Source organism: Thamnophis elegans, chromosome 8 (assembly GCF_009769535.1).
Source record: "Thamnophis elegans isolate rThaEle1 chromosome 8, rThaEle1.pri, whole genome shotgun sequence".
Classification (NCBI taxonomy): domain Eukaryota; kingdom Metazoa; phylum Chordata; class Lepidosauria; order Squamata; family Colubridae; genus Thamnophis; species Thamnophis elegans.
Window position 1 is genome coordinate 28,380,798 of NC_045548.1, and position 115,619 is coordinate 28,496,416.

A 115,619-nucleotide genomic window follows, 5' to 3' on the forward strand; every position below is an offset into this window, starting at 1 on the left:
GTGATTGATCAGTCAGTTTGGAAATGACTTTGGGGGTGGGGTGGTCCTCTCTCAGATTTTTTTTCCCCCGGGGGACTCTTGTGTACACAGGAGTGGTTGGGAGCTCATCGCTACAAATAAGCTACTCGCCGTCCTTTGTTTTTAACTCTTTGTTTATACCTTTTACCCAGGACTGCTGCCAAGTATTTCTTGACAGCCATTTGTTTTCGATAGCGGCTGTAACTGTCTGTGAATATGCCATCCGAGTGCCTTTTGGAAAGGGGTTCTGAGTCGTCCTCCAGGCTACTGGCCCCACTGCAAGGCAAAGAAAGAAAAGCAATTCATGGTTGGTGCAACATTGGGATCAACAGACAGCACCAGTAGAAGCAGAAGTGAAATCTCTAGGGAGGGCAAGGAAGAAGAAGAAAAATGTACAGAATAGAATATCTGACAGTTACTGACAGTCAATGAAACTGGCAGTGACTAAGATCCCAATAGCTATGTTCTGGAGAGGCATTTTTCAACCTGTATGGATTCCTTAAGCAGTTTCTTTAACTCTTGTTTCTTTTATTAACAAGATTCTTTTAACTTTTGGTATGCCTGCTTACTTTGCATTTTAGGTTGCAATGCGAATGAGAGTCAGCACTTCCTCTCTTTTCTTCTATGCAAATTTCCAAATCTCCTACCAGAAGGTTTGCCTGTCTTGATCGCTCCCATTCCCTTTTTTTTAAAAAAAATTCTTTTTAATAACTTAAGAATCCCCCCACCCAATCATTTGTCTTCACTCAAAGAATTTGGGCTGGGTGGGAATTGGAGTGTTATTTTTCTTTTTCTTTATGTGGCTGGTTGGTGAACAGCTAAAGCAACACGTAGTAGACTATGGGATAGAAGCAAAGGGAATCAGTGGTAGGCTCTTTCTTGAGGAGGAGACAAAGGATTTCTCTAAACATGCAGCGGAAGTTGAAAACTGATCACAATGCAAGCAGACAGTCGGGAGACCAGCTCATCAAGTTCTGCATTATTCATGAAAAAATTGTGTAATTCATTCCCCTCTTCATTAAAATGTTGCCTTCTGCTGATAGGTACAGTGACACATATGAGCATGCTGGGCTCATATTGGCCTGGTAGATTTGATTTCAGGCCACTAAGATTGCGAGGTTCTATTCCAAGTCCTTCTCTTGCCCTATTCATTTAATTTTCACGCCACAAAATTCTTGATTCTATACCTGGATCAATGGAAATGTGATCTTTTTTCCCTTTGAGACATAGACCTTTGGCATTGATTCATCACAGAGCAGGTTGGGGCAGCAGGCGCAGTATCCATAAAGGACTGAAGTGTACAGTAACTGAGGCTGTTTTTTGTCAGCTGAGATTTTCATGCGTCAGTCTGGTGGGGTGATGCCAATGGTATCATATTAAACAGCATTTATGAATAATCGTGGCACAATTCAAGTTGCAAATCAGAGAACTTAGTCTAACTGATTTTAATGACCCCTCTAGAATACACAAACAATAGATTGCACACTAAGGATATTCAGATTGGTATCCCAAGGGTAACAATAAAAGGTTATGGCATCTGTGGGGAGGGGGGTTTAAATATTGTTCTGAATTTTGCACCAAGACTTGTAGAGGAGAAAAAGAGCAAGGAGGAAGCAATATTATACGAAGGACCTGACTTTTGCATCCAAATCAATACTCCTGTCAAATTTGTCCAGAAAGAAATTCCACTGAGACCAAATGGGGGAAATTAATTTCCATAAAAATACATTTTGGATTACAAGCCTACAACCCAAGTCGTACATTGCACAATAACATCCAGGATGAACCTAGCTATTGGACCACAGGCCAACTAGGAGGCTAGCAACTGAAATCAAAAATCCATTTGTATGAATGAAGAAATGTGTGTAGTGCATATATTAAGTACTCTGATGCAAAAGGCATTTTTCATTTCTTCCGTTGAAGACATGGGACTGCAAGAGATTCAAGCACGTGCCCAGTGTTGGAATGAAATGGAAAGAAAGTCCATTTTGCTTAAAGCACACATCCTTAGGAGGAAGAGAGAGGGAGAGATACACCATTGAGCATCTAATAATAGGTTAATGGTGTTTGATACATTTAGCAACCCTGAGGGTGGGACAGTCATTAAGCCTTGTTTCTTTAAAAGCTGATCGTTTTGCCCTCTTAACACAAGCACAAAAAAACAAGAATCTGCAGACAAGAGGTAACATCTTACCCCACCCGCTTGGCCATCAGAGAATGCAGATACTTCCTTGCAGACAACTGGTTCAGCACTTTCCTGTACGCTTTGTTAAGTAGCTCATCTGCACGCCTAAAAGGGAGAAGTGGAAAGAGCGCCGATTAATAAGCAACAAGAGGTGCTGATTACCCAATTCCCATAGACACCATGGACATCCTCTCCCCCTCCCCTCCCTCCACAAGCCGATAAGCCACCGAAGAACAGGGAAGATTCCTGGGAGGGCGCCGGCATCAATCTGGCCCCTACTTCTCCTTGGTATTCCCCAGCGAGACGGGGCCGCGCCTATCTTGGCAGCGGCGTCTGACTGCCAAGACCAGCTGTCTGTTTGTCTGTCTGTCTGTCTGTGTCTCTCTCTCCCTCCCCCCACCCCACCCTCTCTCTCTTTCCGGTCGAAGTAAGCTGATGGCTGCCCACTCCCGATTCTCGCTTTTCCAGCGTGGAGGAGAAGCGGTAAGTCTGATTTCGTCTGCCTTGCTGTATTGGCCACCCCTTCCTTCCCATGCTTGTTCGCCCGGGCTGCCTCTAGCCCAGAGGGACGCCAGTTGATTCTGCTCGCTCTCTCTGTCTCTGTCTCTGTCTCTGTCTCTCGCTGTCTCTCTCTCCCACCCCCGCCTTCAAGACAAAGCTGGGAAGCGCAAGGGAAATCCGCCCGCCACACCCACCGATGTGGGCTGAGACGTGAGTGCCCCCATCAGCCCTGGACGACCGCTCCCCGGGCGCATCATTCAAATTCTCATATAAATGCAAATACGAAATCACCTTTTGTCCGGCGGGTAATACAAAGTGTACATGTCGTCCAGCATGGAGGAAGGGTCGGCTATACTGAGGGGTTCGCTGTCAAAGGCATAGTCCGAAAGAGTGTTGCCCTCTTCGTCGTACATTTCATCTTCCAGCCTACTGAAGGAGAACAGACGCACAAGCGCCGCCTTAATGTGGGGGTTGGGGAGAGATGCAGCGGAGGGGCAATTTGGGAAGGGGACGGATAAGAGTCGGTAAGCAGACGAGTGGGCCCACCCGCCACCTCTGACTGGTTAAAGGGGGTGGGTATACCCGGGAAAGAGAGAAGAGCCCCGCCATCCCAGTTAAAGCCCCGCTGTTCATCCCGACAACCTCCAAAGGAGAGCAACGACAGTTTCTTGTACAACCTGGGAATTTGGAACCGGTTGCCCAGCTAACTTGGGAAGAAGGGCCGGGACAGAAAGATAAAAACTCAGTCTAAACCCTTGAGCAAGCGCCTTCCCCTAGCCTAGCGCCTTGCGTCGCCCTTCTCTTTTCAGTCCGTCAAAAAAAAACCTTCTGCAAAGGGACAAAGGCGGATCTGAGAGACTTTGGGGGTAGGGATTGGGGTTTTCCTCAAGTCTAAAGACTCTCAGTTCCTCCCTACCCAAGTACCAACTGCTTTCATTTAACCTGCGGGTGTATTTCTTAGTCCTCCCCCCCTCCCCCCAGGACAATGGAAACCCAAAAAGGAAGAAATGGGGCCTCGGGCACCAACCCTGGAACTGGAAGGGCAACGGAGACAGGGGGCTCTATCGGGTTGGCTTGGAACACTCAAGCTTGCCACGGAACAAAGAAATGCAGACAGCGTGGCTACTCCTGGCGGACTTGCACTTTCTGGGGTTGTTCCCTTTCGCCCACCAACCTCCCGAGGCAACGAAACTCTTTCGGGCGCCTCTGTCCATTTGTGGGCGATGCGGAGTTGACAGACGCAGGATCCCAACACTGAAATCATTGCCTGGGGGACGCTACCTGAGTGAGTCCATTACACACACACACACAGGATCCTTTCCTTCCTCCTCACTTCGCCTCCTTGCAGCCTTCATTTCTTCCCCGTACACACACACACACACACACACACACACACACACACACACACACACACACACACACAGAGCACGCCTCCTGTTCCCCCCGCCGTTTCCCAGCTTTTAGGTCATTGTGCATCTCCGCCAGTTATTTTCGTCGGCGGAGCTCTGGCTGGAGCGATCAATAATAGATGCCCCTCAAGTGTTTCGCGGCTGGTAATTCGGGCGTTTTGGAAGGCTGCAGGCGTCCTCTGAACCGAGAAGGGAAGGAATGTCACTCTCCCGTTTCAGGGCCGCTGCTTTCCAACGCCCACCCTCACCCACTCCATCCCATACAGGTGGGATTCGGGCAGAGGGAAAAGGACAAGCGAGGATAACCGTCCCGAAAACCGGGTGGGTGTGGACAAAGCTGGTTCGTTTCAGGACAATCTCGGCGTCTGCGCATCAGCGCATTTTGCCCTGTTTGGCCGCTTTTTCTGCTATTGCCAAGAGTGCGCCGCAGTCCCCCCTTTCCCGTGGGAGGGAAAGCCTGTTTTTGTCCCCAGGATTGGTGGAGGGGGAAAAAAACCCAACTTCCCACCCTCCCTTCTCTCTCCGCGCAGAGGCGCCTCCCAATTCGTCTGGACTAGAATCCAGCAATGCCTTGAACTTCCTAAAGCTTCCCTAAAGGACTTCGCATTTCTCAGTGCGGGGAGGAAGTCGGGTGTGAGCCTGTTTCTTCTCCAGAAGCAACGCTTAGAACGGCTTTCCTCAACAAAAGATGATTTCCTCAAGTAGCTTTGGGAGATTTTCCGAAATGTTCCAACTAGGTCCGCATTCTGCTCCTTGCGGAGCCTTAATTTAATTCATTTGGGCATTTAGTTGATAATAATCTAGACTGAATAAGGAGGCTTTATTCAGCCAAATAGCGGATTTATTTTTATTTTGTGCAAGAAATCTGTATAAATCTTATCAGCTCTCCTCTGGTCTCTGCTTTATTTTTTTCCGTCACATACTCTACCTTGGTTCTCTCCTCTCCCTGGAAATTACCATTTTTTTATATATATTAAGAAGTGCAAGGGGGAATACTACAACAGTCATCCTTAATTGACCTCCACTGTGGATTGTGAAATAAATCTTATGGCACATGACATTAACTAGATTCCACACTAAATCCTTCTTTGCATCTTTGGGACCTGTCTGGCAAACCAGCCAGAGTTTGAAATTAATAGTATTAAATCTTCAAAGTAATATGGTTTTTCTTATTCAATAGACAGTTGTAAATTTATTTTAAAGAACTGGTTGGTTTGGAATTTATTGCTAAACAAATACATTTAAATTTTGGGCAGAAATTGTGGGAAGAAAGTGACTTCAATGAGGTAGTTAAACACACATCCTAGAAGATATTATTACAGAAGAATCATGTCCTTCTAATGCATATTGGTGTAAACCTTATGGGGTTTTTTCCTAGCCATTCCAGAAACAAATTACATGAAAAAATAAATAAACGATTGAATGTGTGGGAGCAAGGAGGAGTCTAACAGTCTTCCTACATTTCCTTACAATGGCAGGAAATGAGGTAAGAAACCAACTGAACTGAACTGAAAATCATTGGGGATCAGACAACTCCATTGTGAGAACCTGTGTTAGCCAATCGTTCAAATCTTACAAGAAAGTCAGCAGACAAAAATCATTAGCCAACCAATGCTGACGTTTGAAAAAGATTTGGCCCTATGCCAAGTACTGCTTGACTTCAGTCTGGACTGCACTTCAATTAATTTAAATTTCAGAGAATTAAAAACTGCTACAAAATTAAGAAACCAATGAATCTATCTCAGCTTCTGCGGTTTGATTACTAGTTATAGAAATGTTTTGTCACTGCTTTCTTCCAAGGCAGGTTTCCAGTTTCCCATGCTAACCTACATCCCTGGGGATGACTGTGATCAATCCTCTTTCAAATTATCCAATTTACAGGCATCTACTGAAACAAGCATTGAGCACTGAGCATTGGTCAGGTTAAATCAGATGATTTGGCAATTCTCTGAAAATTATCATGTACAAAAGGAATCATTTCCTTGTGTATTAGATATGATTTCAAACCTTAATTCATACTACCAGCCATGTAATAGGCGCAGTGTTTTAACTACCTTCATCTAGTAACTTCTAGATAATAGGCTATGGGCAACCAAATTCCAGATCAGAAATAAATAGAATTCTAGTGTATAATAATAATATCCTTAAATCTACATAGATATTTACATAGTTTCACTATAAGGCTGCTAGGTAACACACTGATCTAAGAGTAATATTTATTAAATGTTTTAGGCTAACTTTTGGAAAATTATGTACATACCCATATTTAGAAATAAATTCCATTGGTATAACTGGCACTTACTTCTGAGTAAGCATGGCCATCATTAACGCCTAAAGTTAATAAGAATTTCTACATTGTTTTCTTCATGTTGGAGATAAGCTCAAAGATAGTAGATAACACTTACAAAGCGATTTATCCATTGTGATCCTACACATACACCTCTAGAGTATTATTCTGGGATTATTTAGGAGACTAACCTGAAAAGGGGAAGCCACTGACTTTGCGTTCCAGTCAGGATTCCCAAGAGACTGTGATGGAAAAGCCTAGTCCGAAGGAACTCCTCCCACCTACCCCCTTCCCCAAATCAAAATTATTGCTCTGGAGGAAGACCAGAGGAAGAATTAATCTTGCCAATTTGAGGCTAGATGTAAGAGATGGGAGCTTCCACTGAGCAATTAATTAAGCAAAACGCACGCGCACACACATACATGCATATGCACTCAAGCACGCACGCGCGTTTTCTTCTTCCCTCTCTCACACACGCATATGTACACACCCCAGTCAAAATACTGTAACCTCGCACGTTTTCCTGGCCGTTTCGTTCCCCCGCGCTCCTAAAGAATCGCGGCCTCTCTTGAATCTAAGAGTTCCAGTGGACTTCTACCCCAGGCAGGACATACAAGTGAAAGAAACAGGCGAGGGCCCCCTCTGCGATCTCAATTCTTCCAGCCTATCTTGGCAGAAGTTGCCCTCCCCCTTTGCCAGATGTGGCGAAGTCGCCTTGGACAAGGGACTAAGGCTTCGCGAGCCTTAACCTGGACAGCTCCGAGCGAGACGGCCGAATGGCAAAGGAGCAGACGAGCCAGGAGCGCCGGGCGGCGACGGCAGCCAAGGCTGGACTGGCTAGGGGGCGGGGAAGGCAGAATAGGGCACTTACCTCAGCGCGGGGTACTGAAGTCCAGCAGCAGCAGCGGCAGCAGCAGGTGAGCAGTAGACGCTGCAGTGCATAATCAGCCCATAAAGCAGCAGGGCGAGAAACGCTTTGCTGCACATCGCCACTCTGGGAGGGAGGGAGGGAAGAAGGAAGGAAGGAAGGAAGGAAGGAAGGAAGGAAGGAAGGAAGGAAGGAAAGAAAGAAAGAAAGAAAGAAAGAAAAAGAAAGAAAGAAAGAAAGAAAGAAAGAAAGAAAGAAAAAAAGAAAGAAAGAAAGAAAGAAAAAAGAAAGAGAACGACGGTCACTGTTGGGTTCTTCTGGGGGCCCTGGTCCCCGCTAAGAAAGAGGCTCTATAAGCTTGCCCCATCAAGCGCAGAGACAGCTGCCTTTGGGATTGCGCCTTTCCCCTCCCCCTTTCCCTCCTCCATTCCTTCCCCTCCCTCCCTGGTTTACGAGTCATTCATCCCGCTTAGCTGTCCCCAACCTGGCGCCCTCCACAGCTGTTGCACTACAACTCCCTTTACTCTTCGGCTGGCAGGATGCGAAAATCGTCGCCCAGCTCACCTGATCTAGTGTAACTTACCATTCAACTCGAGAGAGTGAGGAGCGAGACTGAGTCTGGATTCCCAGAGACTTCCTTCCAAGTTTCGGCGGCTACAGTTAATCCTCTTGAAGCATCGCTGCCTCTCTCTACTTCTCTGCCTTCCGTCCTCTGATGGGCAAAAGAGAAACCGCAGAAAGGGAGGGGGCGTGTGGGATAAGACAGCAGAGCGACTGGTTGTCTGCCTAACTTAAGGGGGGGGGTGGAAATCCGCTCAAATTACAAAAAGGAAAAAAAAAGTTTGCAGAAAGTAGAGCCTGCCAGGGAGTGTAGAGACACCGAGAGCAAGGGAAATAGAAGAAGAGCGGGCTCTTTAGGTGGGAACAGCTCCAGCCGATCAGAGCAGCAGCAGGTGAGAGCTAGCTGTGTTCTTCCGAGGTTTCAGACTTTCTATCTTCACCGAGCTGCTTCTGACGTCCGTTGGTATTTTCACCGCTCTTCTCTTCTGTGTCTTCCAAGTTGAGGAGCCGCTGACATCCACTCGCCTTCTCAGCTATCAGATCTTTTGCACACTTGGCTTTCTGATCAACAGCTCTCGGTTGCACACAGGAACCCCCCCCCTCTCTCTTTCTCTCTCTCTCTCTCTCTCTTGTTGTCTTGCCGAGTGTCTAGCTTATTTTCCTTCGCTGTTGATGTGGCATTCGGATTTTTATTTGCCGATGACTTTTCATTTTTGTTGTTGCAGTCACGTAATAATCGGTATCAGAAAAGACGTCACCACTCCAATTCCTCAAGGGACATAACGACTCTATGTCCAAGATGATGCGAACAGGAGTCATAAGCTTCTCATAAGCACTTGCTTTAAGTTGCACTTCCTCCCTCCCCCTCCCCGCGACCCCTTCCGTAGCCTTTTCAAACTAAAGTTTCAGTGAAATGCCTTTCTCAAATTTCACTTTTCTTCTCAAATTTCATTACATTGAATTATATATTTATTTATTAAATTTATTTTAGACTGTTTTTACTGCCTGTAAGCTGCCTAGAGTAGCTGAGAGCGAGAGGGTGGCCATATAAATTTTCTTAGTAAAATAAATAAATTTAAAGAAACTCTCTTGCTCCCAAACCTCTTATTGAAAGCAGGATGGGTGGTGAGGATCGAATTTAATGGAAATTAATTTCAAATAAAATTCAAATAAATCATATCTTCCCAACTAAGTGACTTTTTTTTCTTCTTTTTAAACTGAAAACCTGCCACAAATCCTAATAGTGTTCTTGACTATAAAATCAAAACATCTTGGAAACCGTTTGCTGGTTCAGTTAAATACTGTAAAGAGGATTATTGCTCTTGTTCTTACTATAATCAGTATTATTAGTTTGCAGGAAACTGTTTGAATCTGTAGATTCTTAGGATATTTCTAATTAGGAATGGCAATGGACAGTTTCTAGCCAGAGGGTGAATTTATTAATAGCTAGGTAGGAGAACAATTTCTTTCCTGGTGGAACTGTCCAAGCACAGTGGTGCTGAACTGGCTTTAGCAAACAAACAAGTACCTCGGGCAAAGAATGCCTTACCGAGCTCCAATATTGGCAGGCAAAGCAATGTTAGAAATTTATCATCTGTAAATTCTATAAGCCTAGTCCGTCTTATTGAAATTATATTTATTTCAAATTCTTCAAAGTGATTTGAAAAAAAAGATTTTAAAAAAATATATTCCACGTGGCACTCCAGATTCAAAATAGGTTTTATCCTTTTAGATTGGAGGAAAATTGCACCAGATTTTATGCTTTTAAAAAGACTCCTTTGTAACACATAATGCAATATTTTTAACAAGCAATTATTTCTATGATTGAAATAATAATGTTAAAAATAGGGAAATATGAACAAGAAAAAAATTATTAGAATATATGAATGCTAGTTATAAACGTCTATCCTGTTGTCTATACAAAAGCAATTTTGCAGTTTGAATACTTTTCAAATCAGCACACAGATTTTTCTTAAATGGTCAAATCCAGGAAAATTCTTCAGGAAAGCCTTCAAGACTTCATGATCTATTGCTTGGTGACCATCCCTTGACACCAACTATGAGCAAACATCCTTTTAAATCTAATTTTCAAATAATTTTCTATTGTTCATTTGCTTTCCTTTCAAAAGTATAGATTTATTTTAAATTTTAGGAATGTGAGAAAAGGATGTTTGATCATTTTAAGGTGATGAAAACCAAGAATGAAATTAGCCACCAGGCTTTTCCTTTCTGATTCAATTATTTGGTAATTGAACAAGGGAGAAAGAAGGGCCTCTTGGAACTTAAAACACAATTTTCTGTTTTCCAGTAGTGAAAGAAATATACCGGTAACTATAATAATACTTGTAAAATAATAATAGTAATAACAACAGAGTTCAACCAAACAATCCTCTAATTGGTGTTTAAAATTTTTGTGTTTCAAAAGATTATAAACTTTTTTTCTTAAGGGTGTATTGAGAGGTTTATGCAAATCTGAAGTTTTTTCTCATAAGAATCAGTGAAATTCTTGTGCCATTGCCCTAGCTTTCTTTTCTAAGATTTGTATAGATTTTCAGGATCATGAAATCCTTCATGGAATATTTCACTACCAAATAAAGCTCTTGTAAGCTGCCTCTGCCACCTTGTGGGTAATTTAAAATCTGCATGGTTGAATACTGCTTCAAAATCTGCTATCTCCACCACCAACAACGTGTTGAAGATGCTTAAGTCCATGTCAGTACTGTTCATGCTTTCTTATCACTATTGTTCACAATTAATAATTTCATCACTCCTGTACTACTCTTGTACTAGATATCTGGAATAAAACTGTGGAATAAAACAGAAGTTCAAAAATCAAATACAGAGGGTTTTTTTTCTGAGATTGCTCAGAAACCTTCCTGTTTGGGTAAATATTTGGACTATACAATTATTGTGTTGATCATAAGTATATTCATCTATATTGTTTTTGTTTTTATGATTGCCTATCAAATTTTCACTGCATATAGGTTTTTGTCACTTTCAACCTGAAAAGTTGATTTTCTGGAGTCTATGTCTTATTATTTTTTGTTAATCTGAGAATGATTTATAAAAAGTAAAAATATCTAATAAAATTAAAAACATAAAATATTCACAAATATTTATTATAAAAAGCAAAACATAAAATCAAGATCAGTCTCTTACATAAAACAATATAATAAAAAATAACAATGATGAAAAAAGATAGTCCTAAATGTGCTAATTTATGAGCAGGTCTTACCAAATGCAGTAGGAGTCCCTATTCAGCAAACAGGCATAAAACTATAGATATTCAAGTTATTTTTAAACAAGCTTTGTTCAATATGCACAGAAAAGGATTTTAAATTTGGAAGAAAAAAGTCAAAGCAGAATAAAGATTACTCTTTAGAAGGCACAAATTTATATTTCATTAGGAAGACATAATCAGATACACATAATTATTCATAATCATATGTTTAATTAGGCACACATGTGGTGTCATTAGACATTCAGGATTGTTTAGAAATTCGAATGACGATGCAGTTTGAAATCACAGTGAAAATTGTCTTCCATTTCTTTCTGATTATAAACTGTCAATTGAAGCAATATCTCTTCAGTGTTTCATTTTACTTTGTTTCGTCTACTTTGTTTCATTTTTGTACAGGCCTTTTAGAAAACTGAAAACAAAAAGGGATTTTTGGGGCAAACATAAAGAACGAAGTAGAACCTTTTGTGATATTTGTACTGCAGTATTCGTATAGGGAAAGAAGTAGTAAACCTGGCCCCTCAAACAGAGTTCATGAGCTTCCCTTTAATAAGACAAATCATGAAATGAAATGTGACATGTTAAAAGACACAGAAAAGCAATGCAGAATCATCTAGATCACTGGTGTCAAACTTGCCACATCACATTGCCGTCACATGATGTATTGCAATGCTTTTCCCTTCGTGGAGCTGGGATGGGTGTGGCCTGCGCATGACACATCCAGTCTGTGAGCCACCAGTTTGACACCCCTGATCTAGATGTATCTCAGTATCTGTCTCTGTTTCTCTCTTTCATACACACACATATACACACAAGCATACAGACACACAAAGTCTCATAGTGCTTTCATATCTTTTTCCTTAATCCCCTATCAAAACATTTTCTTTTATCTCAGTCTGTTCATTAATTCACCAGTCTCTTTTCCCAAGAAATCCTGCTACAAGCCAACTATTAAAAGTACATGTGGTCTGCATTACTGCTATAAGAAAAAAAATGTTTTTGTTTGTTTAATATAAACCAATTTTCAGAATAAATGGTGGAGCTCTGTTGCACTAACTCTTGGTTCATATGTAGCGGTCCCCTATATTTTCCTGTAGGCATTAACCTGATCTCTTGACTGAAGGTGGAATAAACAGCAGAAATGAAAGCTTGAATATTAAAAAATAATAATTCCCAAATGGAGATATAAATATCATTATTATTATTATTATTCTCCCACCATTTCTTAGAGTAAAGGAAGTTGTGGTCAGGGAATTCTCAATATAGCCAAATGTTTGCTGGGTTGCAAAGTCTTCACTTTGCTAGATAATCCATGTGAATTGGTTTTTCCACAGGATTGCTATAAAAATGCCTCAGCCGTGCAACCTTTTTTCTTTCAAAATAGATTAGAAGTCAGAGTATCATCTGAACCATCATCATGACATATTAAGTTTGGAATACCAACATTTATTTATCTTTCCTATCCTTTAGAGCAGTGGTCTCCAACCTTGGGAACTTTAAGACCTGTGGACTTCAACTCCCAGAGTTCCTCAGCCAGCTTTGCTGGCTGAGGAACTCTGGGAGTTGAAGTCCACATGTCTTAAAGTTCCCAAGGTTGGAGACCACTGCTTTAGAGGACTGAATGAAATTATGAAGTACTCAAGAACCTCCTAGAAATTGCTTTTCATTCCAGTAAATCAGACTATCAATACCCATGCTCTACTTCAGCCTAAATGTATCACAATACTACTTCAGTTTTGATTATTGTTCTGAACTTTTGAGGCCAAATTGTTTTTCCTCCTGTCTTAGTATCCCTTTATGATCCCAGCTTAGCTGTAAAACAAAAAGATACCAGTTTTCCTATTGTTCTGCCAAGTTCAACCGTCTCATACCTTTTTTATTTGCTTCCACATTAAAGCATCTCATTGGATCCAAATTTTGGTTCTCTATATTAAAGGATTGATCCCATTAAATCCCTACTTCATTTTTTGGGGGTATCTTGAAAGTAGCAGAATTCTATATTTGCCTTGCTTTTGAATGCAGCAATAATAGTAAAACCAAGAATTTAGAAAGTTTTGAAACATAATCTTTAAGAAAGTGCAATCACTTTCATCAGCAACTTAATTTGTCTCCAGTTATTTGAAATATGATTCTTTACAATGATAGAGATCTCTGTTTAGTCCTGTCATTATTGCTTCAAGTACTTATGTACAGAACCCTTTTTATATATACTATCTATTGAATGTTCATGAGCAATGATAGTCTATAAGTAGTTAAGGCTTTTACTTTTTATAAATCATAATGAACATTTAGTGTTTATTTTTATATTTTAATTTAATGTTTTCATTTAACTATGTGTGACCAAAATAGAACTGGTAATTGTGAATTTACAGTAAAATGTTCATTAAAATATTTGTTCAAAACCTTTTCCTTGTTTTTAAATATCAAGATTCTATGTATCATGATGCCAGCAATGATAGCACTGCCAGGAACTGAACCACTGAGCATTGGATTTATAATTAATTATTTTTATGTAATTGTGAGGTTTCTGATGCACTTCCTTGAAACATACTCTTATTTTTAAAGCCTAACAATGGGTTGATGAGCACTTAGTCAGAAAAACAAATGGCCCAAATTTTAATAATTAATCAAAAGGCCATTTCATCTCGTCAGAGAATCTATTTGAAAAAATTATATCCCTGAGAGTATTTTTGCTCCAAAATGCATTATGTATGTGAGCAGAATAGCCACTTCCTCTGTGGTATCGCTTAAGAAAATACTGAAGGGAAAATAGATCTTTGTTTTAAAATATGAATAGTTTGCAACTTTAGTTTTTTTTAAGGTGGGATTAATAAAAGCCTTGGCTTTTTCTAGGAGTTAGACCCTTCCTAACAGTTCAGATTTACTGTACATATCAGTCCAAGGTTCATGACCATAATAGCTGTTGTAATTGATTGTAGAATCAAATTCCCTCTAGATTTTAATATAACTTTGAACAGATATGCTCTGAAGTCGCCCTGAGTCTCTTTTGAGAATGGGCGGCATACAAAATTTAATAAATAAATAAGTGCTTCATATTAGAAGATATTTTGTCTTAGAGGCAAGGAGTGGATGTGGCTTAAAACCTACTCATAAAGAGGCAATCTTAGCCACCAAAAAGCAGTTATTGTCACTAGGTTATAACAATAATTTTGGATACCAGAGAGAGAGAGAAATCTTTATAAACAAAACAAAACAAGACATTTCATTATACATTAAAAGCTATTAATATATGTTTGTATCTCAGTGCAATGATCTAAAAATATTAATACCACATTACTAATTCACAGAGGACAAACAAATGAAGATGATTTTTAATATGTCTTCGACCATATTTTCTTTTTCTTGTGGCTATCATTCAACAATGCCTGTCATTCCATTCAGTGGTAAACCAATACAGCCGCAAATGAGCAGATGTTAAGACACGATAACAGCATTGTCCAATAGGACAATACAATATACTGATATTTTAACATATTGCACAATATGTAATCATAAATAATTTAAAAACCTGTTTAATTTTCTAGAATTTTGTGCTATAAAAATGTGTTGTTGAAGAACTGTCCGGTTCAACGCACACATCTTCTTCAGGATGAATAGGGTAGGTTTAGAGTTTGTACAGAAACACAAATTTACCTAAATCATAAATATTGTTCTAAATTCATTATATTTATTATTCAAAACTCAAGAAAGCTCTATGGCTGTTGACAAGAAAATCATTATCTTTGTAATTGTTTTGTGAAAACCACTAAAAGGATCATTTCATACCACAATGTATTTTGAAGTCAGCTTGTCATCAAAAAGAAAGATCTTTGACAGGAAATGTTTTCAAAAGATTCAGACTTTCAAAGTCTGGGGAAACCATTTCCTTGAGTTTATATTTCATTCTCTAGGCATTATTTCCATTAATTGTGTGAGAAAATCACAGTAATCATAATTCCTTATAATCATAATATAGAAGCATATATAGATAATATAGAATATAGAATAATATAGAAGCATTTTTCAGAAAATAAGCACATTATATTTTCAAAAGTTAGAAACAGCCTTTAATATTTTATACAAAACAGTGTTGTATCTTCTAACAACATGGAACCCATTTTCATTATGGAAAGTGGAGATATGCTATATTAAAGAAAAGATGCAGTGAATTAAGACATATTAATGCAAGGCTGTCAAACTCGCGGCCCATGGGCCAGATGTGTCACACACGGCTATGCCCACGCCTACTTTAGCGAAAGGGGGGGAAGTTCCGATACGTCATGTGACACCGCTGTGATGACACAAAGTTTAGAAGTTTAGAAGACACAAGTTTGACACCCTACATTAATGTAAATATATAAACTCCTGCAGGCAAGATATACAATCTAAATGTTAACAAAACATAATTGCTATGTTCACTTAAAAAATCGATTCATATTATGACTTAATATGATGGCTTGGTTCCCACAACATGGTTTGGATTTGCATACCAAAAGAAACTTAACTTCAAGCCCATTTTAACTTTGTTAACAGGCTGTGAAATTCAGAGTTTAAGTGTGATCCTATATGGATCAAGTGGACTACTATATATTATCTCTAACTTGCATGCATGATATTTCCATATGGTTCTCTCTTTATTTTTTACATTTACACTTTTTTTTAATTACAAACATTTTCTCAAGAATACTGGATGCTAGATTCTTAAACTTCAACTGCATGTGTCTCTCTCAACTTCCTATTTACATCTGCCTAAGTAGAATTTTAGGGATGCAGTGGCTCAGTGGCTAAGATGCTCAATCAGAAAGGTTGGCAATTTGGTGGTTCAAATACCTAGTGCCATGTAACAGAGTGAGCTCCCATTACTTGTCCCAGCTTCTGTCAACCTAGCAGTTCGAAAGCCCGTAAAAATGCAAGTAGAAAAATAGGAACCACTTTGGTGGGAAGGTAACAGCGTTCCATGTCCCTTCGGCATTTAGTCATGCCAGCCACATGACCATGGAGATGTCTTCGGTCAGCGCTGGCTCTTCAGCTTTGAAACGTAGATGCACACCACTCTCTAGAGTTGGGAACGACTAGCACATATGTGTGAGGGGAACCTTTACCTTTTAAGTAGAATTTGGTAAAATTTAAGACTTTGAAATCTTACATTTTTTGTCCCTCCTAGAATAGCTTATACATTCAGTAATTGTAAAAATATTAACCTTTTCTAAGCTCTTTGGATGGAAAAGTTATTTGTTTCAATAACACAATATAACTACCTAATTGAAAAATAATGGAATATTTTTCTTCACTCAGGCAGAGAGAGCTTCTGGAATAAATTAGTTTTGTTTCCAAAGCCTGAAATTGCTATTCACTAAGCAATGGCTCTTCCTACTCACTCCTTTGCCCCATACTATTACCCTCCCCACTCCCCGCGCCACCTTTTCTTAGCTACAAAGACCAGGAAAGTAATTTGTGGCCTTTTACATCTTTAATGCAGGACAGTGCTTAGTCATTTCAGAAGAAGACAGATGAGTTCAGGGAGGGTCAGTACCTTAGGGGCAAATTGTTAATTAGGAATCCACACAGCTGAATTCAGGATGAGCATTCTGGCAAAGACCATGATGAATGGAGGAAAATAGCAGGAAGAATCCTAACTTTGCAAACCTGATTTTGCCTGGCCAAAAAGCATTGGCATTGGGTAGTGTAGTAAACATAGAGGCATGCATAAGTGCACCAGCGTGCCTAACATCCCTGCCCTAATGTCCCCATTTATTTGTATTTATTTGTGTTCTTATTCATGTTTATTCTTATTCCTGTTATCTTGTACATGAGTGACAAACTAACTAAATAAACTAACTAACTAACTAACTAAATTCATTCTTCATTTAAGATAAAGCCTCAATTTAAGATATACAATTCCTTATTACTTGATACATTGGCTTAGCCTTTTCTCTTTTTTTAACATTTTCCCAACATCTACACTGAAGGGTAGATCCATTTAAGTTTAAACTAATGATGGAATGGTGTAAAGGATCTCTTTTGAGTGAGATGAACCTAACTTCTGTACTTAGTACATTTTTTTTTAAGCCTCAAAATAAACTTGATGACTTAAAGATTATGATATTCTTCACATGAAAGGGATGTGCAGAAATATAGAGTGTGACCCAATTGCAGAATAATCTGATCAGTCCTTTCCTTGTAATATGCTGAAATGAAAGAGAGTTAAAATTATTCAAAGGTGGGTGGGGGTTGGAAGAGTTCAGATTTTATTAAAAAGTGTCTGACAAGACAGAATGATAATTTCCCCCACTCTGCCAAAACATTTCAGTCTTATCTAGTATTGTCTCTTAATGCAATATACCTTAAATCAGTCTTTCAAGAATCTGACCCTTGAATCAAAAAACATTTCTCAAGCCAAGCTAGCATTTTAAAATATTTATGTTGTAGTTCAGTTCCATTTTAGAAGTCATTTCTTTTTCTGAATCTATCCTCTGTGTTACCCAAATAATGCCTGATTATTAAAATATGGGTTTATTTGGATGATCATTTATGCAATTTTCTTCCTCTAAGATGCAAGAATGATTAAATGTGATGATTCTTTAAAAACACATTAGAATAATATTCTATTGCCCAAAACATTTAAACAGGGAAGATATGAACTAGCAATAGTGGGGTTATATTTTTATTTCATAATTTTTATTTGCTTTTAACATTCAAAATGTGAATAAAATGTTCATATTCTTTGCTTAAAAATATGATAGATGATTATTATAGATTTTATTAGAAAGGATCCAATTCCAAGAAAATTTCATTTGTAGTTTGTAGTTTGTAGTTTTATTGACATTTATAGGCCGCCCTTTTCCCTGAGGGGACTCAGGGCGGCTTACAATCAATGGGAAGGGAGTGTAAGACAAAACACAAGAAAGAAAAAAAATGTGAATTAAAAAAAAATAAACCGATAAAACACAACATTCATTCAGCATTCAGGTGGGGCGAGGTTCGGATCTTATCCCCAGGCCTGACGGGATAGCCAGATCTTGAGGGCTGTGCGGAAGGTCTGGACGGTGGTGAGGGTACGAATCTCCATGGGGAGATCATTCCAAAGCGTCGGAGCTGCAACTGAGAAGGCTCTCCTCCGCGTAGTCGCCAGTCGGCACTGACTGGCGGATGGAATTCGGAGGAGGCCTACTCTATGCGATCTGATGGGACGGAGGGAGGCAATTGGCAGAAGGCGGTCTCTCAGATAGTCAGATCCACTACCATGGAGGGCTTTGTGAATGGTAAGTAGCACCTTGAAGCGCACCCGGAGATCAACAGGTAGCCAGCGCAGCTCACGGAGGATCGGTGTTATGTGGGCGAACCGTGGTGCGCCCACGATCACTCGCGCGGCCGCATTCTGGACTAGCTGAAGTCGCCGGATGCTCTTCAAGGGCAGCCCCATGTAGAGCACATTGCAGTATTCCAGCCTAGAGATCACAAGGGCTCGAGTGACTGTTGTGAGGGCCTCCCAATTCAGGTAGGGCCGCAACTGGCGCACCAGGCGAACCTGGGCAAATGCCCCCCTGGTCACAGCTGACAAATGGTGGTCAAAAGTCAGCTGTGGGTCCAGGAGGACTCCCAAGTTGCGGACCCTGTCTGAGGGGTATAAATTTTGACCCCCCAGCCTGAGTGATGGAATATTGGCCAAATTGTTGGGAGGGAAGCACAACAGCCACTCGGTCTTGTCCGGGTTGAGTACCAGTTTGTTAGCTCTCATCCAGTCCTTAACGGCCTCAAGACCCCGGTTCATCACGTCCACCGCTTCATTGAGTTGGCATGGGGCGGACAGATACAACTGTGTATCATCCGCATATTGATGGTATTTTATCCCGTGCCTCCGAATGATCTCACCCAGCGGTTTCATGTATATGTTGAATAGTAGGGGGGATAAGACCGAACCCTGCGGCACCCCATAAGTTAGGGGCCTCGGGGACGATCTCTGCCCCCCCACCAACACCGACTGCGACCTGTCCGAGAGGTAGGAGGAGAACCACTGCAAGACAGTGCCTCCCACTCCCACCTCCCGCAGTCGTCGCAGAAGGATACCATGGTCGATGGTATCGAAAGCCGCTGAGAGGTCGAGGAGAACTAGGATGGACGCATGGCCTCCATCTCTGGCTCTCCAGAGATCATCGGTCAATGCGACCAAAGCGGTTTCTGTGCTGTAACCGGGCCTGAAGCCGGACTGGAAGGGGTCAAGATAGCTAGCTTCCTCCAAGGTACGCTGAAGCTGGAAGGCCACCACCTTCTCAACAACCTTCCCAACAAAGGGAAGGTTGGAGACTGGACAATAGTTATTAAGAACGGCTGGATCCAAGGATGGTTTCTTCAGGAGGGGTCTCACCACCGCCGTTTTAAGTGCGGCGGGGAAGTGCCCCTCCCGAAGGGAGGCGGTAACAACCGCCTGGATCCAGCCTCGTGTCACCTCACTGCTGTTGGCAACCAGCCAGGAGGGACACGGGTCCAGTATACAGGTGGAGGCGCTCACAGCTCGCATAGCCTTGTCCACATCCCCGGAGGCAACATCCTGAAACTCAACCCAGAGATGGTCTGCCAAGTTATTCCCCTGTGTCTCGGCTGGATCTGCGGGGGTGGAGTCCAAGTCCGACCGAAACCGAGCAACTTTGTCCGCCAAGAACTGGACATAATCCTCAGCCTTACCCTGTAAGGGGTCCCCTGCCTCCCTCCTATTTAGGAGGGAGCGGGTTATCCTAAACAGGGCGGCTGGGCGGGACTCAGCGGACGCAACCAAGGTGGCAATGTGTGTTCTTTTAGTTGTCCTTAGTGCCCGGATGTATTCTTTGGTGCATGCTGTCAAAAGTGCTCGGTTCGATTCGGACCTATCGGACCTCCACACGTGCTCTAGGCGTCTCCTCCGGCGCTTCATCTCCCGGAGCTCCTCGGTGAACCAAGGAGGCCTCTGGGATCCGCCGACCCGGAGGGGCCGTAGTGGCGCAATCCGGTCAAGAGACTCCGATGCTGCCGAGTGCCAGGCAGCAACAAGAGTCTCCGCCGAACTGTGGGCGAGAGTATCAGGAATATCCCCAAGCTCCGTCTGGAACCTTAGAGGGTCCATAAGTCGCCTGGGGCGGAACCACCTGGTCGGTTCCTCCTCCCTACGGTGGGGGTTTGGCCTCCGGAAGTCTAGCCTCAGTAGGTAGTGGTCTGACCACGACAGGGGTATGATCTCATTACCCCTCAGACCAAGATCACAAATCCACTGCTCCGAGAGGAATACGAGGTCGAGTGTGTGACCCGCTGAGTGGGTTGGGCCTCGAATTACCTGGGTCAAGCCCATGGCTGTCATGGAGGCCATGAACTCCTGCGCTCCATCAGAGTGTTCACCGAGCGAAGGCAAATTGAAGTCCCCCACAACCATAAGCCTAGGGAACTCAATTGCTAGCTCGGCTACCGACTCGAGGAGCGAGGGGAGGGCTGCTGCAACGCAGTTGGGAGGCAGGTACGTTAGCAGCAGACATTTACATGTAGAATGGTAAATGTTGGCCATAAACTATCAATGTCATTGGATACTTTTCTCAGAATTGTACAGAATAGTACAGTAATTGAAATATAGAATATGTTAAAAACAACAAAAAATAAATATGATATGATAACCTTCCATGGACTAGATCTGAGATGTAGAACAAGATGCTGTTGAAGTCTAACATGGCCAGTGACCAGAGTGTGATTTTAAAAATCAGGATGGAGGCCATGATGGTGAAATGAAGCTTTGCTAATTTTTAATGTGCAATTGAAGCTCTGCTTTAAAAAAAATCTTTGATTGCCTATCTTGACCTTTCTCACCATACTCTGCAGATACCCTTGCTATACTAGGATTTAGACTTCAGCAGCATTTAAGCCAATCTCTATCCTGAAATAAATGCATGGTATAATCCTATACTGACAAATATCTATGCTTCTAGCAAAGGAAGACATAATCACTAGATCAGTGAAAAATGTTCCCATACATATTCATGATAAAGGCTTAAAATGGTACTTTTTAATGAAGTTTTTGTAATTGCTTTTAAAAGTTGAATTGATTTGGTATGACATTAATTATATGAAACTTAAGAAACAGAAGAAAATTGCATTTATCAGGGGAAAGTAATTATCAGTAAAATATTATGCATTTGTTGTTATTTAACTTAAAATCATTGCTTTTCACAAAGAAAAAATATTTCTTCTTATAAAAGAGATAAATGAATGTTTTTATTTTTAATAAAAACATTGCATGTTTTGTATTGTATTGTATTGTCCCATTTCAGACATGGACAAAAGATACTACCATACAGGGACGTGCAGTCACTAGAGGCAAGGGAGGCGGGGCCTCACCAGTCTCCTCAGAGAAAGGAAAGGATTTTAAATAATTTTCTTCAAATAATTAAAGCCAGGGTAGTTGCTATCAGATTTCAAGTCACAGTGGCTTGGTGTCTGCTCTCAGTATTAACTAGGAGGAGGCCAGAGAACTAGGGGCCTCTTTTGCATAAGGAATTTTTCACCTTTTAAGAGTTAAGCAAGGATTAACAAGCAAAGAATTCCTTATGCAAATGAGGCACGTATTCTCTCGCCTCCTGTAGAGGGCATTTTTAGACGCTTTTTAGAGTTCTCTGGGAGCAACTAGCTCAGTCTGACAGAGCTCTGGCTTTTCAAGAGGAGAGGGCAGGGCAGGGCAGGGAGAAGCAGAGTTGAAATAGTCTCTGAAACAGCTGGAAAAGGTCCGTGTGGGGAGGGGGGAAGAATTCAAAAAGTTTTATCAGAAGGCAGCAGGGGAAGGGGGGGTATGGCAGAGGAGCTGCTTTCAAGCCTTTGGAAAATATATCCAATCCAACTTCTGTGTTTGTGTTTGAGAGTGAGTGAATGAGAGAGGGATCGAAGTTCTCTGTGTGCGTGTGTCTGTTTGAGAGAGGGGGGAGGGAGGGAGGGAGAGAGGGAGGAAGGAGGGGGAGGGAGAAGAAAAAGAATGGGAAAACTTATTTTGCAAGGGGGGGAAATGCTGTCGCTTTAAATCGGAACTGATCATGCCTGGCTGTGGAATTCTGGGAGTTGAAGTCCACAAGTCTAAAAAGTGCCTCACCAGGGCTAAAGCTGACCGCACGTCACTGCCACCATAAGAAGCATAACAGGATAACCGAGTTGGAAGAGACCTTGGAAGTGGTCATAAAAATAATTAATATTCTAAATAAGATTAGAAAAATAAAGTATTGATTACAAATCTGCCTCATTCCCTTCACAATAGTTAACTATCAAGGTTCCAATACAACATATACACAAGAATAATACTGTAGTTTATTTCAACACACCACACTGATTTTTATTCACCAACAATTCATCTATCAGATCAAACGGATAAAAATAAAATGAAAAGCACACATACCCATAAAAATCCAGTAACCCTAAAGTTCTATAGGACCCTATTTTATACTAAAAGGATGTGCTACAAATAAAACCATAGAAATGGAAGGAGCCATGACCATCATATCTGCTAATGTGAAAACATCATATAACACACAATGATCCAGAACCAGAATGGATACACTTATTTGCCAAACACCTTATTTCTTCCTCTTCTTGTTTTTCAAGTTGAATCCATATTTTCTGTAGGCATTGATTTCTGTTAGAGAAATGTTGCCATCCTCAGCAATTTCTTCCCACTGTCTAATCAAAAACCATTTTTTTTATTTAAATGCATTTCTACCATTCTAGGATCACCATTACACCTCTATCCAAATATGTTGTTTGTTCTTTGTTGGTATTAATTACCTGTGTGTAAAAAAAGCCAGAAAGTAGCGACACCTATATAAAAACTTGTATGAAGTGCTGCACAGAAATAGTATACGCATAACCACTCTAATTGTCATTTAGCAAAGACATGAAGAAGTCCCCTTTTTGCACTGGCACTTATTTTGAGAATGACATTCTCTCCTTTCTGTTTAAGAAATGTCAAAACAAATGGAAATATAAATAAAATGTTAATGTTATGTATACTTTCCAAACCTGTTCTATTCATCAAGGGAAGGCCTGCTGAAAATTCCTTCTCCTCATGGGGTTCACAGGATGGGTGACTGCAATGGTGGGTGTCCTCTAGTGGTGGGATTTGAAAGATTTTACTACCGGTTCTGTGGGTGTGGCTTGGTGGGCGTGGCTTGGTGGGTGTGGCAGAAGTGGGATACTGTAAAATCTCCATTCCCTCCCCACTCCAGGGGAAGGTTACTGCAAAATCCCCATTTCTTCCCGATCAGCTGGGACTCGGGAGGCAGAGAATATATGGGGGCAGGGGCAGTCAGTGATATTTACCGGTTCTCCGAACTACTCAAACTTTCTGCTACCGGTTATCCAGAAGTGATCAGAACCTGCTGAATACCATCTCTGGTGTCCTCTGAAATAATTCCCATGCTATGGCACATTCTCCCCAGCTGAACTTATAAACATAACTTGCCAATGAGTAAAAGTTAATTAACGTTAACTTAACTTTGTTTCTACTGTGAACAAGTGTGTGGGATTTTATTCTTGCTTTTCTTTATAGATACCCTTAGGATTTCATTACTATTATCATTATTATGATCTTGTTATTGTAGCTGTTTCATTTATGTTATATGTTAGCCTGAGTCTTTTGGGATTGTAGCAGGAAATATATACAATAATAAAATTAAAAAAATATTAAGTTAAATGTTGGCTTTCAATAACTGTCCTAATATTTGCTACTGTAATGGACAACCTATGGTCTTAAATTGTTTAATGTGTAATCCAATTATTAAATGTTTGTTAATATTATATCCCTTCATACACATGTATGGGCTCTTTCTGACAGATTAAAATAACTTCCTTTCTATCAAAAAATACATTCTGTTGCTAAACTTTTCTGATTTAAAGATGACACTGAAAAATAGAAACGGGGCCATTTACTTTGTTTTCTGAATACCAATACTTTATTTTTAAACAATTTAAGATATTTTTTTTTAGAAAAATAGCTTTAAAACTGATTTGTAGGAGAAGCTATTAATCCAGCACAATTTATTTCCTCCAGCTACCCATGCAAATTATATTCCTCTCCCTGCAGGTAATACCACATCTAGGTAGGAAATAATAGATATTCTATGATAAGATTTTGGTATCAGATGTGATATTAAATTTCTGAAAAAAGCAATTGAATTGCGAAGGTCAAACTTCTTGAACCCTACTTGATCTTACTAGATATTCATCCCTCAGCAGACTTTTCAAGGTGAGATGCCAATAATCTCAGAATATGCATGATATAATATTGCTGCCTTTCTGTAGAATGGAAGATCTGACATTTTTCCTTTGTTATATTTATAGGCAAGCTGTACTGATTGTAAAACTAGTGAAATACTTCTGGAGTTGCATTAAAGCAGGAAGACTGAATATGTAGCTTTTGCCAACTAGAGATAATATGACTTATTCTGTCTCATGGCAATTTCCATATCCATTTCAAAAACATTCAGTAGAGACTAGGATATTTATTTGGGTAAATTTAAAATAAAGATGAAAGTTATAATTGAGACTAAATAATACACAGAATAAGCCAACAAAGAGTTGGATCCAGGATAAATTATACATACATTTAAATTTAATTTAATTTAATTAATGAGATTTAAAATCTTCCTAACAAGCATTCAAATTATATTAGCAATTTAATTTGATTAAGAAGAGATCTAGACTAAGCCTAGGCATAATTTATAAATATTGACATAAAGTTGATACCATTATCCAGCTTCAAAACTAATATAATTAAATATTTGCTGGAGAACTGAGGTGGTTATTGTGTAGACTACTCATTACATTTCTCCCAATATTGTTTTATCATATGTGCTACAGATCATCTACAAAGATAAATGCTCGAACATTACTTGCTTTGGATATTCTCTGTTTTCTAGATGAAAAGGGCCAGTTAGATATATACTTAATTCTCAAAATCATGTTGTTAGCAGTGATAGCTGCATTTGAAAGAATTTCCTATTGAGTTATATTAAATTATCGATCTCATCTGCCTGGAATCCACACTGTGTATCGGACATTAATACAATTAGGATAGGGCTAAGGTGACCAGATTTTCAGATTGGTAAAGAGGGACACTTTTGACCGGGAGGGGTGGGGGGGTTGATTAAAAAATTTATAAGGAGCAACAAAAATTTTCATACAACGCAAAAATAGTATTGTAATATTTTTTTTAATTTCAACATAACTACAGTTTACAAATATAAATTGTAACTGTTGCCAAACATCAAAATTTTGATCGCATGACCATGAGGATGCTGCAATGCTCGCTAAGTGTGAAAATGGTCGTTAAGTGTGAAAAATGGTAATCAGTCACTTTTTTCAATGCCATTGTAACTTTGGTCACTAAGCCCATTATACCACCTTTCTAGCCACAATTCTTAAGTGAATAACTGCAGCTGATAAGTTAGTAGCATAAGTGAATCTGGTTTCCCCATTTGACTTTGTCAAAAGGTGACCCCAGGACACTGAAGCCATCATAAATACGAATCTGTTGCCAAACATCAAAATTTTGATCGCGTGACCATGAGGATGCTGCAATGGTCGCTAAGTGTGAAAATGGTCATCAGTCACTTTTTTCAATGCCATTGTAACTTTGGTCACTATATCACCTTTCTTGCCACAGTTCTTAAGTGAATAACTGCACCTGGTATTTTGTATTTTGGATAGAATCTTTTTGTAAATATAAGACAATTTAAAAAAAGAATCCACACAGAATAAATTGAAATAAAACATTTCAAAGTATTGTGCATAGAATTCATTTTGGATAGAATCTTTTTTTAAATAGTCTAAGACAATTTAAAAAAGAAATCCACACAGAATAAAAATATTTTTAAAAATCCTATGCACAATAAATAAAATATTATTTTAAAATACATTTAAAAACCCAGTTCACTTACCAGCAGGCACAAGTGAGCATTCCAAGTCAATCCAGAATGATGTAGATGTTAATACAAAGAACTGAGCAACTTATAATGGTGAAATTAGTCAGGGAAATATTTTTCAAAGAAACTTTGCCACCATTTTGGAGCAGTCCTCCAACCTCTGTGCCCCTCCCCTCCAGAAAATCCAGGAAGTAACAGTCGCTTCCCTCTCTAGCCAAGTGTTTCCTGCAGCTCTATGGTACTTGGTCATTTTTTCTTATAAAAGTGAGTAAAAGGGGCGCGGGGGGTCCATTTTGTTGCTTTAACGTTTTAATATCTTCAATGAAAGTAATGAGACGGAGAGAGGGATTAGACAGGGTGTCTTTTGTCTTGCCCTGGTTAGGATTTCCTAAGCAAATCCACTGGGCTTTCAACATGAAGCCAGAAAATCGGGACTTTTTAAAAACGCAGCAGGAAACGGGACAAATTGTTATAAAGCGTGACTATCCTGCTGAAATCAGGACGTCTGGTCACCTTAGGTAGGGCGGTATACAAGCTAAATAAATTCAATAAATTCAATTCAATACAATTGAGCGAGTCCAGAGGTATTTCACGAGACGAGTACTCCACTCCTCTGCTCACAATACAATACTTTATACCACCAGGCTGCCCTGCGCCAACAGCTTATCAAGTTTGGCATCAACCTTAGGCCTCAAGGCAAAAAGCACCCTGCGGGCCTTCAGCCGGACGGGGGCAACCTGGGGGTCTAAGTTGAGGGAAATAGGGGTCCCCTTATACCATTGAGGGAAATAGGAGTCCCCTTATACCACCAGCTCGCCATTAAAGACATCGGCATAGTCCTGTAGGACAGCCGTGATGTCAGGGGGCGTTTCCACCACAGAATGCACCCCAGAAAGGGATAAGCCAAGGGGGGGTGAACCAATCAAGGCCCAAGAGAGCCGGTAGGGGTTTCTGCACTACCAGGACCTGCAGGAAGCAACATTTTCCCCCGTACTGAACCCGCACCCCATAGCAGCCCAGGGTAGGAATATTAGTCCCCTGGTAGTCCCTGAGCAAAGTGTCTGCAGGAGACAGCTGCGACTTGGGGACTCGAGGGCACAGGCGGGAGAAAGTGGCCCAGGATAGGAGAGACCAGGAGGAGCCCGAGTCCACTTCCATGAGGCAGGGAGACCCCTCAATGGAGATGGTCCAGGCCTTCCGCACAGCCCTCAAGAACTGGCTAGCCCGTCAGGCCTGGGGACAAGGATAGTTGCCCCTCCCGAATGATGAATGTATGTTGCTTATTACTTTTATTATATGTGTCTATGTCACTGTTTGTACTTCCCCTCCCTGATTTTATGTGAGCCGCCCTGAGTCCCCTCAGGGAAAAGGGCGGCCTACAAATGTTAATAAACAAACAAACAAACAAACAAATGGTGATGGTGATTTTCTGTGTACCAGCCGAGGCTTGGCTGACCGACACTGCAGGGGTGGCAGGGACATCTTCCTCCAGGGCATAGCAATCAGCTTGGCGGGCTTGCTGGCGTTGGGGCTGTTGGTTTCTAGGCAGCGCAGGAGGACCATAGACAAGGAGAGTTGGGTCGGCTTGAGCTGGAGGTGGCAGGGTGGCCCGGCAGACCTGGGCCAGGTGGCCCTTCTTGCCGCAGCGGCGGCACATGGAAGCCTTGAAGGGGCAGGACACCCGGGTGTGATTGCCTTTGCAGCTGAGGCAGGTGGCGGCTGCCGCAGCAATGCAGCCTTGAGGAGGCTGAGGACGCCGAGGAGTGGCCCTCAGGCAATCGACCTGGTCTTCATAGAGCGGGTCAGGTAAGGGAACAAGTTTGTCAATGAGGCAAGTGGAGTGTGGGGAAGGTGGCGGAGGCAGTGGGGTTGGTTCAGGCGGAGCAGTCACGGGAGGCAGGTAGCAGGCCATTTCCATCATTGACAGCTCCGTGAGCTCCGCAGCCCGCACCTCTTCGACGGCTATAGTCAGCGTGATATCAGTCTTTGCAAGGAGACGCCGCCTGAGGTAGATGTCCTTCAGCCCGCAGACGAACTGCTCAGCCAGATTGTCCTCCAGGTCGGGGAAGTCGCACTGGATAGTGGCGACCCGTAGCGCCTGGAGGAACTGGTTGACCGAGTCAGCCGCCTTTTGGACACACCGGCGGAAAGCGTACCGGCACGTAATTTTAGAAGGCGTTGGGGCGTAGTGAGCCTTTAGCCCCGCCATGAGTTCGTCCCAGCTCAAATCGTATACAGGCCGCGGGGCCGCGAAGGAGCGAGCCGTCCCAAATATCTCGGGGCCACAGGCAGTCAGGAAGAACCCGCACTTCCTAGCCTGTGAATACCCCTGCCGGTTATTGGCAATTAGAAAACATTTGAACCGCTCCAGGAATGCGGCCCAAGATTCGCCGGCCATCCCGAAGGGAGTGAACGCGGGCATTCCAGCCATGGCGAGATGCCGCTGAGGTGTAGCAAGGCGCAACAAAGATTTCCCAGCAATGCGGGGCGCCTAATACTTGTTTGCTTGCCCTGTAGGTTGAGCTCAGAGCCCGAGATCCCACCAGCTCGTCGCCAGTGTTAAGTTCCCTAGAAGAACCAGGCAGGAGGCATCTGAGGTAATTAACTCAACCAACTTTTATTCACAGGCTTTGCAAAACAAGAACAGTAGACCGGCACCCCCTCCCTGTCTGACAGCTATTTATACGGAGCTGTCAGACAGGGAAACCAATAGCCGCGCGTATGACAGCCCGGCAACTGCAGGTTGCGCCTGATTGGCTCCGGCGCACCTGGCTGTTGCCAATCTGTCATTCGTAAGTCCGAGGACTTAACAAATTTGTCCTCCAAAGCTGTCATCTCTATTACCAGTACTCTGGAATACACTATCCCATCCACATTGCCAGATTTTGAGACCATTTCCTCCAAGATTGAGTACAGATACTTTTCAACTTATAATCATTCATGTAGTGACCATTTAAAGTTACAATAGCACTGAAAAGTGACCTATGACCATTTCCCCACACTTACAACTTGCAGCAGCATCCCCATTGTCATGTGATCAAAATTTGGATGCTTGCAACTGGCAAGTATTTATGGAAATTGCGGTCTCCTGGGGTCTCCTTTGGTAACCTTCTGATAAAGTAAAGTCAGCAGGGAAGCTGGATTCATTTAGTGACCATGTTACTAATTTATCAACTGATTCACAACAACTGTGGCAAGAAAAATCATAAAATGAAGCAAAATGCAAGTAACAACTATCTTGTTTGCCAACAAAAATCTTAGTCTCGATTGTGGTCATAAGGCAAGGATGACCTGTACTACCTGTATTCAGAAATTGTAATTATCCCAAAGAAGTAAATCAAACTATACCCCTTATGGACTCTTTGCATAAAAAAGAAAACAATGAACTTGTAATTTATAAGTTTTAATCACCAGACAAGGGAGAGATTATAGAAAAGAAGATGCCATGCAGTTTTCTTCCCAACAATAAGGAAGATGTCTGCCATTGTGTTTTTCCACAATCTCTTTTTAACTTCCAAGCCTGAACTCAATTGTTTCTTGTTGGTCTCTCATCCAAACAGAAACAAAGACCTATCCTGCCTAGTTTTCTGAGCATAATCAAGGCCAGCTAGGTGTTGCTATGGAGATATAAATAGATTAACTGTGTTTCAATTGATTTACATTAAATTCAACTTCAATGTCATTTTTGTCTTGATCATATCTATTTTATTGCCTTGGAACTACCCACTTTTTGAGTTGGGGACCCTGGTACAATAGTAAAAAACCCTCATTGGTGCACTACAGCTGTAAAATGTAATGTGAAAAATTATCATGATACATCTGGACCATTTTAAATATGGAACTAGCTTTTAGAACATGATAAAATAATCCAAGGTTACCACTCACAGCTGATCCATGCTGTGATCATTATTATTTTTATTTGTCATCCTGGTGACCTACAGATAGGAGGTTTTTTATTTGTAATATTTTCACTTGTCACAATAACAGAGTGCTATTATTCCCCTCTTGAACAGAATGCTAAATACCTGCATTTCTCTATAATAAAAGGAGAAGCTCTACTAAACAGCTGCATTCAGATGCCTTTACTATTGATTAGGCATGAGATATTGCTTTAGTGTCATGGTGCACATTTCTGCGGCAATAATTAAAGTCAAACAACAGGATCAAACAGCTATGTCTTTAATGAAACAACCTGCTTCGTTTTATCAGCATCTCATTTATTTCGAGCCTGTGGGAACAACATCCAGATATAAAAGGTAATAAATGCCTAAGAAATGTTTTCCATTTGCATCAATGATTCGTAAATAACTATAGCTGAAGACCAGAAAGTTTGAAATGATCATTATGACCACAAGATGGCATCTGGAAACTAAGCTACAGGCTCAGAAAGTACTTTTAAAGAAGCCTTTTAAATGAGGCTGTGTGTTTTTGCCTGAGTCACAATAACCTAAGAATATCTAAGTTCTGGTAGAATTTCATTTCTTTGGACTGATTATTATTATATCTACTTAAATACCTCATATATTGCTCCAGAGAAGAATTAATGAAAAGCATTATCATCCATATCAGACAGATGGTGTTAAGCAACTCCCCCCCCCTCACCATCCACTTTTACTGGGGATGCTCAGGAGATCTATATATTAACCAGAGGGGTGTTGCACATTCTTCTGATATAAAGGAATTAACTGTTAAAGTGGGATAAAAGTCAGTAATGAGGGGTCCTTGATGCTCTCTAAGCTTGCTTGTTTTCTTGCAGAGAAAATATTTCTTGCATTACCCTTAAGTATGTAACATCATCAGTGCTAGCTGATCATTAGCACATCACTAGCATTGATGATGCCAAGGGTAATGAAACATCTGAAAGAAAACAAGCAAGCTCAGAGAGCAGCAAAGACCCTTCATTTGAACCCTGGACTATAAATATTCTTCTTTAAAAGTCAGGAAGCTAGAGGAAGAGAGACTATAGTTAGTTTAGATGCCTCATTAGCAGGGGTAAAATCTACTTACCTTTGCTACAGGTTTGCAAATGTGAGCTCGCATCAGCCACTTCCGCACATACACAGAGCATCAAAAATGGACGTGATAATGTACGGGCAGATGGGCGGAGCCTGCTACCAAGAGCGCCTGTAAAGGTAAGTAGAACGGGGATGGGGGGGGGAAATCCGCTGTGCAACTTGATTTAGATTAGCTAGAAAGCAGGAAATCCTGCTTTGTGTGCCACAGCTGATTGTCAGAAATACCAGTTTGCCCAAAACAGTAGCATTTTTTAACTACCAGTTTAGGCGAACCAGTAGCTTTTTATACTCCCAGTTTGGGCAAACCGGTCCTAACAAGTAGCATTTCACCTCTCCTCATTAGCAATGGTCTTCTGCTTTCTCTGGATTCACTACTAACAAAAAGGGTTTGTCCCTACATCATTGCCCCACTTCTAGCTGTGATACTGCAATAAAGCAGTAGAATATTTTAGAAGTCATGATACTGGAGAGCTCTGGAAATTACTCACTGCCATAATTAGCCCACATACTTTTCTGTGAATCATAGGTAGAAATATTCCTCCTCAACAGTTATGAAAGAACAATTCCCATCATCCCTCTGAATGTGGGGTGATGAGAGCTTCAGTTCAGCAATAACAGGAAGCTTTCGTGTTCACCAATCCTATTTTCAGCAGGCACCAGATTGTCAAACAACAGTTTGTGATATACACACCCTCCCAAGTTTTGCCAAAGGGCATTTTGGTGGGGAGGGGTGGGATGTCAAAACATACAAGCTGGTAGGCATCATGTTGCAATTGCCATCTTGCAGATTTTCACTCACACACATACAGTGGATACTTCTAGTCTTACCATTTCTCTGAGAAGCTATGATGTTAAATGTATATGTTTTTCTTTCTTTTAACAGCTGGGGGTCTCATTTTCTGATAGTAGTTCTCCCCAGGCCTGAACATAGGCCTGAATAATCATTTAAAAATCACCTGTACTTCACATTGCTAAAACAAAAAAGGAACAGAATTGTTTGCTGTTTAATGTGTATATAGGTGCACTAATTTGATTTTTCTCTCTCTTCCTCTATGGATTCCCATTTGTAATTGCTATTTTTAAATGCACCCATATCCACACACAAATACACCCATACCTACACACAAGAGCATCTACATCTGCAGATAGTTCCTTTATTGGTAAATTGGTCTTTGAGTGAACCATCTGTATTCTTTTGTCAAGAAATTGAACAAAGTGTATAATTCTGTCAACAATTTGTAATATTCTTCTTTTTTTAAAGGCAAAACTATCAGTACATTGTTTGTCTATGTTTTAATAGAGGGATCTGTTTTTTCTATGTTCAGTTGCCTGCCTGGCCTTCCTGTGATAAAATAAAAAAGGAGAAGCCTAGAATTTTAGTCCCTGACAATTTCCAGTTAAACCTGATAAAGACCTTGTTTGAAACTCTGTGAAGGCATAACCTCTGCAATACTAAAGTAGAGCAACTAGTGGTCTGATTTAGGATACATTCCCAATATGGCTGAAATCGATTTCTGAAACTGCCTAATGATATGACATCCCATTGCTGATGAAAAAGTATTATAAGGAAGGAAAAGAAACATGAAATAGCATTATAGGCTTGGAAGGTGGCTTTATGAAGAATGGTTACAAAGGATGGTGAGTTGGGGGAATGTAGACTTCTTTTCTGGTGGTAAATCAGCACCCTTGTTGAGTGACAAAGGGCCATTTCCCAAGCTTCAATCATAGCAATGAAAAGGACATACATTCAATTTCACAGGTACTACAATTGTTGGCAGAGCAAGTACAAAAATAGCCAGCGAAATAATTGAAGGCTGGAAAGTGGGCTTCCTGTCAGTCAACAGGAGTGATTATTTACTACTAGTTCAGTGGTGGAATTCAATTTTTTTTACTACCAGTTCAGTGGGCATGGCATGGCTTGATGGGCATGGTATGGCTTGGTGGGCATGGCAGGGAAAGGATACTGTAAAATCTCTATTCCCTCCCCACTCAAGGGAAAGGTTACTGCAAAATCCCAATTTTCTCCCGATCAGCTGGGACTCGGGAGGCAGAGAATAGATTTGGGCGGGGCCAGTCAGAGGTAGTATTTACCAGTTCTCCGAACTACTCAAAATTTCCACTGCCGGTTCCCCAGAACTGGTCAGAACTTGCTGAATACCACCTCTGCATTAGTTTATCAGGTATTTAGGAGCCAGAGGATTAGCAACAGAAGGAAACAACAGCCAACAACTTAATAACCATCTATCAGCACCCCAATCAACAATTAAAAAGCCATACACATCCAGGCACCACACATAAGTACGACACATAAGCACACATTCTGGTGAATGAGAAGTTCCTGAAGATGGGCTCCAGCAGAAGTCAGAAAGCTGAAAAAAACTACATCTCTGATTCTGATGACCGACCCAGACTGGATTCTGCAGCAGTAAATTTAATTGCAGAAATCATAGGACTTTTCCAGACTCAGACTTTCAAGCAATAGTCTAGTAAACATTTGATAATAAAATAAAATCATCCTTGCCAAAGGGAAATGATAAGACTACCAAAGTCTCATCATTTATCTTTGGAAAAGATGGTTTTATTTTATTATCAAATGTTTACTAGAAAAATGCATGAGATAATTGTCATCTGGACTGTCATTGCCTTCCAGACAATGTATGATTCATGTTATGTTTTAGCTTTTGTAAAAGATACTTATTCTTTCCCTAGTGCTAATGCATCAGGTTTAATGATAGATGCAAAGAACTGACAAATGAGAACCATGTACTAAATGGTGGGGGGGGTTGTATATCATAACAAATGTCGATCTGAAAGGTTGGCAGTTCAAATCCCTAGCACTACGTAATGGAGTGAGCTCCCATTACTTGTCCCAACTTCTGCCAATCTAGCAGTTCGAAGGCATGTAAAAATGCAAGTAGAAAAATAGGAACCACCTTTGGTGGGAAGGTAACAGCATTCTGTGCACCTTCTGTATTTAGTCATGCCGGCCACTTGACTACGGAGATGTCTTTGGACAGCACTGGCTCTTTGGCTTTGAAATGGAGATAAGCATCACCTCCTAGATTTGGAGAAGACTAGCACATATGTGCGAGGGGAACCTTTACCTTTACTTTTTTTAACAAATATGAATGCCTAGTGTATTCAAGCATCGTAGTTTATGATTGTTTTACATTAGTGGATGTGAAACATACATGTCAAACACCTGTACACTTGCCAGTAGAAAAATAGGAACTACCAGCAGTCCCTGCTGTTCAATTCATCTTTAAAGTAGTGCCTGACTTACAATAAGTGGTTTAATAACCATTCAAACTTACCATGTCCTCATAACTTCCTTGTTTGCTTAACAGCCTATAACAGTGTTGGCAAACCCTTTTGGCACTGAGTGTCAAAACGGGAGTGTCGGAAACCAAAAGAGCAGCTGCCCAGTGTGTACGTGCGGGAGCAAGAGCTGATAGTCAGCAAGTTCTGACCAGTTCTGGAGAACTGGTAGCAGAAATTTTGAGTAGTTCGGAGAACCAGTAAATATCACTTCTGACTGGCCCCTTCCCCATTTATTCTCTGCCTCCTGAGTCCCAGCTGATTGGGAGGCAATGGGGATTTTGCAGTATCCTTCCCCTGGAGTGTGGTGGGAATGGAGATTTTACAATATCCTTCCTCTACCATGTCCACAAAGCCATGCCCACAGAACCGGTAGTAAAATTTTGAATCCCACCATTGGCGGGAGTGCCGCAAACTGGAAGAGCAGTTCTGAGCTTCCAGTTTCTGGCATGTGTAAAAAAAGAAAGAAAGAAAACTGAGGGGCAAAAGTAACATGGAAAGGGAGATTCTTATTGCGTAGCTGACTGTCCAATGAAGGAGGTCATTGTGCATGTGGGAAGTCAGTAGGATCTCTTTACCATTCTCATGCTTGCACCTTTTTGCTGGCCATAGTAACTTCCTATCAGTTCATCAAGATAGATCAGAGTAGAATATCAAGGTTATGAGTGCTAATACTAAGAAGGGAAGGGAAGAGAAGAGAAGATTCTTTATTGAGCAAGTGTGATTGGACACACAAGGAATTTGTCCCCAATATATGAGCTCACAGGGTACATATAAACAACAAAGTGATAAGTCACTTCATTTTCATGAGAACTAGGATTGGGTCAAGTCTGAAATGCTTTCTCAAATTACACTTCTATCCCCGAATGTTTCATTTATCTGACTGTTGTATTGGATATGGCTATTCCTCCTAGTTATTATCCTCTGTCCCTTAACATCATCTGCTAAAGACAGCAGAAGTATATGAGGGAGACCATGCTTACCAGGCAATCTAGTGACCTTACTGCTGCTACATTCACTTCTTGGTTTTGATGAGGAACTTCTATTTGGGCCCAGACCTAGTCATGTTTTTCTCCTCCTTTTTAATCATGCAACCGACATGACAAAGACACTTTCTCTCCTGCCTTCATTAGGATTCAGACCCATTCTTTCTGCCTGTTCAAATTTCAATCTTTCTGGCCACCCCATGAATTTTAATCCCCTCTCTCATTTGCTTGTGATCATTCATAGAGTTGTGCTCCAAAGATAGAGGATCCTGCATTATAGCTCACAATTTTTTTCGTTTGATCCATAAATTAATGAGTATCAATCAGAGATGGGTTTCTTCTTGTTTGCCCTGGATCAGGCAAACCGGTAGTGGCAATGGCAGGAGGCTCTGCCCACCCACCTGGATGTTTCTGCATATGCGCAGAAGCATTGCACACACGCATGAGCAACCAGTAGCAAAATAAATTGAAACCCACCACTGGTATCAGCTCTGAGGCTGTAAACAAATAGCAGGGAATAGAGGGTTTTTTTTTCAAAAACAGAGTGGATTTCAGCTAACATAACAATAATAAGTCAAAGAAGTACAGTGACCCACATTTATCATGCAAATATATTCCATGCCATCTGTGAATAATTGTATAGGGGATTCAGTTTGCATGATCTCCTCTTCATTTTGATAATTTCACAGCCTGCTGGGTCGTAAATAGACCAGTTGTAAATCAGGAAATTCTGTTGGTTATACTTTTTCATAATGTCATAAATCAGATTTTTTTTATTTCTTCTAGAGTGGTGTTTCTTAAATTCGGCAACTTAAAGAAATGTGGACTTCAGTTCCCAGGGTTCCTATGCTAATATAATGAACTTTATATATCTTAAAAGTTGCTAAATTTGATAGATGCTATAGACCCCTGATGGTGAACCTATGGCATGCGTGTCACAGGTGGCACACGTAGCCATTTGCCAGGGCACACAGGCTTGCCCTGTCAGCTGGCCACCATGCATGTGCGTGCTGGCCAACTGACTTCAGCCTTCTTTTGAAGCCATTTTTCACCCTCCAGAGGCCCTATGGGCAAAACGGAAGTTCAGGAACAGACTTCCAGTTTGCTTGTAGGGCCGATTTTAGACCTCCAGAGTGTTCAGGAGCCCTCAGGAGGCTTCCTGAAGGCCCAGGAGGACTAAAATCGGCGCTATGAGCAAACTGGAAGTCTGTTCCCGAGCTTCTGGCTTGCCCATAGGCTGGTTTTTCGCACTCCGGAGGGGGGGGTGGCGGGAAGGGTGTTTTTGCCCTCCCCAGGCTCATATAAAGCCTCTGGAGCCTGGGGAGGGCGAAAAAAGCACACCAAAAATGGGGGGAGCACTGGTTGTGCATGCATGCACACTTTGGTCATGCACAAAGCATTATGGGTGTGGCATGCCCGTGCACGACCCCCGCTACGGTCCCCTTGCTTTTGGCACACAAGCAGGTTCGCCATCACTGCTGTAGACAGAAAACTGAAAGGGAGCTTGTTCTAAGGAAGAGGATATTCCCAACAGAAACCTGATTTCTTCTGTCTCTGTACCTGGTTCATGAAATGTTTATTTTTTAAAAAAAACAATTTTTATTTGTCTTTGAACAAGGGCAAACAAACATAAAAATTAAAATTAAAAAACCATATTCCATTACAAATTGTACAAAGTGTGTCAGTTGGTTACAGTATTTCCACGCATCTCTTCCATAGTCACCACCTGCTTTTCATATCAAATTGCATATTGTAAATCCACCTATATTCATGTACATCACAATTATTATATCTCAACGTTAATTTGACTATAATTGTTTTTACATCCTTTTATATATAATATTCAAAATCTAGAATAGGATTATATAATAACATTCCATTAAATCATCCTAAAATCATCCAATCACAATACATCTTTATAACATATTCTAAAGCTTTTAAGCCTCGTCTCATAATCTCCATATGTTGTTCATATAAAATTTCATATTATCAAACTGATATATCTATATGTATTGTTATCATTATTAATCATTATTTACCTATAGCTATTGTCGCTTCATTTTATACATACTACTAGTAAACTAAATTTAGCTTAAATTTTTATTATACATTTTCATTGCATCAACCTGTATCTTTCCTGTAACAGTACGGTCTTATATCTCTTGCCTTTTATAGCATTAATGTTCTAGTTACTTTCTTAATAAATCTTGTATAAACTTCTCTTGGCAACATGTTATTCCTTTCGTATCTCATAAAAGCTTGAAACCCAACATCTGTTCTTTCCATCAGCTTATCTTTGGTTATTGTTAGTGCTTCTGTCAGGATTTCTGTCCTTATCTCCATCAATTTTTCTCTCTTTTCTTCTTCTGTGCTTTGAAGTCTGGGGTAGAGTTCCAATCCATCTATATCCCCATTCCATATTCCACTCTTGCCATTACCAACCACAGTCACTTTGTTGTCAGTATCCACAGTTTGCTTATCTCTTTGCTCATTTTTTTCTTCCATCTTTTGAATTCTGTCCTCCACTTTCTTCATTTGGTAAACATCCTCTGTTTCTCCATCATATTTTTTTGTTTTGTATTCCATATTCTCCAATCTCTTTTCAATTATCTCTGTCACAACTAATAGATTTTGAATTTCATAATCATTTGCAATGTTACAGTTTCTTTTTCCTGCTGAGCCATTCTTTCAATTTTGCAGACACTGCCACTATAGGGTTCAAGGCTATTTTAATAAACTTCAAACAGGTTATTATCTTTCAGGTCAAAATATTGTCTTCCCTCTGCAGTCTTTCCAACCATTGCAGGGAGTCTTATGATCCATACCCAAATATATCCTTTTGACACAGCGCACCTTTAGAGCTGCTTACATAAAACACCATAAAACTGATATGCTATACCAATGTTCTACACTTGGGTAAAAGTTTCACAGGAAATGAACTAAGTATTAGTTTCTAAACAAATAAAACACCTTGTGAATAACCCACAATAAATTATATTATTATTATATACTTTATTCATTAAACAAGAAACTCAGTCAATTGAATATTCAAAAATGAACATTCAAAAATTAGCACCAGTCAATGGATGAATACCATTGACTGGTGCTAATGGTTGCTGCCAGCATCCTAGGTATCAACTAAGTACCTTCTTAAGATATATGATGCTCTGAGTAGCGCAGTTTTTTACAGTTCTGCTGGTGTTATTGCAGGAAGCTACAATTACTTGATGTGTTTTATAAAATTGTTGGACATGGTACCAAGTGCCCGATGACAATGTGTATCACTGTTGTTTGGTTGTTGTTGTTGTTGTTGTTGTTGTTGTTGTTGTTGTATTGGCAGTTTTGTATAAAAGCAGATTGTTCTTTCATGAAAAATGGAACAGGCAGAAAAAGATTGTGAGGCCCAGCCCTTTAGCTCCTGCTCGTGTCCATGAATATGCCTCTGTGTGGCAAATCACTGAACTACAGAGGGAAGCTTTCCTCCCGAATCCTCTAGAACACGGGTGAGGAACTATGACTCTGTTATTACTTGTGGACTTCAATTCCCAGAATTCAGGAATTCCCAGATGGCTTGGGAATTCTGGGAGTTGAAATCCACAAGTTATAAATGGGCCATATTCCCCCACTCTGCTCTAGAACATAATCATTAAATATTATGGGGTATCTAATACTACATTATATCACAGGGTACATGCTGTTCCTTCTTTTACTCTGACCATCATTAGGTAATCAGATTAAGATATTATTGCTTACAGCTCCTAAGAAACTGTGATGTTTACTAGCAAGAGAAAAGCACTCAAGACCAAACATATTTACTTTTAATTAATTTATTATCATTTTATATTGAATTAAAAATGCACAGTATTTAATTTTGGCCATATCTACTTTTTTGGAAATGCACTACTCAGCAGACCACCTAGATCAGTGATGGCGAACCTATGACACTCGTGTCAGTGCTGACACGCGTAGCCATTTGGGGTGACACGCACAGGATTTCATGCGATTCATCCTCGGCTCCTGCACGGCCGCCGAGGATGAAAGAATCTGTGCTGGAGGAACAGGGGGGGCGGGACGTGTGATCTCCCCGCCCACACTCACTTACTGTATCACCGCCGCCCCTTTCTGAGCGCAGGGGCTGCTGGTAAGGCGTGCGTGCCGTGCGCACACATGTCATCAGCGCGACGAGGGAGGACCCGCAGGAGAGGAGCGCGGGAACAGTGCGCGCCTCTCTCCAATCAGGCCGGCACAGAGAGTCTACTCCTGGGACTGTTGGTTACGACCGCACCACACTTATCTCAGTTCACGGCAGGGCTGTGGAGTCTGCTGCTTCCAGCTCCATGTCCTCATCAACATGCCGCTCCGGCCCGCCCCCGCTATGAATATTCATATTCTTCGCCCTCGCGTCACTAGGAATATTCATAGCAGGGGCGGGCTGGAGCAGCATGTTGATGAGGACGTGGAGCTGGAAGCAGCCGACTCCACAGCCCTGGTTCACGGCACTCCAAACAAGTTCAATAATATCAAGGGCAACATACGAAATCGACTGATGAACAAAGAAGTTACTAAGCAGGTATGTTAAATAATTTGTTTTTGGTTTATTAAATACAATTATATATTGCAATTATACATTTTTGTAGTTTAAACTATAAATTGCGCAAAATTATGTTTTTGTCAAAGTGACACATAACGCGAGTTATGCTCGATTTTTTGCCGATTTTTGACACACCACGCCAAAAAGGTTGCCTATCACTGACCCAGATAGTAAATCAGCCCTTAGTGCAGTGGTGGGATTCAGCCAGTTCGCACCACTTCGGGAGACTGGTTGTTAACTTTCTGAGCAGTTTGGTGAACTGATTGTTGGAAGAAATCATTAAGGCAGAGAACTGGTTGTTAAATTATTTGAATCCCACCCCTGCCTTAGTGTCTCAAAGTTGCATACACTTTACAAACAGTGTTGGCAGTTCACTGCATCATGCCCAGGGTATGGGCTTCTTGTTTCATCCCAAAGGTTACTTATTACTGCAAATATAAAATATTGCTTCCTACAGGAATAGGTGATAGGCAGCCGTTTTGCGACCCTGGAAGCCCACTCTGACTATTATTGTTGAAAGTTAATATGCAGTTTACCCCCTCCCAGTTTTACTGTAAGCCCTGATATGGGCTTAACCTAATTTTGAAAGCAAAGCGTTCTGCTCCCCAATTCTGCTCCCCACCCCAAAAGAGGAAAACAAGATGCCAACCGATGCTTATGTTTATGGCATTGCCCCAACACTGTCATCCTTGGTCCATGGAATCATGTTAAGTATTACTTGCAGCCATCAAAATTCTGTCCATCCCTGCCCTTGAAGTTTTAAGATATAAAAGCGGGGAGAGGAAGTTAAGATCAAAGTATGTATACCACTTTTATTTGACTCTTGACAAATGTGAAACAAATGTTAAGCCACTTGTTTCTTCTTAGCTTAATGGCCATCTGGCAGGCTAAGGACCTCTACTTGTCTTCTGACCATATGTTGTCTGGCTTTTATGCTTCATGAAACTAATTTAGGTTTGTTGTTTTTTTTAATTGAGAGAAAAAAATACTTTCTATTTTAGGATAATTTTATTTTTCCTTTTAATTTTTTTTCTAACTCCACTAAATCTACAATTTTTATAAATGCATTTTAATATTGCAATTTTAAGCCAAAAGAGATGTGTACAAAGATCAGATTCCTCTGTGAATGAATTTAATTTCCATTTACATTCAGCAGGTGGTGCTATGGCATTGCTGGTTTAAATGCCCTCTGCTTTTTTCAGTGAGATTATAAAATATTACATTATCTGCTCTGGATCTTTATAAAAATCTGTTGAAAAAATAGCAAATTTGTATTTTTATCATTTGTGAAAATGTGCTTCTCCTTTCTTTACATAATGTTCTAACCACAGATGAATTAGTTCCTGTGATCTATGCAATTCTCAGAGATTGCAGGAAAAGGCCCTGTTGTATTGTAACCAAATAAACCACAATTAACTGCTCATAAATCATGACTTAAAATCAAAATGTTGCCATTACAAATATTTCTGAATATAATGTATTTTTGTTTACTGTACTCTGCAAAACCAGCAAGAGTGTTTTTGACAGTTTATAAATATTTGATGGTAATATATTTTTTCCATTTAAATAACAAGTTTTATATATCTTGTTAAAACCATAAAATAAAAAATTAATCTGACAGATAGATTGGTACAGTGTAATCCCAGTGACAAGACCTGAAAGATTTATTAGCAGAATTATCTTCTTTTCTAACAGTTGGGCATTCTAGTTTGTTTTGCCTAAAATAATGATCAGAGCTTTAGGATAATTCCTGATCAGGCTTTTTTTTAACATAATTATTGTACTTTATACACACAATTATGAAGTGAGCAGATATAAACCTCTTCCCAGGGTGTTTTCCTACCTACACATATCAAGAAGACATTTTGACCAATTTTAGATTGTGGACAGAATACCAGATATTATTAAAAACACTGGAATTTGTTGCATGGAAATAGCATTTGTAATTTTCTTTAAATCATTTTAGGGATGCAACAGAGGTGGGTTTCTGTCAGTTTGGCCCAGAACTGTTAGTGGTGGTGGTGGAAAGCTCCGCCCATCTGCCCAAAAGCTTCTGCGCATGCGTAGAAGTGTCATGCTCATGAGAAAACTGGTAGTAAAAAAAATGGAAACCCTCCACTGGAATACAGGGCTTCAAGATAGCTGAATCAGTTGTTATGTATATGTGAAATGAACAAATATCAATTTTCTAAGCTGAATACAGGTTGGACAGTAGTTTGCTATAATGCAGAGCTGACTTTTTGTGTTCTGCTTCACATTTATAAATACAATAACCAACAGAGAAGTGGGGAACTTGGATTATATTATATGGATTATTTACTTTCTGCCAGTGATGTACGTTGAGGTTTATGGCTAGTGAGGCAAGTGGGCAAAAGACACCCTATGTCAGACACAGCGGCAGGGCTTTTGCCTCTAGCGCTGGGGTGGCAGGGTGGCTTGCCGCCCCAGGGATAGAGGCAAAAGCCGCCCTGCCGCTGTGTCCGACATAGAGGCATCCAGCCTCTATGGTGGACACAGCGCTGTGGTGTCCAAAAGCCCTTCCGCTATGTCCAAAATCCCTGCTGCTATGTCCAAAAGCCCTGCTGCTATGTCCAACATAAAAAAAGTGACAGCCCGCGTGCCAGCAGAGGTGGGTAAAACACACACACACACACACACAAATTACAATAATACAATTACTTAGAAATTACATTAATTTTGAATTCCTCTCCCTCCCTCCGACCCACATACCCTTTTCAACTGTTTCACAGAGGATTTGAACTCTGCTCTTGTCCGCCATAATGAAAATGTAAAAATGTAAAAGGAAAAAGGCAAGAGCTGCTGAGGTCAGGCTGGGTTAGCTGCTGCCAGATTCCTCAATGGATGACTCTGCTTAACTGTTTAAAAAAACCTCTAAAAAAACATCCTCTACAGGAGGAGGCAAGAGAACCAAGTGCCTCATCTACATAAGGAATTTTTCAGCTTTTAACCCTTACTTAACTCTGCTCAAGTGATCATAAAGATAGACTAAATGAGGCACGTGGTTCTCCCACTTCCTCATGTAGAGGGCGCTTTTTAGAGGCTTTTTTAAACAGTTAAGCACTAAGCAGAGTCATCCACTGTGACTCTGGCAGCAACTACCTCAGCCTTTTTCCTTTTACATTTTTTTTTCATGATGACAGTGGTGAGGCCCTGCCTCCCCTGACTGCACATTACTGCTTTCTGCAAATACTCAATAATGCAACTCCATGCGCCTTCATTCATTAAGCTTTTTCAAAGAAGGCTTTATGGAAACCTAGCGTTCCACAAAAAATTGAATGGGTTCTGCAAGACAGATGAAAAATTACACCTGCGTGAGATAAAGAGGAAAAAACATCACTGCAGGTGACTAAAAAGGAGGGAAACACCCCAAGCATATTCTGGAAAATGTGGCATTAGGTTTTGCTAAAAAAACAAAATTACTTAGGTAGGATGAACATGTTGCCTGCTATTTTGATTATGAGAATTATGAAAATTTAGTGGAAAACAGAAAAAATAAACTCGCAAAATAAAGTTTATTAATAAAAGATACTGTAGCACAAGGTTGAACTGGAGACTGGTGCTGTCTGAGATACCTAGTGAATGTCGGCAGGAAGTGAAATGTCTGCAGGAAAACAATTAAGCTTTTTTTATTGCTGTGTTTGTTTTGATACAGCTATTCCTGAGAGAATGCAACTTTAATGGCAATTTAGGATTGAATGGATGAAAATGTGGACAAAGAGCTAGAACAAATATAATGACAGCAGCATAATGTTCCTTCAAAATGAAAAGGTGAAGGTAACCATTTATCAAATAAAATCACCAAAAGTTGAAAATAGAAATTGTATGTATTTGTAGAAAAAGCCCATAAGGTATCAAACCCTATTTTCTTGCTGGAATAAAATTAATAAATATCAGACATTGAACTAAAAGCTTCTCAGGAAGGAAGAATAATGTGGTATGTTTCTTAAGAATCCTAAAAAACCAGTTATTCTCAGTAAAGCTATTTATGAAAGTCTTAATGAAAAGCTCAGGTCTCGTTATTTGTTGTAGTAACTGGACTCCATACAGTGACAGATGGTCACAAGAGAAACCTATAAAAGCTTGCTTTGGCTTCTAATGAAGCTGTATAGTAGCTGATTATTAGAATGTGTAAAACAATATCAAAAAGAATCCAAAACATCTACCCAGTTTTATTAATCCTGCAATCCACCATTTCAGATTACAGACACATATTTGCATCTAAAAATAGTGAATTAATATTTACATCATGTAACTGATATCACCTACAGTATTTCCTACTTCCAAATTAGAATGTTTAGACCAGAGTTTATTACAATTTACACACATTAATTCTATCTCGCTCTGACTCTAATGAGAGGGTATTTCTTTCCTTTCTGTTTCTTTGTATTGTTTCCTTCTCCATCATTTAACCCAACCAGTTACACCATCTAAATTCAGTATGCTCAAGGAACAAATATGAAAACAGCTATGGCACATGAAATCACTTTGCCTTGCTATGTACATAGCATCTCCATAAATCAATTACTAGGATATGAAACCTACCATATTTGTAGATAAATGTGTGCCATTAAGTATTGCAAGTGTTTTTCTTAAAAAGGCATTATACTGGAATCTGATCGTACTTTGCACTAATACAGAAACTTCTGTTAAGCATGTTTTGCTCATTATTTTCTTTCTTCTTCTGGTAGACCAAACAATGACTTCATCCAAGTTCAAAGGATATCATTAGAAAAAGAGGCTTTTCTGCTATCCTGTTTGCTCCCCATGCATTTAGTCTTTATATACAGAGGACCCGGATTAGAATAATAAAAAACTAACTACAAAGAAAGCTCTCTGCACCCTAATCTCTTTGACAAGCTAGACTTTTCCTTAGCTGTCTTTGTCTAACCAGAAGCAGGTTAGAACCAAGAATCTATCCATGTGGAAGAGAGTGCAGTGCAAGGTATAATCTGGAATTAACCCTTAATTAAGAATACTACAATAAACAATGTACGGAAAGAATGTAAAGCACAACTCTTGGATTTTTTTCCGGCCCTTAGTAATAACTCTGATCTGGGTCACATAACTAGGAAGGAATGTGAGAGGTCTTAGAATGGAGGAATTAGCAGCATTTATAGCTGCTGTTCAATTCCTTCTCCTATGTGGATGCACTGCTAGTAGAATGTATCAACATTTTCAACTTTCAATTTCCAAACATTAGGGGTGCTCAAAAATTGTGACATGTCTTGGGGATTGAAAGTTATTTTTGTTACTTTGATATAATTTAGATCTGCTTGGTAAGTAACTAGATAAATATCATAACTTTTTAACGTATTGTTTGTTTCACTGGGCAAAATTTTGTGGAACATTTTTTTTCCACAGCTCTAAGAACAATCCAGACTATTTTCAAACTCAATCTTCGTTGGTTAGATTCTCCCTCAGTGCCACCTGAATTTTATTCAGTTTTCAGATAGCTATATTAGTGATGATGGAGATAGGGATACAAAGGTATAGTTTGTACCCTTAGAGATAGGCTACCAACAGTCTTGATTTCCTTTAAATATTTTTCCAGCATTCACTAGGTTTGAAAGAATAAAGTAAAAGAACAGACTATTTCAGAGATTTTTGGGGGGAAGGGAGGAGAGTCTAATTAAACCCCTTGAAATTAAAAAAAGCCCTCTAGTTTAGCTGAAACACTGCAATTCTGAATTCAGAACTATTTAATTTAGATAAATTATAATTGGATATGGTGATATTTTATTGTAAGCTGCAGAGTCATTTCAAAGCAAAATGGGCAGCAAATAAACTTAATAAATAAAACAAATTCTTCTAAAACTGCAAGATCTAGATGATATACATGGTAGTGGTAGCAGTAACATCAAGTTATGGTGGAGAAATTAATGTTAGGACAGTGAAATCCAAACCTATAAGAAAACACAGTGCAAATTTGTAACAAACCATAGAGATAGTACAGCAGTCGCAATAGAAACAAGAGATTGCCTGAATATTTTTGCAGAATATGCTATTGAGGTATGCCTTTTAGCTTATTGGTTCCCAAAGTTGGCTGTTGATCTAAAAGCAGCATGTATCACAAGTTACTCTGCTTTGAATAGAAAATTCAAATCCTGAATATTTTGAGGATATGGAAAACCTGGAAAAGCCCGGATTGCCTCAATAGTTGCATTCTTACTCAATGAGGACTAAACATCCATGAACACTGCTCTTGTTCTCATTCTCTCATTAGGTACACCACAACATTCCTCTTTTGATGTGAATTTAGCCAAGCAATAATCAACTGGATCTGTGAACAATCCCATCAAATTAATGAAGGATCAAAAGGCAAACACCCTAATTTTATGGTGCCTTTCTTGACATTAATTTTAAAACACAGATTTTCATACATGAATTTGTTTCTTCCAAGAATGAGGTTAAGGCCAAAAATAAAGACTCCATGTTTACAACTGGTACAGAAATATAGATTTTAACATTTAAAAAGTATCTTCTTTTACCCTCATATTTTATGTATCATTTTTTTCATTACATTCTTTTTATTATTGCATATTTTGGATAAATAAAAAGGTTAGGAAAAGCCCTGTGTTTTCAAATACACACTTTTTTGTATACTATACAAATGTTTTTTTGGAACTTTTTAACATACTGTATTTTTCGGACTAAAAGATGCTCTGAGACACATTAGTTTTAGAGGAGGAAAACAAGAAAAAAAATCTGCTCTGCCTTCCAGCATCCATCCAGTATTCATCTGTCTAGTGTCCTTGCAGCAAACAGAAAACAACCTGGTCTGCTTTAGCAGGTTATTGTAGCTCCAGCACATAGCTTGTCAGGGCTCTGCTCCATTGCGCCCACCACCTGTCAACTGAGCTGAGCTGCTGCTGCTGGCAAGGAACACTGGAGCCTTCACTGCCAAGCAGCTGGTTGGCAATTGGATTTGCCTCCCAGAATACCACTGATTAGCTGTTCTAGATCGCCGCAGTCCATTCGCCATAGCACATTTGCCGCAGCCCATTTGCTGCTGCCATGGCCATTCATTGTGGCCCATTGGCTGTCAATCACCATGATCTATGGTGAAAGGGTCACGGTGAATGGGCCACAGCAGCAGCGATTGGAGGTGATAGGTGGTGACAATCCCTGCGCATAGAACAGCTGATCAGCATTGTATCATGCCCCTTCCCCCCAGCCGCAATATTCATTCTTTAAGACACACAGATATTTCCAACCATCACTCATCTTATAGTCTGAAAAATATGGTATATGCTTGAAGCACAGCATTCATATCCATGCTTATATTAGCAAAGATTACTACTCTGAATTTGGATTAAAAAATAATTTAACACTACATTATAGGGTAAGGGATTCCATTAGGAAAATGAATTCAGTCCTTCAAATGACTAAGTTTTCTTAACAACTCTAATGACAACATTTAGCTTAACATATTTAGCAGAAATTATTTTAAATGCCTCATATGCTCACTTTTTTAAAAAAAGAAGTAATAGGGAATCAAATCTATCCCAAGAGACAAATGGATTTCTCAAACCTCCATGACCCAAATAACCTCATGAGGAGCATTTCAGCTTGCTTCCATTTTTTTCTTTAATTTAATAATTGTTCACATAGTAAAAATTTTAAGCTTAGCAATAACATAAAATGTATTTATCTCAATATAATTATTTTTTTCATAAATTTACATTCAACATTATTTTTAAGTCAAAAATAGAAAAGCTCTACTATTTTTAGCACATTTGACTATAAATGACTGAAATGTGTGAAGAAGTGCAATTTCAAATATTTCATTTCTATTATTTAAATTGTTTGGAAACAAATGTATTCCAGATGGATAATATATACAATACAATACAATTCCTAACAGAACTGCAAGACAATCATATTATTGCCCATGAAAGACAAGAAACAACCTAAACAAAGGAATAGTTATTTAAAGTAACCATAAGCAACAGTCTTGTGCCAACAAACGGAGACGGGAAATCAAGAGATAAAGATTAGCAAACAGCAATACATTTGCTTTATATAATGTAATCCGGCTTATTGCTGTAACTATTTATGAAACAAATGTGAAAGACAAAGGTACAGAATTAATAACCAAGGGTGCAAAAATGATTTTCAATCATGTATATATTATGGTTAAAAATAGTTTGTGTGTGTTTTTTTAAATTTAAAAACACCACCTTAGAAGAGCACACATAAACTTTATTTACTTAAGGAGCAAATAGTCTGAAACAGATGCTGCCAGGGATTAAAGAAAGCATGTTAATTCTTTTTTTCCCCTGTCAAGTTACAGAAGAATTGTTATGAAATACATTAGACATAACTGTGATGTTAACTTTCATTTCAAATAATAACAAAGGAGTTCCAAAGAATAATCTGCAAAGTCACATCTGGAATAAGTCCAGTTAAAATCAACAAGACATAAATAAGCATATATGATGCCACAAAACTGAAATAGTACTGACACAATGTGTGCTGCTGTCATGTCACAGCATCACAGGTTCTTTTTTTTTCCTGTACCCAATTGGATTGACCCAGACTGAAGAGAGACACAAAAGCACTTGACCCAGACAGATTGTTTTCCATATGTGTGTCTGTCTGTCCTATATAAGGATTGAGGAGATATTTTATTGTTTAAAAAAACAGAATGAATATGGAATTGAAGTTCATGCATCTTAAAAGTTGCTGAGGTTGAGAAATACTTCTCTATTACTTTATTTTTCTTCTGTTGGATCATGTTTAATTTTCAGCTTTTGTTAATCTTTGTACACCATCTAGGTAATTTCTACGCAATGGGTTAGTATTTACCTAAAGTAAATGCCATATAAATGAAATGAAAAGAATCAATATTAATAGCTATTATGGCTTTTCATAAATAGATAATAAAATCATATCTTAACTCTATTCCTTAATCTCAGAAGAATAAATTTCTTTCCAGTTTTGTATAATTATTCTCTTTGCTGTGACCCAGATTCAATAGAGCCAAAGCTCTTTTCATGACACATCAAATTTCATGTTTGAAGAAAGTAGTTCAAATACCCGGCATCTTGAATTGGATCCAGAAACAAACTGGTAACCAATACAGTTTACACAACAGAGGTGTAATATATGCACTACCACAAATGTATCTGCTCTCATAAATTTTTTGAAGCAACTGAAGTTTCTGAATACCATTCAAGGGAAGCTTCATATTGAGTACATTGCCAATAGTCCTATTGGGAAGTGGCCAGTGCATGAGTGATCAAGAGTAGGGCCTCTTGATCCAGGAACAGGTGTAAATGGCACACAATATGAAGTTATGCAAAGGTCTTCCTAGCCATAATTGCCACCTGCTCCTCAAGCAGGAATTGTGACTCCATGACAACCTGCAGATTGTGCCAAGGACCTGTTTGGGCAGTGTAACCCCAGTATCTCAAAACCCAAAGCTGTGCAATCTTGCCAGGGTTCAGTTGAAGCCTATTGTTCTCCATCCAGACCTTTCCAGCCCCCAATATTGGGATAGGATGTACACTGCATTGGTTAATTAACCAGGGATACTGGTGATACACACACTGATCATATCTCAAACCATGGTGACAGATAAGGTAATCCAGCAGTTTATGTAGCTGGTGAATTGGAGAGGATACAGGTGTGACCCCTGCAGCACCTCACACAGCAGAGAGTAAATGGAAAGATCTATCCTCCCCAACCACAACTAAAATTGACCCCATAGAAAATAGATGAACCAGCCCAACGTAGTGCCACCCACTCCCAATCATTTGTCAGTCCATAAGGATACCATGGTTGCTGGTATTGAAACCCACTGAGAAATCAAGGAAAACAAGGATGGATGCAGAACTATCCATCCTGTCATTCAAGAAATCATACAAAAGCAAAATCAATGCCATTTCTGTTCCATAACCAGATCTGAAATCTGAAAAGGATCCAGATAATTCATTTCATTCAGGATCCTCTGAAGCTGTCATATTGTGAGCCGAGGTGGCGTAGTGGTTAGAGTGCAGCACTGCAGGCTACTTCAGCTGACTGCAGTTCTGCAGTTCGGCTGTTCAAATCTCACCGGCTCAAGGTTGACTCAGCCTTCCATCCTTCCGAGGTGGGTAAAATGAGGACCCGGATTGTTGGGGGCAATATGCTGACTCTGTAAACTGCTTAGAGAGGGCTGAAAGCCCTATGAAGTGGTATATAAGTCTAACTGCTATTGCTATTTCCAGTTATCTTCCTCCATTTTGTTTGGCAAAAGCTGAACAAATTATTCTGCACATCCCTGCAAAAGGTTTTGAAGGCCTCATTACCCAAGAGAGCTTGTATCACCTGAAACAGGGCTATTGTAATTGTAATCTTTAACAACATTTCTATTTTGAAAAGTAATTAGTGTGACTCCTAGGGCACACAAGGGCAGCAATAACTGCACCTAAATATTGAGGAATGTTTTTGAAGGTCCTTAGAAATCTCCTTTATTTGAGCCATTACACACTTCGACATATATGTGATGTGAAAATCAGACTTCGATAGAATACTGTTCTTCAAATAAAGCAGGACTTTTCATACTACATTTGATTATCATTGCATTGATTGAAGTACCTGACGCTAATTTTCCCTTCAAATGAAACTGATAATCCTGGAGGTTTGCATACCCTTGTCCCAACTATGTAGCTTTGATTCATTTTCGTCAATGAATAAATGAGCAAGTAAGCAATAACACTTAGCATTATATACCATTTCATAGCGCCTTGCAACACTCTCTAAGTGGTTTATCAGAGTCAGCTTATTGCCCCCAACAATCTGGGTCCTAATTTTACCAACCTCAGAAGGATGGAAAGCTGAGTCAACCTTGAACTGGTGAGAATCAAACTGCTGGCAGTGGGCAGAGTTAGCCTGCAATACTACATTCTAACCACTGCACCACCAGGCACCAACATTATCTTTAGATTGTCCAAAATGAGACCTACAGAAGGTGATACGGGATGGAGAGGACAGTTTGAAAGCCAGTGGGGATCCTGAGGGTTGGGAAGCAAAGTATGGAGTGCTTAATGAAGTGGCCCTAGATTAGGTCTCCCAGTGCCTTCCCCACCCAAAGCACCCTGTGTTCCGCTTAACAACAACACCAGGGAGAACAAGGATGGGATTGATGGGCATCTTGCTTAATGAGAGTTATGACTTCCAACCACAAGGGGCAGGTTCCATTCTGACCAAACTGGGGACTGCCTGTATCTAGTTTTAGGACTTGTATGGAGAACAGAAAACATTTTAGGTCATATTAATGCAGAAGTACTGAATTTGTAAAAAGACAGCACGTTGATCACATAATCATAGCCACAAAATATGTCATTTAAAATCCACACACAAACTCCTCTAGCACCCTTGAATATCAGTCCTTTTCAAAACTACCGGTAGTATAATTATATTGACCTATAACAGATTTTAAGTCTGTAGAAAATGTTAGGTTCCTCCCATACTACTGTACTAGGTGCTTACACTACCAGCCAACATAAAGTAAAGGTAAAGGTTCCCCTCGCACATAGGTGGTAGTCGTTCCCGACTTTAGGGGGCGGTGCTCATCTCCATTACAAAGCCGAAGAGCCAGTGCTGTCCATGGTCATGTGGCCGGCATGACTAAATACCGAAGGAGCACGGAACCCTGTTACCTTCCCACCAAAGATGGTCCCTATTTTTCAACTTGCATTTTTACATACTTTCGAACTGCTAGGTTGGCAGAAGCTGGGAAAAGTAACTCATCCATTACGCGGCGCTAGGCTAGGGAATTGAACCACGGAACTGATCTTTCTGATCGACAAGCTCAATGTCTTAGCCACTGAGCCACCGTGTCCCTTAGACCAGTGGTCCCCAACCTTTTTATCGCCGCGGACCAGTCAGCCTTTGATAATTTTACCGTGGCCCGCTGAGCGCGCGCAGGGGTGGGGGGGCGTTGTTCGCGACGACACATTGATTGTTTATATATCAGATTGTTTTGATTAAACAACTTTTATTTTATTGTATTTAAACATGCCTTACAAAATAAAATACAATTACATAAATATAAAGTGCTTTAATATGCCACCCCCACCCGGACAGACTTATGTTCCTCAAAGACCATCCTGAACCCTCAACCCGGACCAACCTTTCTGCCCGCCCTCCCCCTCCCCACCACATTCGGCGGGCAAAGAACAGAGCGCGCGCGCGCGCGAATGCCATGGAGAGAGAGAATATATATATATATATATATATATATATATATATATATATATATATATATATATATATATATATATAACTGTTTGGGAGTAAAAGCGGGGAGGCGCACCCGGCCAGGGGGGGGAGAGGAGGAGGAAGGAGGGTGGGAAGGAAGCTGGCAAGCGAAGAACAGAAAGTAATTAGCAAGGATTAAAACGACCTGCAGGAAAAAGGAGAGGGGAAAAAAAAAAACCCAGATCTGATGGCTAGTGCAGCCTCCACCGGAGGGGCTGCAGAAACACACACCGCCAGTCCTGTCCTTCCTTTCCAACCAGTCTCTCTCCGCGCGTGCATACACACACACACCACACAAACACACACCCGCCGGCAGATATGCACGCACACACACTTTTTTTTTTTTGCAATTGGCAGAACTACGGTTTTCTTTCTTTAAAAAAAAATAATTAAATGGAGGTGGGGGGTGTGTGGAGAGAAAGGGAGAGAAGCGGACACATAAAACCGAGCCGCACTCGCGAACCACAGCATGCATCTGGGTGACAAAATTGCAGGGAGAAAGCAGGAAAAGCCGAGGAGAGAGCAAAAAAAGAAAAGAGCCAGACCAAGCGCGGCAGGGCGGGAAGGAAGGCGATGATGATTGGGGGAGGTTTGAAAAAGCAGATCCAAGCGCAAAAGTTACTGAGTCATTTCAGCGGCGGCCGGAACAGTTTTCTTGACTCCCTCCCTCTCTCCCCCTCTCTCTCCTCTCTCACTCTCTCTTTCCCTGGCGATGGATCGGTGCGGGAGGGGGGGAGAGAGAAGGGAGGAGACGGCGAGGGAGGGAGGGAGAGAGAGCCAAGGGTGAGACCAAAGGTGGGGGGAGAGAAATGCATTTAAGAGGAGCGGATTTAAAAGAGCGATCATGGCCCCCGGCCGCTGCGCGGCCCGGTGCCAGGTACTCCACGGCCCGGCACCGGTCCGCGGACCGGGGGTTGGGGACCACTGCCTTAGACCAACCAACATGCTACCGTATTATTACAAAAGAATAGTGTGTTGATTGGTAGTGTAAAGACCTACTAGTACGGGAGGAGCCTTGACTTCTTGTGGTGGAAAAAGTATATCGTAATTGGAAAACTATTGTGCTGTCATAACATTCTTCAAATGAAGAATAAATGCACAACGCTTACAGCATTGTCTAGAAATGCCTGTAATTACACCACATTAAGACACTGTTTGCAGTCTAATGTTGCTTATATGTTTGTAGCTGATATTGTTTCAAGCAAAATAGTTTTTGATTATTTGAAAGGAATAGTAGAAAAACATTCTTCAGGATCATTATTGGGAAGTCTCAGCTTGTAAATGATTATTCAATCATTAAGCAAGATAATTCTGGTACTTTATAAGCTGCATCTGTCAGAAAGGCAGGATGGGGGTTATTTTATTAAATAGATCATTTAAATCAGAGGTGACCACTAAATTCATAATTTTAGATCCTGAGCGCCACTAATATGAATTTTTAAAAAGATAAATGGTGCAATATAAAAAATGCAAATAATTTTTCTGTGGACCACCAAAATTTTCTCGCAGATCACCAGTGGTCCAGTTGCTGACCCCTGATTTAAACTGCTTGAATCCATTCTATTTTACAGACTAACTTTAAACGAAAGCAAGTTGCACTGGAAGGAACTGTTCAACGAACTTCGAGAGGGTTGTCGAACCAGATGGAAGAAGCAAGGTTTATTTTCTCAGCAGTCTCTAGCCCTCACCCTCGCTCAGTGGAAATATGGATTTACAGCACCGCATAAGGTGAAGCTGCTCGTGGGGATTAACGCGGGCAGCATTTTGCACATGTTGAAAAAGTTTAATGCTGCTGCTATTGGGAACGAAACTTGTCCTAGAAACTTTGCGGTTTCAGAATCGCCTGCTACCTTCCCACTCTCCTTTTCAAGAAATACCCACTTCCCTTCTCAACGTTGCAGGTCCTGACCTCCAACCAACCACCCCCGGCAGCGGGAGGTCAGGGCTTCCGGTTCCCAGAGGAAGGGGGCGCTGTTGGAAGTGAAGCTACGAAAGTAGAAGCTGCCTCCGCCGCGTCGGGAGAGCCGGAGTTGCTTCTCAGCAACAGCTGCCGCCGCCTCCACCCCCTCCTCTCTCTCTCCCTTTTCCCTAGCCGGGTCTCCGGCGGCCGCCATGTTAGGTCGGGATGATGAACTGGGGCTGCCTTGAAGGGGACCCGACGCCTCGCCGCCCGCCTCCTGGTGCGCGTGTGGAAAGGCGAGCATCCCGGCTCCTCCCTCTCCTCTCGGCCTGGGCTTGCGATACGGCCTCTGGAGGCGACGGTAGGGCTCGCCGTTTCCCTGGGAGTCCCTGGCCGGAGGCTATGGGGCGCTTGTGGCAGGGCTGAGCACGTCGGACTGTAGCTGAGTCCGAGGAGTAGCAGAGACGCGAGTCCCCCCCTCCACACAGCGAGATTCGCCGCCGGACCAACTCCGCTTGTTCTGAAGCGGAAGCGAGAGCGCCCTCTCCCCTGCGAGGGGGAGGCTCGGCGGTTTCTCCCGGAGTGACCCACGGACAGCAGGTGAGGAGACTTTCCAGCGCTTCCTCCTCCTCCCCGAGCCTTTCCCTCTCCGCTCTTGTTGCGCGGCGGCGCCGGCGCCTAGGGAGCTCTAGGCCCCGCACGATCCTGCCCGTGGGGGAAGCTGCTCGGTCCGCTTCGTAGCAGCCTCGCGCCTGCAAGTAGTAGCTTTGGGAGACCTGCGCGGGACGAGGAGGGTCTCCCTTCTCCCCCCCAAAAAAAGTTTTTACTGGAAGTTTTCCCCTCCTCTCTACTTGGCAGGGTTTTTCCACGAGCGATTGCGAGTGCAGCCCTCGCGCGGCGTGGAAAGCCTTCAAAGGCTTCCTTTCGGCATTTCGTCCTTTAAAAAAAAGCCCTGGGATTCTCTTTCTTCTCCCATTTCCCTTCCGGTGGCCCGTTTGTTTTCTCCTTGCTTTGCTTGTTCCTGCGAGTCTGAGGCCAGCGGGAAGGGGGGGGTGAGAGGGGGGGAATCGTTGTGACCGACTTTCCCGACAAGTTGTTGCACTCGGATTTGTTTGGTTTTTCTTTTTTCAATCCCTTTTGTTTTCGTTGGAAAGGCGGAGGAGGAAATAGGATACGGGGAGGTTCGAATCGTTCGTTGCTCTCCCTTCGTTGTCACTTTTCCTGCTAAGTGGTCGACTAGATAAGTTCGTGCCCCGTGATTGTACGTAGATCGTCTCAAGTGTGTCTTTTGTTGCTAAGATTACAAAGGTCGTTTCTCATGGCTTGGGCGTAAATCGTTTTAAGCAGAGCAGGGCTGCAACAAAAGTAGCAAAAAGTAGCGTTGTAATCGAGAATAACTGAGCATTGATTTTTTTAACTTCGGTCCCAATGTAGATGTAGCTTATTTGCCAACCAATTAAGTGAGAAACTTGAGCCAGGTTTTAAGACTCATTAAATTTTAATATGAGATTTATAAAAAAAAAACTTGGACTTCAAGTCCTTGCCTTTTTTCTTCTGTTGTGGTAAATGGTTTATATTGTACAATAATACAAGGAAAATAGACAATTAGGGAAATACTGTACTTTAGATTGGAAAGACAATGTACAATACAACATATACAGGATTTGCATTGATTTCTGTTAAATTTCTTTGTGTCACCTTCTGACACATTTTGATCAATTTCTCCTAATTACTATCAAAACACTTTGACAAACTTTATATTTTATTTTTAAAAAAGAAGTAAACATTTGTCTACCTAGGAAAGTGAATGTGCATCCCATTCCATATCCTATGTATATTTGGATTTTAAATTATGGGATTTGGCTTTAGCCTCATAGTTAATATATGTATTGGGAATTCATGTACATTTTGTAAGAGACTCCCATTGCATATCTTAAAAGGGAGAACTTAAATTATTTGTGTGCACTACTTCAAGTTGTATTAAATAAGGCATACTATCTAATAAAATATTACAAATTAAATTATTAGTCAAAGTAACTTACAATGAATTAAGTCAAAACAATTTAACATATTACACTTTGTAAAGCAGTAGAGAAAATGTTTCATTAATGTGATATAGACAAGACCTAAAATAAATTCAAGGAGAGGTTCTTTGGGCTTAATAAAATCATCAGTACTTTAGAAGCTCAAATTTGTTTAAAACAGTGTTGTGATACCTTATTAGTGTACACAATTTGCACAAAGTCTAGACCCTAGAGATGTTTCTACTTGGTGTAGGCAATACTGAGGTAGAGGGTCCTTTTCTCTGACTTGATATAAGGGAATTTCAAGTTAATCCAATTTAAACATTGTAAAGATTTGTTAAAAATATGTCTTTTAGTCCAACAATTAATATACTATTCTGAAAAATCACTATTCAGTATGCATTTATATGTGACTTAAGGGCTTCTAAGGAGAAAAAAGCCTAATCTACTGTCCAAATGTAACACAGGAACCTTTTTAAAATAAGTATTTATGGAAAAAGCTAGAATTGTTTACAAATGCTATAAGTCATGTAATTTATATAAATAATTTCACAATTAAAACTTTCTAATCAACTGTGAAGTTGGGCGTGGTATTTTAAACTAATTAACCACTATATACTTATACTTCTGATTATAATCTTGTGAGGTGAAATATCTAATGTCAAAACTGATTTGGACAGTATGAATTATTTAGAATTTCAGCCTGTTAAAGAACAAACAAATCTTACACCTGGATTGCTACCAATGATAGCAGCTAACAAGCAAAGTTTTCACCTTTAGCTTGTTTTGTGTTAAGGTCTGAATCAGACCTTCTGATTTTCCTTGCAAATCAGAATCATAAGTCAAGAATATGATTGTTTGTTTTTGCTAAACCAGAATATAACTCACTGCATTATCCAATCCAGACCAGTTCTGTTGTATAAATAAAGCATAGGTGAAAGAGAATGTACAAAGTATGTATTAAGCCTCTTTGCATGATGTCTGGAGAACATGATCTAAAGAAGGCAGGAGGAATTTAACTTCAAACCGGTTCTGTTTGGAGCCACATTGAATTCAATTAGGGTTCATTGTTTGGGATGCTAACTACTTTTCAAGTTCATGTGACCTGCTTACTTCCGGTGTGTGCCATGTGAACAAGGCCAGTGTTTTCCCAGTTGTTATAACAATTACAATTTTATATCACTATTTTGATAAAAGAACATTGTAAGAACAATGAATTTTAAGTATTCATTTCTTCTATAAATTCCAAACTTTTAGACATCTTGGAAAGTTTTCATTGTTTCTTATATTCTATAATGACATAACACTTTAAAAAAGTATCTCATTTAAAAGCAAAGCAGAAGAAACAAGCAGTATTTTTGAAGTTTGGTAAGCATCCTAGGCTGAGTTATTGCTTAAGAATCACTGACACAGCAGAGGAATTTTGATACTATTATAGATTGGGGAATCTATACTGGCTAAGTGCATGCATTTGAAAGCATTTCCATTTATTTTAATGCAACATCTAATAAACTCACCAACATAAAAATATTAAACCTCAGATTTTGTGTATTTATGCCTTTCATGTGTGCCTTTTTTAACCATTTCTTTATTTTGTTTTAATGTATGGAGTCTTTTGTTTAATCTGAAAAATATTTTGAGTTGACTAAAGTGCTTCAACCTTGCTGCATATTTCTGGCAATATGTTGTCTTGGAAACACACCTCCTACCTACTCTCATTTTATCTGAGAATTTACATGATTTGATACTTGCATTGATAATTCTAGGTATGCAATGACAAATATGATCTGTTATGTTCCAAACCAGCAACATTTAGTTAGCTATATTTGAATAATCTACATTTGAATAATCTATTCTCACCTGTAATTCATTCTCCATACCATATTTGCCTTGGAAAATTATATTTCCCTTTTTCCTTTGGACATTCCTATAGATTCTGAGATAGGACTGCCACAATTTCTCCTACAGGTGAATCCATAATCAGAAATAGGAATCCTAGAAATATGCCTAATTTCTCAGCATCTTGATGGTATCAGTAGCCTGTCAGTCAGGTTATTTTTCAGCTTCTGGTCTTAGGGCCATGGCATATTATGAAGTCCTTGAATCACAGCATATTCTTTTCCTGGCCTTTCTCATCTTGCACATATGCATGCACACACATCACACCCTCTTTCCCTAGCCTCCCTGAGCTCACACACATTGCAGCATTCCCAGAAATCAGGCACCAAGTCTCCCAGGGCCTCCCCCATTACCCACAGCACACCTGTGCTTCTTACCTGGGACTCTCCACTTAAGAACCCATGTGTCTGGAGTTAGAGTGGCAACCAGGATTGCAGTTAATAAGTGATGATGTGATGTGATATCACACTTTACAACCACATCACATAGTAATGGAAATTCCAGTTCCAATTGTGCTAATAAACCAAGAATTACCTGTTACCTTGATAAATGAAATTTCTGAAGATAGAACCGTTTCACCTGAATTAAAAATACATATTGATCACTCTCTCTCTCCATTTAGCAGGTCAAAGCAACAGGCTTATAAACCTACCGTATATACTCGAGTATAGGCCGACCCGAATATAAGCCGAGGCACCTAATTTTACCACAAAAAACTGGAAAAGTTATTGACTCGAGTATAAGCCTAGGGTGGGAAATGCAGCAGCTACCGGTAAATTTCAAAAATAAAAATAGATACCAATAATGTTTTTGAATATTTATTTCAAAGAAAAACAGTAAACTAGCGGTGTATTCAATGAAATACTTCACTCACCTCATGATGCTGATGTCCCGCTGTGATGATGATGTCCCGTGCAGCCGCGGGAGCGATGTCCCGCCTCCTATGACACACGGCACAGTGATTCCTATCATTGGATCACTGTACCAGAGGAGGTGGGACATCGCTATGTGGCTGCTTGCCATAACAAGGAGGAGGTGGGACATCGTTGCAGAGCGGCAGGAGGGGGAGGAAGGGGAATCGTAAGACAGCCCTGCATTACATTAGAACGTGAGGAGGGGGGATGGTGCGGTGCGCGCTGCGCGGCAAACTGACACAGAGGGAGGGGAAACTCACAGGGGCGCCGGGCCATTCACAAGTGTCACCCAGCGGCATGGCCCCGCCCCTTTTTCTCCTCCATTTCGGGCAAATTTTTCACTGACTCGAGTATAAGCCGAGGCGGCTTTTTTCAGCCCAAAAAGTGGGCTGAAAAACTAGGCTTATACTCGAGTATATACAGTAATAAATAATCCAATGTGTCAGTCATATGGCCAATCATAGCCAACATGATTAAGTTTTAAAAGGAAAGTATGGCATAAAGTCAAAGGCAGTATTTATAATAGATGTCCCAAAGGTACTTTTTCAAAAGGCAACTGGACTTTGTTTTTCCTTGAAGATGTTTCGCTTTTCATCCAGGAAGTTTCTTCAGTTGTGACTCAGAACTTCCTGGATGAAAAACAAAATGTCTTCAGGAAAAATAAAGTCCAGTTGCCTTTTGAAAAAGCACCTTTGGGACAACCATGACCTGGATGAGTGAGAATCTTCATAGACAGTTATACAGAGCTGTGGCAACAGTACCAACCCTCTTAAATCATAGTATGGCATGTTAATGCACCCATGCCAGTTAAACATAGATGAAATCCATTGAGTGTAGTGGTGGGAAAGCATAGTATGCTCTATTCTATATCATTTCATGGCATGTAATAAAATCACCAAAGTGGGGGGGGGGGAGGAATTTTTGCATAGATAGATTTAAATCCTCTTATGCCACTTCATTGTACAACTTCTCTTATTTGTCATTTTACCTACATACTGTAAACAGATAGGCTCCATCAGGAGCCAGGTTGAAGAGAATAGAAACCTTTTGCAAACCAGGAACTCAGCAACTAGAAGAAACAATAAAGAAATAATGACTGCCCTTGCACTGTAACGCCTATTAACTCATTATACAAGTTTAGTGATCATGAAAGAAGTCCCAATTCATTTTTGCATACCTGGGGAAAGAGCAATTATGACAGAATCAAAAGAGAGGAAGTTGGCAAAAGTCAAGCCTGTAGTATGAAGAAACTCCTATATATTGACCCAAGTCACTGAGTTTTTACTATCTTTCTAGTCATCACTGAAAAACTTCACAATTTAATATCAGGACTCTTATTATACCTGTTAATTAAGATGCCCTGTCCTATGCTACAGAAGAGGACTTTAATGCAGAAAAATCTTGTGCCAATTAGAGAGGTGAATCAATCACAGGGATTCTCTGAAGACGTGAAGTTCCAGTCAATCAATCAGATGTTTATGGGCTAACCAGTTTCCAGTAAAATGTAATGCAATTTAACCAGTGATTACGAATTCAGAGTCCTGATAACAGAAGAGTTCATCAGAGTTATATTTAAGCATCTAACCTGAATAGATTTTACTAAACGTTATTAGAGATAGAAAATAAAAGCAGTATGTTCTTTGCCTGTACATGACTGACAGGAACGAGCAAATGAGCTATGGTGCTCCATAGTTTGATGCTCCTATGCCATCACTTATTACAATTAACTCTCATAGAAAAGTCTCCTTGGAGGAACAGTTAAAAATGCTCTGGTTATTACTGCTGGTCATACAATGGACTTTGTAATTTACATGAAAAAAAATGATTTGAGGAAGGTTTTGTTATTTGCATTTTTTAAAAATATAAATAGTTACATATGGTACTTAAATATTGTATGTGAACTAGAGAGCAAAATGTTTATTTCTAAGACAGGATTAAGAGTGGTTTTGCTTTGGTGCTCTTTTATACCTTACCCCTTATGCAGTGATTGCCTCTTTCCCTCCAAAAAGTTGAAGTTTTTGTGTGTATACATAGTGCAATATTCTCATATTGTGCCAATGCAAGAGAGATTAGATAATAAGTTTTCAATCAACTCAATCAAGACGGATGGACTAAGTTTCTTGGCATTTTCCTTTATTTTTCTGTTCCACATAAACCTCATAATTACATTGTCAAGCAGCTATTTCATCTGGTCATTTCATCTTCAGATCAGGAAGGTGTCACAAATTTCAATCTCTAGATAGAAACATTTAAAATGCCAATCTCTTTTAAAGATTTTGCCAATGTAGGATCCTGAATGGATGAGTCTTCTAGGTACAACATGCCCTCTCATTTGGGTCAATTTGTTGAGTGAATGTTTCAGAAATTATAAACAGGACATTATTCTGGATCAGGAATAGGATGTACATTCATTAGCTCCTGCTGAACAGAGATGATCCATCATGCCCTCATTACAGTTTCTAAATGTTTGCCAAATATTTCTGTGAACAACTCCAGTGTATTTGCACCACATGATCCACATTTCATATAAATTAATAGCAACTTAGTCTTTCTTGAGCTGTTTATTGGCACTACATATTCTAGAATATTTGTAATATCTCCCAATTTATTAGGAGGACTGGATGTCAATAATCTCAATTAACTCTAAACTAGCTAATGTTTTTGTATAGAACTTAAATGGGGTTTTATAATGTGGTAGTCATGTTAGCTATAGCAAAAATAAAGAAAGAAAATCCCTCAAAATTTTGGGGGAATTTTTATAGTTTTACACATTTACTATTATATTTGATTTTTTTGCCTTCTGACTCTTTCATCAGAGATAACCTCAACATAGAATATAATATCCTCTCTCACGTCATCATATATAAATAGATACTTATAGTAATTCTTTATATATTATTAAAAAATGTTGCAGTTCACATATGTAACATGATTAAGTTTAACTGTCATAGAAATGTATCCTGTCTGGCAAAACAGCAAATCTATTCTTCTACAGGAAAAACTACAAGGCTTGGGGTTTAAAGCACTGCAACACTGTGTTGATATGAGCAATACTGAAGATATCTGAACCCTTTAGAAATTCAAATTAGTGATATAAGACAGAAAAATGTTTGAAATGTCTAATATTGCTGTTTTCTTGAATCAGTGTATCAGTAAAAAGGCAACCAATTAACCAAACTTTAATTGCCGTGGTAATGAGGATGATGATGATGTCATCTATTAAGTTGGTCCAACTCTTGGTGATTTTATGGGTCAGGTTTCTCCACGTGTTCCAATCTTGCACTATTTCTTTGAGTTTTTCTATGTTCTGTTGTCAGCTTTGATAGTGTCCAGCCACCTTGTTCTTTGATGGCCTGGTTTCCTTTTACCACAATTCTTCTAAACATAATTGCTTTCTCCAGTGAATTCCCCCACCTGACATGGCAAAGTGAGAGACAGTTTTGTGATTTTGCCTTCTAGTGACATTTCTGATGTTATGAGCTCCAGTACTTGCTTGTTAGTCATCTTTGCTGTCCAATTTGCATAGCAATTATTAATACAAAAAGATACTATTTATTTATTCATTACATTTATATCTCACTTTTGTTTGGGATCTCAAAGAAGCTTATATGAGGATTATTTTTCAATTTTTTAATCACCACAATCCTGTGAGTTACATTTCACTGAGAAAAAGTAACTAAAATACCAGTGTCATGATATTTAAAATTGCTAGGGCAATTAAAATTTATGATGTAAGTATCTTTCAGTCCTAAAATCTGATTGAAGCCACATTAAAAATGACTTAGTTCAGTGCAGGAGCATGTAATCACTTTCATCTAATACATGTACTTGGCTTTCGAGTAAGTTATTAAGGATTACATTTAAATAATTAATGTGGACAGGGCAAGGGCAAAAATTAAGTTTATTTAATTCAGTGTAAATATATAATTAAAATTAATTCAAATAAAGCACTTAATAGGGTTATTCCATTGAATAGTTTTCTGTCACACTATATATAATTAGTCAACAATGTGCATATCAGCTCTCAATAATCAGTTTAATTCAGGATTGACTGCAATGTAGAGTAAAACTTTTATAAACTGTTTATTCAATAGAGGCAATAGATTCTTACTCAATAATCACTAAGTTCTTTTGAATTTAAGATGGCTTTTTTTCTATTTCTTTCAATATATTAGATATGTTTGCATAGTGTATATGGTACCTGTGTGAAGTGAAATTATTAATGAAGAGCTATTTAATTTACCAGTATCTTATATCATATCGTGTGTGTATTTAATGTTACATATTTCTTATAAACATATTGAATAAATAATAAATTCCATAGGAATTAATCTACTTACATTGTGAGTAACCCCATTTAATTCTGTGGGATTTATTTCTGAGTTGATGTGCATTGTATTGCACTATTGCTAAAGTATTAGAATCTTTAACAATTCACAATTTTGTAAATAGTTGTTTATAATTGGTAATAATACAAAATATTCTTCATGTAAAAAAGGCAAAAGGGTAACTGAAGATGCAATATTCAATTAGTGCATTTTAAAAATAAAATATACCCATGTTTGGTTTTGTTTTCAAATATGACTTAAGCCATAAGGCCACCAAACCTTTAGTCTCTTCCGGAAACATTCTCTATTTACTTAGCTTCATTTAAATAGGCCCAACTGTGTTTTTTTAGAAAATCTTGCTGCAATTTCTTGGTGACTGAAGCACATTGTCAGTCAACTCAGTATTCCCCATGCCAACTAACAGTCCTTAATAGAGCAATTCAGCTCAATGAATAGTTCTTACACTTTAAGGACACAATTGGTTAGCAGAAAGAGTGCCAAATTGATTTAACTTTGCATGAGTGTGAAAGAAGTTGTAAAAAGGCACTGTGAACTGGTGTTGGCATAATTTTGGGCTGTTCTAATTTGATAAATACTCCTATTTAACCAAATATGAATAGAACAATTTCATTACATTATGTTTACATCTTTTAAAATTGTGGTGTTTTGTTTTTTTTAAAAATATAATTTAATCCATTCTCCTTCAAAAATGATTTATGCATTTAAGCCACTACATGTGTCACACCAATTGTTCACATGCAGAATATGAATAGTACTGGGATGTGATTAGACATGGTAACTGAGCTAAACATTGAAGCTATCATGTCTTGCCTGCCCTTCCTTTGTCAAAGTGCTGCTTTTTAATATATTAAAATAACAGTCCATTACTAGATTTTTTTAATTACACCAAGCCAATTACAGCAGAGAAAAGATAATGTTTTATTAGATTGATGTAATTCTTTATACTGAATCCAGAATAGAAAGAAAAAAGCCAAGTAGGCATAGGCAGACAAAGCCAAGTCTGCCTATCAGAGTCTGTCAGTCAAAGATGGAAATACTATGTTTTGCTTTTCTTAATGTGCATGATAGAGTTGACTTTTCTATATCTGCTTTTTAGTTGGGAAAGGAAGTGACAGACCATTAAAGGAAACTGCCTCTGTTCCTGTATATAAGTTACTATGTCATTTGTTTTTCATTTGCTTTCCCGGTACATGGAAGATAATAAAACAAGAGGAGAGGTCGAAATGCTGACATGCAGAAGGGAAGAATGAATGCTACAGGATAGGAAGTGGGAATATTATAAATGGAAGCATCCTTTTTTCTTTTTATGTTTCCTGTTCACATTCTTAGTAAATTGCCGTCGTTTGTATATTAATCCATAAGGTTAGTGAGTTTATTGTTATTGTTTTCAAAAAAAGTCATTTTCAAGGACAGAAAGCAGAAAAAGTAGTCGAGTCTTGAGGTGACGAGGCCTTGAGTGACCGTTTGAAGTGCCTCCCGATCCAGATAGGGCCGCAACTGGTGCACCAGGCGGACCTGGGCAAAGGCCCCCCCTGGTCACAGCTGACAAGTGATGTTCTAATGTCAGCTGCGGGTCCAGGAGGACACCCAAGTTGCGGACCCTCTCTGAGGGGGTGTAAGGTTTCACCCCCCAGGCTTAGAGATGGAATATCTGGACTGTCCTTGGGGGGCAACATCCACAGCGACTCGGTCTTGTCAGGATTGAGTGCGAGTTTGTTCACTCCCATCCAGACCCTGACAGCTTCCAGGCAATGGCACATCACTTCCACCACTACACTGAGTTGGCAAGGGGCGGAGAGATACAACTGAGTATCATCCGTGTATTGATGGTATTTAATCCTGTGCCAGCGAATAATTTCACCCAGTGGCTTCATGTAGATATTGAATAGGAGGGGGGACAAGACCGAGCCCTGCGGCACCCCAAATTTAAGGGGCCTAGGGGTCGACCTTTGTCCTCCAACCAACACCGACTGCGACCTGCTGCAGAGGTAAGAGGAGAACCACCGTAAAACAGTGCCTCCCACCCCCACCTCTTCCAGCCGTCGCAGAAGAATACCATGGTCGATGGTATCAAAGGCCGCTGAGAGGTCAAGGAACACCAGGATAGAGGAATGTCCTCTATCCCTGGCCCGCCAGAGATCATCGGTCAGCGCGACCAAGGCGGTTTCGGTGCAGTAACCAGGCCTGAAACCAGACTGAAAGGAGTCTAGATAATCTGCTTCATCCAAGGTCCGTTGGAGTTGAAGGGCCACCAACAACCTTCAACTTCTCAACAACCTTCCCCAAAAAAGGGAGGTTGGAGACTGGACGATAGTTTTTAAGGATAGCTGGGTCCAGAGAAGGCTTCTTAAGGAGGGGTCTCACCACTGCTTCCTTCAAAGGTTGCGGGAAATATCCCTCCTGCAGAGACGTGTTCATGATCCTCTGGAGCCAGCCTCGTGTTACCTCCCTGCTGGTTGAGACCAACCAGGAGGGGCACGGGTCCAGTAAACAGGTGGAGGAACTCATCGCTCCCATGGCCTTGTCCACTTCCTCTGGGGTGACAAGCTGGAACTCATTCCAAGAAGTCTGATCAAGGCCCGCAATCGGCATCTCCGCTGGTACTGTCCAAATGGAGTCAAGGTCCGTCCGAATCTGAGTGATTTTGTCCGACAGAAACAGAGAAAATTCCTCAGCCCTTCCCTGTAAGGGTTCCCCCACGTCCTCCCCTTTCAGGAGGGAGCGGTTATCCTAAACAGGGCAGCCGGGTGAGATTCTGCAGATGCAATGAGAGCGGAAAAATGTGTACATTTTGCCGCCCGTATCGCCACTAAATAAATCCTAATAAAGGCTCTTAGTTGTGTTCGGTCGAATTCGGAGTTGCTAGCCCTCCAACGTCGCTCTAGGCGTCTCTTGGCGCTTCATCTCCTGGAGTTCCTCGGTAAACCAAGGTGCCTTCCTGGATCCACTGCCGCGGAGAGGCCGCAAAGGCGCAAATCGGATCTAGTGCCTCAGTCGCTGCTGTATTCCAGGCGTCAACCAAGGACTCTGTTGGATTGTGGGCAAGAGAGTCAGGTATCTCCAAGCTCCTTCTGAAATCTCAATGGGTCCATCAGGCACCTGGGGTGGAACCACTTAATCGGTTCCACCTCCCTGCGGTGGGGGAGTAGCTTCCAGAAATCAAGTCTCAGCAGGAAGTGATCTGACCATGACAAGGGCGAGGTCTCTATTCCCCTTAGTTCAAGATCACGTCTCCACTGCCCCGAGAGAAATACGAGGTCGAGCGTGTGTCCCGATGTATGAGTCGGACCCTGAATTACCTGGGTCAAGTCCATGGTTGTCATGGAAGCCATGAACTCTTGGGCCCCATCAGAGCGTTCACCTAGAGATGGCAGGTTGAAGTCCCCCAGTACTATCAGTCTGGGGAACTCAACTGCTAGTCCGGCTACTGACTCTAAGAGCGCAGGCAGGGCTGTTGTGACGCGGCTGGGAGGTAGGTACGTCAAAAACAAGACCACTTGACCCCCTAGGTCCAACTTCACGAGAAGAGACTCACACCCACAGTCTCTGGAGCAGGGATCCTGCGAGGGACTAATGACTCTCAGATAATAGCTGCCACTCCCCCACCCCTTTCTCTGGTGTCGTGGTTGGTGGAGCACCTGAAACCCTTCTGGGCACATTTCTGAGAGTGGGACTCCTCCCTCGTGGCCCAGCTAGGTTTCAGTAATACATGCCAGGTCTGCCCCTCGTCTAATATTAAGTCCCAGATGAGGGGAGCTTTATGAATCACAGACCTGGCATTTAGCAGCAGCAACCTGAGACCAGGGCCCTGACTTCTCTTTTCACCAGGTCCTTGAGTTGAGCTTACAGGGCTGGAACAAGGGATCGCTGTGATGTAGCGAACCCTCCTTCCCCGGTAATAGCTAGCCCTGTAGCTCCTGTCATACCTGCCCCTCCCAGTTGTAACCGAGATGCTCCGGCCCGTCCCCATCCCTGTAGACCCCTCCTCACCTTCCATAGCCCCCGTTCTTCACGGCAGGCCATTCGTACCATTCACTCTAGGATGAGAGGCGGGCCTGGGCCTCCATCCACTTCTGCTTCTGCACTCAGTGGAGGGGGCTCCAGGCTGCACTCTCAGTCCTCTCATGTATACCGCACAGGCATTCTCCTCATACATACCCCACTGTAACCATTAAAAACATACAATAGTAAAATAATACAAAAATATAAAATTAAATTAATTTAAAACGTGGGATCATTCATCTTCATACATACAACCACACATTCCGCATACAAAATTTGCGCAGGTGTTAATTTCGTGTAAGTGGCTCATGCAGTTCAAATAGCTGGAAACAAGTGATAGTGCAGAGGGAGAATGTCTCGTCTTCCCTTCTCTCCTGTGGACCTGGAACGGTGCAAAAAAAGGGGTTCAGAGTCTGGGGTGGCTGAGGCGGATTGAAGTGGGGGCATGCGTTGGCTGAAAGGGCGATTAAGTCCCCACCTGCGTCTTCACCTTCCGTCGCCTCCTTCCACTGAAAGAATGTAATAGAAAACAAGCTGCAGGCGTTACCGGTATACCAAAGGATTTTCATACTCGCTGCAGAGGTGGTTTTTTTGAACGAATAAAGCGGAGGAGGAAACGGAGAAGAGCAGGTGAGAGATGCTCCAGCCAGGTCAGGAATGGAGGTCACTGGGAAAGGTGTTCGGCCAGTTTCCAGGTGCCCTGCCTATCCAAAATTTGTAGCGCTGAAAGTGAGATGGACTGAATAATGGCGCTGTCTGAGGCGGCACTCCTGGGGCAGCAGCCGGTGGCGATGGTCGCAATAGATGGAGCCGTGATCGAAAGTCCAGAAGCCGCGTTTGAAGGAGCCAAGTGTCGAGTAACAAGTTCGCGGAAGGCGGTTCGCTTCCATCCTCTCTCTATCACAGTTATTGGGCAAGATAGTCTCTTGCATTGGGATTGTCCCATGGGCCAGGCTTCACCTTCGGCCTCTCCAGTGGGAGCTCATCCCCTTTCAGAGGGGGTGATTGAGCAATTCTCTTCGGACCCTCCGTCTCCTGGCGGGAGTCCAGGTCTCTCTGGCGTGGTGGCTTTCCCCAGCCATTCAGCGGGGCTGCTGCTTCTGGGAGCTGGACAGGGTGACCGCCACCACAGACGCGAGTCTGTTCGGGTGGGGGACCCTGGTGGGTTCTCGGATGGCTCAGGGCAGGTGGATGGCCTCGGACCTCCGCCACAACATAAATTGGCTGGAGCTGAAGTCCGCACGCCTGGCTCTGCGTCACTTTCAGTCCTCGGTGGAGGGGTGACACGTCCTCCTCCTGATGGACAATGGGGGGACCCACTTGCGGGGCCTCTGGCTGGAGGCTCTGCAGCTGGGTGGCTGGGCGGAGAGACACCTGCTGTCCTTGGTGTCGGAACACATCTCCAGGCTTTCCAACGTCCAGGCAGATTGGCTGAGTCGGGCGACTCTGGACAATGGCGAGTGGCAGCGCCACCCATTGCTGTTTCGGAGGATCTGTCAGAGGTTCGGGACTCCTCTGGTGGATCTGTTTGCATTGTCCGCGAACTCCCAATTTCCTCGGTTTTTCACCCATTTCCAGTCCAGGTCGGCGGAGGGCACAGATGCACTCAGGAGCCGGTGGCCCCTGGGCCTTCTTTATGCATTCCCTCCCATTCCCCTCATCCCAGGGACCATCAGGAAGGTGGTGGCGGAGAGGGCCCTGGTCATTGTGGTGGCCCCTTATTGGCCCAGGAGGCCCTCGTTCGCAGACCTAGTCCAGCTATCGGTGGTCCCTCCGTGGAGGGTTCTGCGGGGGGAGGTGGTCTTGCCGAGGTGGCGCAGTGGTTAGGGTGCAGTACTGCAGGCCACTTCAGCTGACTGTTATCTGCAGTTCAGCGGTTCAAATCTCACCGGCTCAAGGTTGACTCAGCCTTCCATCCTTCCGAGGTGGGTGAAATGACGACCCAGACTGTGGGGCGATATGCTGACTCTGTAAACTGCTTAGAGAGGGCTGAAAGCCCTATGAAGTGGCATATAAGTCTAACTGCTATTGCTATTGCTGCAGGGGGATCTGGTTCACCCGGAGCCCCAGTGGCTCCATCTGACTACTTGGCTCTTGAACAGCGGCTTCTGAGGGGGGCTAATCTGTCCTCTGGCATCATTCGTACCATTGAGGCGTCTCAGCATCCATTGATGACCCGCATTTACAATTCCACCTAGATGGCCATTGTCCGGTGGTGCTCTCCTCTGGGCATTTCTCCCGATAGGGCCACCATTCCTAACATCTGGATTTCCTCCAGAAGGGCCTTGAAGGCGGGCTTTCGCAGAATACGTTGCGCCGCCATGTGGCGGCTTTGTCTTTGATCCTTGGGGGGGGGGGATAGGGTCTTCTTCCCTCTCCCATGTTCCCCTGATCAAGCGTTTTCTGAAGGGGGCGGCTAATCTCAGGCCTCCCACCCACCCACAGGTTCCCCATGTGGGATCTTTCCCTGGTGCTCAGGGCCTTGACGGGGGCCCCATTTGAACCTCTCCGGTTGGTTCATCTATGGTTCTTGTCTCTGAAGGTGGTCTTCCTGGTGGCGGTTATCTCCACCCGATGTATTTCAGAACTGGGCGCCCTGTCTTCCAGGGACGACCTTTGCCATTTTCACCAGGACAGGGTGGTGCTTCGCCTTGATCCTACCTTCATCCCGAAGGTGAATACTCCCTTTCATAGGGCTCAGGAGATCATCCTGCCCAACTTTTGCCAGGGTCCGTCCAATGATAGGGAGAGGCTCTGGCATCGGTTGGACGTCCGCTGCGCTCTGTGGATATACCTCTGGCGGACCGAGGGGGTCCGCAGGTCGGAGGCCTTGTTTGTTTCGTTCCAGCCGGGGAAGCTGGGTTCTAGGGTGTCCTTGGCTACCATCGGCCGTTGGCTGCGTCAGGCCATTGTGGAAGCTTACGGGGCTTCGGGTCATCCAGCCCTGTCGGGAATCACGGCCCATTCTACCAGGAGTGCCGCAACCATGGCAGCATGGGCCACGAGGGCCCCGTTTGAGGACATCTGTCGTGCAGCCACTTGGGCTTCTCCGATGCCTTTCATCCGACATTATCGTCTGGATGCCTTCGCGTTTGCGGATGCGACGTTTGGTCGGAGGGTGGTGGCTGATGCTTCCCTTGGGTCCTAGTGGTTTCTTGTTCTTCCTCCCTGGGACTATAGCTTGGGTATGTCCCACAGGTTACCACTCCCTCCTCTCCTCTGGAAAAAGAATGTTGGTCTTACCTGAACGTGTCTTTTAAGAAGAGGGGAGGGAGTGGTCACGCCCTGAGTTGTGTTCGTTGGGGCCAAGGGGAGGGCCGGGGTGGTCCCGGGGGTTTGGTTGCTGTTGTTTTTTTGTTGTTTCAGTTGTACCGTTCGACTTCGAGAAACTAGGCCAGGATTGGAAGGCACCAGTATTTAAGGCTTTGCTCTCAGTCTTTGGACCAATCAGGCTTTGAGAATACCCAAAGGTGACCACTCTCTCCCCTCTTCTTAAAAGACATGTTCAGGTAAGACCAATGTTCTTTTTCAAAATTATTCCTGAAGGTTTATAGGGAGAAGTAATACCTGTGTATAGAAATGTTTAAACTATGGATGGCAAGGCATTCTACTCTAGTGAAAAGATTCACAACAATTTTATATGTTTTAAAATATTTTATAGTTCTGGTTATGGTTCATGTAGTTTCTCATTCACATTCTTCCTAGTAAATTGTCAAATTTTAAAACATATTCTAGAAATAAATGTGAATAAAATATTTTTATGTTCCCTGTGGTTTGAATATTTGAAGACATTTTTATCTTTGTCTTGCTATTGCACTTATTGTCAAAGAAAGCATTAAATTATAACATGTCAGTTTCTTCCAGGGAAACAACAAGAATGTTGCCCCAAAAATATTGAAAATATCTAAAGCTTTGGAAAAACTTAAAACAGAAAATAGCTAAATGTTCCAATCAATGTAATGTTGTGCAAATGTGGCTGAAATATTTGCTTGTGCTGTTTTGATGATATCATAGATTAAATCCTTCTGCCAAATTCTAAAATTCCTCGGGATAACCAGTTCTGACTACAGAATTGTGTTGTATCTATTGATAACTATATTTATACTGCATAGCAACAAGCTATTATAAACAGAAGTGGATGCATTACAATATAATTGAAACTGTTCTCTTTTGGACCAAATAAATGTATTTGGATATCATAGATTGCTCATAATTAAATAAAAAAAATTGAACGCTATGGCTGTTTTTAACAGAGACTGCCTTTTGGATGGCCGAGGTAAATAATTTTATTAGTGGCTGACATTTTATCTTGGCTAGTGGTTCCAACATGGGGCCCACGTCCCACAGAGAGGCAATTTGATTTTTAATGGGGGCAATTTGAAACTTGTTTAAACCAAGTTAATGTCCTTTTAGGCTTCCTCTGCATGAGTAGAGTTCACTTTTTGAGTAAAGTAAGAATTATATGTCACAGGATTTTATACATGCTTAGGTGGGGCATGGCCAAAAAAAGGTTGGAAACCACTGATCTAGGTGTAAACAGGATTATGTGGACATCTGAACTGTGTGGTGATTTAAAAGTGGAGTGGCAGCAGCTGAAGGCCCAACAGTGATCAGTTTCGTGGCACATGGTAATCCCTGGGTTGAGGAATATCTGGTAGCACTGCCCTGATGATGGCTACAGAGCTGGTTGTGATGCTCACTCAAATGGTGATAGCAGCAGTGGATCTCAAGTCTGATTCCCAATCTCCACTTGATGGAGACCCAGGAAACCGTGCTTAGTGGGAGCAAGAGTGAATTTTCTGGTGGGCTGGCTACATTCAGCGGCTGTCATGAGACTTTCTTACGGTGGTACTGAGTCTCTTACACCCTACAGCTAGATTCAGAGGAAATGTGATGCGTGCTGTCAATGTAAAAGGAAATTAGAGATGATCTTGGGAAAGGTATGAAAGAACAATTAAGGAGTGATTTGTAGCAACATTACACAGAAATTGAAGCAAACTTAAGAAAGAAATTCAAAATTAACTCTCTGCCTTCATTTGGTTTGGTATAAAAAGGGACAGAGAGAAACTTGGACAGGATTTCAGGGCAGTGTTTAATGCGTCCTTGAGAGAATGGGTGGTTTCTCTGACTTTTGGAAGGAATGGTCTATCCCTTCAGGAAATCATCCTTGAAGCCAACAGTGCTGGACAATGTACAACAGCTTCCAATATTTCTTTTCTGGTTTAACCCTGTCAAGACTGTGGCTGATGGATTTGGGGGTCCCTTGATCTGGAGACTTCCATTTTTAGTTCTGCATGGATTGCACTCCCCATAGAGATGCAGTTTGAGGATCCTCTTCAACACACTGCACTGTTTAAAATCAGGTGACAGCAGTGGCCAAGAGAGTTTGTACAAATCCATTAGTGTGCATCAGTTGTGAATATTCTTAGATCAAGAAGATCTGTTCACACTCACTGATTCCTTGGTTATGTCCTGCTTGAACTACACTTACAACTTTTCATTTAGTGATTGTTCAAAATTACAACAACACAGAAATAATTTACTTATGACCAGTTTTCACACTTATAATTATTTCAGCATCCCGATGGTTATGTGATCAAAATTCAGGCACTTGGCAATGACAGTGGCATTGTCCCAGCGTCATGAGATCACCATTTGCATTCTTCCCAGTGCCTTCCGACAAACAGATTTATTTAGCACATGGCATAAAGGCCAGGGAGATTACAGTGTTACACACATGGTAGACCTCCTAGCAGCAGTCACTAGTAAGTTCATTGCACCACTGCACCACTTCTCACCAACTGGCCTGCAGCATTCTCAGAGGAAGTTGACTTATCCAGGGCTCTCTTCCACCGCCCCTCTGCCAATGCACTCTGGCAGATCCAGCATTGGTTCCAGCTCTCCATACAGAATGCAGTCTGCAGTTTCCCACTATTTGTAGTTTCCCACTACTTGACGGGAGTTATAGGGCTAGCCATTACCGGGGAAGGAGGGTTCGCTACGTCACAGCGATCCCTCCTTCCAGCCCTGTTAGCTCCACTCCAGGACCAGATGGTGAGAGTTGTCAGGGCCCTGGTCTCAGGCTGCTGTTGCTAAATGCCAGGTCTGTGGTTCATAAAGCTCCCCTCGTCCGGTACCTAATATTAGACGAGGGGGCAGACCTGGCATGTATTACTGAGACCTGGCTGGGCCATGAGGGAGGAGTCCCCCTCACTGAAATGTGCCCAGAAGGTTTTCAGGTGCTACATCAGCCGCGACAGCAGAGAAAGGGGTGGGGGAGTGGCAGTCATCATCCGAGAGTCCCTAGCTCCTTGTAGGATCCCTGCTCCGGAGATTGTCGAGTGTGAGTCCCTTCTGGTGAAGTTGGACCTTGGGGGTCAAATGGGTTTGTTGCTAACGTACCTACCTCCCAACAGCGTTACAACAGCCCTGCCTGTGCTCCTCGAGTCAGTAGCCGAGCTGGTGATTGAGTTTCCCAGACTTATAGTGCTGGGGGATTTCAACCTGCCATCGCTCAGTGAATGCTCTGATGGAGCACAGGAGTTCATGGCTTCCATGACAGCCATGGACTTGACCCAGGTAATTCAAGGTCTGACTCATACAGCGGGGCACACAGTCGACCTCATGTTTTTCTCGGAGCAGTGGAGACGTGATCTAGAATTGAAGGGCATTAAGATCTTGCCCTTGTCATTGTCAGATCACTTCCTACTGAGGCTCAACTTTTGGAAACCAATCCCCCACTGTAGGGAAGGGGAACCGATTAGGTGGTTCCGCCCCAGGCGCCTGATGGAACCTATGGGATTTCAGACGGCACTTGGTGAAATACCTGACTTTCTGGCCCACAGTCCGGCGGAGTCCTTGGTCGCTGCTTGGAATATAGCGGCGGCGGAGGCTCTAAACCGGATTGTGCCTCTCCACAGCAGTGGATCCAGGAGGGCTTCTTGGTTCACCGAGAAACTCTGGGAGATGAAGCGCCAAAAGAGATGCCTAGAGCAATGCTGGAGGGCTAGTAACTCCGAATCCGACCAAACACAATTAAGAGCCTTTATTAGGACTTATCTAGTTGCGATACGGGTGGCAAAATGTGCACATTTTTTCGCTCTTATTTCATCTGCAGAATCTCGCCCAGCCGCCCTATTTAGGATAGTCTGCTCCCTCTTGAAAGGGAGGGATGCGGACGAACCCTTACAGGGTAGAGCTGAGGAATTTGTTCAGTTTCTGTCGGATAAAATCGCTCGGATCCGGACGGACCTGGACTCCACTTGGACGGTACCAGCCGAGGCGCTGGGGGAAGGTCCTGATCGGATTTTATGGAGCGAGTTTCAACTTGTCGCTCCTGAGGAAGTGGACAAGGCCATGGGAGCGGTGAGTGCCTCCACCTGTTTACTGGACCCATGTCCCTCCTGGCTGGTCTCGACCAGCAGGGAGGTGACACGTGGCTGGCTCCAGAGGATTGTTAACACCTCTCTTCTGGAGGGATCCTTCCCGCATCCTCTAAAGGATGCGGTGGTGAGACCCCTCCTTAAGAAACCATCCCTGGATCCAGCCATTTTAAACAACTATCGCCCAGTCTCCAACCTCCCGTTCGTAGGGAAGATTGTTCAGAAGGTGGTGGCCTTTCAACTCCGATGGAGCTTGGATGAAGCAGATTATCTGGATCCCTTTCAGTCGGGTTTCAGGCCTGGTTACGGCACAGAAACTGCTTTGGTCATGCTGATCGATGATCTCTGGCGGGCCAGGGATAGAGGACATTCCTCTATCCTAGTGCTCCTTGACCTCAGCGGCCTTTGATACGATCGACCATGGTATCCTTCTGCGACGGTTATGGGAGGTGGGCGTGGGAGGCACCGTCTTAAGGTGGTTCTCTTCCTACTTTTCGGACAGGTCGCAGTCGGTGTTGGTTGGAGGACAGAGGTCAACCCCTAGGCCCCTCAAATATGGGGTGCCGCATGGTCAAGTCCTGTCCCCCCTCCTATTTAACATCTACATGAAGCTGCTGGGTGAGATCATACGTCGGCACGGGATCAAATATCATCAATATGCAGACGATACTCAATTGTATCTGTCCGCCCCAGGCCAACTCAGCAAAGCAGTGGAAGTGATGTTCCAGTGCCTGGAGGCTGTCAGGGTCTGGATGGGAGCGAACAAGCTTGCACTCAATCCAGACAAGACCGAGTGGCTATTCATGTTGCCTCCCAAGTTAGTCCAGATATTCCACCTCTTAGCCTGGGGGGTGAAATTATACACCCCTCGGAGAGGGCCCGCAATTTGGGTGTCCTCCTGGACCCACAGATGATGTTAGAGCCTCATCTGTCAGCTGTGACCAGGGGGGCCTTCGCCCAGGTTCGCCTGGTGCACCAGTTGCGGCCCTACCTGGACCGGGAGGCACTTCGAATAGTAACTCATGCCCTTGTCACCTCAAGACTGGATTACTGTTACACGCTCTACATGGAACTGCCCCTGAAGAGTGTTCGAAGACCACAGTTGGTCCAGAATGCAGCCGCACGAGCGATATGGGGTGTATCTAGATACACCCATGTTTCACCTATCCTCCGCGAGCTGCACTGGCTCCCCATTGGTCTCCGGACACGCTTCAAGGTGCTAGTCATTACTTTTAAAGCCCTACATGGTTTAGGACCTGGCTACCTGAGAGACCGCCTCCTGCCACTTACCTCCCAATGACCAACAAGATCGCACAGGTTGGCACTCCTACGGGTGCTGTCAACCGGACAATGCCGGCTGGCGGCCCCCCGGGGGAGGGCCTTCTCTGCTGCTGCGCCAGCCCTGTGGAATGATCTACCTGTAGAGACCCGGACCCTTACCACTCTCCCGGCCTTCCGTAAAGCCGTCAAGACCTGGCTCTTCCGGCAGGCCTGGGGCTGTTGATTGATATCCAGCCCCGCTTAGATGGAATGGATGATGTGGAATTTTAATATTGTATTTTCTATTTTTAAATTTTAAATGTTTCTTTTGTCTTGCTGTGAGCCGCCCAGAGTCCCAATGGGAGTGGGCGGCATACAAATGTTATTAAACTCGAAACGTGAAACTATCGAAATGGCATACTTATCTACCAGCAAATAATGATTTTGAATTGCTAGATGGGCAGGAGGTAGGGACAAGTGACTGGAGCTCACCCTGTTCCAGGGAGCTGGACTCAGACCACCAGAATTCTGGCAATTACTGGGCACATCCAGCATCATTAAGACTCTGTGCCACCATGTCCCCTCCTATAACCAAAGTCAATGGGAGAAGCCAAATTTGTCTAATGACACATGATTCATTAATCACTGCAGTGATCCACTTAACTGTGACAAAACAATATCATAAAATGTGCAAAACTCAATTACTGCCTTAATTAGCAATGAAAATTTTGGTCTCAATTGTGGTTATAAGTAGAGGACTGCCTATATAGCAAAGGGCTCTATATTGTCTGCCCTTGAAGACTATCTAAAGTTACAGTTGTGGTCCAGATGCAGTATTATGTGCAGTTATGAGTATGCTACACCATCAACACCATTATGTTGCAAGCTGCGCTAGCTCACTATAGGTTTTGGGGTACAATTCACAGTGCTGATTATCAATTAACACCATTACTCTGTAAAGCTGCATTGGCTCATTATAGATTTCTGAGTATAATTCAGGGTGCTGATTACCAATTAACACTATTACTTTGAAAGTTGCACTGGCTCACTGGGCGAGTCTAGGTACAATTCAGGGTGCTGATTACCACTGTATAGCCTTTAATTGCATTAAGCAGAGTTATTTGCAAGACTATTTATTTCTTATTGTTCCTAACTCTTTTTCAAGAGTGAGCATGCTTCAAATCCACTCTATGTATCATGTCATCTACTAACATGCAGGAGACCTATCGTTTTGATTGCAGACCTACCTTTGGAACAGCAAACCCCCTGTGGATTAGTTTCATTCAGTAGTTTGTGGTTTTTATATTCTTCAAAGGGTTTTTTCAATGTTTTAATCTTACGTTAGCTATCAGTCACAATTTATAAGTTTATAAGTTGATGATCATGCAAATTGCACGTCTGTGTGTACCTGTATATATGTATACAGTACGTACATACATACATACATACATACATCTATGCACGTCTTGGCGTATTCTGGTCTTTTCCCGTGTAAGATTGAGAGATCTTGGCGAAGTTTCGACAAGGTCCCACTCACCATCTTCAGGCTGGTGCCTTTGGCTATGTGCTTGTGCGAGCAAAGCGTGATCGGAGCTGTCATCTTTCTATAAATATTGGTGGGTGGGTGTGGAATGCTGCTCTGTTGCTGTAAGCGGATTGGTTGGCTGTGTTGTAACATCTTGATTAGTTGATAGAGTTGATGTTTGCAGATTAGTCGGCTGTTTCGTAACATCCTGTGTGGCTGAGGTACTGACTATGTGCCTATTGTTCTTTTGTGTTGTAATGACCTGGGTAATGGCTGTGTGATGACATCCTGAGTTCTTTGCTGCAACCTTCTGGGGGGTTGGCTACGTTGTAACATCCTGAGCCTTTGAGTTGTAACCTCCTGAGTTCTGTGATGTAATGCCCTGAGCAGATGGCTGTGGTGTAACATCTCAGGCTTTGGTTTGGCTCCGAGTTTGCGGTCTGGCCATGTATTCATGGCGTGTGTCAGTTTGCTTTGTGTGGCGGTCAGAGGGGGTAGCAGCAGTTGGTGATGCTGCCACGGTTTGGCTTCTGGATGGCGGTTGCATTTGGTCTATGGGATGGGTTTGGGTTTGAGTCTGGTGAGGGTGATTGGTGATTGCATCCTGTGTTGTTCTGGGTCCGGTGTCGGTTTTTGTGGCTGGGACTCGTTTGTTGACTGGCTAGTTTCCAAATGTCTGGTAGCCGTGAGGTATTGTCACGTTTATTCATGTTGTGGGGGTGTTTCTCTATTTCGATGGCTTCCATAATTATTCTCTTGTTGAAGTGTTCAGTTTTGGAGATTAATTTGGTTATTTCAAAATCAATTTCATGTCCTGTTGCTTTAAGGTGCTGGAAGATGGAGGAAGTTTTTTATTCTTTTTTGAATGTGTTATTGTGTTCTGCGATGCGTGCATTTATTCTCCCATTAGTTTGTCCAATGTATGTCGCTGGGCAGATTGAAGGATTCTATGAAATACCATGCAAAATCTACCCAGCTACAAAGCCAGCACTTCACACACACCCCACCAAGATTTATAGAAAGATGGCAGCTTCGACCACGCTTTAAGCCCAAAACCCAGCCTGAAGATGGCAAGTGAGACCTCGCTGAAACATTGCCAAGACAATCTCAATCTTACATGGGAAAAGACCCGAATACAACAAGACCAGCATATCTACACCCGTGAAAATCTACGATGTGTGTGTGTGTGTGTGTGTGTGTGTATGTATGTATGTATGTATGTATGTATGTATGTATGTATGTATGCATGCAATATTTCTTCTACTAAAAACTTTCAGTCTTTGGTAGAATTCAAATGTGTATTCTTTGCTTTCTAAGAAACTTAACAATATTTAACTTCTGATGTAAATGTGTAAAGTAATGAGGAAAATTCATGTAGCTCCTTGGCAGTCTCCTAGCTGCTAGATAAAAATAACTCTTCTAGGTTATCTTATTTGAAATGCAGTGCTTTTTTAAAATTTTGTGTCTTAAAAATTTATCTAATAGATCTATTTATCTATTGGTTATATATCAGTGTACATGTTGGTGATAATCCACAAAGGTACCGTATAGGAATCTTTTACTTTTTATGTTTTATGAGTTCTCCTGCAAATTGTTTTTTTTTAATTTTCATATATGTAATGTTTCCCCTATTGAAAGAAAACTATTGCATTAGAAGAGCTTGACTCACAAATGCTAATTTAATTTTTAATTATATAATTCTAATTCAGCATATAATTCAAATCAGTTCCTGGATTCAACTTAATTACCTTCAGGCCTGTCATTTTCAGCATTGGTCTAGTTGGCCTGTGGCAGTATCAAACCATATATCATTTTGTGCTTTAGAGAGCAAAAAGAAAAAAAGAGATTACCAAAACTATTCCAATTTCAATGGATTAAAATATAAAATTTTCCAGCAAAGACAAAATACAAAGATGGAATATAGAGAGAAATCCATTAAACAGGTTCATACGTTTACATTCTTGGAAGTGATTTTCTGTCCTGAGGGGCCGGAGGGGGGGGCACTAGTATCAAAATCTTCAACAGGAATTATTTTTTATTATTATTAAAGGAACCAGCTGGGTGTTGGGGTTTTTTTTCCAAATGGGAAACCTTGGCCCAAGTTATTATGCAGAATTGAGGTGGGTCTCTATGTTGGAAATAATTTTTTTGAAATACTTCAGACTAAATTTCTAAGGTTTTTATTCATTAGACTCAAAGTAACAGCTAATGCTCTTCTTTGATTAGAAACACAAATGCCTAAAATTGAAAGCAAGGCATGAAGGCTGATGTTAAACTACTTACTAAAGCTTCAGGTCTTTCTCTCAGGTTTACTTCTAATACTAATGGATGATGATTTTCCATCAATCTGAAATAATATTACTGTGTATGTAGAACAAACTCTAATAACGTGGTTAATTAGCAGGACTTATATACTGATTATTAGGGTAGAACCATGCCAAGTAACATTTCTACAAAGTGTAAATAATATGAAAATAAAGACTTGAGAATTTGAATGGCAAAGGTTTTTTGGTCAACAGCCATTTTTTTTCTCCTTACTTATTTTTCTTAAGATAAAGAAAGATTTCTCCTGAGCTGGGATAATATCTGGCCTTAACAGTATAACAGGGAAATTATTCTAAGATTTTTTTTAACGAGAAACATGTTTCCCAAGCAGAACCAGGGATATTGAAAAGTCCAACATCTGTTATTTTACTGGTATCTATAATACCTATATAATGCTGGAATAATTATATTAACTTCTTTTGTATTTCAAATCATCTACAACTGGATTGTATTAAGATACTGAACAGTAGCAATGGAAATTAAGCATCATGTTAATGCAAGTTATTGCTCAGTTTATTCGCTGAGCAGTTTGATGTTATCCATGTTTTGTTTTAGTTTATTATATTTAGCTTCCCCACTATTTAGTCAGAACTGAAGAAGCTTCTTGGATGATAAATGAAATATTTTCAAGGAAAAAAACCAGTGGCCTTTTGAAAAGCACCCTTGTAACATATCTTTAATATAATTTATGTTTCTGAGTTTTGGCTGTAATAAAGTAGCATGATTATAAAATCTATTGAATATAACTAATATTCCATAGAATATTAATTCAATGTTTAAAATTTTTGTTTTAAAGAATAAATATGTTTCAATCTAAAAAGATCTCCAAATTGTTATAAATATTTAGTGAACAGTTTAAACAATAATGAAATATTCACATGCAATAATATTGTTTTCTCTACAGAAAAGACCATGGGGTGCATTAAGAGCAAGGAAGACAAAAGTCCCACCATGAAATATAGAACTGAGAATACTCCAGATACAATTACTTCCCCTGTCAGCAATTATGGATCTGATTCAACCCAAGCTAATCAGTCACCTGTAGTAAAAGGATCATCGATTAATTTTAATAGCCATTCCATGACTCCTTTTGGTGGGTCATCTGGTATGACACCTTTCGGAGGAGCATCTTCTTCATTTTCTCCAGTGCCATGTCAATATCCTAGTGGTCTAACAGGTAAGCCTGGTCTTAAAATTACCATCAGATAGCAAAACAACAACAACAACCACAACCCTTCAGTAATAGAATTGCACATGATTTAGTCTAAAATGTGTTATATGTTTTTAAAAAATTATATTGTAAGATACTGCAAAAGCAGTACTAGAGAAAAGCTTGACCGTATGAGTGTCCTATGCTCTAAGCAATATGCAAAAGATGATTTAAAAAATAAATACCTACCACATTTTTGGAGTATAAGATGCGCCAGAGTATAAGACGCACCAAGATTTTGAAGGGGTAAATTTTTTAAAAGAAGGTTTTGCACTCCCCGACCCCCAGAACACTCTGTTTTTTTTTGGGGGGGGGCAAAAACGTGACACATGGAAGCTTGATCTTCCTAAAGAGTAAGGCTTTTATCGATCTCAAACCCACTTTTCTCTACCCCTCCCATGGCAGGGCAGGACTAAACATATCTCTCTGCGCTTTATTTTGTTCCCTCTGACCGGAGAATGTGGAGCCACTTGGCCCAAGGAGTGGCAGTTGGCTTGCTTCTTCTCTTCAGTGAGAAAGGAAAGACACATGGGGGCTGCTGAACGGCCACCGCTGCGTTCGACCAGGAACGGCCAATTGGGCAAGAAGGGGTGGGGATCCCTTCAATTTAGATTAATGGTTTCTTGTGGTGGCACCTGAGTGGCAAAAGGGAAGCCCAAAGAAAACAACCTGGCAAGGCTGCCTCCTTGAACAGGTTTGTTCACAGCCCTCTTGCCAACCCTGCTTCCTTAGTTTCGGGGCAAAAGCAGGTCCCAGGCTGCAGGAAGACTCCTGACCTGGTGCTTCTGCATTCCAAAGTTTCCTTTCCTTCCTGCACTACTTCTTCTAGCCAAGATACCAACAATGCCAATAGCTTTTCCTGGAGAGAAAGTGAAGATATAGCATCTTGAGAAAAGACTTCAGATGAGATTGTTTCCCTTCCCTAGCTCCACCCCCACCCCAATCCGTGGGATCTGTCATGCAGCAAAGAGATACAGTGGCTGGATGCAGTAGCAGCAATAACAATAAGCAGATCCGGAGAGATTTGGGATGGGGGGTGGAGAATGCTAGATTGGGCAGTTAAAAGCCTGAAATGGGGTACAATCAGGCTTGATTCAAAGGTTTGGCTCCTGAGAATCCGGAGAGATTGGGGGAGTGGAGGAAGGGAAGGGAAGAGGAACGATCTCCTTTTTATGAAAGCTTTTCTCAGAACGCTAGATTGGGAAGTTAAAAACCTGAAATGGGGTACATCAAGCTTGATTCAAAGGCTTTGGCTCCTGAGATCGGTGCGCTGCCACCTGGAAATGCTATTACCGCGATCTCTGGTGCCTGGAACTGCCCGAGAAGGGGAAGGTAAAGTGGGCGCTGCAGAGATTGTGGTACCAGCGTTTTGGATGGATCGATCTCAGAGCCAAAACCTTTGAATCAAGCTTGATTGTACCCCATTTCAGGTTTTTAACTTCTCAATCTAGCGTTCTGAGAAAAGCTTTCATTAAAAGGAGATCGTTCCCATTGCTGCCACCTCCTAAGCCCTCCCGGGAGCCCAGCCGAGCGGGAGCCCTGAAAGCGAAACCTCTCTCCTTTCCAACCATCATGATCTCTGCAACTCCCGCATCTCTTTTTTGGGGTAAGAAGGTGCGTCTTATACTCCGAAAAATACGGCGAATAAAATTGTACAAAACAACATTCTGTGCAACAGTCCCAGCAGTTTTACTAATGGTTGACTTCTCTTTAGTACATTTATCAACTTCCCAGGTTTTATGTAGGACTGATGCTGATTTACATGCAACAGATTCTTCAGGATCATCCATGAATTCATATATGTATGTACAAGTTTTCCAATGGTGCAAACTTGAAAAGTCATCAAATTTAAAGATTGTTTTGCAGAACAGTACCCTCTGTGAATATCATGCCTGTCTGGGTGTAGATTCTATTAATACAAATCCCCACTAAGATGGACCCAATGATTCCTTTAATCATAAGGAAAAAACAAGGTCACCTGACCATCTAAAGAACCTCAGTTACCTCAGTGTCCTATACAATTCAAAATATGATTCACTCTACTAAATGTTAAGGTAGGGTAGTATTGGATAAATATGTCGTGTTGTGGCAATTTCTCAACAAAACTTTGGCATAGAAGCATTGTGATGAAAGGCTGCAGGTTTTGCTATCACTCACTGTTATATCCAGCAGGTATTGCATTTTTAATCAGTATTTTTACAAAGTGCTACAGGAATTAACTATTTTTCCATTTGGATGGAAAAGTCAAAAACAAGTGTTCATCCCTTTAAAATACCTCAAGTCTTTTTTTGTAAATAAAAGTTTAGGATATTTTATCATTTTATTTTGTCATGTTTGTATTTTATAACCCAACAACATAATTTTCAATAATTTAGAAGATGAAATTCATCACCTTAAAATCATAGAAAGTTTTTAAAATATGAACAATAATCTTGACATTTCCTTATTTTGAGTTCCATTCTTTCATTTAGTCTGTTGCTAATTTATTTTATACAAATGTGTGTAAGAAAACATTTGGGTTTTTTTCTGAAAAATATAGGAATATTGATTGGCTTCACTACTTCTAGACTACAAAAAAAATAAAGATGTGATTTAAACCTGCTAGTTACTGAGGGGGGAATATGAAATTGAAACATTTTGGCACCTAATAATCATAATTTATGTCATAATGAAGGTAGCATTCCAGCATGCAGTAAACTAATCTCAAGCATGGAATAGAATGCAGGGAGCTCAGTGTTCTAGCCCACTTCAGGCTTGAATTCATGGACACCTCTGGTAAAACCTGAATATCCATCTGTGCTCAAGGAATTACATTCTCATTTGAGAAACCTCTATCCACCTCTAATTAATCATATTACTAAATTACAAAGCTTCAAAAAGCTGCTGCAAACTTCCCAATATCACCACCATCACTACTATTACTACTAACACACACACATGCACACACACACGCACACACACACACCTACCTTACGATAGCTGGTTTGGAGTTGTACTATGGTAGCAATAATAAGAAGCCTGTTTACAAAAATGATCATCTATAATCGATGTAAGTGTTTAGAGAAAAAATACATATGGTGAATGTTTTGGTCTTTACAAACCCAGCCACTAAAAATGGTTTAAGTAAAATTCAAATTAGATAATTAAGTCTTTCCATATGAATGTCTTGGTCTAATTTCAGCCAAAAAAATTCTAAATGGGAATGTTTGTAGTGTATATTGAATTTCTGATAATTCAGAACCCAGTTTTGCATCAGGCTTAGGGATGGAAATGTGTGAGCATTTCAGTTAGGGGGCTTAGTGGAAGTATACTCCCACAGGTTTGCTGCTTTGCTGGTACATTGTGGCCATGGGAAAGTTCCTGAGAGGGGTGAATGAAGGATGCCCTGATCTAGACAACAAGCATAAATACTCCTAGCAAGATCATCCTTGGCATGAAGATCATCCCAGCTACCAACTAAAGCAAGCGGGCAATATACTGTGTATTGGACAGCAGCTATTAATACAGTACTGGAAGATGCCCGAGGTAGATGATCATTTTAGTGACTAGAGCAAAACATCAATTTATATTGTATTGAGAAAGCAGCAGTAAACTATTCCTTTTATTTTTTCCAAGTAAATCACAAGGGTGGACAGGGTTGTTGATTATAGTGCCAGATGATGGGCCTCTCAGGTGAGGTGGCACTTAGCATACTACTGAGGAAGTATTGAGAATCTTTCACCTTACTAATGTTGTCTAAAGTATGTCAAATTCTTCAGTACATCTCGTTGAGACCCAGTGTGGCGGAGAGGTTAATATACTGGCCTAGAAACCAAGTGACTTTAAGTTCTAGTCCTGCATTAGGCTTAGTTACTTTGGGCCAGTCACACACACTCAACCAATTCACCTCACAGCTTTGTTGCTGTGGTGAAATTAAGAGGAGGAAGGAGTATTATGTATGTTCACTGCTTTGAGTTACTTATAAAGTAATTCAAATGATTTCCAATCTTCATCACAACAAGTGTAAACACATGTTGTATTCTTCATCCTCTCCAAGCCAACAACTACCATGTTTCCCCGAAAATAAGGCAGGGCCTTATTTTCTTTTGATCCCTGAAATAAGTACTTGGCCTTATTTTCAGGGAAGTCTTATATTTTTGATGTGCAGGAGGCAGTGAGTGTGGTCACCTCATATCTGATGCTGTGTTGCAATATTTTCAGGAAGGGCTTATTTTGGGGGAGGGCTTATTTTAGCGGATGCGCTCAAAAGTCCAATTGGGCTTATTATCTGGGGAGGTCTTAGGTTCATAAAAACAGGATAATTATCTCTTCCTCCCAAATCCCTTCCTTTATCTCTAGACAAATCCATAAAATATCTTTTCAGTCCTGGTGTTAGCAGAAATCCACAAAGGATTGCCAGAAATAACAATGGGACTTTTTTAACCTTGATAAAGTAAACCAACTTAGATTCCTTAATTTTACTCTTAACAATTTTAATCTTTAGTTCATTCATACAATTGTCATGGGATTTGATTTCTCTACAATTTCTTCTTTATCCCATCATACAGAGTTCTTCTTTAGCCAACATTTTTTGTAAATTTATTAAGGAAAAAATACATAGGTCACTTTTCAAAAGTCTCTAACGTTAATAAGCAATTTCCAAAAGTGACTAGAAAGTGAGGCTAGCAAATACAGTGTCCATTAAAAGATGCTGAACATGGTTGCAAGCAAAATGGCTATTCCCACCATCTCCAATGCTCACACCTGTGAGACCATTGTCCTTTGATCTCCTAGCAAGGAACAGCACATGTGGGCTATCGGCCGGTACATAACTAGAAAGATTTCATGAAACCAGTCTACTGGTTTCTTGTTGTTTGATGTGTTGTCGGTCCAACTTTTGCAAAAACATCCTCAATCCACCATTCTTCCCCTGGACACTGAAGTTATTGAGTTTATACAATACAAATGTTGGGTATTCTTTATAAATCAGTAAAATGCAAGTTCATACATTAATTTAAACATTTGTAGACCTCCTTAAATTTGAAAAATGCTAACAGAATTAAGAGTGTAAAATATGTGTGAGAAATTAATGAACAGTAATGTATATTAATATGCCTAGTATAGTAATACATTAGCACATTAATAAAAGCACATAATACTGGAATTATTTATTGTCTGCATAGTTTTCAGTTATGTGGTTTCTTACAATGTTTCCTTCATGAAACTATATGAGTTCAGTTGACAGAGTAATCTGTTAATAATCCATGATCAGGTTAAATCCAGTAGGAGCTTCAGGTAGGAAAAAATACTCTGTTTTGGCCCTAGAATCAAGTTCATATCATATCACAGTACCTTTATGTTGGGTTAATATTCCTATTTATATTTTTATGTGAGGTGTGTGTGTATGCTTACGCACACGCTAATCTAAATGACAAATAGTTGCAACAGAAATATTTATTACTAGAAGTTTTGTTAGTAGAAATAGTGCCGTTGACCCTACATACATTTCAAATGCTTCCGGTAGTTCACCATTCTCCAGAGCCTCTATTGGCAAAAACCAGAATATATCAAAGATATATTTGTGCAAGTTTATGTTGCTGTTTTCTCCCAAATGCTTGAAAGAATTTTAGTGTTTGAATATAAATGCTAATTCTGGAAACCTTACACATTTTTAATAGAGATTTGTTTATTGGATTTTTAGACATAAAATAATCTGAGCAACTGTCAACTGTATTTAAAAAAGAATCCATTATGCAAATATTAACATTTATGGAAAAAGTAATGAAAGGTGCACATGGAGATAAAAAGAAACAATGGATTTTGTACTGGCTTTGATTCTCCATTCTTAACCAGAACAAGAAAGATTTGCAGAATTTGATGGCCACTTTATGCATTAGTATTGAATTAGAATTTGCAATCCCATTGAGGATTGTAGCTATGTTTAATAACTAATATACCTTCACTTTAGACCAGTGTTTTTCAGACTTTGGCAATTTTTAGATGTGTAGATTTCATTTCTCAGAATACTGGCTGAAGAATTTTGGAAATTGAAATCTTCATATCTTAAAATTACCAAATTTGAAAAAAAAACCCTGCTACATACCTTTCTGGTTGATGTATAGGAGTTGGGAACGCCTATGATAAGCATATGAACACATCCGAATATCCTATTCGTATGTGTTCTACAAAACTACAGGTAGTGTCATAACTTTAACATGAAAAGCAACTTTTCTAGTTTGAAGTTGTTTTAACCATGAAAATGTTAAATAGATTTTTCTTAATAATATTAATATATTTAATCAAATGTATAGATTGCCTCGAATGTGGCTGCAGACTAGCTCATTATGAAATCAATGAATAAGTTCAGGGGATGTTTTTATTTTAAAGCTATAAACATTTCTCATTTTTTAATAAGAATATTTATCTATTTTCTTCAAAATAAAATTAGTGAAATGCTTTTGTATAGTACATGTTTAATCTGATTTGTATCTATTTCCCTTATATAGGAAAAAGTATTAATGCCATATTTTTGGGTTTTCCTAGGGGGTGTTACTGTTTTTGTGGCCTTGTACGATTATGAAGCAAGAACTAGAGATGATCTTTCATTCAAGAAAGGCGAACGCTTTCAGATAATCAATAATACGTAAGTATTGTTGCCAACTTGTGGACTTAATTGCTTAATAAGAGGCATGGTGGCTTAGTGGTTAGAATGCAATACTGCAGGCTACTTCTGTTGATTGCCAGCTGCCAGCAGTTTGGCAGTTCAAATCTCACCAGGCTCAAGGTTGACTCAGCCTTCCATTCTTCCGAGACAGATAAAATGAGGACCCAGATTGATGGGGATAATATGCTGACTCTATAAACCGCTTGGAGAGGGCTTTTACAGCACTGTGAAGTGGTATATAAGTCTTAAGTGCTATTGCTATTAATTACATACCCATTCACATTCCTCCAGATATGCTAATAGTATTGTTGCTGATAGGGAAAAGCCTTCAGAGAATAAGAGAGTAAGAAAAATGATCTTATAAGGAGAAGGAGGAGATACAACATAATCGGACTTGCAAGGTTCTATTATTCTAGCCAATCTCAATAAAACTCTAGTGGAGTTAATTTTTTTGATCTCATATACCTAGTATGGCTAATATCAATCTTACAAGTCTGATTGTGTTGTATCTCCTCTATCTTCTTATAACTCAGTGAATTAGGGAAGTGTCTATATGAGCTGCTATCTTGACATTGTGACCTTTAAAAATGTTTTACTCTTTTGGCAAAAGAGTTTGCATATCTCTATCAAAGTCATCTTCTTTACTTCTTTGCTTTCTACAGAACAGATCATTCTGGAAGTTATAAAGGTAAATTGGATTACACTACATGCCTTTAATATAATATTGCTTTTATCTTTATTTCTAAGATAGGTACATACAGATAGATCTCAACATGTGACCACAGTTGAGCCCTAAATTAACAGTTGTTAAGTGGGTTTTGGCCCACCTTTCTTGCCACAGTTGTTAAGGGAATAGCTGCAGTTGTTAAGGTAGTAACACAGTTGTTAAGTGAAATTGGTTTCCCCATTGCTTTACTTGTCAGAAGGTCTCAAAAAGGTGGTCACATGACCCCAGGACATTTCAACCATAATAAATACATGGCAGTTGTCAAGTGTCAAAATTCTGATGACATTACCCTAGGGGTACTGCAACGATCATAAGTGTGAAAAATGATCATAAGCCCCTTTTCTCAGTGCTGTTGTAACTTCTAACTAAACAAATAATTATAAGTCAAGGCTACCTGTACATCAGTGGTGGGTTTCAAAATTTTTTGGAACCTACTCTGTGGGTGTGGCCTGCTTTGTGGGAGCTTGATGGCCATGTGACTGGGTAGGAGTGGCTTGCCGGCCATGTGACTGGGTTGGAGTGGCTTGACAATCATGTGACTGGGTGGGCGTGGCCAAGACGATGTCACTGAATTATTTGCCCCAATGGATGAACTACAGTAAGATTAAAATAAGTACAAAAACAATGAAAGAGCTACTTACAGAAAAAAGATGACTGTTCTTGCCAGTCTTCAGTATCACTGACTCCAACGAATGGGCTGCACAAAGAAGAGACACAGAATGAACTCTTTCATTGCATGCATTGCATTGGGATGAAACCAGCACACAAAACAATAAAGACAGCTACTTACAAAGGGAAGATTACTGCCTTGCTGGTCTTCTGCACCACCACCTCACCACCTTGTTCCAATAACCTGCACAAAGGAGAGACACAGAAAGCAAGACTTTAATTGCATGCACTGCATTAGGATGAAACAAGCACACAAAATAATAGACCTTAATGTTCCTTTTATATGGCAATTTTCAGTAAGGCACTTTCAAAAGTATATTTAATTAATTAATAAAAATTTTAGTAGCAGAGAGATTCTAGTATATTAAAATCATATTCTCTGAATATGATCGTTTTTTGTCTCATTAAGAGAATTTTGTTTTTTCAGTTATTCTTCTGTAAAATGCCCATTTTTGTTGACAATAATAATATTTGAGACAGATTAGAAGTTTTGAGATTTTTTTTAAATCCATCTGTTTATTTTGGTCACCATGATTTGAAAAAGATGTTGAAACTCTAGAAAGAGGGCAGAGGAGAGCAACAAAGATGATTAGGGGACTGGAGATTAAAACACATGAAGAATGGTTGCAGGAATTGGGTTATGTCTAGTTTAATGAAAAGAAGGACGAGGCATGACAAATTAGCAGTATTCTGATATTTCAGTGGTTGCCACAAAGATCAATCTATTCTCCAAGGCACCTGAGGACAGGACAAGAATCAATGGGTGGAAACTAATGAAGGAGAGACGCAACCTAGAACTAAGGGGAAATTTCTCTCCAGAAGTTGTGGGTGCTCCAACACTGGAGTTTTAAAGAAGAGATTGGAAAACCATTTGCTTGAGCAAGATCTCTGAGGTCTCTTCCAACTCTGTTATTCTGTTTTTTATTTATCACATGTTTACTAGAGAAAGAAAACAAACCGTTCTTCCCAGAGGTGGGCTTCAAAAATTTCAGCAACTGGTTCTTTGCCTGGGTGCTCGGTGGGCATGTCAATGGTGGGGGTGGCCTATTCATCCTCCTGCACCACAGCGGGGGGGGGGGATTTTTTGCCTTCCCCAGGCTTCAGAGGCTTTCCTCGAGTCTCTGGGAAAGCGAAGACTTCATACCCTGGGCTCCAGAAGCACTCCAGAGGCCAGAAATGGGTCCATTTGCAGCCTTCCAGAACTTCTGGGAGGCCCGTTTTCACATACACCCCAGCTTCCGCACAGGCCGTGCACTTACCTCGCATCCAAAATGGACCACGTGGAGACTCCTGGGAGGAGAGGCACAGGATGGGAGGAGCCAGCCAGGGGTGGGATTTGGAGATTCTCCAAACCAGCCATAACATTAGCTACAGGTTCTCCCGTAGCAGCCCACCCCTGATTTTTCCTATTGTATGGTATTTCCCTACATAGGACAATGAACAATTCTATTAAGGTCTAACTGATGTGCTATTTCATAGATGTAAACCAGGGGTAATCAACCTTTTTATACCTACCACGCACTTTTGTATCTCTGTTAGTAGTAAAATTTTCTAATCACCCACCGGTTCCATAGTAATGGTGATTTTCTGAAAACCTAATGAAAATTTTTAAATAATGCTATGAATTTTTTTTAAAAAGTCAATTAAATTAAAAAAATAAAAGTGCTTCAGTATTGGACAAAACCCATACCACCCACCATGAAAGCTGGAACGCCCACTAGTGCGCGGTATGGACCAGGTTGATTACCACTGATATAAACAGACATCTTAAGTTAAGATGATGGTGGTGATGTATCAGTTCACAGTATTTCATAATTGAAAATAATTTTATTATTGTTGTTCATATTTATTCAGTTGTAATTACATTTTTTCCTGTCCTTCCTTCCCCTTAGGGAAGGAGACTGGTGGGAAGCAAGATCTATTGCAACAGGAAAGAGTGGCTACATTCCTAGCAATTATGTGGCTCCGGCAGATTCCATTCAAGCAGAAGAGTAAGACTTTATAATGTCTATAATCATTTTTATCTCTAATTATTCAGTGGCATTCAGTATAATTTAATAACTCTATTCAAAAGAATTATTAAATGCAAGAGGTCTTCGATTACAGCACTTACATGAATAAACAAAATTAATATCTTATATTTTATATAGACTGACTTTCTTAAAATGTACGTTTAGATTATTTTTAAAATTAATAAATCAATTCACATGTGTTAAAAACATACACCCAACAATAACAATAACAAAAAAACTGCGTACGAAAAAGAAAAGCAAAGAAAGACCCAGACATACAACATTAAACATTTAAAAAATCCACGCTCGTTGGATGCTGAAAAAAAATAAATAAACCTAATTCATTCTCCTTACCTACATAACAGATCTGCAAATAGTCACAAAATTTCTCATTCTTATTTAATAAGAAAAATATATTGACATATATATCACCTCCTCTTAATAGAGACTTCACCATATATTCTGATGGAACAGTTTTCTGTTGGAACCATTCCAAATCTGTATTGGTGTGTGTAAGATGTACAACCTTTAAAACTTGGTATACTTTTTGCAAAGTTTAGCTGCTAGTTAGTCCTTAACATTGCCACAAGCTGCTTCCTTAAATCTTCTGGCTAGTTTCTGAGCTTAGAAGTACATGGAATTTCTAAGCAAATTGTTAAGGTTCCCTTGATCTAGAATTGCTTATAAACTTTGCGATTACTAGGCTAGAAAGCAACAGACCATGAGTTCAAGTCCTGCCTTAGCTATGAAAGCCACCTTGGAGACCTTGGGCTAATCACTCCCGCCCCTCAGTGCAACCCACCTGACAGAGTTGTTGTTGTGGGGAAAATAGAAGAAAGTTGGGTATGTTTTCTGCCTTGAATTATTTATAAAAATAATAAAGGAAATAAATAAATAATATCTCCTTTGTAACTCAGCAGGTTCAGGTATGCAGCTTCATTTTATTGCTTGTTTATATGGCATTATTGTCACTCAAATGCAATATAGTACTTCCACTGACACAATGCTTGGCGTGTTTGGTAATTTTTAAAAAATTAACAAAACCACATTTAAAGCAGAAAGAATACAGGAACAACAAAATGACAAAACAATACTTTCTGGTTTCACCTGTAGTTGCTTTAGTCCAACTGACTTGTCTTGTTTTTCTTCAAAATTTTAAAACAGTGTTTTGGGCTATCTGCTCTTGGAACTCTCCATGTACTATTTAAAACTAGTTTGTTACTGAATCTTGAATGCAATAGATGAGACATAGTCTTGTTTTGTTTTTTGAATAAAAGTACTAGATCGTATCTTCCCTGTAGAAGAATCTGTGTGATCATATCACATTTAGAAGCAACTTTGGTTTCTCATCTATTTTAAAAGATGGAATTAGATGGAAAGCTCCTGTTATAATGAATGCTCCACGGTCTCATCTTTGCAATTTAATACCGTTGCTATGTTAATCAAATATTGCAACTAAATCTTTTCTTGAACATATTTATCTTTCAACTTTTTAGATGGTATTTTGGTAAAATGGGCAGGAAAGATGCAGAAAGATTGCTTTTAAATCCTGGGAATCAACGTGGTATCTTTTTAGTACGAGAGAGTGAAACTACAAAAGGTATCTATCTTTAACTTTATTACTGAATAAATTAAATTATAATGAATTTGTAAATTTTTTATAAATGTGTTTACAGAATCAAATATTAAATTATTTTTTCAGGTGCTTATTCCCTTTCTATACGTGATTGGGATGAGATTAGAGGTGATAATGTGAAACACTATAAAATTAGAAAACTTGACAATGGTGGATATTATATAACAACAAGAGCACAATTTGAATCTTTACAAAAGCTGGTCAAACACTATACAGGTAGGTTCTAAAAACTATAGCTGATCGTAGAAGTAAATTATATCCCAATGAATATATTTGTGAGGAGGGTATACTTTAAAATACATGACTATATAAGAAATATTTCTCTGATTGCTAGATCATGCTGACGGCCTGTGTCACAAATTAACAACTGTGTGTCCAACTGTGAAACCTCAGACACAGGGCTTAGCAAAGGACGCCTGGGAAATCCCTAGAGAATCCTTACGGCTAGAAGTTAAGCTGGGCCAAGGGTGCTTTGGTGAAGTTTGGATGGGTAAGTGTTACATGGGAGAACCCTAACTCTTATCATTAAATCCAAGTGTTCTGTGCCTTAATATCTCCCGATTTTAAAAAAGAATTTTAGATTGCTGAAATGGAAAACATCTGCCTAAGAATTAGAGAATCACTTTAAATCATTTATAAACAATAGACTAAAGGCACAAATTGTTCTTAACCTGTTCAACATTTTTTAAAATGGATTATTTTACAAATACTGACCCTGCTGCAACATTTATATTACACTGAAAATCTTTGTAGTGTAAACGATAATATCATGCATTTATTACATAGGAACATGGAACGGAACAACAAAAGTTGCAATCAAAACTCTAAAACCTGGTACAATGATGCCAGAAGCTTTCCTACAAGAAGCTCAGATCATGAAGAAATTAAGGCATGATAAACTTGTTCCACTTTATGCTGTAGTTTCGGAGGAGCCTATCTACATTGTCACTGAATTCATGACAAAAGGTACATTTTACCTCTATACTGAAAATAAATAGGAAAAAAATAGTATTGTATGAATTTACTATTTAATTATTAGAGCAGAATAGACAGAGAAGTATTTTATCATGGTAGATATTTAGAAGTGTATACCAAGGCTTTCATTGTAGATTGTTAAGTCAGAGTTAGAAAATAGTGTGGTGGGTTGCACCTAGGAAGTTTAGTTATGGCAACAAGTTTCTTTCTTTCTGTTTTTATTGGGAGGTGGGTTGTTTCATTTTTGTATAATATTGGTTTTATATCATTGTTGTGAGATACCCAAAATTATGGTTCTAAGACGAGTGGCAATCAGATTTTTAAATTAAATAAGTAAATAAGTAAATTTTCCCCTGAAAAAAAAAGACAAGCTATCATTTTGTATTATTATTTTCTTAATATCTTTGCTGGCAGTCAGCAGGAAACATATTCAGGAAGCATTTGCCAGGCATACATAAAAGGCATTAATAGACTCGGATTTTTACATGAATTAATTATTAAATTAAAATTATGTGAAATAAAATAATAATAATAATTATTATTATTATTATACAATTGTATCACAGCGGCCAGTTGTTTCGCCGGATTTGGCATTGGTTACTAGTCGGGCCCCACCCAGGGGCCTAGGACGTCGTAATGTATTTTCGTAATATGCGTGCAGATCCAAGCAGTGCGGCTTTTTGCATTTGACTGATGGTGATTTTGTCAGTTTTTAACTGTTTTAAATGTAATTCCAGTGCTTTTGGAATAGCACCCAGTGTGCCAATTACCACTGGAATTATCACTGTTGGTTTGTGCCATAGTCGTTGAATTTCGATTTTTAAGTCCTGGTATCTTGCGATTTTTTCATGTTCCTTCTCGGCGACCCTGCTATCACCTGGTATTGCGATGTCTATGATTGTGACCTTATTTTTCTCAACCAGTGTGATGTCTGGTGTATTATGCGCCAGTATTTTGTCGGTTTGTATACGGAAATCCCACAAGATCTTGACCATCTGATTTTCGGTGACTTTTTCAGGCTGATGTTCCCACCAGTTTGTTGCTGTTTTAATATTATAATATTTTAATATTATAATTTTTGCACAAATTCCAATGGATCATTTGTGCTACTGAATTGTGCCGCAATTTATAATCAGTCTGCGTGATTTTTTTACAGCAGCTGAGTATGTGATCAACAGTTTCATCAGCTTCTTTGCAAAGTCTGCATTTGGCATCATCAGAGGATTTTTCGATTTTGGCCTTAATGGCATTTGTGCGGATAGCTTGTTCTTGCGCAGCCAGGATTAGTGACTCTGTTTCTTTCTTTAATGCTCCTTCTTTTGTTGCCTTTTTGCTCTACTGGCAAGATGTTGTTTGTTTCCAAATAATCCATCATGTTATCTGCAATAATGCCTGTGAGTAATTTGAAGGTTGTTGGCAAGCATGTTATTGGTCTGTAGTTTTCAGGTGTTGTTCCTTTAGTTGCATCTTTCTGAATCAAGTATGTTTTTCCAGTTGTCAAGCATTCATCAATTTGGCCCTTTTGTAAAATTTCATTCAGTTGCCTGGCCAATATTGCATGTAAACTGGTCAGATATTTGAGCCAGAAACCATGTAATTGGTCCTTTCCAGGTGATGTCCAATTCTTTACCTTTTTTACTCGATTTTTGACCATCTCAGTTGTTATTTCTAATACTTGCATTTGTTTGTTGCCAATGCTTTTCTCAAAATCATGTATCCACTTTGCTTCCTTACTGGCCGCTGTGATACAATTGTATAATAATAATAATAATAATAATAATAACAACAACAACAACTCCGCCATTGCCGGTCCCAAGCCCGGATGAGAAGGGAGGAAGGTTGGGATCAGGTTGGCATCTGGTCCCGTAAAAAACCCCCCGCCAACCCATACAATATGGTGAAAAAAACAAATAAGAATTCCATACCGCATTGGTCGTCGCGCGGGTTAACAAGGGCCGTGGCGGATGTTGGGGTCCCTGGACATCCGTCGACAAGTGGGCTACAAGTGGACCAGCCAACAAAACGACAAAAATATAGTGCAGATGAAAACCGTGCCATAATGGCCTGTTACTACAACTCAGAGCCAGAAAAAAGAGGCTATTTAAAGCGAATGTATGAATTATGGAAACAACAATATCCAGATTCAAATGTTAGTGAACAACGACTAGCAGATCAAAGGCGATTTATTATACGGAATAAAGTGTTTAGTGAAGTTGAACATGAGGAAATTCAGGCAAATTGCAAAACCCAAAAAACAATATCACAAGCGGAAATAACTGATATTCAAGACACAACTAAAGACATTATAGTAGAACTCCCAGAAGAAGCTCTTGGGGAGGAAATAACACCACCACCACTAGAACCAGTTATCACTGAACCAACTGATGAACTAACTCAAAAACAAAAAGAATTGAAGGATAAGATCATGGAGCATTTTCTGCTTAATGAGGAAAGGCAACGTTTACCATTACTAAAAACTGTGCCTAAGAAAATTTTGGCCCCTATCATGAAAATGGTTAATGCAGTGTTTTCAACAATTGAACCGGGATCCATCTTGGAAACAAACCAGTTAATGTACAGCGCAGCTGTAATAGTCACTAATGAACTAGGCATTAAAATTAAAGTACCTAGTCATACAACAGAAAAAGCATCAAAGCCAAAGTGGAAAATCCGTTTAGAACAAAAAATAAAAAAATTAAGGGCAGATGCTAGTAACTTAAAGAACATGCATGAGCAACGGCTTAAAAACAACAAAATCATAGATCGGCTAATCAGGAGATATAGATTGGATACAAGAAACATCAATGAAGCTGTAGAGATTGTAAAACAGCAGATAACAGCAACAGCTAGAAAAATTGAAAGATATGAGGCACGAATCATCCAATATAAACAAAATCAGCAATTTCGATCAGACCAACGGCGTTTTTATCAAAGTCTTAATGTAAATGGTGACACCAAAAGTGAAAAACCAGAAAAACAGGCCACAGTTGAATTCTGGAAAGAATTGTGGGAAAATGCAAAGGACTACAACAAGGAAGCAAAGTGGATACATGACTTTGAGAAAAGCATTGGCAACAAACAAATGCAAGTATTAGAAATAACAACTGAGATGGTCAAAAATCGAGTTAAAAAGGTAAAGAATTGGACATCACCTGGAAGTGACCAATTACATGGTTTCTGGCTCAAATATCTGACCAGTTTACATGCAATATTGGCCAGGCAACTGAATGAAATTTTACAAAAGGGCCAAATTGATGAATGGTTGACAACTGGAAAAACATACTTGATTCAGAAAGATCCAACTAAAGGAACAACACCAGAAAACTATAGACCAATAACATGCTTGCCAACAACCTTCAAATTACTCACAGGCATTATTGCAGATAACATGATGGATTATTTGGAAACAAACAACATCTTGCCAGTAGAGCAAAAAGGCAACAAAAGAAGGAGCAGGGGCACAAAAGATCAGCTTCTAATTGATAAAATGATATTAGAAAATTGTAAGAACAGAAAAACGAACTTGAATATGGTCTGGATTGATTACAAAAAGGCATTTGACTCACTGCCACATAGTTGGATCATAAAATGCTTAGAAACAACTGGCATTAGCAAAAATATTACATCCTTTACTGAAAAGGCAATGAAACAATGGAGAACTGAGTTGGCAGTAGGGAATGAGAGCTACGGAATGGTTAATATCAAGCGAGGAATTTTCCAGGGTGATTCACTTTCACCTCTTCTCTTCATCATCGCAATGATCCCACTATCAGTAATCTTAAAAAAAATGAAATTAGGCTACCAAACAGCCAAAAAAGCTGAAAAAATTTCACATTTACTATATATGGATGATTTGAAACTCTATGGAAAGTCAGAAATAGAAATCCAATCATTGACAAATACAGTCCGAGTATTCAGCACCAATATTTCAATGCAGTTTGGCATGGAAAAATGCGCCACTGTATCCATAAAAAGGGGCAAAATCACTGCATCTGAGGGAATTGAAATGCCCAATGGCCAACTAATTAAATGCAAAGAAAATGAAGCCTACAAATACTTAGGCATTCTGCAGTTGGATAACATCAAGCATGGAGAAGTAAAAACTATTGTCAGACGAGAGTACACCAACAGAGTTAGGAAAATTTTGAAATCTAAATTGAATGGTGGAAATACAATCAAGGCCATAAATAACTGGGCAATACCAGTTATAAGATACACAGCTGGCATAGTTAACTGGACACAAACTGATTTGGACCTTTTGGACCGAAAAACCAGGAAACTAATGACAATGCACTACAGTTTACATCCACGTGGTGATACTGATAGACTATATCTGCCCCGAAAATCAGGTGGCAGAGGATTATTACAAGTGAAGCAAACAGTTGAAGAAGAAAAACATGCACTGGCTGATTATTTAAAAGAAAGTCAAGAACATCTATTAATCGAAGTAAAGAACAAAAATCTACTGAAGGCCCAACAGACAAAACAAGAATACAGAAAAGATGTGATAAAATCAAGAATGGAGAGTTGGCAGAACAAAGCACTGCATGGTCAATTTCTGGAAAAAATAAAAGATAAAGTGGACAGGGAACAAACTTGGTTATGGTTAAAAACAGGTACATTAAAGAAAGAAACAGAGTCACTAATCCTGGCTGCGCAAGAACAAGCTATCCGCACAAATGCCATTAAGGCCAAAATCGAAAAATCCTCTGATGATGCCAAATGCAGACTTTGCAAAGAAGCTGACGAAACTGTTGATCACATTCTCAGCTGCTGTAAAAAAATCGCGCAGACTGATTATAAATTGCGGCACAATTCAGTAGCACAAATGATCCATTGGAATTTGTGCAAAAATTATAATATTAAAACAGCAACAAACTGGTGGGAACATCAGCCTGAAAAAGTCACAGAAAATCAGATGGTCAAGATCTTGTGGGATTTCCGTATACAAACCGACAAAATACTGGCGCATAATACACCAGACATCACACTGGTTGAGAAAAATAAGGTCACAATCATAGACATCGCAATACCAGGTGATAGCAGGGTCGCCGAGAAGGAACATGAAAAAATCGCAAGATACCAGGACTTAAAAATCGAAATTCAACGACTATGGCACAAACCAACAGTGGTAATTCCAGTGGTAATTGGCACACTGGGTGCTATTCCAAAAGCACTGGAATTACATTTAAAACAGTTAAAAATTGACAAAATCACCATCAGTCAAATGCAAAAAGCCGCACTGCTTGGATCTGCACGCATATTACGAAAATATGTTACGAAGTCCTAGGCCCCTGGGTGGGGCCCGACTAGTAACCAATGCCAAATCCGGTGAAACAACTGGCCGCTGTGATACAATTGTACAATAATAATAATAATAATACCACCAGTGATACCTATTGCCATCAGGGCACTAGGTACAATGTCCAAGAATTTTATAAGATACATCAGCAAATTGCAACTTCCTGCAATAACACCAGCCGAACTGCAAAAAACTGTGCAACTCAGAACATCGTATATTTTAAGAAGGTACTTAGTTGATGCATAGGATGCTGGCAGCAACCCGTATCAATCATTAGGACCAGTCATTGGTATTTGTGATGCATTTTTGAATGTTCAGTTGACTGTTAATTTAATTAATAAAGAATAATAATCATAATCATAATAATGTCTAGTATTTCCTACAAAGATCAGAATATCTTTGTAGAGATAATAGGATTCCTTACATGAATAATGATATAGCTCTGTGGACAAGGATTATCCTTCTTTAAAGAAAGAAGCAGCTTGTGGAAATAGCCATATGTAAGATTATTTCTTCCGTCCCAAAAAGAAAACTGATGTACTTTAAAAGTGTCTCAGGTCAGATACCTAAATTACGCCTATGAGCAAATGTAACACTAAACTGTATTCTCAGGACTTCAACAGTCACAATGGGAAACTGGAAATGTTTGCTTTTGTTTCATCTACCTGGAGTTTGTTATTGTAAAGATAAGGAACTATAGATGTTATGAAGCATTATTTAAGGAATAGCTGCATTATAACTTGTTTGAATAAGTTCAATATAGTTAATATTATGTATCGTACTCAGTTATATATTAAACCACAATTTAATATATATTGATGACAATATATATTGATGACAATGAAAGCAAACACTTTTAGTCATATTTTGTGGAAGAGGAAAGAATCCACAAAAGCACAATGTTTGTGTGATTCATTGGTCCTCCACCAGTGATACACACAGCACAGATATAACTCAGAAGTTGTCTAGATGGCACACAGAGGAAATCATTGGAACTTTATTTACCGTATTTTTCAGAGTATAAGACACACCTTTTCCCTCAAAAAAAGAGGCTAATAATCTAGGTGCGTCTTATATACTGAATACACCATTTTTGGCCTCCTGAAACCCTGTCCCCTTTGCAAAAATGGTCTTGCATAGTCTTTAGGAGGCTTCCAGAGTGCTCCTGGGGGCTGGGGAGCACAAAAATGGTCCATTTTTGCCCCCCAGCCCCCAGGAACACTCTATAATCCTCTTAAAGGCTATGCATGCCCTTTTTTGGAAAAAAACCAGGCCCGTTTTCATGAAAAACAGGCCATTTTTGCTCATTTTTGCCCACCCAGCCCCCAGAAGCACTCTACAAACCTCCTAAAGGCTATGCATGGCCCTTTTATTGACAAAAAGGGTACATTTTTGTGAAAAACGGGCCCTTTTAGGGAGGTCTGCAGAGTGCAAAAACTTTTTTTAAAAAATTTCCCTCTTCAAAATCTTGGTGCATCTTATACTCCAAAAAATATGGTATTTCTTCAAAATTTTATCCTAAATGGGAGCTGTAAGAAACGAATTGATATTATAAATGAAAAAGAGGTTTTTGTCAAGGTGAGATCCAGGGTATTTTACAGATTAATTGATGGGGCATAAGATATGAAAGGCTTAAAAACACAGGTAAACCTTGAGTTACAACAGTTTGTATAGTGACCCTTCAAAGCTACAATGGCACTGAAAAAAAGTGATTTAGGACCATTTTTGACACTTACGATCATTAAAGCATCCCTATAGTTAAGTAATCAAAATTCAGAAACTTGGCAACTGATTCATATTTATGATGGTTGCATATCCCAGGATCATGTGATAAGCTTTTGTGTCATTCTAACGTAGCAAAATCAGGGGAAAACTAGATTTGCTTAACAACTGTGACACTAATTTAAAAACCACAGTTATTTGCTTAACAACTGTGGCAAGAAAGGTCGTAAAATGGGGCAAAATTCTCTTAACAAATGTCCCATTTAATAATGAAAATTGTTATGAGCTTTAGATAGGACCCCAAAGTAATTTTAATAAATTCAAACAATGGGTACTTGCTGCCAGAAATAAAAAGAAAACCGGGGCTGAAAACCGTATCCCGGTGGTGAGAAAGTGAAATAGAGACTCTTCTCATCAGTTTATTTTCTAGTAAAGGCATGTTTTGTCATTGGCTACTTTCTTCCATTGCAAAAGTATTGTGAATAGGCAATACTCCTATGGCAGCGATGTTGTCGAGACTGCTTACACATTCGGAGTAATATTTATATTTATATTACTTAATATTTCTACCCCCACAAGACCTGGATAGATGCTTATCTCTAATCCGGGTGCTGATTTATATGTCTTGAAGCGACACTACTTGACTTCTACCCGTGGCATAGAAAAATAAATCCAATATTGAATTCATATTTATTTGCATATGTAACTTATGAATAAATAAAAACAAATATACCATACAAATTATGACATCTGCTCTTAGGAGGATGAGGAAACCTCACGTATACAGCCATTACATTTAAATTGTTGTAAATGTCTGTTAACACTGTCATATATCCAAAGGATTTGTTTAAATATGTTTTATTTTGTACATACCCAAAATTGCTACTAATTCCAAAATACTACATTGTAACCATGTAAGTATTGCTTTTTATAATAGAATTTTATTTTAACTATGCCTGAAGTAAGTGTAGATTTTGAAACTGAACTATTATTAAAGTGTTGTGATACCATTACTATAACTGAATTAAAGAAAACACTGATGGTTTTTGTGTCTTTCTGTAGGAAGCTTACTAGATTTCCTTAAGGAAGGAGAAGGAAAATATTTAAGCTTCCACAACTGGTTGATATGGCTGCACAGGTACTTATTAAAATATATTGATTACTAAAACATTCCAATATTACAGCCATTGACTAATATAGAAAGGCTAAAAGTGGTTGCCATGCTGTCAAAGGTCAGATTATAACCATAAATCTTCAGGTGGTCCATCTCTATAGGGTTGTGCCTGCATCTTATGACATTTGGAACATTCTCTGGTTCAGTGTTTTTTGTTGAGAAGATTCTGTAAAGCAGAAATTTTTAAAGTTTTTGCCATTACACCTTCCCCTTCAGTACAGGGGTCTCCAACCTTGGCAACTTTAAGACTTCTGGGCTTCAACTTCCAGAATTCCTTGAAGTACACAAGTCTTAAAGTTGCCAAGGTTGGAAACCCCTGCCTTAGTATAACTTTAATATACACAACTCCCCTAAAAATCTAAACATCAAAATGAATACAAATGACAATGAAAACAATACAATGAAACTTTGGGAAAGGTAGATTTTTTTTGTAACAGTGTAACTATAAGGTACTTCACATGTTCCCTGGACATTGTCTGCACCTCCCAAGGGAATTACACCTTGGAAAAGACTCAACTAAAGTGTCTGCCCATACTGAACTCCTCAGACTGCCAGTATGGTCAAAGAAAGAAAGTATCCCTGCAGTGGGTAACATGGTGAATCAACATGACAGATAACATGTAAGCAACCTTTTGTTATCAGTTGTGGCTTTGTATGGATTATAAGTGTTGGGCCTTTTTAGAAATACTTATAAATAGTGGTAGTAGTAGATAATCATTCCAAGATTGTAGATTTCCAATGAGTGTCTTTACTGCAAAGCTAATAAAACCACATGAATCCAGTACTCAGTTCCACTGACTACTATGTGCCAATGCAAACCCTATTTATAGTGAAATCAATGTTTTGTGTCTTGTGCTCACATGTGCACAGTGCAATGGCTCCCAAATTCTCTCTTTTGCGCAAGTAACATAGTTTTCTACTTATTACTCATTATGGGAATACTAGTCGATAACCCGGAGTTGCCCAGGTATTTATTTATTAGAGGAAAATGTCTGGACCAAACATAATTCTTGATTTTCCCCCTTACCAGAGGGAGCCCCCTTTTGTAGTATTGTGAAGCCATTACCATGGCAACTCCACTGCGGTGTACAGTAGAAGCGATTGTATGGCACTACAGTATAAGCCATTTGAAGGCACAACAGGCTGTATCATAACAGAACACACCCCGAGGGGTGTTAGGGGTGTGTTACCCCCACAGTATTGTCTCCAGAGAATAAGTCAGCTGTGTACCAAGTTTGGTTGAAATTGCTCGGGATGTTCCAGAGTTATGCTTGAACATACACACACACACAGCCATTTGTGTGTGTGTGTGTGTGTATATAAAATAAAGAATATTAATCTCATTTCATGCTATTTACTTGTACCTACTATGAACACAATGAATGGGAGAAGAGCTATCTTATCAATGATCACAATCAAAATGAGTGAAATAATAGCAGGTTCAAAACTGCTATAATCTAGGCTCCACAAATGCAGATGTTACAGAATAACGGAAGCCCTTAATATGTGATTCAGCCATTGCAGTAATTGCCCACAAACAACAGGTGGCACAGGCAGTTGTTGTAGTTTGTCAAATAAAAACATTTCAATAAAATAGTGGAAAACTGCTGTTAAGCAGCAAATGAAAGATGGTAGAGTCAAATCAAATTATTTCATGCTGTCAAGGTAAAAGACAAAAGTCCTTTTCATATTTAAATGGTTGTTTCAATGTGGCTGGTCAAATAAGGGAGGAAAGCTGAAAAAACAATGTTCTCATAAAGACTTTAGAAAATATGTTCAGAATGAAGGTAGAATCAAGACACAAAGTAGCTTTATACTTAGCTACATAATGTACAATGAGGCAATTCTTTAGAAGCAACTAGTTTGCTTGGAAAGAATATTGGCATATTTTGAAGATGTAAGAACTGTCCAGAATATTACTTTAAAGGGTAACCTATGGAATGAAGTGATAGTTAAAAGAGCTGAACAGTGGAGACAAGTTGAGACAGCAGCAAATAGTCTTTCCATTGTGGGTGAGCTTTGATGCCAGAAAATAGATGTGACAAATTGACGTGTAATTTGAGGATTAAAAAAGTATAAAATGTGAGAAATCCACCATGATGTCTTTGAAAGACTGATAATCACCAAATAATTTTAGTGAATATGAAGATTTTTCTTTTTTAAGAACAAGAAATTGGGAAACTAATTCCACAGAGCAAAACACAGACACTGTCTCTTTACAGCTTTTAGGTAATAATTCAGATAGCCCACTCTACCTTGTTAAAAAGGCATAGCAGATTGTTTCCAAAGAAAACTATCATTTGTACAAAGGTAATCATCTGTAACTGGCTAATTTTCCAAGCCATCAGTCATAGCATTTGGAATCTTGGATGATGCATATGGCTTCACCTGAGAATACTGTAGGGGATTCTTGTCAAGAAAATTATGTTGAAACTTGCTCTTGGCTAAATGCAATAGGTCTGTGCAGATGATCCTGTCCTAACAAAGCTTTGTGATTATCCTTGTGAGCAGAAGAATCACAGGATACACTTACAATAGAACGCCTGTCCAGTTTGGAAAAAAGAATGCATCTGAGAGAGAAACAGGATGCTTTTGAGAATTACTGCAATATAGTATACTGTATATCAATGGTTTTGAACATTCATAAAATGATCATTCCCAAATCATAAAAAATTCTGTCAAGAAACACGATTGCAATATCAAATCCTGTGCCACAGTCCAAATATATCTGAGCATATATGCTACAACAATTCATCTTTAAGGAGGTGAACTACTATTAAAAATGTGCTCTGAAATATCCCAGCTAGGATAGACTGCATTAGTGGAGTTCCTCTGGGCTAGGCTGGAGTGTAACAGTAAATCCTTTGTGTTTATAGACCCTCTGAGGTTATAAATATGAGGAAGGATCATAAAGTTATGTTTACCATCACTTTCATAACTGCAAATGTCTCTGAATGAGGCCATTGCTAAACAAAAACTACCTACCCTGTTCCCCAAAATAACACCTCCCTGGATAATAAGCCCAACTGGGCTTTTGAGCGCATGAGCTAAAATAAGCCTCCCCCGAAAATAAGCTCTCCCGAAAATATTGCAACACAGCAGCAGCCATGAGCTGACCATGCTCACCACCTCCTGCACCTCAAAAATATAAGACCTCCCCGAAAATAAGACCATTTCAGGGGTCAAAAGAAAATAAGACCCAGTCTTATTTTGGGGAAAACACGGTATATGTTCTTATTCTTTTCCTTTTAATTACAAACTGCCCAGAGTTGCTGAGGAATTGGGCTGTTTCTTTCTTTTTCTTTTAAGTTTTATTGGATTTGTATATATCAGTATCAAGACATGAACAGTATGGCCTCTGGGTATAATTCATTTTGATACAAATAGCAATAATAATAATAATAATAATAATAATAACAACAACAACATTAATCAAACTTAGATAATCCTAGTATTAATATATATGTTTGTTTTAGGGTGGTTATTCAATATTTCAATACATATTAATACCATCTTTTAACTTCTAATATTTCCATATAGTTATTACTTATATTCTATTATATAAAAATATATCTACTAATATTCCCCCTATTTCTTATTTCTACCTCTATTCTAGCTCCTAGTCAGGTCACTATTACTAATTCTAGTGTTAATACACATGTTTTTATAAGACATAGTCCTTCATTATTTGGTTATTCAAAGTCTCAGTACGCCATTCCAGTTCTAATCATCCTATTATTTAAACATACTTAATAATACCATCTTACAACCTCCATTTTTTCTATCTAACTATTGCTTTATATAAAGGTGTGTATTCTTATTCGACCTTTAATCAGGCCATCATTATATTAGAAAAAAAGTTCCTTTCTATCCATCATCTCTTGCCCATTTAATACTTCATTCTTATTCATTTTTTTAGCTTGCCTCCCATACTCCTCTCTTGGATCTTTATCTCTATCAGCATCTGTGTCTTCACCATTCAGTCTGAATATTTCTCCCATCTCTATCCTCCTAAGCTGCCAGGTCTCCAGAGTGTCCACCCACGCCCCTATTTCCCTTTCAAAGTATTTTCCAGGTTATCCAATTCCATTTTTAAATCTCTTAAAGTACTTTTCCCTTGATTTGTTTCATCAGTCATTATTATCCTTATCGCTTCTGCTTCTCATCTTTTTTCTTTATATGCTGGTTTGTCCAGCAAAGTGATTGGACTGTTTCAAAATCAAATAAGTAAATACAATATCAACCTTGACTAGTCAATAATAAGAAAGAAACGTAGCCAGATGCATAATATTCCACTTGATTGAATGCAAATAAACTCCAACTAGATTGAATCCGGGCTCCCCCATATTTACTACAGTATCTGCATCAGACAAAGGCTAGATTTTCCCTCAAAGACACAAAGATTTAGGTTAGGTTGAATTATGTTGAAATTTAAAAAGAATCCGCCAAGTAGAATGGACCTCTGTATGCAATTCGGGCAGAGGGCTCAACTTCTCTCTAAATAACTACTATAAGTAGTCCTCACTCAATGACTATTCGTTTCAGATTGAAGTAGCATCTGGAAGAATATGTTTCAATTCCCCAAACTGTAAAGAAGAAATGCAAATAAATAAGTTTCTTATTCTGAAATAGAAGTCAATGATGCAACACATACAAACACTTTAAAAGAGAATAAAGCTGAGCATATGGATAACATCTACATAAATTCCCAAGAAAGTCCCCCGTTATCCAGTAAGATACTATGAGGGCTGATATGAAAAATGTCCCCAAAGTAGAGCAGCAGAAGATGGGGTAATTTATGGTGGAATTCTTCAACTTTCATTTCTATTTTCTCAAGTTTGACACCACTTTCTTATTTTCACCAGATCAAATGGCCTGACATGATGTCAAAAATACATGGCTGATATAGGAGAAACTGCCCTTAGATCTTAGGGAGTCAAGCCAGAGCAGGTATTAAAAATCAGAGAGTAACTGTAAACTTTGCCCCATGAACAAACTTTGTAGAAGGTAGATATTTACTCTCTGCAATTTGATTTATTTACAATACTTATTCTAGGGGAAATTGATCAAATTAGATGTACCTGAAGGATAAAACAGAGATGGTAAGTAGGCAAGTAACTCCTTGAAGTGAAACAAGAGCTGAGAATTAATTACCAGTAGTAGGATTTTATCCCTTAACCTTTGGTTTGCTGAAAGAAGGCCAAGGGATGATAGATTAAGAAGTCAAGTGTTGATGAAGAAAAATACAAAGCAAAAAAGACAAAAGTAGAAAGGACAAAAGAAAAAAACCAAAAGGAAAAAATGTGAAAAATAATGTAGGGAAAGTCTAAAACAGAATTTTTTTTAAAAAATTTTTTTATTTTTGTTACATAGACAACACATACCCACAACAATAAAAAGAAAACAAAAACAAAACAAAACAGAAAGAAAAACACACACACACACCAAAAACCCCCATCATCACATACAGCATGTCATTTGGTTACAAGTGTTTTAACATTTATCATTCTTATACATTTATTATTTCATTTAATAGGTTATAATATACAGTTAGGGTTGCTTTGTTTACCATCCCTTCCTCCTGTTATAACACCACCTTATTTTCCCTTTCTTTTCTCCCTCCCTCCCTTCTCTACTTTCTTCCTTCCTCCTCTCCTTTCCCTTCCTTCTTCCATGTACCTTCTCCTACTCCTGCTCTTCCTCTCCCCTTCCTCTTCCTACCCTCTCTCCTCCTCTTTCTCTCCTTTCATCCTCCTCTCCTTACCTCTTTCTTTTCACCCTCTCTCCCTTCTCTACTTTCTTCCTTCCTCCTCTCTTCCCCTTCCTTCTTCCCTTACCCCTCCTTTGCTCCTACTCTTCCTCTTTCCCTTCCTACCCTCCTCCCTTCCTTTTCTCTCCCTTCCATCTCCTTTCCCTTTCCTTTCTCCCTCCCTCCTTCTCTACTTTCCTCCTTCCTCCTCTCTGTCCCCGTCCTTCTTCCCGTACCTTTCTCCGACTCCTGCGCTTCCTCTTCCCCTTTCTACCCTCTCTACTCCTCTTTCTCTCCTTCCATCCTCCTCTCCTTACCTCTTTCTTCTTCCCCCGTCTTCCTTTCATTCTCTCCTCCTCTCTCCCTTTCTTTTTCTATTGTTGTTGGGTGTGTCTATTTAAATCTCAGTTTATGTTTCCTTGGGATGGTACTTTCCGCCAACTCAGATATAATTTAGTATCATTTCTTATTCCCTACCTTTGCTAATCTATCCTAACTATATTTTCCCCCCACAGACCACCTTTGTATCTCTCTATTGTATATATACTTATATATTTGATACACACAACAATAAAAAAACACAAAAACCACAACAAACATATGTTATAAAAAGTATTCAGCTGGTTACAAAAAGCTTTTGTGCATCTCTTCCATTAATTCATATTATTCGAATGTCTTAACTCAAATATTTACTATATTAACATCATCATACCTCCACTTTTAGTTGACTACAGTTATTTAAACATACTTCATCCTTAAATATACCAAGATTCAATCCATAACCACATACTGCATTTCATTTACTTATTTATAAAATCCTCCATTAACATTAACTCCTCATATCCTGTTTTAGCTAAACATCCATAATATTTAATACCAAAAATTTCTAATCCTCCATATATATAATTTATTATCATTCTCCTTTCTTTATTAATTATATCCTATATCATAGCATTTCCCCCATTAGTTAAGATTTAACTGTATATAGTTTTATTTTATTTTTTATAATAATTATTGTTGTTATTAATAATCTTTATATATAGTCCAAAGATATTTCTAACCTTCCCTTCTCATATCCAATTATTACTTATCATATCAACTCAACATTGTATACATTACTATCATTATCAATTTTTATTTAACTATACCTATTACAAATGGATTTAACTAAGTTTAGCTAATTTTGAATTATACTCTTCCATCTATCAACCTGTATCTCTCCAATAACAGAACAATCTTATATCTGCTGCCATTTGTGGTCCAATTCTCCAAACATCTTTATGAACAAGTCCATACGAAGAAATCTTTGCACCTTCTTGTCTGTAGTGCCTTCATATAACGTTGCCCCCTCTTTTTATTTCCTTTATCACTTGTCTTTAATTCTCAGCAGTGGTATCAAATGTTTTGCAAATAGTATTTCATAAACTATAATTCTTTGATGTTTCCTTCTCCTCCTGCGCCCTGTCTTTTGAAGTAAATTTTTTCTCCATTTAATCCTCTTCAAACATTCCATTCTTCCTCCCTCAGAAGTAAACCAATTGACACGAATATCAACAAGTTCAGATTCTTTATCTCCGTCATTCTTATTTTGTATTTGAAAAATCCTCAGTTTTTTCCTCATACTTTGTTGCCAAAAACACCAAATAATCCAATTTTCTCTGAATTCTGTCTTCTGTATCAGACAGCGTCTGTAGGGCTGAAAAAATCACTTGAAAAGACGCTTGAATAGACACGTTTATACGCAGTTAGTATTCTTTCTTAAGAGCTCTGAGGATTTGCAAGTAAAGCAGACTGAAAGCTGTACAATCTTATCAGATCTTAAGCCAAAAAAACCAAGCAATAAAAGTGTCAAGATGTAAACAGCCAAATTATAGTGAATTGGTTTACAGCCCGCTTTCAGAAATCAGAAGAGATTTGGAGTAATCTATCCATTATCCATGTGAATACATTTAAAAGTAAGATAACCCCATCCAAAACCATTAAAAAGAGCAAAATCGACGCTAGATTCTTCTTTCTTTATTTAAATTAGTTTGAATTTTTAGGCAGTCCATTTTTCTCTAAACAATAAAATGTTCTTACCAGCTGGAACACTTTCTCTTTCTTTAGGGCTGTTTGCAGTTCAATAGCCTTGTGGCTAATCCGGAGTCACTGGCAAAGAGGGTTTTCCTGGTCTCCAGAGACTTTGCGAATGTGTCTGGACCACTGGGTCTCCCCCTACCTTCATGGTCTCTTCGGGACAGCTTGGGTCCAAAAAGAACCGTCCAATGCTCCGGTATAGATGGACATTCAGGAGCAGCCTGAAAGTCCGTCTTCACACTGCTAAGCCCCGCTTCTCCTAAAACAGAAGTTTTGAGTGGTTACCACGGTGGCAGCCAGAAAGAGAATTTTGGGCAATTCAGTGAAAGCAGACACTTTAAGCATGAACCTCCACCAAAAAAGTTAGCTTGAGAATGTTCTAGAAAATTGCTTTATACAATTGCAACATGCATGTGTAATACACAGAGAACAAAAAGAATGTGTAGACTTTTCTAATTTAAGATTTTTAATTCTGTTGCAAAATAATATTGTTACATGTTATGAAATCTAAACATTGTAAATCTCCTACTGTGTTTGTAACATGTAACTTCAGAAACATTTTCATGATTTTGTATTAAGTATTTCATTGACTGAATACTGCTTTGTTAAGATACTTTTTTTATAAGATTGCTGATGGCATGGCATACATTGAAAGAATGAATTACATTCATAGAGATCTTCGAGCAGCTAATATACTTGTAGGGGATAATCTGGTGTGCAAAATTGCTGACTTTGGATTAGCAAGATTAATAGAAGACAATGAATACACTGCTAGACAAGGTATTTACATATTCTTTATGTACTATCCAGTATATTAAATATTGTTTTATTAATATGTATTATCTGAATTCTCGATTTGTACAATTCAGTTTATGTCTGAAATATTATATCTCCTGCTTTAGCAGGGGGCTAGACTAGAAGATCTTAAGGTACTTCCAACCCTGTGATTTTATGCTCTGTTCTAGTTTGACTAAGTGCTTTACTAATTTTAAAGCACTTTCTGAGTTAGCTGAATGTTCTTTATTTTTTCCATTTACTATAGTCACTAGCAATAGAAACTGGATATTCTCTAAAGTGGATTATTCAATACACTGCTATGTTTTCTAAAAAGTTTTCTGAATTTGTTAACGGATTTATTAACAATATAAATTGCCAAAATAAAGCCTTATCTCTTCAAAAGTAAAATTGTTGTTGAACAAGGCTTCATTTTATTATCAAACTTTGCAACATACCATGATTCATATTCAGGGTTATTGGCCAAGCAGTTTATAAGTTAAGTTTACTTTATTGTCATTGTACCTTATACAACAAAATTAAATGCCATTTTCAGTGTATATTATAACAATAAAAATAAAACACAAACACACATCCTTCACATTCTATACAATTGAATTGAAAACCCAATATTGCATTACTATTGCACTATAAAGGAGAAACAGTATAAAGAACAGTACAATCTGAACTTCAGATTCTAGGCAACTGAAATTTACAGTTGTTTATGTACATTCTGCAAGTGATTTACATAATAGAAAGAACAATTATGTGCTAGTTTTCCACATACACAGATTAACAATGGCAACTTTTTTTTACAGTAGTTACTAACCTGCATACTAAAATGCATATATTTCCTCCATTATCTGGGTAGAACAACCTCAGCCTTGAGAGGAGTACGATTAAATATTGTAATTTGACAGTATTACTCACTTTGTTGTCACCCACGCTCTACTCCCACATGTATTCTTAATTAGACTTTTCTCTTTCAGTATAACAAAGATACTTTTGCAGTTGTTTTCCAGCAGAAGAGTTCCAATTTCCAGATTAATTCTTACGTTTAATAGAATGGATGCTATTATAACAATATAAGAGTTATTAAATTATCCTTTCCTATATGAAAGATAGATGATAGATAGATAGATAGATAGATAGATAGATAGATAGATAGATAGATAGATAGATAGATAGATAGATGATATAAAGCATTACCAAAATAATTTTAAAAAATGTTATAAATTATAATATTAAAATGCATTATTTTCAATGTTTATGTATTATCTAGGGGCCAAATTCCCAATTAAATGGACAGCACCTGAGGCTGCACTATATGGTCGGTTTACAATTAAATCTGATGTCTGGTCATTTGGAATTTTGCTGACAGAGCTTGTAACAAAGGGGCGTGTGCCATACCCAGGTAAAAGGAGGGGGAAAATTTCTAATGTATTAGTTATATCCTTTCAAAATCTGTTACTTATGCTCAGGGTTATTGACAATCAGTTGTTCTGATGAACTAAACTGTTTTACCTCATACAATACTTAAGAAAACATTATAGTAAATGCAAACTAGTCATGTTACAGAAGCTGCAATTCAATGTTTTAAAAATATAGAGACACTATTTTAAAACATCAAATTCACTGTGTTTATAAATAACAGCCATTATGCCAGATCATTTTTACCATAGGTTTTTAAAGAAGTCAAAGCTAACCTTTGATGAGCAAAATAATTGTGGTGTTTATACAAGTATTTTCTTCCTTGTTTCTTTTATTCTTTATTTTCTTTTTTTTTTCTTTCTACTGTTCTCTTGCACTCTTTGGAGTGTCTCAGATGAGGCACAAAAATACACCGGGAATACAGTGGGAAACAACAATTGGACATACTACATTAAGCCATTATTGTGTTCAGTAATCCAAATATAAATTCTAGTTTCAAATCATAGTTTGACTTTCCCCAAACAAGCTATAGTTTGCAATAGTTCAGCAAACCACAATTTAAAAATTCTTTAATGTTATGCATGAATACAACCTATAAATACCCATTCCAAGTAAAGAGTGACAGATTTTTGAAACCTTCTTTCAACTTGATAAAATATAAACATTAAAGCTATTCTTTTAATTTTAGGAATGGTCAATCGGGAAGTTTTAGAGCAAGTGGAACGTGGATATAGAATGCCTTGTCCTCAGGGATGCCCAGAATCTCTCCATGAATTAATGAAACTTTGTTGGAAGAAAGATCCCGATGAAAGGCCAACGTTTGAATACATTCAGTCTTTCTTAGAAGATTATTTTACTGCTACGGAACCACAGTACCAGCCTGGAGACAATTTATAAATTGATGGCTTACATCCCATGCACAAACATGCCAAATGTAGAGTACTTTTTTTAAAAAAAATTCCTTGCTAATTGAAAGAACTCAAAAGAAGGCAAATTGCAATTTGCATGCTCTTGTTAGCTGGCAAACTGGAATTCTGAAATAGGTTGCACAAAACCACTTTTTAAAGTGTTATAATACCTAAATGTATCAATGATATATTTTTCTCCCATATTATACAGGGTCCAAAAGAAACACTGAAAAAAATGGGTGGTAAAATTAACGTTGCTATAACAAGTGGAGCTGCTGATTTCTTTTCTCTTTTTCCTAACATTTAGGTCATTATTAAAGGCAACATCAGCTATTTAAATAAACTTATGAATGGAAATGGTCAAATAATAACAATAACAAAATAGTTTATGGGACCAACAATACTATTATGTTAGAGTTAAGAGGGCTTTAATATAAAGTTTTCTTCTAGGGGCTCATTTCCTAGGGTAGCTCTCAGCAGATGCCAGCACCTGACCAACCTTCTCTGAGCTTAGAAATTAGACTGATTAGTTTCAGGAATACTGTGGCTGTAGACTAGATAGGAAAATGGAAAAAATATGGATGAAGAAAATGGTAAATTAACCCTGTATTGTTGCCAAGAATACTATGGATACGTATGTGAAGACACCAAGAGTCTACTTCAGCTCAAAAAAAATTTACTTTTAAAGCAAGTAATTTAATAAACTTGATTAAATACTAGACCTCAATAATGGAACTGAAAAGCATGTTGCACTGTGCTGAAACTTTATATTACTATACCATAACTGGAAAGTAGCATATTTTATTTCCTACATAGTTCAATTAAGAATGAAATTAACTTCCGAAACCATTAATTCATTTTGTAATTAAGTTACTAGAGTACAATGTTAAACCTGAAACTGCAAAATGCAATCAGAGGGATAAGGTTAAGATAACATCTTAACTTCAAGATGTAGTGTTTAAAGTTCCAATTCTAGTGAAACATGTTCCTTATTTAATTTTTTTTAGAAGGCACATCTGAAAAAGGAAATAAAGTGGCAAATGCTTATGAAGGTTATCCAATTAAAATGTTCAGGGATTCACTAGATTGCACAGCTTCTCTTTGTTACGTATCTCTGTCAAAGCATTTATGAAATACTGTTTAAGATCTGAAAGCGGTGGATCAGATCGAGATCTTAATGAAATGAACTTCTATGTTGGCAGACATAGCTCCCTCATGCTATTCTGGAACATCCTCCAACCCCCACAATATATTTTGATGGAGGTAAAAGATGGAGGGATTGGTGTGAATTGTTTCCCCATTTTTGCAGTTCACAGAGTTGTCAGAATTCTGGATTTAGCCAACATAGTAAGTGTTGGGATAATGATAGCTGGACAGTAGCCCGTCTTTCTAACAATAAACAGTAATTTACAGTCAACTAGACAATAAATGGTTGCATATTGGTTCATAAAACTCTTCACAAAAGCATCAGTTCAAAAAGCTGTTATTAGAGTGGACTGAATCCATCTCCTTGCATTTCGTGGGAGAAGGACTTTTCATAGACATTATGTATAGCTTTAAACTATAGGAACAGACCTTGCACCTAAGCCAAATTCAGCTAATGATATTAAAACTGACACATACGTCACTCCTCACGATAGGACTATCATAACCTCTATCATATCAAGCAATAAAATCCTCTTGGCATTTTAGAATTTTCCACTCAAAACAAATGTTGCACTTCAAAGCTTTCTGTGAAAATGATCCTTATTGCTATCAGAAAAACCCACCGACTTTGTTCTGGTGAAACTTAACGTATTTTTTAGAGTATAATACGCACCTTTTTCTCTCAAAAAAGAGGCTGAAAATCTGGGTGTGTCTTATACACTGAATACAGCATTTGCCTCCCGAAACCCTGCCCCCTTCACCAAAATGGCTGTGCATAGCCTCTATGAAGCTTTAAAGAGCTCCTGGAGGCTGGTGGGGGAAGAAATGAGCAAAAAAAGGCCCATTTTTTGCTCAACTTTACCCCCCAGTCCCCAGGAGCACTCTATAAGCTTCCTAAAGGCTATCCATGCCCCTCCTTTTTTTTTTTTTTTTACAAAAAACGAGCCTGTTTTGGGGGAAAATGGGCCATTTTATGCTTGTTTTTGGCCCCCACCACCCATCCAGGAGCACTCTGCAAGCCCCCTAAAGGCTATTCATGCCTTTTTTTTTGAAGGTCTGTTTTCACAAAAATGGCTGTTTTGGGGGCTGCAGAGTGCAAAACTTTTTTTTTGCCTCTTTAAAACCTTGGTGCATCTTATCCTCCGAAAAATATTGTATATAAACTTATAAAATTGTGCAATCAAGTGGCATTTTCTTTTCCCATTTATACATCCATAACTTTGAAATTTTAAAAGGGCTCTGTGTAGCAAATAATACAGGATTGTAATTTCTTTTATATTCTGAAATAGGTAGTGCAGTTGTGTTTATATAATAATGCATATGCCAGAAACCTAGTCTGGTGTTATTTGGATTTTAATTAAAATTGCAACAAATCATTGTAACAAATCTATAGTAAGGAAATTAAAAAACAGTAATTTAAGAAGTTTATTGAAAAAATATGTATTTTTAAGCGTTATACTTTCCATGTTTGTTTTTCCTTGTTTTATAGTGTATTACCTCAAGATTTTAATGTGAGCAAATAATTCAACACAACACTTTTCTATACATAGTAATACATGTAAAAGTGTGATTATTTTTATAAAACTTGATGTTGAATTTGTTTCACAAGATTGCTTTTAAAGTTCTAATTACAAAATTATTTTTTAAGAAAATAACCTGATAAATTCCAAGTTGCTTTGAAATGAAACAATCCTATATATACTTATCTGGGATTAAGTTTAAT

The 115,619-nt window shown here is 39.7% G+C and overlaps 2 protein-coding genes across 2 annotated transcripts; one reads left to right on the forward strand and one right to left on the reverse strand.

Annotated features, from left to right (window-relative positions):
* Positions 1–110: 110 nt before the first annotated feature.
* On the reverse strand, positions 111–7,387 carry ADCYAP1 (adenylate cyclase activating polypeptide 1). The gene is made up of 4 exons (XM_032223473.1): positions 7,272–7,387; positions 2,996–3,130; positions 2,213–2,308; positions 111–294 (listed from the first exon to the last, which is right to left on the reverse strand). Exons 1-4 carry the CDS (start codon positions 7,385–7,387, stop codon positions 111–113), a joined length of 531 nt encoding a protein of 176 aa, XP_032079364.1.
* Positions 7,388–54,111: 46,724 nt separating this feature from the next.
* YES1 (YES proto-oncogene 1, Src family tyrosine kinase) lies at positions 54,112–113,831 on the forward strand. Its single transcript, XM_032222674.1, is given in 13 exon segments — positions 54,112–54,662; positions 80,647–80,919; positions 87,475–87,574; positions 90,884–90,982; positions 92,500–92,603; positions 92,706–92,855; positions 92,974–93,129; positions 93,426–93,605; positions 101,701–101,742; positions 101,745–101,776; positions 110,264–110,417; positions 111,694–111,825; positions 112,531–113,831. Coding segments are annotated over 12 exon segments (1,623 nt in total). The 5' UTR covers positions 54,112–54,662; positions 80,647–80,654; the 3' UTR covers positions 112,740–113,831.
* Positions 113,832–115,619: the final 1,788 nt, after the last annotated feature.

What these genes read in the sequence shown, in the direction of transcription:
- ADCYAP1 (XM_032223473.1), bottom strand. Translation starts at nt 7,387, where the DNA reads ATGTGCAGCAAAGCGTTTCTCGCCCTGCTGCTTTATGGGCTGATTATG. An exon ending in CTTCAGTACCCCGCGCTGAG is followed by an intron (nt 3,131 to 7,271) that starts GTAAGTGCCCTA and finishes CTCCTTCAGTAG; the next exon opens with GCTGGAAGATGAAATGTACG. An exon ending in TATTACCCGCCGGACAAAAG is followed by an intron (nt 2,309 to 2,995) that starts GTGATTTCGTAT and finishes TCTCCCTTTTAG; the next exon opens with GCGTGCAGATGAGCTACTTA.